This window comes from Mus caroli, unplaced genomic scaffold, assembly GCF_978045245.1.
Source record: "Mus caroli unplaced genomic scaffold, Mus_caroli_1 scaffold_9, whole genome shotgun sequence".
Lineage (NCBI taxonomy): Eukaryota > Metazoa > Chordata > Mammalia > Rodentia > Muridae > Mus > Mus caroli.
In genome coordinates, this window is record NW_028227264.1 from 8856366 (window position 1) to 9000544 (window position 144179).

Consider the following 144179-nt stretch of genomic DNA (forward strand, 5'->3'; position numbering starts at 1 on the left):
ATGCATACATCATATCTAATAACTTTTACTATGAAATGTATATTTAAAGCATTGTTTTGTTCAGAGAAATTATTTTTGTATCTATAACATTTTCCTTGTTTATTCCAAAAGAACATAGGTTGATTTTGAAATCTGAAATGATTTATATAATCCTAGCATGAACACTGCTTGCTACATGGACGGTGTTCTATGATATTTATAATTTGTAGTATTTGATTAAACAGTTCATATCTGTAAAATGTGTGCTCATAAAGGATTATTTTATCTTAAAGTTTTGATACCACATCTTGATATAAATTTTAAAGGATTATTTTGTCTTAAAGTTTTGATATCAACAACTTGATATGAATTTGGTTGATTAATATTCTATCTTTCTGACTTTGAAAAGATGTATGCATACTGGTGTTATTTATTCTTTAAATTCTTGCTAGAATTTAAAGCAATTTAAAGAAAATATTCTATATATTATTATACTTGGTTTTCTGAGGAAGTTGAACTTATTATAAGATGTGAAATATTCTTTGTTGACTTTCTAGTTGCCATAAAATTGACAGTGAAAAACCTTTGTGCTTGTAACCCAGTTTCTTGTGTTTTTTGAATACTTTTTTGATAGGTGTTTATTAGTTTTATTAATTGTTTCAAGGAAAAAAACTATATGTTGGTAGTTTTTATTCATTGTCTGTATTTTATTTCATATGTATATTGTCACTAATTTATGGGTGGTTCCTGAAGCTTTTTTCCTAATGATTCAGCAGAAAAAGCATTCTATAAAATTTTGATCATTTTTCTTTATCAGAGCCTTTCCATAGTTTATTGAATTGGAAATTTCTGGTTTCTTTGGAGACTCAGTTGTGTCAAGTGATTATTTTTGGAAGCTATCTTGTGAGAGGAGGTTTTGCTGAAGTAGACATGAGAGGAGGATTTGTTGAGAACAGAGATGTGTTTTTCTGGAGGCAGTCTTGTAAAAGGGCATGTAATGCTTTGCTGGAGCAGACACTTGAGAGGGCATATGATGTTTTAAAAAGAATGTAAATATCAGCCTACAGAGACTGAGAGGACAATCTTGCATTAGTTCACCATGCAATGGTTTGCTTGACTTCACTGACAATGCTCTTGCATTGGTACGCCTTGCAATTGCTGGTCTGCACTGATCTTTGCTTGCCATGACTTGGCAGAGAGAGCTTCTCATGGTATTCTGGCTGCTTCTTGCTATTCCCTCAGACTCCTGCTGATTCAGCAGAGCCTCCTGGTTTCTTCTGGATTGAGTCACTGATACTGATTCATATATGTTGTTTTGCACTAAACTGTTGATATCCTGACAGTGAAGATTGGAATCACCCCTAAAGAACTACTTCTAATCAGGTCTACAGTCTCTGTTTTCTATTAACCTTTTTCTCTCTCTCTCTATTTCTGGAAGGTGAGCTAGAGGGGAGGTTGAGGGCTTATGGACCCTTATTATAGTAGGTTTTGAAAAATCTAAGCCTACAGTTCATCACATACTTTGATGAGGTTTTGTATGCCCTTGAAAATAATTTTCTGGTGTCAGTAGGTATAATGTTCTGTTCATGTAAAGTAGGTCATGTTGGTTGATTGCAGTATACAAATTTTAATTTCCTTAACTCTGTTATATCAATTACTGAGCCAATGACTTCAAAGTAATCTTCAAGATTAAATGGGAATCTTAACATACTCTAAATGTACTTTTAAAAACATAAAAATGTGGATCTAAATATAGAAAATTAGAATTACAAACAGGATCCAACAAAGAATAATTAAATGGGCATTCTATAACAAAAAAACCTGGTTTCTGTGACAAATTCTCTCAGTGAATTTTAAGAGTAGCAGGAGCCACAGTTAGTGAATCTGAAGGCCTTCGAAAAGAAGAGAAGGCACTAGGTCCTGACAACTGGGGCAGGTGACTGTTGAGAGTAGTGTGTATTGTGTCTAAACTAAAACGTGTAAGGGTCTCAAGGGATTCCTGTGTGCCCTCATCAGCTGTGCTGCACTCTTTGTGTTGGATATTACCAGCCTCTTGGAAGCTTCTGGTCACCTTCTTTCTGGATTCCTGGCATCTATTCTCCCACCCTTGTCCACATTCACACCAGAGGCACATTGATGGGTTTTGTGCTTGCCCCTGCTTCTTTGCAGACTTCATGTTCTATTTATCTATCTATCTATCTATCTATCTATCTATCTATCTATCTATCTATCTATTTATTTTTTTGTCTTTCGAGACAGGGTTTCTCTGTGTAGCCCTGGCTGTCCTGGAACTCACTCTGTAGACCAGGCTGGCCTCGAACTCAGAAATCTGCCTGCCTCTGCCTCCTGACTGCTGGGATTAAAGGCGTGTGCCACCATGACCGGCTAGACTTTGTGTTCTTATGCAACTGATCCATGCACTTTAGAGGAAGATCTGTCAGAGCTTTTGGAGAGCAACTCATCTATTGCAGTGACACCTTGGTTTTGGATGGCCAAGGTGTCATTTTGGCTATTTTTGGGGAGGTATTTTCTACCAAAAGAGAAAAGAGATGATTTCCAGGATACAGAAGCATTGTGGGACCAGACTACACTTTTGACTTAATTACATTTGAACTTATAAAACAATTTTAACATGTTCTTCTAAGTAATGTAGTATATCTATGTGTATATACACTCATCTGTAGAGTATCTATGTATATATAAAACATATGATTTAATGTCTGAAATATAAATTCATCTTTTTAAATAAACATCAACATAAAACAACTCATTTTGAGGCTTTCTGATAACATTATTTTTTAGTCATTTTACACCTAGAATTAGAACTTTTCAAGAGGAAAGAAAAACATGCTAAATCTAAAGCACTAGAGGAAGAGTATTTTTATTGCTGTAATTAAATGTAATCAAAAGTTGGAAATTATGCATCCTGAAGTTGGGCACTGATGCTGAGTTTAGTACTCATGAAATAAAACTTAGTCTATGATTTATGAATTAAGTAATTTATTCTTATGAAAATGCTTTCTAGACAAATTAGAGCAATGAGAACATCTAGCTGATCTTTTTCTTGTACTGTAGCTGAATTATTCTTTGTCAACACAAGTCACATATACATATAAATATTCCTATATAATATACCTATGCATATATATATATATATATATATATATATATATATATATATGACATGACCTTCCATCCTTATCCCAGTAACTAATTGTTGTAGGGCCAGGCTCAATGTACCCTTTGGAGTTGAAAATGTATCTATGATAAATAACTCAATTCTTACACTAATTTTTGGTCATTTTAAATTTAATTTTAATCAATTAATAAAATTCAGTCATTGCTTTAGAAAAATGGTAAGATTGTAACCTTTCTCCTGACTTTCTTCCTATCTCCTTTCATTTAGGTTTTTCTTTTCTCTGACATAGAGTTTCATTGTATAGTTTAGGTTGACCTGAGGTTGTTTATGTAGCCCAGGCATGCCTTGATTAAAGATTCTCTTTCCTTAATTTTCTTTGTTATCATTTATTTTATTTTTTGAAATTATAATATAATTCTTTCATTTCCCTCCAAATCTTGAATAAATTCATCCTCTCTGTTTTCATTAATTGATGTTACATGTGCGTGTGCATGTGCATGTGTGTGTATATGTATGTAGGTATGTGTACTCAGGTTCTAATAAAGTCTCGGGGCATAGACAGAACATTGACAAGCTAATGGCAAGAGTGTAATGCAACGTGATCTCCAATTGAGTTCCCAAAGAACCCTGGCACTGTATGAAACCTCACAAACCCAGCCTTTACTCAATATGTTTCTCTCAGTGCATCTTCTGAACCTTCCTAAGAAATGCCCATTGCTTATAGAATTCTAAGATTCTTCTAGCCATTTTCTGCAAACTTTCTGGCACTCATTCTACACACCCGTTTTATAAGGTGTTGAACCACATCATGAGGCACAGCCATCGCAATGGCTCCATTTCTCACTACCAATCGCCCATGCTAGCCAGATTTTTATTACTAATACAAATTTCCTGATAAAGGTCAACTTAAAAGGAGCAAGAGCTTATCTCAGCTCATGGTTTCAGAGGTTTCAAGTCACTTAATTACCCTGTTTTTGCATTTGTGATGGCAAAGTAGATCATAATGGTAATATGCATAGGGAAAACCAGCTTATCTTATGGCAGCCAAGGAACAATGCCTCAATACATCACCAAGGACTTATTTCCATTACTCTATATAACTTCAGAAAATCCCACAACCTTTCACTGTTACAACAGGCTGAAGAAGCCTCGACCTTTAGACAACACTCAAGATATAAATTATAAGAAGACCTTCTTTTGAAAAATGTAATCCAGCTGCATATGTAGCAGAGGATGGCCTAGTCAGTCATCAATGGGAGGAGAGGCCCTTGGTCTTGTGAAGGTTCAATGCCCCAGTATAGGGGAATGCTAGGGCCAGGAAGCAGGAGTGGATGGGTTGGGGAGCAGGGGGAAGGGGTAGAGGATAGGGGATTTTCAGAGAGGAAACTAGTAAAGGGGATAGCATTTGAAATGTAAATAAAGAAAATAATTAATTGAAAAAAACTAAAAAATAAAAGTAATCCAGAGCAATTCATTAAATAGCACATTTCCATGGGCTCTGTATCAGCTCCTGCTTCTAGGTCCTTTCCTTGAGTTTCTTCTCTGTTTTAATTGTTTAATTCTATACTTGATCATTATCTAAAACTCAAATGAAGTAAACATTTATGAATAAAGACGCTGTTGAGGGAACACACTGTATTTTAGTGATTTCTCTGTGATTATACTAAAACACCCATTTTCAAGATTTAACACATTCCCTAGTTAATCTACTTCAATAAATGCAATTTTAAAAAGAACATATTTCTCAATTCCCAGTATCTGAATCTAAGTATATAATAGATGTACTTGATAAAAAAAAATTGGGAGATGCTTATTCTGAGATAAAGAGCTCCTCTACTGACAGCTATAATTGTATAGCTTGAAATATCTTGTCTTCAGCTGAAAGACAAGGGTTTCAATTATAAAGAAAAAAAATTAAAAATGTGACTCCTTCCTATGGTGACAATAAGATTTGACAAGTAGTGCTTGCCCTTCGGCATCTCCTGATCCCGTCCCTGTTCTCTTTAGAAATGGTTCAAAGAACTCGCTGTACAGAAAAACCACTGCAGCAGACATCTGACCTTTGCGTTTGCCCTAAGTGTCCATTACAGCAAAAGCTTCTGAAGCTTGTTATAAAAAATAAAATAAAACTGCCTCAAACTGTTTACATTGGCTATGGTGTAAGGCAGCTTTCATTAAGTGATGTTAGACTGTGAGAGAGAGTAATTCAATGTCTTCAGTTGTTCCTGGGATAAAAATGTCAGGCGTCACACGCCCTAGTGAACCGAGAGGAAGAACCTCAAAAGTAATATTCGGAGGGCTGGGTTTGTGGCTGCATCTTTTAGGACAAAGGGCACCACTTTTATGAAGTTTGGTGCAACCTTCTAATCTGTTAAGAGTGCCAGTGTGGGTCAGTTTCTGAAAGGCTTTCTTTTGATAGGGTATCTTTTTAATTGATATAATGCTGTGTGTGACTGTACTCTTCCCCCTTTAAAAAATGTCCAGTGACCTCCCTATACTGCCAAAAAGCAAAATAGGAAAACAAACTTCTAACTCTTAAAAGGATGAACATAGCAGGATTCTGTCTCTTAGAATATTTCTCTGCAAATATCCATTCAATGCACACACCATACGTTTATTTTTCTGCCTAAGCAAATGGGGTTATTTGATTTTGTACAGTGTTCAAAAAGTTTGCTGTTGTGGTGTGTGTGTGTGTGTGAGAGAGAGAGAGACAGAGAGAGACAGAGACAGAGAGAGAGAGACAGAGAGAGAGAGAGACAGAGAGAGAGACAGAGAGAGACAGAGAGAGAGACAGAGAGGGACAGAGACAGAGAGAGACAGAGTGAGAATACCAAATTAACAATGTTGAGGGGTTCTTTTCTCTTTTCTTTTCTCTCTGTCTTTCTCTCTTTCTCTTCTTTTCCTTCTTTCTTTTTTTAGTAAACTGAATCTAAGTGCAACTGAAGGATTATTCCCAGGGTCCTGTGGGTTGTTATGACTTCTCTCTGAAACATCATCAGCATCACTTTTTACTCTTAGCAATGAAGGAAAAGGACAAATGAAAGGCCTGTAACTCAGCAACAAGATGAAGTAGAGTGTGAGCAGATTGAGAGGAGAGTGATGTCCACTTTCCAAGGCAATCATTATCTAAGGTCAGCTGTGTGATAAAAATAATAGTGCCTCTGATGGAGAAGGACCAGACAGACCCTAATTGTCCTAGAGGCACAGGAAAGTGGTTGTAGGTAATTGATGTACTTCACACTTAAATATTTGAGATGACTGACTGCCTGGTTATTCTACCTCTGTAAAACAAAGACCTGGGAGTCTACTTCTGACTCCTGTTACCTGCTGGTGGGAAAACAAGCAGCTGCCTTGTCTTTGTACTATTATAGCCCCTGCCATAGCTCCACCCAACAAATTACAAGGGCAAAAGGAAACTCATCCCATTCCCAAACATATAACTCCCCCAACCCTCTCAGATCAGATTTAGACTCTAACCCTTAGTCCCCTAGTATAATGGGGAGTCTTTTTCTGTGTGCTTTGCTGAATATGTGGGCTCTTACATTTGAAAAGACCTGGCTGAGTACAGAGACCCATTTTTTCCTGCCTCTCCACTCTTTCAATCAGTGTTGGGGAGGGCAGCATTGCTGCAATGCTAGACCACATCATCCTGTAGCCATCACCTCCAGGATCCTTAAGTGTGGTGGTGGTGGTGGTGTGGAATGCTGTCTTCTGAGCATAACATGGCCCTTCTTATCTTAAAGCAGATATGATTACCTATAAGAAGCCTGTTCAAGATCAGACCTGTTAACATTCTCATGGAAGAAAGGGATTGGGAGGTTTGTTACCCCCACCCCAGAATTCTAGCTACTCAAGACTTCTAGGTATCTGACCCCCAACACCCAGCTTGCATGTAATCTTGCGTAGCTACACATGATTTGTGGAAGTGCTGGAGTTTATATGACATGAAACTTTAACTGAAGGGAATTCCATCTACCTAGTTATCAGAAGTTCATCATCTACATAGGGCAGTGAGTTAGGGGTAGGACTTCATAATCCAGCTGATTGTGGTCACCCACACTGTCATAAATAAATGCTCACACCCATCATTCCATAAGTAAGCTAGAAAAGCTCATTGATTCATCAATTTATTAGTTGTGTTTCTATTGCTGTAATAAAATACCTTGGCCAAGGCAACTTACAGAAGGAAATCTTGATTTGAGCTCATGGTTCCATAAGTTTATAGGACATGATGGTGGAGCAGAGGTAGCAGGAAGCAGATGATCGAAACAGCATCTGAGAGCTCACACTTCCAACTGCAAGCATGAAGTAGACAGAAGAGCAAGAAAGGGTGAGGTTTTTAAAACCATAAACCCCCAAGACCAAGTTCTCAGCACAAAGGAAATTTGTTTGCTACAGGGGTCAGGAAGCAGAGAATAAGAGTCAAACACAGGAGACAGGGGGCAAGGAAGAAGGGAGCAGCAGAAAGTGGTAAAAGTATTTGTCGTCAGAGATAAAGGACTGCCTCAGGATAGAGAAGAGAGAGATGTGGCACAGAGGAAAATGGCAGTTTATAAAGGTACCAGGGGAAGCCCAGTGTTAAGGAGGGGTGTTTAATTTCAATTGGCCTTCTTAATTAGGAGAGCCAAAGGGTGTTTTTGATTGCTGGACTTCAATTCTTTGATCACTGGACCTTGGTAGTCAGTGTCAGGAGGAGGAAGTGACCCTGTAAGGGAATAGACCGTGGGAGCTAGCTTTAAGCATGTAATATAACGGTTTTTAGCAAAGCAGAGGGAGGGAATGGTAAGAAGGGCAAGCCTGCCAGAGCATGGTGCTCACCATGCTCAAGCTGGCCAGAATCCCTTCACTTACCACAGTAACTTCATCCAGCTCCACAAAGAACTCCATCGAACATTCGAGTTTGTACAGTTTATGCAGGCCACTATCATTCAAATGGATAGGCTTTTTCAACAACAACAACAACAACAGCATCTCCCTTGGTGATGAAGATATAGGCCTTGTTAGACTAGATTAAAAGCAGATAAAGTCAAGTTCATTACGCACTGCTCCTGGGCAGGCTCATCAGTCTCTAAGAATGGGGATGAGGAAGTTGAATAAGGAGATATGGGCAGAGACGTTTTATAGACTGCAGGCAGGCAGTGATGGCATATCAGTCATAAGCTGGGTTAGTGCCCAAGTATGGTCAAGAGCTGAGCACTAAGGCAGGGATTTGAGTGGCTGCCGGCATCAGAGGAGGAGGTTGCAGCTGCCAAGGATGTAGAACTGGGAGCTTGGAGTCTTTTCATAGTTTCCCAGTGCAGTTGGAGTTGGGGGAAGGAGGGCAGATGGGTTTCCCAGCTTATGCAGGGAGGAGTAGGAATTCCAGCCTAACACAAACCACCACAGCCAAGCTGGACATAGATGATGTTTCTTTGGTCAGCTCTTCATAGCCAATCTGTAGTTAAATAAATCCCCCCCTCCCCCCAGGAAAAGCTCAGATAGTGGGCTGAGAATAAGGGCAGGAGATTGAAGCATCCAGATTAACATATGAAAGAAAAGAGGGTCAAAGCCCTAGAGGATCCTGGCCCTGAAGGAGTGTTTGCCCTTTCTTTTGTTTCTTTTTCTGTTTCTAACCTTGTGTCCTGGTGTGGTCCTTTCTACTGGGACCCAAGGGCCTAGAATGGAGTGCCATCTGACGCTAGATTCACAGCTGGGGTACTAGATATCTCCTCTTTATTCTTTATCCTTTTTCAGATAACAAAATAACAAAAACAAAAAAAAAATCAAAACAATAAATAACAACGACAACAACAAACTTAAGAAGTCTTTTGGCTGATGTTCTGGGATTTCTCATGGTTTCTGTGACCTCCCTGACTAGTTTAACAAGCAAGACTTTCTCCTCTCTCTATCTGACAGCTACTGAGATTTTCAGCTTGTCTTCCTATTGCTATTCTTTCAAATTCTAATAAAGATGTTCACAAGCTTTCTTCTGAATCTCTTACTAATAAGACTAAGAACCCTGAAAGGAAACCTTGATGTCCCTAGGAACAACACAAGTACTAACAAAGTAATGAAAGGTAAGTTAAATTAAATTGACTTCAGCCTGAGGTTGCTTCTGTAGTTTGAGTTCCTGTGTAACAAAGTACAACTGAACTTTGTAGCTCCCTAACTGACAGCCTGGTTTAGGAGTTCACTTAATCATTTTTTGTTTGTTTGTATTTGTTTTTCAAAACAGTTTTTTTCTGTAGCCCTGACTGGGCTGTCCTGAAACTTACCTTGTAGACCAGGCTGGCATTGAACTCAGAGATCCACCTACCTCTGCCTCCCAAGTGCTGGGATTTAAAGTATGTGTAATGGTAATTTTAATATAAATGCAGTTAACTAATACTGCAGCTGTGTGTGTGTGTGTTTTTTTCTAGCTAGTTCCCCAATAAGAACACAGAGAGAACAAGAATTATTTAATCAAGCTTCAGGGCACAATACCTGGGCAGTCATTGATCTAATTTAATCCTCTAAGCTATTGTGTCTACCTCCCAGCCAGAATCCCCAAGATCCGTGCTTGCATTTTAGTATGGGTCTGGATCTCTGGGCTTCAGACATATTTTTCCATGATGTCTCCTCATAGCTGGATCTGCCTTACTCTTCTATCCTGATGACAACTGATCAGACCACATTCAAAAGAGGTGAATGCGGAACTCTAGCCCTACAAACTATATGCCCACCTCAGCTTCCTGTCCACAAATAGAGCTTGCTCGTGATGTACCTCTTCTGAATGAAGGGCTGCATGGTTTGTGAACTGCTCTTTCCTCAGACTTAGGCTTAGGTGAGAAAAGAGAAGAAAGCAAACTGTGAATGATATTTTAGACCTAAACTCTAGAACCAATTAATACTTAGTGTAATAGAAGTGGCACGACTGAAAGCAGGATGGCAAATATGACTCTCATAGTGTAGGACCCCAAATATGGGGACCCCTCACTCTAGTCCAGGGACAGGAAGCATCCACGAACACAAGAATCCTCTCTTGTTGCAAGACACATGAGGCTTTATTGGCAGAGCTCTGGGCCGACCCGTACCTCACACAGGAGGCAGGGGAGTCGACTCTGAGGCTCGGAAGCTAGGGGTTTTTAAAGAAGCAAAGGGTTAGGAGTACAAGGAATTTTGACAAAGGCACGGGATTGGTTCATTAACAGAAAGATTATATGTCAGCAAAAAGGGGCATCAGAACTTTGTTCTGGTGGACTTGGGGGTTATCTTTGTTCACATAACAACCAGTTGATGTATGACTTTACCTGGCACCAAGGGGTAATAGACAGAGGGGAGGTTCCGGCCAGATGGTGTTGACTTTAGACAAGATGACCCTGCCTGTCCTCGGATTGAGGGGAGATTCCGGCCAGATGGTGTTAACTTAGATAATGTAGCCCTATTTGTCCTTGAATACCTTTTCATCTTTACAGCCAAGATGTTCTTAGGAATGCCTTAACAACAGCCCTGCCCTGGCATGCCTGGGGGCTGTTCTGCTTTGTTCTCAGTCCCAGGACAACTCACAAGTTACAATATTTCATCTTCCTTCAATAGCTTTTAAAAATTGATAATTAACTATAAATTGAAGTAGAAAAAATGCTTTATAAGTTTCCATGTAAGGGGGAAATTTATACACTTTGAACAATTTGAATTTGAGGTCCCATTAGGGCTTCCAGGATCAAGAAAAGGTAGTTTACATTTACTGTATAGCAATTTTCTCAGAGTTGAAATATTTCATGGTAAAGCTCAGTAAGACATAGGAAGTAAAGAATTCACCAGCTTTGGGAAGTTCCTGAAACTGACAAAGTGCACAGGGCCATCACTCCCCAAGGTTGTATAGTAGTAAGGACTACTGAAGAGACCAAGACCAGCCTTGCTACCTGGAAGAGATTCGTCAACATGTAGAGCTACTTGCAAGTTGTGCAGAAAGTTTCAGCCTTCCAGCTTCCAGGAGCCTTCATCCATGCTGTGGTCAGCTTAACCCGCTTCTTAGTAGCTTTTACAGTGACTCTTCACCTGTACCTCAGTAAGTAGCTCCAGCAAAACTTATTAAATTACCATGTTGGGTTTGTATGGTATCCTTTGGTCTCTCATCATTTCACATCTGGGGTGAGTATACATTTATTCATGCCTCTCCAAGAATATTGTCACACACCTCTATCCCATAGACTAATGGAGGAATGTTATGAAATTTACCATTTCTGTAACAAAATATGTTCTTTAAACATAAAGTAGAAAAGGGTTTATTTCTTTCATAGATTCAAAAGTTTTAGTTCAACATAGTAGGGATAACATGTAAAGTAGGTTAGTTCCTCTAACCTACTTTACACACTAAGATAGGTTAGTTAGTAAGGTAGTGTACTACCAGACATGCCAGAAGCAAAAGGGAGATGTAATGTATACTGGACAGGGAAAGATATAGCCGCCAAGGTCCTACTGATCTCCTAGTGACCTTTTACTTCCAACCAGGTTCTCATCTTCCATATTTCCTCCACATCCCCAAAGCCTATTCAGATTTTGAATCTATCATAGACTAATTCATTTATAAAGTCAGAATCTATAACATTCACAAATACACTCAGCATATACTCTACTATACTTTAGACATTTTTCAATCCAACCAAGAGTAACCATTCCAGAAGGCAATGCTATTTTGACACTAAGTGGTTACAAGGAGCCATTAGATAGAGAAGTTGGAGATGCCATTATGTTTTGGCTCACACAGCGGTACTACTGAAAGCAGGATGGCAAGAAAACAGAAGCAGGAACAATGAAGAAAGGAAGTAGCAACTGATACAGTAAATTCTCAGAGGATAGGGAGTGCTCAGCAGAAGAGGGGAGGGGAGGTTGGTTAATATTTAAAAAAAAAGCTGCATTTCAAGAATTTCTCGTTGAAAGAAAATTTTACTAATCTATTTATGGTGTGTGTGTGTGTGTGTGTGTGTGTGTGTGTGTAAATATATAAGGTTCCTTTTGTTAGCCAGTTAAAAATGCATAAAAAAGTCGCTAATTAAGCAGACAGGAGATTTATCTTTTGATGGCAGAGTCTATTGGCAGGTACATGAGTGATCTAGCTCTAATCTTTAATTACAACAAAAGTGGGAAGAAAATGAAAGGTATTGTCATAATTAGGGTTCCTGTTGTTGTTGATGATGATGATGACGAAACATTATGATGAATAGCAACTTGAGGAAGAAAGGTTTTATTTGGCTTACATACCTTAAAACACACAGAGAGAAAGCAATGCAGGAATTTAAACTGGGTAGGAATCTGGAGGCAGGAGCTGTTGCAGAGGCTGTGGAGGGGTGAGTAGTGTTTACTGGTTTGCTCATCATGGTGCTCATCACTGGTTTACTCAGTGTAAATTTTTAAGGAATCCAGGACCACAAGCCCAGGGTGGGTACCACCCAAAGTAAGCTGGGTCTTCCCCCACCAACCATTAAGAAAATGCCCTACAGGAGAGGCACTTTCTCAATTGAAGTTCCCTTCTTCACATGACTTTAGCTTGTGTTGAGTTGACAGAGAACTAGTCAGTATAGACACTATCCAGAAGAGAGAGGGTGAAGAACAAAGGAAGTATTCCCAAATATGCCCACATCGACCACTGCAAGTTCTTGTTACAATGAAAACATTTGGAAAAAATGTAGGAACCAGGCCTAGACTGTAATCTCTCATGTACTCAAATAGAATCAAAAGGTATTCCATGACCTATGTCATGTCTCCAAGTGAAATGAAAATATTGACTCTAACCTCTAAGATCTGAAGACATAGATATATAGAAAATAATAAAAAAAATTGAATCACATAATACATTTAAGAGAGATACCCAACTGCTTGTCTGATTGAATCTTCATGGAATGCCAATGAATTTTGTTAAATGGAAAAGGACAATTAGGAACCTTGTATTTGCCTTTTAATTTAGTGTAAGCACAAGAGAAAATGCATAGTCGTTTGATAATTGCTTAATATTTATTTTCCAAGTCAAATCTTTAAGTGGTAGCCAGTTTGTTCTGTGTTTCACTGAGATAGAATGCCTATTTTTAGAGATACCAATTAAGATTTGCTCCTGAGCTGCATAGGTTTGCTTTTTTTTCCCTGCTCTGATTAACAAATAGTAGACGTGAAAGAGCCACTTATTTGGACAGGAGAAGTTGACTTAAGAGATGAAGCCAGCACTTACTCATTGAATAGCCTAAAAACTAATTGATCTTTTGGTAGAAGATCTGATGAACAAAGTACTTTTATTGGAAAGACAGTCTGAAGAATAATGATTAAAGATAAATGGGTCACAAAGTTTATAGCTTGGTTTCTTGTTATATAATATATTTTTAAAGAGGAAGAATTTTTAATTTAAAAAAATTTAATTTTTTATCTTTCTAAATTACTTTCCTATCTTAAAAGTGAACATAAACTGTCTTATTTGAATTATTAATTACATTGTCTGTGTTCACTTGAGTTTTTATAGAAATATTTTATAGTTATCGAAATAACTAGCATTTTAAATGTCTTTACAATATGTCAAAACTAAAGAATTTCTTTTTCAGTCAATACCTTACTGTGGTTCACCTGGGAGAAGGTGAAATTTTGTGTCTGGGGAAATAATATTTTCTAGCCATGAACTTTAGCTTGGTCATAATTGTCCTCTGGGGGACATCAGAGTATTCTAACTAAAAGCTTCCCTGATGTGGACTTAGTTGGCTCAGAAGCTGAAAAAAAAATAAATGTAAACATCAAGTCTGAAAAAATAAGCAGAAGGAAAAATGAACTAACCTCACAGGAAAGATGAAACCCTGGAGCAGCTTGGAGTCTGATTGAAGAGCCAAGATAATGAAAATGACTCTGCTTTTATTGGTCCCTGCAGGGCATGATCATGTGGTGGGAAATCCTGCCTGAGGTCTAAGGAGAAGAACTAAGGGATAATTGAATTGCCCTTGACAGTAGCTTTAGAAAACCTGAATAGATCTTCCACATATAGCCATCTAAAAATACCGGTCTCTTTGATGATGGAGGGCCCAATGTTAATTGTTTCCTATCTAGTCATTTCATTTATTAGTTCTTAATAAAACCAAAGAGCTGTCATACAATCATACTTGTATGAAGGGCTCCTATCAGGCACTGAAGTCACTGCCTTTTAGAGCTCTAAATGAAAAATAAACTGTCTTCAAGACCCTTTGCAGCGAGAACTGTGCTGGCAATGGAGCTTATTTTATGAAAACATCTACTCAGAGAAATGCTATTTCTTTTATAAGGAATCCCCATCCCTTCACTTCCAGGCCTGTGATGGGTTTCAGAACATAATACTTCAAAGCTTAAGCTGAAGGACTTTGAGATGATTTCAAAAGCAAGAGGTTCTTGTCTTTCTGTTGAAGCTGATCACAGTCTTCCTGAGCAAGTTGCTAACACCACTCCCAAGAGAAAAGAATATCCTTCCCCTGAGTTGAACCAACATGATCAGTCAGGTTGATTTCCCCTAGTTTATGACCATTGGGCCATCTTCTTTCATGGTATCTTGTGCCTCCAGAATTGTCTACTTCTGTGCCTCCACCCACCCCCAGCTTTGAGCTGAGTGAACAAGCCTCTAACACTGGAGCCAGGCATCTGGCCTTGCTACATCTACATCTTCCTGCCAGAGAACTGAGAACTGCCTGCCCACTCTGCTGCTGGAGAGCCTACTTTGCAACTCAATCCAGCTGAAACAAGCAACTGGGTTTTCCCATATAAATTCAGAGCTGTTTATGAAGTTTTGAGCCTTGATCAGAGAACTTTGTCTTGGCTCCTTATTTCTCTTGCAGTCCTTCCCATCCACCCCCAGCTTTCCTTTCAGGAACCCAGTAACCTGTGGCTGCTGGCAGCTACATACTTCTTATAAAATCTTGCCTAAAAACACTCTGCTTTATTTGCATCTCAGAATTTTCATTTTCCTATGTATTTTCTGTGCCATGTAAAGCATATATTAGTAATTTTTTTGTGTACTTTTCCTTGCATCACACTGGAGTCATAGCTGAGAACTCCCATCTTGATCTTCATGTAGATGGTAGAAAAAAAGAAACACTGGGAGTGGATTAGCCTTTTGAAATATCAGTGCCCACACCCAGTAACACACCTCCTTTAATAAGGCCAAAACTCCTAATCCTTCCCAAACAGTTCCACTAACTAAGGAGCAAGTATTCAAAAACCTGAAGCTATAGTGGTTATTCTTATTCAATCACTGCATGACACTCCTTGGTCCCCGTAAGCTTGTGGACATATCATAATGCAAATTTTGCAGCCAGAAAAATAAGAGCAGCCCTACTTGCAGAGAGAACTGCTGAGGGGATTTGGTCTATCTCATCCTTTTTATGCAGACCTGTTAGATAAAGTCATTTGGGGGAGCATTACAGCCTGTGAATATATCCTGGTTTCCTGAAAGACATCAAAAACTTCAAGCAACACTCTAAGCCTGACATTTTCCAACCTGTCTTTACTTTTAAGAATATGGTACCTTTCAAACCATTTCCTGCCCATCCCTCCAATGTAGCCCCACCAGGCTCTCCACATCCCAAACCCATGCCAATTTCAGATTGATTTTAATCCGTGTGTGTGTGTGTGTGTGTGTGTGTGTGTTGGTTTCTTATCTCAAAGAATGCATTGCATTGAGCATCATGGAGAACTTAAAAATGAGAAAACAGATTCCTTTCTCAGGCATTGATTAGGAGAGAGAACACAGACACTAAATACAGAGGAAAGGTGCCAAAACCAGAGGCCTCACATTGAAGAGACAGCTGAGGAAGGACAATGGTGGCTACAGAGGTTGAGGGCTGCTATGGAGCTGAGGGGTAGGGCAGAAAGTCCCCAAAGCTAAAACAGCAGGAGAAAGGACAGCATGAGAGAAGATGATTTCCACCTCAGGCCCAGCTCAGTTATTCCAGGAATTGAGGAAAGGTAGCCCAGCAATAGGAATCTTCCATTTTAACAAGTTCTGGAGGTTACATGCATTTTTGAAAGGGCAAAATATACTGAGCCTGCCTGAGGCTCTCATGTCTGGTTTCGAGCCTGGGAGGCATCATGGAGCTGAAAGAAAAGGAATCTAGGTGGAAGAGAGAGAGAAATGGAACCAGGACAGGATTCTGATCAAGGTTCAACTTTAATGGCAGCAGACACGCTTTATAAAGGAGAGGGGAGGCCCATTCCCAGTCACACCAAGTTTCTTGTGAAGTTGTCAGAATTGCCTTTTAGCAGGAACTCAAGAAATTCACAGTTCTGGTGTTAACTCCGGAAAATCTTGGAGAACTGGTTTGGCCTCAGGCAGGTAGCAGGCAGTGGCATATCAAAGGAGAGGGATGAGAACCAGCACAGAGGGTGGCTCTGCCTCAGTGGCTGACAGTCTAAACCAGCCTGTCTAGGCTGAAGGAGGTTACACCCAAGTGTGGATCTGAGGTCCTCAAGGGAAAGTAGGAATTATCTGGCATAGGTTTAGCAGCGTGTGCCATTCCTGAGGCGCTCCACTTACATCTAAAGTGTTGCTAAGAGACCCCCCTGCCCCCATGTTTACCCTTTTTTTTTTTTGATAAATGAGATCATAGAATGGTTCTGGAGATGCTTTGGGTGAAAGGATAACCTAACATGGTAAAATCAGTAGGTTTACAAAGCATTTTTGGTGAGGTTTCTAAAGGTCTGGATTTCTAGCTGTGAGGGGAGAAACGTGTTAAGAAGTTGTTACCTGTGCTAGAATTACTATTTCGAAGCTTGAAGAAGGTTCTAATCAAACTCCTGGATGGGGACATTCTTTCACTTCTCTTGTCCCTGTGTTTTTTCTTGTTCCTCTACCCAGCCCCATTAGGGAGCCAATGAAGATTTCCCATGCTGACAGATGAGGATTACCAAAGCTGTTTGCTGGAAGGGAAGAAACTTACTACAAGACTCTTAACCTTTCAATATATTCAAGTATGAGGCAGGATTTTTTTAAATGTATTTTATTGATTGATTGATTGACTAGTAGGTGTGTGTGTTTGTGTGTGTGTGTGTGTGTGTGAGAGAGAGAGAGAGAGAGAGAGAGAGAGAGAGAGAGAGAGAGAGAGACATATTCATGCATATATTCTGTGACATGTATTTGGTCTGAGGCACTCATACATATATGCCACAACATGTGTGGTCTTGACACACTCATGCCCACATGCCATGGCATGTGTGGTCTGACACACTCATGCATGTGCATATGCTATGGCAAGTGTACAGTCTGAGGATAACTAATAGAAGCCTGTTCATACATTTTACCAAAGCACTGGTGCTGAGACTTCTGTGAGACCCACTTAAAAACTTCCTGACTGAGAAGACTTCCTGACTGTCTGAGGTTTCTGTCTCCTGGAGTGAGGCAGACATTGGCCTTCTGCATCAACAATGAGGATCATCGACCTCAAAGGGTTGGATATTTTTTGACATATCTCTATAAGTAAAACTCTTGGGTTTTAAAAAGTAAACTAATAATCTAGACTATTCTTTGCATGGATTTTCTGAAGACCACTATCTACCACATGTGCTCCCAGTGTTTTTGGGTGACCTTGCCTGTTACTGATACATTTCTGGCAAACTTTAGAAAGGGAGACAGCAGAGAGAAAAACTCAAATACCAAGCAGGAATAATAGATGGTTACCACAAATAAGACATAGTTGCCACTAATAAGAGATAGTTTGCTATGTACGCTCCAGTGAAGTTTGCTTGTCAGGCCAAGAAGCCTGGAAGCACTCATGAGGCAAAGAGTTTCAGAGAAACTCAACCTCCTAGAACCTTGACATTCTCATAACCCATATACTCATACCCTACCTCCGTGTTAGTTTGGTGTATGGATCCACGTGCTCTCTTTCAGTATTATTTTATTATAAGTGTCTTTAAAGATCGAATTCTGATGTAGCTAAGCCTTTGCCAGTGTTCCAATGTCCCAGAAAATCCTAGAAGCCGACAAACTTGGAATTCAGTAGGAATTCAGTAAGAAGGCTACCTATTCAGTAACATTCAAATTTACTTCTAGTAGAGACAAGGAAACTAATTAGGCATTACAAAGAATGGAGCTTGAATAGCTCTGGGCTGGCCTGTAGAGTGTTTACTTGAGACAATAGCCAGCCTTACCCAGACAAGGGAATTCACAATGGCCTAGTGAATAGGTGGGTTTACCATGAAAGAGTTAGGGAATCCCCCTGAGACAGGTTTCTTCACTAGGCCCAAAGAAACAGCATAAATCAGGCATTTATTAAGAACCCCTGGTGCTGGGCTTAACAATAGACTAGCATTATACCTGGCTCCCTTCTTAGTGGCAGCTGCCTGGTCCCCGCCTTCTTTTGATGTAGACATTCCTTATGTATTGTGTCACTGTAACTCAGTGGATGTATCTCACCTGGTTTCTTGTTATTCTTCTGTATAAAAAGTTAGATGCTCGACTTGAAAAATGACATTCAGATTCTATGCAATCTCCTGTGTTGAGTCTGTCTGTCATTTATTCACAGACTCCTTGTCCATCTGCAACCAGAGATCCGTTCTACACAGACAAGGGACTAAGAGGGTCTGCGGCAATAGTTACCAGTAATAAGCGATAGTTACTACTAATAAGAGATGGTTACCACAAATAAGAGATAGTTGCCACTATTAAGAGATAGATATTTACCACTAATAAGAAACACTTACCACTAATAAGAGATAGTTACCACTAATTCTCTACAAGCCACTACCCTACAACATTCATTCATCACTTGGTGCTTAGATACCTATGGGCCATATAAATTCTCCAGCTCATCTATAAAAATGCATTTATATAAAAATGATAGCCAACACATAGATTTAAAGCAGGGAGGACACTAATTAATGTTTAAATAATAAAAGCACATTTCATAGAAGTTGTATGGTTTCATGGAATGGTTATTATGTTGTATACAAAGAAGATCCTTTCATCTTAATTTTTAGATGTCTGGAGGAAGCAAAGACAAATGCATGTGCTACATTTGCCACATTTAACTAAAAGTTCTGTTGACATTTTTCTGAATCAAGTCCTCATGGAGATTTGTAGCCTGGTCACTTTGTGTCTTGTCACTAGGACACCTGTCTGGACAGCTAAAGTAAATTATTGATTGCTTTCTGAACACAGCAGGAAGCACTGGGATTCCCTGCCTTAGCATTTTTTGCATCAATTTCTTGGAATGCCCTCTTCACATCTCTCACCTGTCTGACAAGCAAGGAACACAAATGTTACCTTCTCTAAGTTTTTCCTGATTCTACCTTCCACATGGACTAACAGAGTCCAGAATTTTCTTAATTCAGTGCCTCCCTGACCATCAATGGAGGCCATATCACTTATCAGACCTTGTAATATCAAGCTCCAAGTTCAATACTTCCCTTAGAGTTAAAAAGATACTTAGGAAATTCATAGAAACAGGTGATAAAGAACTCACCCCATCATAATAATTTATAATTTCACAATTTTATATACTAATAGATCAATATGTTTCCTCCCCCATGAGAATTGAAGACTAGGCCTCTGCTAGATAAGATACAGGGATAAGACCTCAATCTGTGTGGGGCAAAGGCATGTGGTTATCTGGAGATCTTGGTTACAACTCTGGCTCTGATGTCTAGCTGTGAAGAATTGGATAAGATACATCTTCTCAGCTTTCATTTTTCTTATCTGCAGAGTTAGATTTGATTTATCAGATCTCCTCAAGGGACAGTCTACAGACTTGACTTTCACTACTTTCTAAAATGAACTTATATGCTACTAAAACCAACCAATTTAGATGGTCTTGAGTTCCCAGTTTAAGATCATAACATAAATTACATTTCAATACATATTAAACAGAAATTGTACTGTATTTATTTATTTTGTATTCAAAATATAAAAGGACAGTCTACACAAAAAATTACACACATACTCTCACATATATGTCGCATATATATACATATATATATATGTCTCCATTCAATTTCCATATTCTCCATTCTGTTTTCTATGTCCTATGATATTTAAATCATACATGAATATGGAAGTTTTATTTCTCTTTTTTTAAAATTAGGTATTTTCCTCATTTACATTTCCAATGCTATCCCCAAAGTCCCCCATACCCTCCCCCCTACTCCCCTATCCACCCACTCCCACTACTTGGTCCTGGCGTTCCCCTGTACTGAGTGAGGCATATAACGTTTGCATGACCAATGGGCCTCTCTTTCCACTGATGGTCGACTAGGCCATCTTCTGATACATATGCAGCTAGAGACACGAGCTCCAGGGGTACTGGTTAGTTCATATTGTTCCACCTATAGGGTTGTAGATCCCTTTAGCTCCTTGGGTACTTTCTCTAGCTCCTCCATTGGGGGCCCTGTGATCCATCCAATAGCTGACTGTGAGCATCCACTTCTGTGTTTGCCAGGCACTGGCATAGCCTCACACAAGACAGGGTCCTTTCAGCAAAATCTTAATAGTGTATGCAATGGTGTCAGCATTTGGAGGCTGATTATGGGATGGATCCCTGGATATGGCAGTCTCTAGATGGTCCATCCTTTTGTCTCAGCTCCAAACTATGTCTCTGGGTGTTTTGTTCCCAATTCTAAGAAGGGGCAAAGTGTTCACACTTTGGTCTTAGTTCTTCTTCAGTTTCATGTGTTTTGCAAATTGTATCTTATATCTTGGGTATCCTATGTTTCTGGGCTAATATCCACTTATCAGTGAGTACATATCATTTGAGTTCTTTGTGATTGGGTTACCTCACTCAGGATGATGCCCTCCAGGTCCATCCATTTGCCTAGGAATTTCATAAATTCATTCTTTTAATAGCTGAGTAGTACTCCATTGTGTAAATGTACCACATTTTTTGTATCCATTCCTCTGTTGAGGGTCATCTGGGTTCTTTCCAGCTTCTGGCTATTATAAATAAGGCTGCTATGAACATCGTGGAGCATGTGTCTTTTTTACCAGTTGGAACATCTTCTGGATATATGCCCAGGAGAGGTATTGCTGGATCCTCTGGTAGTACTATGTCCAATTTTCTGAGAAACCTCCAGACTGATTTCCAGAGTGGTTGTACAAGCTTGCAATCCCACCAACAATGGAGGAGTGTTCCTCTTTCTCCACATCCTCGCCAGCATCTGCTGTCACATGATTTTTTGATCTTAGCTATTCTGACTGGTGTGAGATGGAATCTCAGGGTTGTTTTGATTTGCATTTCCCTGATGATTAAGGTTGCTTAACATTTTTTCAGGTGCTTCTCAGTCATTCTGTATTCTTCAGGTGAGAATTCTTTGTTTATCTCTGAGCCCCATTTTTAATGGGGTTATTTGATTTTCTAGAGTCCACCTTCTTGAGTTCTTCATATATATTGGATATTAGTTCCCTATCTGATTTAGGATAGGTAAAGATCCTTTCCCAATCTGTTGGTGGCCATTTTGTCTTATTGATAGTGTCTTTTGCCTTACAGAAGCTTTGTAATTTTATGAGGCCCCATTTGTCAATTCTGGATGATACAGCACAAGCCATTGCTCTTCTATTCAGGAAGTTTTCCCCTGTGGCCATATCTTTGAGGCGTTTCCCCACTTTCTCCTCTATAAGTTTCAGTGTCTATGGTTTTATGTGGAGTTCCTTGATCTACTTAGATTTGACCTTAGTACAAGGAGATAGGAGTGGATCAATTGGCATTCTTCTACATGATAACCATCAGTTGTGCCAGCACCATTTGTTGAAAATGCTGTCTTTTTTCCACTTTCTAAGTTTATTTTACCTAAGAAATTTCTTTGTCCTGCCTCCTAGAGTCTACCAGCCCTGAGAAGTCTAACTAGTCTTCAGACAATGATTAAGTCTGCCACTGCCTTCTCCCTGCAGTCTATATCCCATTCTCACTTCCTCAATCCTTCTCTCTCTTGGTTTCTTTTCAGGGAATGTTAGCCACACCATTTGTCTGAGAGGGACTGCATGTGCACCCACCACATGACTTCATTTTTCTTTTATAGATGGGGATACAGGAGTTTAGAGAGCTGACCGTTTTTGCCACTGCTACTTAGGTTATACAGAAAAAATGAGATTTTTCTTTTTACCCCATTATGCTTCATTTCTCAGTCACCAGGCCACACACTGACCTGAACACTGCTCTGGAGCAAACTGTGCTGGGAAACAACATGAAGAACTTCTCCTGGATTCTGCTACAGGGGTCAAGCATCCCAAGGCAGGGCAGCTGTGACTGAGTTCTTATCTCTTTGAGGGGATCATTTCCCAGAGTTGCAGAGTTTTCTCTTCCTTGGGACAGTCTTTTCAGTGTACCTAATTACGTGTGTGAGTCAGACAGGGCATGATAGGGCCAGACCACTGTTTTCCTATTGTTCATAGGAAGAAACTAAGTCAAGTCCTTGTCATACAACCTGCTCTGAAATGTGTAAAAACTGTCCTTCAGAGGTTTCTTCTAGAAAATGCACACAAACTACAAGTCTTTAAAGATATCAGTAAATCAAATTCAAATTTGCCTGTATTGGTTATTGGGTTGTTTATTTATGTTCTTATTATTTATTTGTTTATTTATTTATTTATTTTTATCAACTTGACCCATGATAGAGTCATTTGGGAAGAAAAACCTGGAATTTAGAAAATACCTTCACCAGACTGACCTTAGGAAGACCTGTGCCTAGAGTATTTTCTTGATTAATGATTGATGTGGGAGTCCATTATGAATAGTTACCCTCTTGAGACATATAATAGCAAGTTGAAGGATTATGGAGAGCAAGCTAGCAAGCAGCATTCTTCCATCCTCTCAGCTTCACTTTCTCTATTCACGGTCCTGCTTAAATTCGTGCTCTGACTTCCCTTGATGATTGACTTTGACCTGAAAGTGTAAGCCAAATAAATTCTTTCCTCCCCAAGCTAATTTTGATTGCCATTTTATCACAGCAGAAGAAGGTAAATTTGGAGTGTACCCTTGTTTTTTATGTGATATGTTGCTCTCAGACTGGAAGCTTGTTTGGCACAAGATTGCATTCTAGCTCTTCAAACACTGTATCATGAAAATTTTTTTCTCAACCATTTGCATGCATTGTAGATGTCTCATGTCTTTTCTGGCCATTTTCAGGCCTCCATTTTACTCTCAGTAGGTATCTTGTCCTTTGGAAAGCTTCAGAAGGACAGAAAAGAGCTGAGGTGGCTGTCCTGCATACTGTGTGCTTCAATGAATAAATGCTCATAAAATTAAGATGCGTGTGTGTGTGTGTGTGTGTGTGTGTGTGTGTGTTAAATCTACTTAGCAAACACTTACGTCAGTATCATGTAATCTAGTAATCCCAAATTCAACTGCTTACCTAGTAGCTATAGGCTACACAGAGGAACAGGTAACCTTTATAACATATGGGTCTCATCTGGTCCCTGCTTCTCCCTACAACAGCTCAAATGAGTGTGAGAGTCACTGATGATATAACTATCGTACCAGCTGTCTTTCTTATAGCAGAGGAAGAAGGACAATAGAACAAATTATGTAGTTGGGGAAGTGGAAAAATAAAAGGCCCTTAAAGGTGTTTTTGGAAAGCTTGCTCTCCATAATCCTTCAACTTGCTCTTATATGTCTCAAGAGGGTAACTATTCACACATATTGGTGTGAGTATATTTTGTTGCAAGGATGAAGACTTGTCTTTGATGTTACAGATATAATAAAAGTTAAACCCCCCAGAGCTGTGTCTCTAGTTGCATATGTAGCAGAGGATGGCCTAGTTGGCCATCAATGAGAGGAGAGGACCTTGGTCTTGTGAAGATCATATGCCCCAGTACAGGGGAATGCCAGGGCCAGGAAGCAGGAGTGGGTGCTTTGGGGAGCAGGGCAGGGTGGAGGGTGGGTATACATGGCTTTGGGAATAGCATTTGAAATGTAAATGAAGGAAATATCTAATAAAATTAATTTTAAAAATCATATATCCTTATAAGAATCAATTGTAAAACTATAAAAATGCATAAGAAACATTTTTTAAAAATAATGAAGAACACCCCCCCAATTGATGCTGCTATAAAATACATTTATGAGTTAATAAACGTATATTAGTTTTTCAAGTTTGATATACCTGGGCTAGATACCTGGACTTTGTTTGTATTATGCTGACATGTTTCCATTAATTACTTTTCTTGTGATAAGAAGCTATGACATATGGAATGAAATCTCTGGAGGGTTAAATTTTATTATGCAAAGATTTTAGGATATAGCCTTGCCCTCAAGAAACTGTTTAGACTCTCACCTGTTACCATTCCACATAGGTGAGAATATCATTCCTGAGACAATCCCCAGCCCTGCCCTGTGCAGAAGACACACACAGGCTCTAGGCACCACTAATATGAGCAAATAAGTGGTGGAAGAGAAAGAGAAGCAGAAGGATGTGTGCATAATGCATAGAGGCTTGAGTGTAGTAAGGAACAGCCTGATGAAAGTATTGCTTGCTACCACCTGAGGCCATGGAGAAGTCCTCTCTCATGTTGATGCGAGGGGCCATGTCTGGATCCATGACCCTATAGCAGTGGGGGTCTGTGTCAATGACCATGGCCCATGTAACACATACAGACATCTGTGGTCTGGGCTGCCCCTGAGGCCCTGTTGATGTCCAAGGGCTATGCAGAGCTGAATCCACTCCTCTATGGCTTTGGTACTCAGGAGAGACAGCCTCACACCTCTCCTGGGAAGCTTGGGAAAGCTGGCCCTGAGAGAAGGAGAGCAGAAGAGCTGGCCCCACCTCTCATGGGCTTTGGCACTTAGTGGGAGTGAGCAGGCCCTGGACCTTACATAAGCGGCAGAGAAGAGATGACCCTGGTGGCATCAGCAAGGGAAAGTCTGCCTTAGGGGTATAAAAACAGGAGAGCTGTCAGGCTGACCAACTCAACCACTACCCAAGCCTAGATCCAGGGCTTTGAACTGGTCCACCCTAATATCTTCCCCATTTAATGAACTTCTGGATCATGTGACGGGGCTTGACCTCCAGAACCAACACTGCTAGATCTTCATGGCAAAGCTCAATCAGAGAGAAGTCCTAGTGAGGATCCAGTGTTGATAATATAGCAGAAGCCAGAGTCCTCTCACCAGACCTGTGAAAAGCTGTTTGGGAAAAAGTGTATACTGTGTGATATACCATGACATGCTGCAGCTTCCACTGTGAAGTTTTTTGTTTGTTTGTTTGATTGCTTTTATTTGTTTGTTGTTTTATCCCCATGGGGAAATTACAAGGGCAAAGGATAAATATGGAGGAACCGGGAGATGAGAGGGCTTGGGATGCATGATGTGAAATTCACAAAGTCAATAAAAAGTAAAACAAAAAAACAAAACAAAAACCTATCTACATGTATTGTTTCATCAAACATGTCTTGAGGACCCAGAATTTGGCTACTGGTGATGAAAAGATATTCAGAAGACTTTCATTCTGTGAAAACCTCCAGGCAGCATGGAGAGGCACACCCAAGAGGAATACATGCTTAGAGAAGTGTGATTAAGGAAAGTATAGGCTGTAATGGGCTCTACCATTGGGAAAGAGTGTGGATGGGATAAGAATGGATGCAAGAGAGATGCAGGGGGAATTCAGGGGGGATGCAGGAGGGATGCAGGGAGGATGCAGGGGGGATGCAGGAGGATGGATCCAGGAGGGATGCAGGAAGGGTGCAGGAGGGATTCAGGAGGGATGCAGGACGGATGCAGGGGGGATGCAGGAGGAATGCAGGAGGGATGCAGAGGGCATGCAGGAGGAATGTAGGGGATTCATTTTTTCCTTCCTTTGGTTGTTAAATCAACACCATGCTTACAGGTAGGGATTATCCTTGCCTAAAGAAAAGCAATACTATTGAGGTGACATTTTATCAGCCTGGTTGAGACATCATCTTTTAGGATTTGCACAGTTTCTCTCAAGCTGGGTGCTAATCCTCCTGCTGTCCTCTCTGTCTGATTTGTTGCTGACAGTCACTCTGCCACCCAGTGTGGTATATGTCAACACAAGTAGTTAAACCCTCTCCCTGTGAAGAGTTATTTTGTTTACAAAGAGCTAAAACTAATAAAAATTTCAACAGAGTCACCTTTTATTTAATAAAGACAAAAGCCATCTGTCACCTTCCAACTAATCATTTGTCAAGTTGGATGCCTGAACAATTGATATGCTCCATTAGTCTCATAAACAAGAAAATGTAAGCCAAGGATTCCTGGTCATTTGTTTACTGGTCAGTGTGGCGTTTCCATGAGGTAAGCATTCAAAAAGGTCTTCCCAGAGCACCTGCAGGGGCATACACAAACACACTTCTCAAATGCAATCATTTTGTATCAGTGACAAAAGTAATCTACTATAGACAGACTTTGGGCAGTGATATATCAAGCAGGGGACAGCTGTATTAACTTCCTGCTAGGCAGAAGTATTTTGGGAGACAGAGTTTGAAAAGTAAAAGATGGAGTCTTGAAGCAACTCAGTCTTCAAGTAATAACTTCTAAATGTGCAGTAAGTGAACCGAGGACTTGTTATGTTGCTTGGATTGGGGAAAAGACAGAGGTTTTGGCTAGGTTGTGACCAATGGCCGTGTTTGAGAAGAAGTGATTGTCTCTGGACTTTTTGCAAAAGTAGAAATATTTTGCATGGATAGGATTTTGCTGAAATCTGTAAAACGATTTTTTAATGTTGTCCAGTGAAGGTGACCACTCTTCTTAAGTGGATTCAGAGATGAATGAACAAATATATGATTCATACAATTTAATAAATTGATAAATGTCACACAAACAACCAGGGTAGTGAAAAACAGTTTGCTAAAATGATCTGGCTATAAATGTTGGGAAATCTGATGATTATGAAATACTATGTAACTGCAAGGATGTCCCTTTGGCTGCTCAAACAGAGCATAATCAAATGCTTTACTGTTGATTGAAAGAAGGAAAGGACAAAGCGAGAGTCCAGGTCTGTAAGCAGCTTAATATCAAAGGGGAAAACCAGGAGGGAATGTAATGAAGCCATTGAATAAAGCTCTATAAATGCATTCTGAAATCCCTTTTTGGAATATGCACAGCTGGACTTAATCTAAGAAGCAAGAAAATGATTGGCATGTTCCATGGCAAAGTGCTCCTGCACAGGGCAGAGCATGCCCATCAAGTGGCTTGGTGGGCAGCTTTTGAATCCTACTCAGGATAGCTTAATAAAAATGGAAAATTTTGAGCAAGCATTGAGAAGCTATCAGAAGTGCCAAATAATGGAAGAAAAGCTTTGGAAAACCAGCATGAGATATCCTAGTGCCTAAGACTCCACACCACACCCCCACTCCTCTGAGCCGTGATTGCTGCTGAGCCTCCCACCCTATGATTAAATCTCAGCCTGGTAGAGCTGTTCATGAACAGCCCTTACATCCAACACTTTACATCCAACACTTTGGATGCCCTGCCCTCTTTTAATTGCGTTCACAGGTTCAGGCTCTCAGGGAAGTGAATTCAACTGGATGAACTAAAGGATTGTCACCTTTCCAGGTTACATGGGGAGAGAAAAAAAATCTATCTTCCTTAGGTTTCCAGAGTGACTGATGGAGGTTTACTTCGCTAACATTCCCACAAAACATCTCTCTCTTCTGCAACAGGATGTGGGGGGAGGGCATGCCTAAGCCAATTAAAAGATATCAAGAAAATAGCTCTAATATATATGAAATAAGGGCAAATCATGTTATCCTTACCTGGATTTTTTTTGGGAAATTATCAGTCTACATGATCTTCAGCACAGTGAATTTTAGCATGCTTTCCAAATAAGTCCATATCTTGTTCAATAGTAATTATGATCATTGATGGCTGTGACAGTTTTTCTTAGTTATTAACTAGATCGAATCCGGAATCAACTAAAACACATGCCTCTGGGCAGGGCTGTAAGGTTTTTTGTTTTTGTTTTTTTTTGAAGGACCCATGGAGGTCTTTCCACTGAGAATGCTACCATTTAGAGGCAGCCCAGACATAAGGAAATCAGAATGAAAGACCTCTTGCCTTTAGGCTGTCTAACTTCTCTAGTGTGTGCCAATACTCTGAAGCTACCTCAGCTCTCATCCCTCATTAAAATTGGATCCCAACTTCTCTAACCATATACAATGTGGATTGAAGACCTTACATCTTCAGAAATCCTCTGAGTCTTCAACAAAAAAATTGGAATTGCTGAGGCATCCAGCCTTTGTGCACTGTGAAGCTACCTTTCCTGGTTCTTACCCTCTGCAACCTGCAGACAGCCATTGTTGGACTACCCAACAGGTTTAAGTCAACCTAAGGAACCCCCTGGTAAGATCTTTAGGTTCTCAGTTCTGTTTTTCTAGATAATCCTGACTCATACAATGACCCTGACAGTGCATTTGGACCTAGCAGAAAAAATAAATGCCCTGAAGCATCCTGCAGTTATTTTAATTCTCATTTAGATCAATCCTTGACTGACTTACAGAGTCAATACATACTTTAGGTAGGCATGAGTTTTGTAATGACCATAGCAGTCTATATGGACATGTCGATGAACAATGTACCATACTCTCTTTTCAGGAATAATATCTCCATATTCCATCTCTTGTGAATGCTGCCAGAAGATAGTCATTCCTTTTTGTGAATTATTCAGCTGAAGAAACCATGTCATTGATGAAAACACTCCTTTTTATAATCCATTATTTCCAAGGATTGATTAGTATTCATGTATATCCCTATGGATATACATATTTGTCTATCTATGGTGGTTTCAATATGTTTGGCCCATGGAAAGTGGCATCTTAGGAGATACGGCCTTATTGGAGTAGATGTGGCCTTGTTGGAGGAAGTCCATCACTGTGGATGGTTGGCTTTGAGGTCCTATGCTCAAGCTCTACCCACTATGGAAGTGAGCCTCCTCCTGGCTGCCTGCTGAAGAGAGTCTTCTCTTGTTTGCTTTCAGAACAATATGTAGAACTCTCAGCTCCTTCAGAACCATGTTTGCCTGCATATTGCCATGCTTCTTATTATGGTGATAATGGACTGAACCTCTGAAACTGTAGGTCAGCCCCAATTCAGCATTGTCCTTTATAAGAGTTGCCTGGTCATGGTGTCTCTTCACAGCAATGAAACCATAAGTAGACACTACCTTAATCAATTAGGACAGGAATATGGAATTTTAGCTACACATTAAGTCATCTGCTGATTGTTAGAAAGAAGAGGTTCCATCCCTCTTGGTTCATGGGTATGGTGTTCAAGAACATAAGAACACTTAATGTTCTCCCTTGAACTCCTGAGTGTTATGTCTCCCTGAGGTAAGCCACTTAGACAAGTATTTCATCTCAGAACCAAGGAGAATTTGATGTATCCACAGATGAAAGCTATCCTTAAGATATATCACTAGTCCAATATTCCAGAAATCTAGGATATAAGGAATGGGAACAAGGAAAAAGATCTGTGGATATATCATTTTTGAATATCCATCAGTCTGCTATGAAAATAATGATCTTATGCATGGCTTTGTGACTTAGATGGCCAAGCTAGTGGCCCTGCTCCACCATCTCTCATGGTCCTTTTTCCAAGCTGCTACCATAATGAAAGTGTCAGCCATCTTTTCCTCATTTCTATAAGTCTAGAGGTTTATGAGTCAAGCATAAAACCATGCACTAGATCCTTAGATTAGCAGTGGAAAGACTAGGCTTCCAACCAAGATTCATAAAAAGGGAGTCTCTTCAGAGAAAGAAGATTTGAATGTCAACAACCTAAATGTTGACATTTTATTATGGAGGCTTGAGGTGGCTGGCAAAGAATTTTAAGATAGAATAAATATTCTCTTAAATGGGATATACATGAGCACCATTGCATATAGTTATATGATCAGGTAGACAAGTCTATGAAAGAAAGGGTATATGTTTTACCACAAATTAAAGTCAAATACTTACCATTAAAAATAAATTTTATAAATACTGTTAATGTTGGACTAGAAAGAGGGCTCAGTGAATAAGAACACTTGATGCTCTTCCAGAATCTCTCTGTTTTCCAGCACCCACATCTCCAGAAAGTGACTTTATTTTCTGAGTTATCTTGCTGGCTTTAATAATAATATTTAGATTGTAAAGTGGATAGTAAAATGTACTAGGGTACCAAAAGCAACACAGACATTGTTGTTGTTGTTCTTGATTTCCTTTCATGACCACATGGGGAGATAATGTTGCACAAGATACTACACACTTTGGCTGTAGTACATGGAGGAAACCAATCTCAAAGCATTTGGGAAACTTCCTCTAGATGTCTAGATAATGCTTATAGTAGAAGAAAGTGTCATGCAGGCTGATGTGGGAGAAAACATACTAGTGTTTTTATCTAGTGCTGCACCCTACACGTTTCAATGCCAACCTGTCAGACAAGATAGTCTCATGGGTGCAATAGTGGCACAAATGTTATTTCTGATTGATTTTGAAGCCTGCTCTATAGGAGGGAGTTTTGTGCCTGGTTCTGTAATTCTGATCAAGAGCCCATGGCTGGTGAAGTCATAGGTCCTAAGGAAGAATCGGCTATTATTATTTTTCTTTTTAAAAAATTGTTATTAATTTTATTAAGTATTTTCTTCATTTACATTTCCAATGCTATCTCAAAAGTCCCCCATACCCTCCCCCCTCCCCTCCCCACCTACTCCCACTTCTTGGCCTTGGCGTTCCCCTGTACTGAGGAATATAAAGTTTGCAAGACCAATGGGCCTCTCTTTCCACTGATGGCCGACTAGGCCATTTTCTGATACATATGCAGCTAGAGACATGGGCTCCGGGGGGTACTGGTTAGTTCATATTGTTGTTCCACCATAGGGTTGCAGATCCCTTTAGCTCCTTGGGTACTTTCTCTAGCTCCTATTTTTATTTTTCTAATTGACCATGCTGTTAAATTGTATTCTAAATATTTATGTTTATGCCCAAAGATCTGGGATACTTTCAACCTTGATCAGTGAATCAGATAAGCTTTTTTTTTTTTTTTTTTCAGTTGGCAGAAGTTATTACTGAGATGGACAACAGGTCAAAATTATGGGACTTCAAATACCACATCCTCTAGACTTACTGAATATTGAGGAAAGGGAAACGGAAACAACATAAGAGCTGGAGTATGGAGAGGAATGCTGTGAACTGTCTGGATGTGATATGGCTATTGCAACAATGCACTCACAGCAGCAGCAATTTCCTTCAAAGACTCACCCAAGATTCTAGCATAGATGATGTTGATGATCTCCTGTACTAAGGAACTGTGGGTATCAAACAGTTAAATAAAGGAAAATCATTCCGTTTTTTGAAGATCTGTCCACTGGTAGAGTTGTTGTGTTCCAGTGGGTGTTCTTACATGTATACACGTGTATACACATGTGGATAGTACTAACTGGACTTAAATTAAGAATAAAAATGACAGAAAGTTAGCAACAAGAGTGGGGGGTTATATGGAAGAATGGTATGGGGAAAATAAGGAACACATATGATCATGATTAATTGCTTCCATGTATAAAATTCTCCAGAATTAAGAAAAAAATAAAGCAAGAAAAATTTTTTAAAAGAAATATATCAGGGCAACAAGTTAGTGACATGTGTTGCTGCAGGATTCTTGTTCTTTTCCAGATTGTGACAATCTTAACAACGAAGTAGTATTTAAAGATATTAAAAAGTTACCAGCTCCAGGTGTCGTTTTTTTTCCTGAAGAATATGTCTCTAGACAGCTGCTCACCTACCAAGATTGAGCAGAATATGTGTAGGAAGGTGTAAATTAAGGACACAGAACCTCTAAAATCAAGGACATGGCATCTCTAATGAGAGGAACTGTGAAAATACACTCTGACCTTAGTGTTTATATTGGGAAGTTTATGCTAGAAAGACTTTTATGGATAGAACATCTTTGACTTAACCAGGTCAGATTTGATGAAATTCATATCCACAGAAGTTTAGAATCATTATTCTGCCAATGGCCTGAAGTTATTAGTGAGCAATGATGGAGACCACAGAGAACACCTAGCAGACATGATGTAATCATAAATTTTCAACATCCCTCTCTTTTCTATTGGGGGATAGAACAGAAAACCATTTTCCTTGCATAATTTAATTAACCTGTCACTTTATTTTGGAGGCTTGCTAATTCATGATCTGAAAGGACTGATTTATGTAGCATCATGCAAACCATTGCTGGATGCCGAGGAGAATTAAGCAACCTAAGCAGAATGTGACAGCAGAATTATTTTTTAATTAACATCAATTATGAAATGAGTTCTAAAGATATTTACTGCCTAAGCTATAAAGCCTGTGTCTTATTGGCCTTAATTTCTTAAAAAAAATCACTTGAGAACTTTTTGCTATTTTGTACTCAGATGTTGATGCATTAAAAGTCAATAATTGTCATCCTACAAAGCTATAAATTATTTAATGGAGGTTATGTTTTTGTATTTATTGATGCTACTTATTATTCTCCTTAAAACATCTCAAAGATGTGGCTGGAGAGATATCTCAGTGGTTAAGGGCCCAGATTGTTCTTATAATGGACCATATTTGGTACCCAGGACCCATTTGTGGGCTCACTGTACCTCCAGCTCCAGGAAATCTGATGCCCCTTTTGGCCTTATTAGGCATTACCCCCAAACACACATATGTATAACTTTAAAAGTAAAATAAATCTCCTTTAAAATTTTCAAAGTTATAATTGTTATTAGTGATTATCATGTCATACTGAGAGAGTGCTACTATAACAAATTAGCTTAAAAAAATGTTATGATGCCAAAGGAAAACATAAAAGTATGAAGGATAAAAACACAGATAGTTGGCAGACTGCACTCTAAATTTTTGAAGTGTTAATAATTGATTGAATGTTGTTTCTAAATATCAACTGCCTAAACAACTTTTTCAAAAGTTCTTGTTAGAATATTAGGAACTTATCTTGGAAAGTATGAAAATTAATATTCTTTTGTATGGGTAGTTTGTAAATTAATAACTGTAAATATTTAATATTGGGGACATTGGTAATCAAGAGAAAGGGAGAGTGAAACCTGGGCAGAAGTGTGAATTCAGAAGCTGCTTTCAGGGTCTGATGCATTGCAGAGTCTCCCTGTTAGAGAACTAGTGCTGTGTTCTTCCAAGTCAAACTCAGGAAGGTACCTAAGGGTCAGGCCATAGAGTGGGAAATAGATTATGAAAAGAGGCATCTTTTGTGTACTATAGATCTACATTCCTGCAGGACTTGGCTACAGGTCGTCAACTCACATGGCACCTGAAGTGGATTCTTGGGATATGGCCTCTACTTGTACACAAGCAATAACCACTGTACTGGCTGGTTTTGTGTGTCAACTTGACACAGGCTGGGGTTATCACAGAGAAAGGAGCTGCAGTTGGGAAAACGCCTCCATGAGATCCAGTTGTGGGGTGTTTTCTCAATCAGTGATCAAGGGGGAAAGGCCCCTTGTGGGTGGGGACAACTCTGGGCTGGTAGTCTTGGCTCTATAAGAGAGCAGGCTGAGCAAGCCAGGGGAAGCAAGCAAACCAATAAGGAACATCCCTCCATGGCCTCTGTATCAGCTCCTGCTTCCTGACCTGCTTGAGTTCCAGTTCTGACTTCCTTTGGTGATGAACAGCAGTATGGAAATGTAAGCGAATATACCCTTTCCTCCCCAACTTGCTTCTTGGTCATGATGTTTGTGTAGGAATAGAAACCCTGATTAAGACAACCACTGATAGACCTGGATAGGAGGGCTCAGTGGCCACCACTTCTACCTTACCTCAGCATTTCACACTTAACTTCTCTGGTCCTCTTGAGATTTGGCCCCACTCTCCAGAGGAGCAATGTGTGGGAGTAGCATGCCAAAGTCAACTGGAGCTGAACTTTATCTTCTTATACATGCTTGTTTCCCTGGTTTCCAGACTATACTTTCCAATGATGTTGAAGCTGATTTGAGAATTCTGAACCTATCTTAGAGCCTGTTCTGAGACTGACAATCCACAGTTCTTCACCTTTATGCTAGAAAAAATAACTGAGGAGAAACTGGCCAAACATGTGAACAGTCTGGATGTTCCAGCACATGTCTTACCTGCTGATGTGGAATAAAGAGTCAGGAAAGAAGAGAATTCCAACAAGGAGTTGAGTGCTGGACAGTGGTTTTGCCTTCAGCTCTGTTCAAGCACAGGATTATAAACCTATAGAAGATCTTATTCCTTCAGGGTGTTATAAAACTGCATTTGTTGAACTAGGATAGGATAAGATTTTACTTAGCTGACTGTGCACTTGATGTACAGTACTTAAATATCGAGACAATCGCACATAGATTTCCAGTTGCCCACCTGGACCTAGCCCTGCTGATACTGTGATGTGTGAGCTCAGTATCCTGGATGAAATGATCTGAGTTTACCAATGCTGACAAAAGGGAGCATTGAGCTTAGTCCCCAGCACATTGCGTGGCATATCATAAGTACCAGCGAAACATTGCTAAAAGGAAACATCAAACTACTGACTCCTCACAAGCAAATTATGAACACTCACCCTCCAGGAGCCAAAGCTCAGATGGGAGGAAGGGAGCAGAGCTCACCATGACTACAGAGTAGGTGTCTGTAAATCACCTGCCAGTGTTTCTCCTGATTCCTATATCCCCAGCGAATGACACCTCTCATTATTAATTCTGAAGCCCGTGGTCTGTGAATGCCTGGCTTTCATCAGCTCATATTCAGTCAGTGAAGTGTGCTGTACTCAATCTAAAATGTGTGATCATTTTTTTAACATCATAAAAGTTCTCACGAAAATACATCTTGCCACCTAAATAATTTAGCGTTTATCCTAATTGGTGAGTTTCAGCACTTGTCAAAGTATTTACTTGATTAACTCTGAAGCGGTGACATCCTGAGACTAGACACAATTTTTATTTAAAACTGTCTCTTAAGTTTTTGTCGCTTTCAAATTTTAATCTACCTGTAAGGATTTTTTTTTTATAGTTGATGATTCTTAACAATATTCATCAATCCATGCTTAGCCTCTGATCCCCAAATCACCCATTTAGGTTCTTAAGTATAGTGCACTCTGGAACACCCATTTTGCATTCCAAAAGACTTAGCCTGTGTTATTCCTGTGAGAGAGTGAACATTGGGCTCTCTCTTTAACTCTGTTGTCCATTGGTGCAGTAGAATTTAGACATGACTGAACAATTTTCATTTTTCTACTCTTTTAGAAAAAATGAATTAAAAATTGTTCTGGGAGGAGAGGTGTTTATAACCTGAAATGTCTCCTTTTATCTTCTATGTAAAACTATATAAAATAATTTGTATAGTGATATTTGATATGCAAATTATATTAGTATACTTAAGTAAATTATCTTTTTTTACGTAAGGGGACTTTATACTGCTTAGGTAACAAAGAAGAAGAGACACCTAAAGCCCAGATACCTAGGATAAAACCGAACATTACTTCTCTCTCTCTCTCTCTCTCTCTCTCTCTCTCTCTCTCTCTCTCTCTCTCTCTCTCTCTCTCTAATATTTACTAGTTCCATCCATTTGTCTGCAAAACTCAGGATATCCCCATTATTAATAGCTGAGTAGTATTCCATTGTGTAAATAAACCACATTTTCTGTATCCATTCTTCTGTTGTGGGACATCTAAGTTGTTTCCAGCTTCTGGCTATCACAAATAAGGCCACCATGAACATAGTGGAACACATGCCCCTGTGTCATGGTGAAGCATCTTTGGGTATATTCTCAAGAGTGGTATATCTGGGTCTTCAGGTAGATCTATTTCCAATTTTCTAAGGAACCTCCAGATTGATTTCCAGAGTGGTTGTACCAGTTTGCAATCCCACCAGCAGTGGAGGAGTGTTTCTCTTTCTCCACATCCTCTCTAACATGTGCTGTCACCTGTGGTTTTGATCTTAGCCATTCTGATTGGCATAAGGTGGAATCTCGAGTTGTTTTGATCTGCATTTCTCTGATCACTAAGGACTTTGAACATTTCTTTAGGTGCTTCTCAGCCATTCGAGATTCCTCAGTTGTGAAATTTTGGTTTAGTTCTACACCCCATTTTTTTGATTGGGTTGTTTGCTTTTCTGGTGATTAACTTCTTGAGTTCTTTATATATTTTGGATATTAGTCCTCTATAAGATTTGGGGTTAGTGAAGATTTTTATCCCAATCTGTAGATTGCCTATTTGTTGTATTGACTATGTCCTTTGCCTTACAGAAACTTTCCAGTTTCATGAGGTTCCATTTATCTGTTCTTGATCTTAGAGCGTGAGCCATTGGAGTTCTGTTTAGGAAATTTCCCCTGGGTCAATGAGTTCAATGCTCTTCCCTACTTTCTTTTCTTTTAGATTCAGTGTATCTGGTTTTATGTTGAGGTCCTTGATCCACTTGGACTTGAGCTTTGTGCAAGGTGACAAATATGAGTCTATTTTCATTTTTTTCTACATACATACAGCCAGTTATACCAGCACCATTTATTGAAGATGCTTTCTTTTTCCATTGTATATTTTTGGCTTCTTTGTCAAAAATCATGTCTGTAAGTGTGTCATTTCATTTGTGGGTCTTCAATTCTATTCCATTGATCAACATGTCTGTCTCTGTACCAATACCATGCAGTTTGTATTACGATTGCTCTGTAGTACAGCTTGAGGGCAGGGATGGTGACTCCCACCGCCATTGTTTATTGTTAAGAACTGTTTTCGATAATCTGGGTTTTTCATCTTTTCAGATGAATTTCAGATTTACTTCTTTCATGTCTTTGGAGAACTGTGTTGGGATTATAATGGGGATTGCAATGAATCTATAGATTGCCTTTGGTAGGATGGGTATTTTTACTAGTTAACTCTGTCAATCCACGAGCATGGGAGTTCTCTTCACTTTCTCAGATCTTCGATTTCTTTCTTGAGAAACTTGAAGTTATTGTCATACAGGTCTTTCACTTGTTTGGTTAGAGTTACCCCAAGATATTTTATATTATTTCTGGCTATTATGAAGAGAGTACTTTCCCCAATTTCTTTCTCAGCCTGTTTATCATTTGTATAAAGGAAAGCTACTGGTTTATTTGAGTTAATTTTATATCTGAGCACTTTGCTGAAGTTGTTTATCAGCTGGAGAAGTTCTCTGATAAAATTTTTGGGGTCCCTTAAGTATATTATCATATCATCTGTAAGTAGTGATACCTTTATTTCGTCTTTGCTAATTTGTATCCCCTTGATCTCTTTCTGTTGTCTTATTGTTCTAGCTAACACTTCGAGTACCATATTGAATAGTTATGGGGAGAGTGGGCATTCTTGTCTTGTCCCCAATTTCAGTGAGGTTACTTTAAGTATGTCTCCTTTTAATTTTATATTGGCTGTTGGTTTGCAGTAAATTGCTTTTATTATTTTTAGGGCCTTGAATTCTTGACCTCTCCAATACTTTTAACATGAAGGGGTGTTGCATTTTGTCAAATGCTTTTTCTGCATCTAAGGAGGTGATTGTGTGATTTTTTTTCCTTTGAGTTTGTTTATATAGTGGATTACTTTAATGGATTTTCATATATTAAATCAACCTTGCATCCCTGGGATGAACGCTCCTTGATTGTGGTGAATGATGGTTTTGGTGTGTTCTTGGATTTGGTTTGCAAGAATTCTATTCAGTATTTTTGCATCAATATTCATAAGCAAGATTGGTCTGAAGTTCTCTTTTTTGGTTGGGTCCTTGGGTAGTTTAGGTATCAGAGTATTTGTGGCTTCATAGAATGAGTTAGGTAGTTTTCCTTCTGTTTCTATTTTAATGAATAGTTTGAGGTGCCTGAATTTTTTGTTTAGGGTTGAGGCCTCATGGGATTTTCCCCATCTACATTAGCATGTCTATTGTTGCTGTCCCTTTTAAACTTATATTTACACGGTGATGCTGGTGAGGATTTATGGGAGCAGCTTCTGCTATTCCTGGGAGACATAGTCTCATAGCCTGATTCTCTGGCTCTTATAATCACTTCCCCAACCTCTTCCACAAAGTTCCCAGAGCATTAGGTGCAGGAGTCATGGTGCTGATGTATCTGTTGTGATTGGTCTTAATTCTGCCTTTGATTGCTTATGATTTTCTGTAATTGTCTTCACTTGTTGCAAAGAGAAATTTCCTTAATGATTGATGAAGACTAGACCTATCTGTGTGTATAAGAAGGAATATTTAGAATGTAGGTTGGGATTATGTATAAATGGGAATAGGACTATAAAGTCATTGTGATAGGTTCTCCTCCAAGATCCACGATTTTACTAGTCCTGAGCAGTTGTTAGGTTTCCACATCCCCATGATGTCCATGATCTGTGATTTTCCTCTTGTTCAGTTAGAGAGCTGTTGGTTCCTGACTAGGTACACATGCCCCTAATGCACACTTAGCATTATTGTGTCCTACTGGTCATGGTTGTGGTTCTTAGGTATTGTAGCTAGGTTGGACCATTTCTTGCTTCCCTTCTCTGAAAGCTTGCATGGCTCTTTCTGGCACAATGTAGAATCCAGTAGTAAGCTGAGATTATAGGGGTGCACTACCACATCTCACATAATTTCATTTGTTTCCTTTCACTTTTTCTTTTTTCTAATACTACTACTGAAACACATGACCTTGTATGTGTTAATGTTAGACTCTATTCTATCACCAAGCCAGAATCACAGCCCTCTGGTACTTTTCTGTGTCTATCAAGGGCATATCAAATAAAACTTCCATTCTTAAAGAAGCTACTCCAATTCAGTGATTATATGTTATAAAATACAATCCAGCTTTCTTTGTCAGCTGCAAAAAAAAAAAAAGAAGTTTGCTCAATAAGATTTCAGGACTACACATATGTGTGTGTGTGTGTGTGTGTGTGTGTGTGTGTGTGTGTGTGTAATGACAAATATAACCAAACAATTCAGCATCCTATTCATAGGAAAAACTCAGACATTTTTATTTCTGCTCTATTTATAATAGCTAGAAAATGAAAATGATCTAAATATCATTCAACTGATGAATGGATAATAAAAATATGGTACTTATAAACTATGGAATAGTTTTTATCGGTTAAAAAATGAAATCATAAAATTTGCAGGCTAATGGATAGAACTAGGAAAGATTGTATTAACTCTGGAAACCCAGACCCAGAAAGACAAATATTGCATGTCTTTCCCACCTGATGCTTCTTGCTCCAAATCTTCATATGAAAGCAAATATCTTGGAGTAGCTGGGAATACCAGGAAAGTAAATGAAACCATTGCCAATGTAAGGGAAAGGGTAAGCAAAACAGAGGAGAGTAGTAGGGTACAAGAGATCTGATAAGGGAAATGGGGAAAATGGTATGGCTCGAATCAGGGATGAGGGAGTGGGAGATAAGTGTGAGGTATGAAGATCCCACTATTGAGTTGTTGGACAGGCTTGTCCAAGAAACTCCCAAAACATTACAGGTTATTTCCATTTCCTTGGTTGTCTCGCAGAGGTGGAATTTAAGTTCCTACTGCAGAAGACTTCAGACACAGGGTCAAGCCACCCATGAATTGGAACTAGTCTGAAATCCTCCTTCCTGAGACCAGAAGGCATCATGAAAGCTTCCAAAGGAGGGAGGAAACCAACAGTCCCATCCAGCTATGATGCTTATAAATCACAACAACCAAATTGGCACAATAACCCCATGGGTGCATCATTGTCACACAGACACACACCTGCATAGTAACCAACAGCTCCTAAGCCCTGTTCAATAATAAGGAACTCATGCCTGATACTGGAAAGTTAGCCAACAACTCAGGGCTAGAAAAGACCTTGAAAGAGAGCCTACAACCAAAATTTTACTAAACCGACATAATCCCTAACTGTATCTGGAATACTACAAAGGTTCTGGGCATGAGACTTAGGTCATCGTGTTTTGAGGCAAGTACTTTACTGAGTCAATTGAATCATTTTAAATTCTCTTTCACTCTCTCTTTCTCTGTTTCCTCCCTCCCTCCTATCTATCTACCATTTATCTGTTTGTTTATCTGTCTGTCCATCTGTCTATCTAAACACATATGTATATATACATGCATATACATATACATCATACATACGTACACACAGATACACATACACACATGTTATATTATATATAATTTATCATATGTCATATATTATATATAAAATATAGATCACAATAATATAATATGTCATATATATCATATGCATATGTATATGTATATGCATATAATGTCCACACAATGTTTTCAAAGAGTAGGTTTTCAACATGGCTTTTCTGTGGTAATTCACTGGCATGGGTACATTGCATATTCAGTACTTGTCTCAGTGCCCATGGCAGGTGTGTTGGCAATGTGTACATAGTCAACACACGAATGCAGCAGAACTGGATTATTTCAGAAAAAGCCAATATTCTAATAACATGTTACACAATTCACACAGAGCTATAATTTGAAAGGCAGAAATTACATACTAGGCAAGAAAATCCGATTTCTGTCTCTTAAGCCTGTGGCATCTGCTAGCTTTACTGATTGAATCAGCTTCCTTTACTTTGCTGGCAGGGCCTGATGCCTGGGCGTAGGGACAGAGCAGAAGACTGCAGAGGCCAATGTTTTGGAAAATAATTTGTTCTGAGCCTTCAGTATTGCTCTCACCATAGAAGTATTTTAATATTTAAGCGAAATTGGTTTTAGTTGATCATTTTGAGAGCTCAGACAGATAGGAGCAGTTATCCTCATTTTTGCAGATATGGTTCTTTTTGGTGGTGGTGGTGGTGGTTTTTTTTTTTTTTTTTTTTTTTTTTTTTGAGACAGGGTTTATCTGTGTAGCCCTGGATGTCCTGGAACTCACTCTGTAGTCCAGGCTGGACTCAAACTCAGAAATCTGCCTGCCTCTGCCTCCCTAGTGCTAGGATTAAAGGTGTGCACTACCACTGCCTGTCAGCAGATATGGTTCTTGAAGTTCCCATTTTCTCCTAGTGTTATTTTTTGTTGTTCACACAAAACTGCCTTATTCTGTTCTGCTGTGTCTTAAAGACACCAGCAGGTTGGAAGAGCTACTTCCTGGGCCACTGACAATCTGGCATCCACTTGCCATAACAGCTTCATTGACTGTATTGTAAACCAATTATCCTTTGGGAGTCATAAAATGTATGGGTCAAAGGATGGACTTTTCATGGTATTTCTCTGGTTATATTTGTATAATACGGAATGTAGAATTGTCACACTGTCTTGTACCATCCTGAGAGTTTCCTGTGAGCTACAGACTGCAAGTGCATTCATTTAGCAGCGGAGGAAGATTGAGGGGCTGGTTCAAGCTCCCATTTCTCATACTGTCAGTAAGGCAGTAAGATGACTCTAGGCCATGCTGCTCCCTGGCTCTGCCCTACAGGACACAACTAAAAAGAACATCAACTATAAGAGGAGGAAGAGAAAGGTGAAGCTGCACAGTTTGCTTAAGGACCAGAAATTGAAGGTCTTGCAAAGGTAAATGGAAAGAGCATCAATTTAACTCAAGTCCTTGGGAAACTAGCAAACACAGTATCCATGGATGTTTTCAATTGTGTGCTGTTGAAATCCCCAAGCTCACTTCAAGATGAATTCATTGCATGTACCATGGTGAACCTGCAGTATAGGTAGGTTCAGGTTTGATGGGTGCTTTCTTTCCTCAATGTGACTTTGTTTGCACTGGAGGACATAGCTCAAGCAGCCAAATCCCAACCTATCATCTGCACAACTCAGAGTCCCATCCTCAATAATGATTTGATGTCCAGCATTACCACAAACAATATCAAATTCCTTTAAGTATGCTTGGAGTCAAGAGTAAAGTTCCTTTGTTGTTCTCCTCCCAAACATAATCTCACTTCAATCATAAACAGCCGCACTTAGGCACTTAGGGTATTTACTACCTGTAGGCTACTCTCAGCAACTTTGTATAATTCGACTCATTAATTTCCAAAATAACTTTAGGAGTCTAGATCAGTAATTATATCTGTCTTACAGCTGAAGAAATTGGATCACAAATTGGGTAATAAATTGCTTGAGCAGGTTTCAAACCTATCCGACAACCTTTCCTTTTTACACCAGCTAACATTCATAATCTCTGAAGTCAATATTAGACCTGCACCTCTCTGGTAGAAACCTTTAGTGATGAATGTTTCTCAGTGAACAGACTCTTCTTACATAAATTATTGACAAACAAAAAAATATGTTTTATTTATTATTATGCATTTTCAGCCAGCAGCAATGAACACTACAGTTGTTGTGACCCGTGGGATCCAAAATATTAAATCACCAAAGAGTCTGTGGTCACAGTGACTCCTAGGTCCTCTGCTGCTGCTGCCTCACAGAGTTCTCTTGCTGTATTTTGGTATGATCCTTTAGGAGGAGATGAAACAGTGAGATCACACGATTGAGTGGCTGTCGCTTAGGTGGAACATGCCATGGTGTGGAAATGTCCTGTACGGGGAGTCCCCATTCCCATCCAAAGTCAAAATTATTTCATGGACACACACACTTGCACATGCTGAGATGCATACACACAGATGCACACACAGACAGAATTACAGTCAGAGACACATATGTACATTCACATATATGTGCACTTACATACACACACATACACACACACAGAGCCACATGCATGTCCACAATTACACACAAAGTTGTGCCTGTGTATATACATGGCACTCACATAGTATAGTCTTGGATGCAGAAGCACCAATGTCAAGAAGGAAACATGCCAGTGTAAAATAGTAGCTACATGTAAATGGTACAGTAATAGGGGAATTTTAAAATCATTTATGCTACCTTAAAACTTTGTAAACACATACTGATTTTAAAATGATTTGAAAAATTATATAAATATAATAACTAAAGAAAATATACATGAATATTAATTACAAAATGTTTATGAGCATTTCTATACTTGTTATAAATAGTCTTAAAATGTTTTTCTTGAAGGACAACACAATCATTCAGGTTTGATTACTCACCAAGAAAAACACATGGGTATATACATATACACATGCACACACAGAAATATGTACACACACAGACACATATATGCATATGGACACTCATGTGTGCATATATATAGGAACAAACATACACATATATCCATATGTGCACATGGACACACACATGTTCAAATATACCCACCCATGCACACACACATGCACACACACATGCATACACATACACACAAATATACAGGGAATGGAGACTCCCCATATAGGACATTTACACAACACAGCATGCTCCACACACAGATACACAATATATATACACAGACACATATATACATATGCACAGTTATATGTGCATACATATATTTATGCACACACATGCACATATATGCTCACAGACAGACATAGATGCACAAATATACCCATCCACTTACACATACATATATACCCATGCATACATGAATATGGATATATACATACACATAAGCACATTCACATACATATACATATACATATACATATACATATACATATACATATACATATACATATACATATACATATACATATACATATACATATACATATACATATACATATATTTCTTCAGTCATCATTAACAGATGTTACATGCAAAGACCCAGATGATCATCATTTTAGGTTTTCTGTCTGAGGACTCCCCATCACTGCTCAGTTCAGTCACTCTTGAACCAAGGTAGCTGTAGACAATATGGAGACAAAAAAACCCAGCTGATCCCTAAATAGAGTGGATTTGTTTGTGGGATGCATTTTATTGAGTCCTAAATGAAATTATGAATAAGCTATGAAGTAACAGAATATTAACAGAAAATTAAAGTATAATACGGTTTGATTCCAAACCGTCCATTTGTAGATTTTCCTTTGAGAGAGAAGCAATATGCCAGATGGCTCTTACATAATAATACACATTTCAAACAGACCTTGGTCTTAGTTCCAAATTGCTCAACCTCTTTAAGCTTTAATGGCCCTTTCTACAAATGCAGATGGTAATAATATCTCATAAAGATTTATATAGTTTGATGACCATTAAAAATCTAGCATATGGAAAACATTTGTGAAAGTATTACATAAATTTAGATTCATCAAAATTTTAGAAAAAACAAAGTTTAGTTGTTTGGTCATAGCACACATAGCACAAATGCTACAGTTACAGATAGTTATGTTATCATGTTTCATAGTATAGAAGATTATCAATGACAGTCTTATTGTACAGTCGAGCTATAGATACAGGTATGTTTGACAAATCATGTAGCTAGATAATAGATAGTAGATAGAAAGAGGGTAGATCATAACAAGAAAGGGAGATAGATGATATATCAATAAATATACAGATGACAGGTAGTAGATGGATGATAGGTAGAAAAAAAGTAGATGGATGACATACGATAGATAACTGTAATAGGTGACAAATGGATAAAGATAGAGATTAGATATATAGATAGATGAATAGATAGATAGATGACAAATAGATGATTGATAAATAATACTTGGTGATATGTAATAGATAAAGAGAGATATGATAGATTGATGATGGTTAAATAATAGATAAATGAAATGTGATAGATAAATGGTATATGCATTATAAATAATAGGTGAGAGATGGTAGGTAGATAAAAAGATTGATGATTGATAAATAATAGATAAGTGATAGATGATAGACAAACAGACAGACACATAAATAGATAGACAGATAATAACGTGATACAAAGGCAGATCTCCAGAGATACAGACATAGATGGACACTTCTGGGGTGGGATACATGACCTGAATAATGATAAGCTTCTAATGTGACAAACACTAGTTCACAAGTCCAGGACAGGAGAAACACAGGGCACAGGGTGGGACTAGGAAGCTTTCTGTGCTGTGAAGACAGGGCACACTGAAGGAGGGGACACCCCACAGGACAGGAATGAGTCATAAGGACTTGATTCTCAGCTAACAGCAGAGGGAATCACTGGGGACCTATTAGTCATCTGCATCTGTTTATCATGGCTATGTGACAAATTACCACAGTTGTGGCGTCTAAAGATGACAGACACCATCCTAGATACAAGAATGCAAAGTCATGCTCACAAGGCTGAATTTCAGGTGAAGGTGACAGAAGAGAGATACTTCCTTTGGAAAATTAAGGCAGAGCCCACGCCTTGCCAACTTCATGTTTGGGTGATCTGGCCCCATGGTCATTTTGCCTCTTCTGCTTGTCTTCACTCCTGCTCAGATATTTTTCTCTTTTTGTATTATAACAAAACACACTGTTCCATCTCATATCCCACATATAATCCAGAAAAAACATCTCCTTAAAGTCTTTAAAGTTAGTCATAGCTGAAGTGATAAGAGTCAGTGAGGTGGCTCAGTGGGTATAGATGCCACCAGGTCTGACCATCTGAATTCATTCTCCAGTATTTGCATGGTGGAAGAAGATAATCAACTCCCATGGGCCATTCTCTACACACACACACACACACACACACACACACACACACACACACACAAACACACCACACAAGAGAAAATGTTCTTTTAAAACGAACATAATAATAATACAAATTAATAATCCCAAAAGAACAAAAACTCCCTTTCAAACAAGATGAGAGTCACAGACTTCAAAATATCTTCTCTTAGCAGGGGAAGAGAGCAGGGCACTTTACAGGCTCACACATCCTCTGAGCGGAGATACTGAGCTGGATCCATTGAATGCATGCATCTGAACTCAATGACAAGGTTAGGACTTGTGCATGTGACCTCAGCAGCCAACAGTAGTGACAGGTGAAGCAGTAGTGGTGCAGGTTCAGTCCCTAAGGATGTGAAGAGAACAAGCCTTAGAACATTGTCTGGAGCCCTCCGATATTCTGACACAGGAAGTGGGGGGAGGGATGCATAAGCTAGACTTATACCTATAATGCCAGCACCCAGGAGATTCTGACAAGAGGGTCACTATGAGTTGGAAGCAAGCAAGTCTAGAATACATAATGAGTTCCAGGACAGCCTAGGTTAAAGGGTGAGACCCTGTCTCAACACAAAGAAAAATCCAAGTAAACAGCTCCTCTAGTCAGGAGAAAATCACTAAGTTTTGACACCTCATAATGCAAAGCAGAAAAACACTTCAATTTCAGAGACAACAAATGCTCTGAGAGATTACTTTCAGGAAGAATTTATTTTGAAAACGTGAGTTGGGGGTGGGGGTGGGGGTGGGGTAGGGCTCTGAGAATTATGATTGCTGTGATGAAGCACCATGACCAAAAAGAACTTTGGGAGCAAAGTTCCTTTACAGTTCATCATCAAAAGCAGTGAGAGCAGGAATTCAGGCACAGCAGAAAACAGGAGGCAGAAGTTGATGCAGAGGCCATAGAGGAGTGCTGCTTCCCGGCTTGCTCTTCCTGGCTTGCTCACCCTGCCTTTTTATAGAACCCAGGACCACCAACTCTGAGGTGTTCCCAAGCACAACGTGCTGGGCCCTCATCCATTCGTCACTAATTAAGAAAATGCCCAACAGGTTTGCTTGCAGCCTGATCTTCTGGAGGCATTTTGTCAGTTGAGGCTCCCTTCTCCTGAATGGCTTTAGCATGTGACAAGTTGACACAAAACCAGCTACTACGCAGGAGAATACAGTTTGAGCAGAACTTTTGGCAGAAATGGGATTTCAAGTAATCCTTCTCTTGTTTATATGACAGAGCACAAGAGAGGAGTGGGGAAAGGAAGAAGAGGGAGAAGGGGCAGAGGAGGAGGAATGGGGAGAGAGAGAGGAGAGGAGAGGGAGGGAGGGAGGCAGAGGTGTTTTAGGAACTGAAACAAAAAGGAAGATGAATATGAGGAAAAACATCATAACCTCTGGTAAGCAAGTTTTGCCAAGGTGAGATGCAGTTTTGAAGGGTCCTAGACCTTGATGTGGAAGTACACTTAAACATCTGCCTTGAAGTCTGATTTCAGACAATATTTGATTTCTAGGAAAAAAAAAAGATAATAATAAAACTTGTCAGTCTTCAGCAGGGTTCAAGGTTGAAAGAGAAAATCTCCCTGTGGATCCATGACTATAATCCTGTTCACAGAGGTTGGGAACTTCAATTTACTCTACCTGCCCAGGGCAGTAAATGCCAAGCCAAGAAATAATAAAAGTGGCTTTGACTTTTTGAGCAACCAGAGATGTTGGGATAGACAAAAAGAAATCTCTTCCTGACAGTATGGCTACAGTCTCAGCAACAACAGCAAAGTGTTTCCGGCCACAAACACAAGAGGAGGCAGCCACTATGTAGTCAGGCCAGGGTTTTCAGGATTTCTGACAATAAAGGCTAATTTTACATCTTATTTTCTCTAGTCCTTGGGCCATGCAGAAATAGTACTTAAAGTTTTTTCCCTCCTATAACAGCTAGTTTTTTAAAATATTATTTTGTTACTCAAAAAAAAAGCCAAACCAAAAACCAAATACTGTATTTTTCACTTATATGTTGATGCTAACCTTTATGCTTTTGATATGTGTTATATAGCCCAAATAACCAAAGAGATTGGGTATTTAAAGTTTTAAAGGTTCAAGGACCAGACAAATATGTTAGAAAGAAATCCAATGCTAATCAGAAAATCAGATAAATATTGAAAAAGCAGCATCATATGGAAATGGATAAAGTAAAAAATATAAAAATGAGATTAAAAGATTAAATATAATTAAAGAGCATATTAGACTCAGCAGAAGGAAAAATAAGAACATGAAGAAGCTGCTATGAAATTAACAAAGTACATTGGAAAATATGAAGGAAAGGCTAAGAAACAAGAGATTAAACTTTGTATTGCTGCCAAGCAACTATGATTTAGTTTAGTGTGTATGTGTATGTGTGCATATGCACTTGTGCTAAACTATACATCAGAGAACAACTTACAAGAGAAATGCTCTCCTGTTATGAGCATTCTAGCTAGGTATTGAACTTAGGTCCTCAGGCTCCTAGCAAGGTTCTTTATCTGCTGAGTCATCTTGCTAACTCCAATCTGCTGAATCATCTTGCTAACTCCAATTTACTATCACTTATGCCTGCACTTCAGTGGTTCTCTACCTGTGGGCCGCAATCCCTTTGAGGGATTGAGCAGCCCTTTCACAGGGGTCACATATCAGATATCCTGCATATCAGGTATTTATTTACATTATGGTTTATAACACTAGCAAAATTACAGCTATGAAGCAGCAATTAAAATAATTTTATGGTTGGGGAGGACACCTCAATATGAGGAACTGTATTGAAGGGTCACAGCATTAGTAAGGGTGAGAAGTACAGCTCTACTGGATTGAGAAGGTTCCAGCTGAACACATACTCGTGTATCAGCATTTAGCTGGTTAACAGGCCCAGCTGAAATGCATGGAATTGCTGGACCTCTCTTTACAAGCTCTTCATTCTCAAGGAGACCAGTTTAGCTTCTCTATGTGGAACTGACAGTGTTTCAGAGCATCACTCTTAACAACTAGGTTATCAGTGTACTGCAATCGCACCTGCTAATGCACACAAGCCCCAAACAACAGTGAAGAGCAGAAGCAATGTTGAGGGGATTTTGAGAAGCAATCAGCACCACAGGGATGAAATGAGAGAGGCTGACACATGTCTAACTGGAGATCCAGTAAGTAAGAAAGAACTTAAGAAAAAGGTGCGGCAATGTCCTAAGGCTTGAGGACTAAGCCCTACTCATAGTATTTATGATGTATCTTCAGTCTGTATATAGAACATGTGTGTGCACACATGTGTATGTGAGGGCTTGGAATGGTCGACTGGTCCAAAGTCGGCTCAATATTTATGATAACTATAAGATATCAAGGAATAAAACTGAATATCTCAAAAGCATCTAGAGAAAGCTGACACAGTATCCTCAAACCAAAAAAAAACAAAAAACAAAAAACAAAAAAAAAACAAAAAAAACCTGTCACATAAACCACCTGTTGAATTCTCAACGTTAATGAAAAAAACAAAAAACAAGCAAACCCTCACACTTCCAAAGGGTGGTTGAAAAATTGTGTAGAGTTCTAAATACTATAGGAAAGCTAAAATAGAGACATTTCCTGAAAAATGAATTTGCAAACAAATAACTATTTTTAATGAAAACTTTTAAGAATATATGTCAAAGCTATGAAATGACTCCAGAAAGAAATCTGTTATGCAGAAATCAATGGCAAGAAGTCAGGAAAAACAGGGCTGTTTTTCAACTAGCATTTGATGTAAATCTGCAGAAAGTATCAAATCTAAGGAGCCCAAGTATCGGAATCAAATTGTTTGGAAACAATGAGTCAAGGCAGGGGATATTAAGAGGAATGGGTGCTTTCATATTGGGTAGAAGAAAAGCAAAAAGCCTTGTATTTACAGGATAAGGTTGCTGGCATTTTAGAAATTATTTATAAAATAGAAATGGAGTATTAACTACTATGGGGGATAGTTCAAAGGAGACAGGTAAAGATTAGTCCAAAATAAGGCAGAATTTAAAGAAAAATCACAGAAAATATAATGCGAAAATGCAAGTGCCCCTGGAATTTAATGGAATGTAAGTGGATTAAACTATCATCAATTGTGATATAAGGAAAGGAAGAAATAAAGAAGGAAGGGAGGGAACATAGGAGGGATGGAAAGAGGAGGAAAAGGAGGGAAGACGAGAGGGAGGGAAAAGGAGAGGGACAGAAGAAAGAAGGAAGGAGGGCTAGTTTTACCTGTATGTTTTTAAGTTATATAATAACTTGTAATGATGATGTTGCTTTTAAAATTAAGTATACAGAAAGATTAAAATCAATTCATGAAGTACAATACAACAAAATACCAAGAAATTAAGGATATAGCAACATTAATATCAGACCTATGTAGCTACATTTCTTTGGTAAAAGAGATGACCATTTCATAATGACAAGAGGAGCAGATTATTATAAAATCCATCCTGATTTAAAACATATGACTAGTATTCCATTGTGTAAATGAACCACTTTCTGTACCTATGCTTTGGATGAGGGACATCTGAGTTGTTTCTAGCTTCTAGCTATTACAAATAAGGCTGCTATGAACATAGTGGAGCATGTGAACTTATTACAATTTGGAGCATCTTTTGGGTATATGCCTAGGAATGGTATAGCTGGGTCTTCTGGTAGAATTATTTCCAACTTTCTGAGGAACCACCAGATATTCCAGAGTGGTTTTACGAGTTTGCAATTCCACCAGCAATGGAAGAGTGTTCCTCTTTCTCCACATCCTTGACAGCATGTGCTGTCACTTGAGATTTTTATCTTAGCCATTCTGATTGGTGTAAGGTGGAATCTCATGGTTGTTTTGATTTGCATTTCCCTAATGACTAAGGATGTTGAACATTTTTTTAAGTGCTTCTATTTAAAATGAGGACATCATGAATTTTGCAGACAAATGAATAGAACTAGAAAATATCATCTTGAATGAGGTAACTCAGACCTGAAAGGACATACATAGTATGCACTCACTGATAAGTGTATATTAGCTAAAACATTCCAGAATACCCACAATACAACTCACGGACCATAAGAAGCTTAGGAAGATCAAAGTGTAGATACTTCAATCCCACTTAGAAGGGGAAGCAAAATAATCACTAGAGGCAGAGGAAAGGTGGGACCTGGGTGAGAGAGGGGGAGGGGGAGGGAAAAGTAGGGTAGGATCAGGTATGTGGGAGGAGACAGAAAAGAAGCCCAGAGGGGGCTGGTGAGATGGCTCAGTGGGTAAGAGCACCCGATTGCTCTTCCGAAGGTCCAGAGTTCAAATCCCAGCAACCACATGGTGGCTCACAACCATCCGTAATGAGATCTGACTCCCTCTTCTGGTGTGTCTGAAGACAGCTACAGTGTACTTACATAGAATAATAAATAAATCTTAAAAAAAAAAAAAAAAAAGAAGAAGCCCAGAGGGCCAGGAGAATGAATAGAAATATACAGCAGTGGGGGATGGGGGAAACCTCTAGAAAGTCCCAGACATCAGGGATGTAAGAAGCTCCCAGGACCCAAAGGGAATGACCTTAGCCAAAATGCCCAACAGTGGGGAAATGGAACCTAAAGAGACCTCTTCCAGTAGACAGACATGGTCCCCATTTGAGACGTGGAGCCACACCCATCCACCTTCAAAATTCTTGACCCAGAATTGTTCCTGTTTAAAGGAAATTCAGGGGCAAAAGTGGGAGTAGAGACTAAAGGAAAGGCCATCCAGAGTCTGGTCTGACTTGGGATCTATCCCATGCACAAGCACCAAACCCAACACTATTATTGATGCCAGGTTTACTTGCAGACAGAAACCTAGCATGGCTGTCCTTTGAGGGGCTCTAACAGCAGCTGACTGAGACAGATGCAGATACTGTCAACCATTAGATTGAGGCCAGAGATGTCCATGAAAAAGTTAGGTGAAGGACTGAAGGAACTGAAGGGGTTTGCAACTCCATATAACAACAGTATCAACTAACCCGGACCCGGATCTCCCAGAGAAAACGCCACCAACCAAAGAGCATACATGGTTGGTCTGTAGCTCCCACTACACATATAGCAGAGGATTGCCTTGTCTAGCCTCAATTGGAAAGGATGCACGTAATCCTGTAGAAAATTGGTGCCCTCAGAAAGGGGGATGCTATCTGGGTGAGGTGGGAGTGAGTAGGTGGGTGGGGGAACACCCTTTTAGAAGCAAAGGGGAGTGAGGAGGGGGTGAAAAACTCATGGAGAGAGGAACAGGAAAGGGGGCAACATTTGGAATGTAAATAAATAAAATGATTAATAAAAAATGTATGACTATCAGTTCACAGAATTTCAAAACAATATCTTATTTAAGGATTGACAAGGAGAAATGAATAGATTCACTATTAATTGGGAAATTTTATACTTCTCTGCTTAATGAATATATAAAGCAGGTTAAAAACTCAACAGTGTGTTAATGAATATATACCATATGTATATAGAGACCAGTGTACCTATAACTAGAGAAAATAATACCTTTTGGTACATATTGGAATTTGAGAGGGGAAATTACTGTGAATATACTAACAGACAAGTTTTAACTTATTTCATGGAATTAATATCATAAAATCTATGTGCAATGTTCATAAGACAGCTGACAGATATCTTCGAAAAAATTACTGAAATAACAAATGAATCTTGAAATTTAAAATACTATTCTATATAATACATGAGTCATAAAATGAACAAAATGAAAAAAAACAGAATCATCAATGAAAGGAGTGATGGGTGAATTCATAAAGAAAATAGAACTGAACAGACTTGAAAAACTTATATAGAATAGACAGATAAAATAAAAGATAAAATAAAAATTTTCTTTTTAATATTTATTTTTATTTATGTTTATGATATATTTAACCTGATATATATCATATACTATATATGATATATACTTATCATATATCATATATATCACCTGAATGTCTGGTGCCCACAGAGGCCAGAAGAGGGCATCATATCCCCTGCACCTGAAGTTAGGAATGGTAGGGAACTGCTTTCTTGGTGCTCAGAACTGAATGTAGATTCCCTACAAGAGCAGTAAGTTCTTTTAACCATCTCTCCAGCCCCCTTAGAGTGCATTTCTTGAAAAGGAACTGGAGAAATACTAAATCTTTGATGTGGCTATAAGAAAAAGAAACCACAAATTCATGAAAGAGTTAAAAACCAATAAAAATCTTCAAATAGGTTTATAACAATTTAAAAACCAAAATAAAAGTTTTCTTTAAGAAAAATATGATGGGTACCATATATTGTACCATAAAAAATAGGTATTGATTTTATAGAAGAAATAGCTTTGCACAGTAACAAAAGCAAATTAATGTCTACTAATGCAAGAATAATGCAATTCTTATAAAATATAATAGCATGATAAATAAGCCTCCCTATCCTTAAGGATGCATATATATGAATTAAAAATGGAAGTATGTGCATGACAATGACTCTAACATGGCAATTTAAGCATGTGCAGTTTTTGTACTTTTTTGCTACAGCGGTAAGGGGCATCAGGGCAGGAATGCAAGTTAAGGAGTCTTGTTTTCAGTCATATGATGGGCTCTTAATTTTGTTTTGTTTTGTTTTTAGTATATTCATTTACACTCATTTCTTACAAAATATTGTTGGATGGAGCCTCTCAGAGGACAGTTATGCTAAGTTTCTGTCTGAAGGCATAACAGAGTATCATTAATAGTGTCAGGGTTCTTGCCCAGGGGATGGGTCTCAATTTGGGGCTGTCATAGTCTCTGATCTATCTTTGTCCCTGAATATCTTGTAGGCAGGACACATTTTGGGTCAAAGGTTTTGTGGGTGAGTTGCTGTCCTTATTCCTCCAGTGGGAGTCTTGCCTGGCTACAAGAAGTAGCCACTTCAGGATCCATATCAGTCACTGCTAGGAATCTCAGCGAGACTCAACCCACCCCCGAGATGCTCTGATCCCTCTTCACATTCCAGATTTCTAGCACACCCTAGAGATGGTCCACCACCTCCACCAGCCAATCTTGTCTCTCCTCTGTTTTCCCTACATATAATCTTCCACCATCTCCCTGCTCCCCTCCCCATAACCTGTTCTACCCAGTTCCCTCTTTCCATCAAACTCTGATATCTATTTAGTTTCCTCTTTTGAGAAAGATTCAAACATCCTCCCTTGTGCCCTCCTTGTTATTTGGCTTCTTTGGGTCTGTTGGTTATAACATGCTTATTCTGTTCTTTATTACTAATATCCACTACCATGCATGTTATTTGGGATCTGGGTTACCTTACTCCAGATGATATTTTCCAGTTCCACCTATTTGCCTATGAAATTCATGATGCCCTTGTTTTTAATGGCTGAGTAATATTCAATTGTGTAGATATACCACATTTTCTGTGTCAATTCTTTGTTGAGAGGCATCTATGTTGTTTCCAGTTTCTGGCTATTATTATTAAGACTGCTATGAACATGGGTCCTTGTGGGATAGTGGAACATCTTTTGGGTATATGGCTGAGAGTAGAATATAGCAGGCTCCACCCAGCAGCCAAAGGAAAGATGTTCAGAGACTCACACCCAAAAATTAGATGGACCTTAGAGGGTCTTATGGAAGAGTTGGGAGAAAGGTTGAGGGATCCAAAGAGGAAGAGGACTCCACAGGAAGACCAACAGAGTCAACTAACCTGGATCCTTGGGGGCTCCCAGAGACTGAATCAACAACCAAAGAGAGAGCATGGGCTGGGCCTAGACATCTGGACATATGGAACAGATGAGCACCTTGGTCTTCATGCAGGCCCTCCAAACAACTGGAGTTGGGACTGACGCTGAGCCTGTTGCCTGCCTGCCTGCCTGCCTGCCTGCCTGCCTGCCTGCCTGCCTGTCTGTGGATCTAGCACACCTAAACGAACAACCTTGTCTGGCTTTAGTGGGAGAGCGTATACCTAGTCCCACAGTGACTTGATTTGTGGGGAGAGGGGTTGACACACAAAGGGTGTCAAAAGAGAAGGGGAGGAGAGGATGGGGAAGAGGACTTGGGTACTAGGAAGAGAGAAAGGGCTTATGTTGTTATTGCTGATGCCATTGTTGTTGTTGTTGTTGCCCAAATATTTTATAATCTCAGAGAAATCAAAAGTGTCTATAGCCAACTATGTGTTCCAGTGTTTGAAAGTTTGTTGATGGATCAGTATGAAAAATAAATAAATAAATAGATAAATGGAAGAAATGGAAGAATTGGGCTTAAGAACTCACTCTGAACTCCAGAAATTCATAGTTGAGGGCAGGGAAATCTACAGCAGATACACAGCGTGTGTGCATATGATAATGAAAAAAAGACCGTGCTGCTGAAGAGGCCTCAAGACTACTGGGAAGGAATATCAGCTAAGTTCTCTACCTACTTTTTGAAATGGTGAAGACTGAGAACAGGCTTTGTAATGGGGAGACAGAAGCAGGAATATTTTAAATACTTTATGAATGGACCTCTCACATCTCTACTGAGAGCAATAAGAAAAGACAATACAGTAGTCTAAAGTTTTTTAAATTAAAAATTACATTTATATATTATATATTTATTTTATCACATATAATGTATCATGTATGTGTCATATGTCATATGTCAATAACTAATTGAATTATAATATTATATTACATATTATAATATATGATATGTTATATTTATTTATTTATATACATAGTTGTTGCTTGAATGCACATGTGTGCATTGTGTGCATCCCTGTTGCCCACAGAGGCCAGAAGAGAATGTTGAGTTATACATGGTTACTGTTAGTTAGGTTTTAAATCTGGGAATAATGGTTGTGGTACCTATTTAACAAATCAAAGCAGACTTGGCCTTCAGGTTTTCTTTGCATCCCTCAGTCTGTCACTATCACAGGGCCCTCCTGACTGGCCTAGCTCCACCCCCTATCCTGTACTCTCTAGCCCAGGAGCTGAACTGCCCTTCCTTATATAACCCAATCGTTTCCGTTACCTTGTCTTTTCCTCTAATCTCTTTTGGGCCTCCTGGCTGCTGTACCTGGTTCCCCTCTCTTCCCTCTCCCAGGCCCTATCCCTCCTTACAGAGCTCAGGATCATGTCCATTCTGGACTCTCTTAGATGTCTCCACCTCTGGCTATGCTCTCCCACATATGTATTTTGAACTTTCTCTTGCACCATTTGTAAGAGACGTTTCCCTTCCCTTCCCTTCCCTTCCCTTCCCTTCCCTTCCCTTCCCTTCCCTTCCCTTCCCTTCCCTCCCCTCCCCTCCCCTCCCCTCCCCTCCCCTCCCCTCCCCTCCCCTCCCCTCCCCTCCCCTCCCCTCCCCTCCCCTCCCCTCCTTTTAGATTTCTTCCCCAACTGACTGTTTACCAGTTTCCACAGAGGTCTCCCGTGTTAGGGGATGTTCTCAGTCACTGTGATCTTGCCTTGTCCAGGTCAGGAGATCAGCAAACTTCCAGGGATAGCCCTGACGAGAACTGCCACTGAAGATTTTGATCTTCCCCATCCTGGGTGTCTCTGCTCGGTGCTCCTTGCTCAGTGCTCCTTGCTGCTGAGGAGCCAGGAAGCAGAGTGAGCCCAGGGACATAAATTTACAGCTTCCCACTGCTGCTCTGCCATCTCCTTTGTGTAAAGAAACAGGAGGAAAAAGATGCTTAAAAATGAAGAGCTCTGCCCTCAATCTTTGTTGCGGTCTGTGGTAGGTAGACAGAGTATGGGGGCGAAAGAGAATGGAGGAACCTTTACCTGAAGGCACTTCAAGGCTAACAATGAACTCAGGCATGAGCTGAACTCAGTAAGAACTAGGTAAAGAAGATCACATCCCCAAAGGAGACAGGTTTATCAGAGACAGACGTCCCTGACTTACTCTGCTTTTCAGTGAGTTGGCTTCAGGAATGTTCCTGCCTGCGTTTGACAGAATGGGAATGGATTAGGTTCAGCTATCGTCCATGCACACAGTTGTAATGTTTCAGCTTACCTGTCCCTGCTCTTCAGCATACCACTCTGCTTTTCATCCTTGGCTTTGGCTTTCTCTTCAGCAAGGTTTCTATGTGGATTTGCATCTTCAGGATCTCAGTTTTTATTCTGTGTCATTGACAGTAGTAACCAGCAAGGTGCTAGCTGTGGAGTGAGTGTTCAGTTAATACATGATTGAGCTACACATCTACCTTGTATAGAAATAAGCCCGTGCACACACATGCTGGACCGGCTATACATTAGAAAGCAAAGGATCTGGGTTTTTATTAGAAACTTTTTTGTGTGTGTTTAAATTAAATCAATGGCTTGTAAAATTTTGCCTTTGCTCTTACTTCCTCCCCACCTCCTTGCAATCTGAGACGTAGAAAACATAAGTAGTTGCCCTGGAGACAATTGCTGGGCACTAGAGGGTCCATCTGAGAACAGCAGTGAGAGCTGCTGTGTTAGATAACAGCAACAGTGTGCAATAATCTCTTTGCTTTTAATAAAATTGGGGCTGATAATCATCTTATTTATAGTAAGCACCACAACTTGTTAGGATTACACACTTGTTGGGAAATAGTCATTGACTTCAGGACATTCCCCAAAGTCCTAGTTCTAGCCTCAGCTACCCCATCTCAGGCTCTGCACCTTTGAGAACCTTTCCTAATACAGCCATTGTGGTTTGACTACTAATGTCCTCCCAGGCTCATGTGATGAACACTTGATTCCCAGACAGTGGTACTATCTTGGAAGGATTTCCAAACTTTAGAAGCGGAGATCTAGCTGGAAAAAATAAGACAATGAGGGTTTGAGTCCTTGGGAGGTGTTGTTCCTTGTCCTTTCCTGTCCCTCTGTCTTCTCTTGCCCTCCCTTTCTCTCTCTCTCTCTCTCTCTCTCTCTCTCTCTCTCTCCCTCCCCATCCCTCCTTCCCTCTCTCTCTTTCTCTCCTCCTCCTCTTTATCTTCTGCCTCCTCCTCATCCTCCTCTTTCTCCTTCTCCTCTTGCTACTTCTTGCCTCTGTTACCCTACCATATACTGTAACTAGTATGGTACTACCATGGTGATCTGCTCTAGCTCAGAATCAGTGGACTCACATGTGACCTAAAATTTTGAAACTGAGTTAAATCAAGTCCTTCTCATATTACATTGTTTTCTGGATGTTATGATTATAGAGACAGAAAAGCAAATAACACAGTAGCAGACGCAAGTTAACAGCTTCCTAGTCAAGCCAGGCCCAGCACTGTGGCTCTAGCTGGCAACTGGTACCTGTGGTGGCTCTACCAGCTGTCAATCCAGTGAATCTCATTTGACAGTATTTCTCAAAGTGACAAACTAGTCTGCTTCAGGCATGTGTGAAACCCTCCCAAGACTATGCTCTTTGAATTATCAGGTAACATTAGAAACTCAGTTATTTAGTGTAACAGTAAAAATTTCAGCCTCTCTTGAAAGATTGGGGGTCCTAGGGATGCTAGCCTTTCATTCCCTCCCGAAAGCTCACAGTGTAAGCAGGGCAATAACTTCTCACTTCAGCCAGTGTATTTGCTCTCAGCTCAGCAACACCACCTCCCTTCCTGTTCACTCAAAGGGCTGAGAATTTTAACCTTCATAGCCTTGACTCCTTGCATCTTGACTTTGCTCTGGCCGGTTCAATAAGAACTTCACAGCCCACTGCCTGGTTCTAGACTTACAGGTCATTTAATCTGACCACGCTCCTGCTGTACCTCCTGTCTCATTTGTAAATCTGTTGCTAGTAGTCGGCTCCGTTTTCTTCTACCTCAAGGTGGCACATTTCGACTTTGCAGACCTGAAGTGTGGGCAATTTAATCCCCGTGATACCCAAGTTCCACAGAAGCAAGCCTAGAATGGAAGAGGAATTTGAACACTAATCTTGATATTAATTACCAATTACAGACAGGAATAAATTTGGGACTGCCGCTAAATATATTTGTTTCGTAAGTGAAAAAAAAATTCTGTCTTCCACAGGAAAACTGCTGCTGCCAATTATGTTGCTATTTCTGTGGAGGAATTGCTTCAGTAGGGGCAGGCCCAGGGGTTCTACCCACTCAGCTGCTATTTTCTCCCTTAATTGTGACTGCCACCTGCCCGTTGGTGAATTCACAGCTATACCAACAAACAAGAATGTTCGAAAGTCACACGCAACCGGAGATCTTGCCTCAGTTTTGGCTCATGGCCTTAACACACCACCTCAAGCAGAGTTGCCTAAAATAGCTGCTCTTACTTGCTCATGCTTGCATGACTCACCATCTCTGAAGGAGCAGTCATCCGCTGCCATCACCTGGCAGTGGGATAGTGGCCCTTTTCGTGTCTCTGTCAATTAGCATCTCTCTGAGCAGTGTGGCTTCTCTAGGCTTCTTGGTATGGTGGTTTCTGAGAGGCCAAAGGATGAGAGATCTTGTGATGAAGGGTCTGCTATATTCTATTGCCCAAAAATCAAGTCATAAGGCCAGGCTATACTCAAACCACGGGGAAACTAAGTGTTAACATTCTTGATAGGGGAAGCAGGGGTCACATGGTATGTATTCAGATCTGAGCTGTCATCATCCTCTTTGCAACAATTATAGAACTGAATCTGAGGCTGGAACTGATAAAGGGATGGGGTCTGCTCTAATGGAAGAAAGAGATTCTGATAGAAAATGATGGTAATCTATTGAGAATCTTGTACATTATAAAAAGATTTTAATGGGATGGGAAATGTAAAGTCAAGATAGACTGTAAAGAGATTCTTGCTTGAAATTCACCAGGAAACTATCGAGGTGAAAAGGAAGAGAGAAATGAAAAATGAAAGGTGGGAGGATTAGCTTCTGGGTCTGGGAGAGCAAAAGCAAGGGCCTGTGAACTTCCTGAAGCAGTCATCAACTGTTTGCTCCAATGCGGTCCAGTCACATCCTGCCCTGACTCAGCCCAAAACTTATCCTGGATTTTCCAATCTACCACTTCTGCTTTCTCTCTCTCCCAAGTTCAGGAACTTCTCTAGACCGGTGGCCATGAGACATACAGACAACTCATCTAAGTTTCTTCTTCATTCTAGATACTGCGATGTGGAAATGAGTTTTATATACCTTTAAATAATGTTATTCCTTTATGAGTAAGTATAGTATTCTCATTACAAAAATTTGAATTTGCCATTAAAGATACACAGAAAAGAAAACAGGGACATAGAGAGATAGAACCTGAACTGAAAAGTCTGAGTGAAGCCTGAATCCTCTAGACCCTCTGACCTCTTCTTGCCTGCTCACAGGAACATCAGCTATTACATGCCCTCTGAATGATCAAAAAGTCCAATATGACTCTGATTAGCAAGTAAGAAATATAGACTTAAATGTACCTTGACTAAAATAGCAAAGAAGCGGGCAGGGCATATACGCAGTTAACACCATCGTTGCCATAGAAACAAGAAGCAATAGTGAGCAGACACCAGGTAGTGCTTGTTGTAAGACATTGAGTTATGACATCTTGATTTCGGCAACACTCACACACCTTGCCACAGCAGTAGAGGCATTGAAATGAAGCAGAGATTGAAAACTGGATGTATCTGCATCTCTCAGTGATCCTGAAGTGAACGAGGAAGGTGACTGAGGAAAAAAGCCCTTGGAAGGAGAGCATTTACCACCATGGAGGAAGGTGGCTTTCAGATGGCTTGCCCCATGCCTAGCTTCTGTACATGAAAGTCACCATTTAGGCTATATTTATCTTATTTGTGCTTCATCATTTCCATTGAGAAAACCGAAGAAGCATAATTGGTTGATCTCAAAAGTTTGAACTCTCACTTTGTGTGCTATATCTAGACATACCTCATCTACTGATTCTATGCATGTTGTGTGTCTGTGTAACATTTGAAACAACTGCTGTACTCATTAGCCAGAAACCATTCACCATCACGGTCTACACTCTAGACATCAATGGTGTCTCAGTTTTGGACACTGGTATCTGGTAACATTAGGGAGGGGCAAACTGTCATTTTAAATCTGAAATGTCTCCTATAGGCTTATATTTTTTGAATGTGTTATCCACAGCTTGTGGCTCTATTAAAAGAGCTGTAGCATCTTGAAGAGGTTAGGCCTCGATGCCAACAGGACACCACTAAAAGACTGTAGGGACTATAACTATTCCTGGTTTTCATGTTTTCTGCTTCCAGATCTACTAAGATGTAAGTTCTCTCTGCTACGTGTTCCCACTGAAATCTCTGAAACAGTGAGCCAAAATACCCACCTTTACCATCTAAATGATTTGTGTCATGTAGTTTAGTCACAGCAAGACTAAAGTAATTGAGACAGACACTTGCCTGAAGCTGGGCTGGCCAGCTGTTCTTTAGACTCTTAAGCCTCTAATAACTCCACTTATCATATGGTGTCTTGTGTAAAAAGTAATTTGCACACATCTGACCATTCAACGATGTTCTGCATTAAGAGATAAAGATGAGCCAGGCGTGGTGGCGCACGCCTTTAATCCCAGCACTCAGGAGGCAGAGGCAGGCGGATTTCTGAGTTCGAGGCCAGCCTGGTCTACAAAGTGAGTTCCAGGACAGCCAGGGCTATACAGAGAAACCCTGTCTCGAAAAACCAAAAAAAAAAAAAAAAGAGATAAAGATGATATTATCTAACTACTAGGAAAATCATTTGAGGCAGTTTTTGATGTTGGTTTTTTGACTATTACCTAAGCCACCCAGATGGACAGGAGGAGGTAGTTAGCTGAAGAAAAAGAATTTCTTTCTAGACGCTGCAGCTATGCTAACCTAGAGTTTGAGAATGTTTTTATAGAAAGCATTCTCAGCATATACAATTATTTCTGATTTGAGTTTATTTTGGTCATCAGAAGGAAATCCTGTCTATTATCTCTTCTTTCCAACTAGTAAATAGGTTACTTTGAATATAAATCCCTTAGAACAAGTAAGTTTAGTGGACTACAGAAAGAAAAATGGATGGCCCCCGATATATTACATAGAATTTTATGATTTAACCACAAATTTTGCTGAACACTTCAGTTCTTCGTCATTAATGTCAGGAAAGAAAAACCACAGTGACTCAAGAGAGTTCCTCCTACATATGTAAGGCTCCTTATATTCTCCAAAGATGGATTTGGAAACTTCCAGACTCTGTACTTTCATAAATCATTGTTTTATTTCATTTAACTCAATTTTCCAGAGAAGACAAGTGCACAGAAAATTAGTAAAAATATAATTAGAATCTATTGATTTGAAATGCTATATAAATTACTTTCTTATATTGAAGACACTTGTTATTGGTTGTTTTAGACATTATGTCCTCTCATTGTCCTTCTCATCTGTGTGTGTGCATGCAAGCATGTCAAGAAATAAGGGAAAGAGAGAGGCTTGTGAAAGGCTAAGTTCCATCTTTGCACATTAGAAACAGACAGGGACCCTCTGCCAGTCAGAAGCCTGCTCTCGACTCAAGAATATGACTCTGGGCTGCTTTTAGGGGCTTTCATCTCACAAGTGGGTTTCCAGGAAAAGCAGGCAGTCCTAGAGCCAGGTACCATATAGTCAAGGTCTCAGATAAAGTTCTGCCTAACTGATGAATAATGGATGATAAATTATACCTTTCTTTAACCCATGCTAAAACTTTACAGAGGCATTGCATTAGGACACATCTTTTAGTTCATAGTTAGCAAACACTAAGTAACTTTCTCCAACAAAATATCCGCAGAATGAGGGGTATATTGAGAAAACCAACTCCCCTCCATCTCGCAAACTCATTCACAAGTGTGCACTGGAAGCAGGGGACAGATATGAATGAACACATTCCTGGTAAGTCCACTGCCCCACTCCCACCCCCACCCCCACCCCCACCCTGCAGTTTGGAGTAGCACAGAGAGCAGACCAGTTTAGAACGAAATTACTGAAGTGACTGAAAATTGGATCGATGAAGAGGTAGCTACAATAAGTCCATCCCCTCCCACCAGAGAGACAGCTAAGATCACTTTAAAGAAAGTCTGGTATGTGTCAGGGAAGAGATAGGTGTATAGGCAGGCAGCTGCTCCAAATAGGTCATTAATCAATACGAGTCTCTGCCACTCCACCCACCCCCTGAGCCTCACCCTGCTTACCAGAGAAGAGTGCTCTCTGCTCTGGCACTTTTAATTCAGGCGTCAGTCCTGTAAATAATCAATTCTTCAGCCAGCAAGGGAAACATAAAGCTTTGCTAGGACCCAGGAAGAAGAGGCATATGGTGTGTTTGTCTTGAATACTTCAGTGTGCAAAATTGCTTCCCACTTAGGGAGTCTATGTTGTGCTCTCAACGGAATTCACTTCCACCATCTGGAACAATAGCTTGGACTCTGTGTCGAAAGGAAATCCCCATGTGACTTGAGGGATGTATCTAAAGATTTTTTGGTGGTGGGAGGGAGAGGAGGAATTAAGATTCTAAGTACACATTTTGAACAAGACTTGCTATTTGTGAGTGTGTGTTTCAACACAGGACTTCCAATTATTTATTAGAATCCCAAACTCAACCTATGTAAGGGCCACTTCTCTGACTTGGCTTATTATAGGGGAAATTGATGGCCACTGGCAGTCAGCCATATCATGACACCAGTCTGGAGAATTTTATGGGTTGCCTACTGTAGGTAATGGGACAGAAAAGCTAGTTTCATATTGAAACTTCACTTAGACTCAAGTAGAGCAGAGAAGTGGAAATGGAAATGTCTTGTAGTATCTGGGTGGTATGATCTCGGCATGTGCACACTGGATGTCAGGAACCACTCTTAAATTGTTGTACTAAGTAAAGGGACAAAAACATTAAAAACAAAAAAAAAGTTTGAAGTCTGTGCAAGCACTGTTGTCTTTGTGATCCTGTGCTGAAGTCTCAGTGGGAGTGGGAGGTACTGAAAAGAAAACCACCCTGTTGACTCAGATTATAAAGGAAGGACTCCAAAACAATAGATACCAAACTGAGCCATCCCCAGGAATCATGCTGGGGAAAGGGAAACACTGAAAAGCCCTTGGTCCAGAACACCTAAGGACAGACCAGCCTCCAGTGAGGAGTTCCCACACACTGCCCTCATCCAGCCTCCAGTGAGGAGATTCCACACACTGCCCTCATCCAAGCCTCCAGTGAGGAGTTCCCACACACTGCCCTCATTCAGCCTCCAGTGAGGAGTTCCCACACACTGCCCTCATCCAAGCCTCCAGTGAGGAGTTCCCACACACTGCCCTCATCCAAGCCTCCAGTGAGGAGTTCCCACACACTGCCCTCATCCAAGCCTCCAGTGAGGAGTTCCCACACACTGCCCTCATCCAGCCTCCAGTGAGGAGTTCCCACACACTGCCCTCATCCAGCCTCCAGTGAGGAGTTCCCACACACTGCCCTCATCCAGTCTCTAGTGAAGAGTTCCCACACACTGCCCTCACCCTGCTTCTGATGAGGAAATGCCACATAGTTCCAGTCATCTTCCCCTGGGAGGTAAATGACCTCATTCATGTTCCTTAGCTTTTGTTTGTTTGTTTGTTTGTTTGTTTGTTTTTCTATACAATTGGAACACTGTTAGAGGGGGAGGGGAGAACAACAACGTAAATCTGCTATCCTTTACCATGTTCTGGTTCCTAGTTTCTTCTAAATACAGCAAAAGCTAGGCCCGCAGATCTAATTGCCCCTCAACACTGTGACTCAGAGCATTTGCACTAATAACTTAATAGGATGAAACAGACGCAGGGCTAAAGGTCAGGGTTGGTTCTTCTCCAACAAAGACATGGCCATGCCTGGGGAAATAGGCAAACAGTTGAGTTTTGGCTTCTCCAGGTGCAAAGCCAGGAAGTTGGATTAGATAATCTAAGAATAAATTATTTTTATGGCAGGACTTAAATTCTGTGATTTTATTATATAAATGCCCAGCATATTTACATCCACTCTGATTTTTTTCTCAACATAAAATGGAAATTAAGTATCAAGATTGACATTTTTCTTTTGTCATTAGTTCTTACATTCAAATTATATAATGTAGTTAACATGAAACAGCTACTGGCTTATCCATAAGTGCTGAATTTTATCAAGAGTCAATGCCTAGAGTGATTAGAAATTCTGGATGTTGTATTTCCCATGAAGTTCATGCATTAAAATCTATTTATTATTCATCTTTGCTTTGCCCTGATTAACCCACCTCATGTCTTATTATCATAATTGGTTCTAATTCTCTCATTCTTTCCTAGCTGAATAATCTTAATAATCATTTGGGGAGAACATTAAAGGAACTGGTATTTTCATAAGAAAAAGATAAATATGATACAATCAATCATTATTTTTCTGGAATACAAAGCATAGATAATGAGCAGCAAATTTTCATTTCCACAAAGGAGGGGGGAAAAGCTAAAACCAAAAGAAATGTTATAATTACCAAGAGAAAGTTGTGGTCATTTTGTTTTTCTCTCTAGAGTTTGATACTGAGAAAAATTACCAAAGCCTTTGTTCTGGGTATACCTTGAAAATATAAGAGATTTGTGTGAGGTGGTTTAGTTGAAGGGCCACTTGAAAATGAGATAGGAAACTGGTTTCTCTCAAGGTAGTAATGGTTCATTGTGATTGTTAATTTGGATTGAAAAACCATCTAGGTTAGTCAGGCACACTGTGTGACTCTGAGGGTCCTTCCAGAGATCATGTGGTACAGAAACATAGAGACAGTCCTGCCCTTTGTCGGAACATCAAACCAATTGTGTGGGGTCACAACTCAGCAGAGGTAGGGAGACAAAGGGAGCCTGTCAGCACCTGTGCATTCCACAGGCCCAGGCAGGTACATCTATTCCAGCCACCACCACCTGTGGACTCCTACCTTCTTCCATTTGCAATTTGTTGAGCTCATCAGTTTCCAGGTTCTCAGGCTTCCCATTGTACAAGTGGCCAATTTGTCTACAGAGGTGCAAGACCATACACATACACACACACACACACACACGCACACACACACACACACACATACACACACACACATATACACACACACACACATATACACACATACACACACACACACACACACACGCACACACACACACACACACACACACACACATACACACACACACATACACATATACACACATACACACACACACACACACACACACGCATACACATATTCTACTTGCTTTGCTCTTCTAGAAAGCCACCAAATAATGCAATTCTATTTGCAAAGATATCTGGAAATTATCACTTCACTAGCTCTAAGTCTTAAGCACCAAGACTCTCTGCATTCAAACTCATATGTAATCAAGAACACCTGTCCATCCATTTACTTCTACAAAAGCTGGGACCCTATTTTTGAGTAGGTGCCTGAAATAAGGATGTTAAACATAGTTCCCACCAGGCTATAACCAAGCTCTGTCATATGAATTGTGTAAATTTGCCCCAAGGAAATCTGGAGCAGCGCTATTTCTGTTACAACGTCTCCACGGTGAAGGTTCAGAAACTTCTCAGTGCCTTGATTGGGGCTGCAGAAACACTAGGAGAGGATTACAACTGCTGCCTGCAACCAGAGCATGAGCTAAGACTTTATAAGAGTTCAGTAATTAGTAATTTTAATAACGACTGGACATTAACATATTTGCATATTCTCTCACACCAAAACCAAATTCTCAGAAAAGTCTACTTGTCTGGCGCTCCATAATTCATCAGTGTATGGGTGAGGATTTAAATTTGAGTTCAGATAAATCTTTTTTACATCTGAAAGCAGTAGAGATGGACATATTTGTGGGCAGTATTTTTAAAGTAATCTCTGCATAAGAGGTTTTAGCTGCAAGTTTCACCACATTCAAGTATTTGACCCTGTTAAAATGGATAAAATGTTAAACTGTTAGAATTTTGAAGTTGTGGAAAATATGAATGTCTTAATAAGTAATGTTGTGTAAAAAAAAAAGATAGGTACCTTCACTGTTCAAGGAAAGTATAGAATGTGTTAGTTCCTGCAGCACAGACACAGGAGGGAGGGAGAGATGTGCCCTTAGCATCTTTATGAATTTGGGTCCATTTTGTATTAAAAATTAACAAGTAAAAGGTGCTCAAGGGAGTATGGAAAACATTTGATGATCTGATAGCAGGAAAAGCCTCTCCTTCTCAAGAATGACTTAAAACTCAAAGGACAGAGTGTGAAAGGTTGATAGATTCACCTCTTCTAATTTAGGAAATCTTAATAAATTAAGACTGACAAAGCTGCTTCAAGCAAGTGTAAAGGGAATGCATTCACTGGAAAGAGGATTGAGGTTTGTCAGGGTCATTTTTGTGTAAAATGTGGAAATGCTATGGATTGATATGAACCCCTATGTCGCCTCCCCCTGCCCCCCCTCCCCGCCCCAACCATGCTACACAATCCAACAGAAATGTGCACAGTGACCAAGAAGAGGAAGTTCACACTAAACATAAAGGTGAAAAGAGTTCTTACATGTAAGGAAAGTATTGAAACTTCCTTGTAATATAAGAAAACAGGGTCAGAGAAGTGGCTCAGTGGGCAAGGTGTGTGCCAAACCAGCCTGGTAATCTCTAGAACTCAAAGGGGGGGAGTCGAGACTCACCTTGTTCAGGTGGTTCTCTAACCCCCACAAGGAGACCCCGGCTGTGTGCACCCACCAACTCACACAAACACAGGCCCATGCATATACAAAATAAATAATAGAAAAACAAAATTCTTTTTTCACATTTTATTTTTAATTTATTTTTTACACTCAATATTCCATTCCCTGCCTCCCCATCCACCCTCCGACCGTTCTACATTCCACAACTCCTCCCCACCCCACCCAACTCCACGTGGATGCCCCCACCCCGCACCCCACTTGACCTCTAAACTCCCTGGAGCCTCCAGTCTCTTGAGGGTTAGTGCATCATCTCTGAATGAACATAGACCAGGCAGTCTTCTACTGTATGTGTGTTGGGGTCTCACATCAGCTGGTGCATGCTACCTGGTTGGTGGTCCAGTGTTTGAGAGATCACGGGTGTTCAGATTGAGACTGCTGGTCCTCCTACAGGATTGCCCTTCTCTGCAGCTTCATTCAACCTTCCCTAGTTCAACAACAGGGGTCAGCTGCTTCTGTCCGTATCTGCATCTGACTCTTCTAGCTGCTTGTTGGGTCTTTCAGAGGGCAGTCATGCTAGGTCCCTTTTTGTGAGTGCTCCATAGCCTCAGTAATAGTGTCAGGCCTTGGAACCTCCCCTTGAGCTGGATCCCACTTTGGGCTGCTGCTGGACCTTCTTTTCCTCAGGCTCCTCTTCATTTCAATCCCTGTAATTTCTTCAGACAGAAACAATTATGGGTCAGAGGTGTGACTGTGAGATGGCAACCTCATCCCTCACTTGATGTCTTGTCTTCCTGCTGGAGGTGGGCTCTATAAGTTCCCTCTCCCTACTGTCAGGCATTTCATCTAAGGTTCCTCCCTTTGAGTCCTGAGAGTCTCTCAGTTCCCAGGTCGCTGGTGCATTCTGGGGGGTCCCCCCAACTTCCTATTCCTGACATTGACTGTTTACATTCTTTCTACTGGCCCTGGTTTCAGTCCTTTTCCCTCACCCAATACCAGATCAGCTTCCCCCCCTTCTCCTCCCCCCCACTCCCCACAAACCCCTTCCACTTTCCCTCCCAGGTCCCTCTCTCCCTCCTACCTTGTGATTGCTTTCTTCTCTCTCCCAAGTGGGACTGAGGCATCCTCACTTAGGCACTTCAGCTTGTTGAGCTTTTTGAGTTCTGTTGACTGTATCTTGGGTATTCTGTACATTTCTTTTTTTTTTTTTTTTGGCTAATATCCACTTATTAGTGAGTAAATTCACAACTGTGGAATCTCGAATGACTGAGAAGCATCTAAAGAAATGTTCAAAGTTCTTATTGATCAGAGAAATGCAAATCAAAACCTTAAACCTGAGATTCCATCTTACAACACTGAGAATGACTAAGATCAAAACCTCAGGTGACAGCACATGTTGGCGAGGATGTGGAGAGAGAGGAACACTCCTCCATTGCTGGTAGGATTGCAAACTGATACAACCACTTTGGAAATCAATCTAGAGATTCCTCAGAAAATTGGAAATAGATCTACCCAAAGACCCAGCTATACCACTCTTGGGAATATACCCAAAAGATGCCCCACAATGCCACAGGGGCACATGTTCCACTATGATCATAGCAACCTTATTTGTGATAGCCAGAAGCTGGAAACAACCTAGATGTCCCACAACAGAAGAATGGACACAGAAAATGTGGTTAATTTACACAATGAAATACTACTCACCTATTAAGAACAAGGACATCCTGAGTTTTGCAGGCAAATGATGGAACTAGAAAATATCTTGAGTGAGGTAACTCAGACCCAAAAAACACAATTCTTAAAGAAAAATACCATCTTTGAAATAGCATAAAGATGTGAATTTTTTGTATTAGATTGGCAACATTAAGAAGTCTTATTTAAACATGTTTAAATACTTATTAAAATGTGTGGATATATCATAGTGAAAAGAATGTGGAGAAACAATTTATCCGGCAGAGAATGGATGTAATTTACATACCAAATGACTGGGTGATAAATATCTAGAAGCAAATTAAAGAAAGGCATCTACTCTTCTTTCTTGTGACAATTTCACACAGAATACCATTCTTTTAATACAATCCCAAATGTGTAAAATTGTATATGCATATTACACATTTTAAATATTCATATTTTTACATTTTTGTAATAGAAAAAGGTTGGAAGCAATGTAAGTGCCTATTAGTAATGAACTGGCCCACTATCTTATGGTTCATTCATAAGGCAGTGTTCACTTTCTGTCAGGTTTGTAAAAGATTTTGTTGTTGTTATTTATTATCAGATGCATAAATGTGCATTGTTTTATGCTTATAAGTGCAGGTAGTCAGAAGATACCATTGGATCCTTTGGTGGTGGAGTTACATATAGTTTTGAGTTGCCCAACATGGCTACTGGGAACAGAACTTGGGTCTTCTAGAAGAGCAACAAGCTCTTTTAACCCCTGCGCCATTTCACAGTTCTTTATTTGGAACATATGAGCATGTGTGAGCACACGTGTTCATTAATTATGCACTATGTCTTTCTAGGTTTACATCATGTTTTCCCCTTCTTGCTTGCTTCTCCAAACAGTTTATTGCATTAGTGCTGACATTTTAAAAACAACACACTTGTGTAAAATGCACAGAGAAAATCACCACTATGTCACAATGATAAAGCAGAAAAAACAAACTAGAAGCATTTTAGCTTTCAAAGATCCACCCCCAGTAACATACATTCTCTGGCACGTCTGTTACTTCTTAATCTCCCAACACAATGTGGTCTAAGTATGCAAATATCTGAGTCTGTGTGGGACAGATCCACTCAAACCACTACATCTCACTCTTTGGATCCCATCAGTCACACGGCATTTTTCTTTTAAATGCTAAACTTGGGGTTAAAAACAGAGCGAGCTGGGTTTGTGGTTCAACAAACGAGGGAAGAACTCAAGGGGTGTTTGCTTTACTGAATACTTTCCAGTAGAGAGATGTCATCTGCTAGCAAGGTTGGCAAGAGTCATCAAACAAGGTGTCTGTGTTAGGGACAAGGCACAGAAAATGTCAGCTAGGTGATGTCTAGGCACCCACCCCTTACTGGCAGTGGAGGGATAATCATTATTATTTTTTAAGAGTATGGGCACTGATAGGTTTCCCATATGCAAGAACATGTGATCAATACTAACAGGGATTATGGGAGAGAGAGAGAGAGAGAGAGAGAGAGAGAGAGAGAGAGAGAGAGAGAGAGAGAGAGAGAGCACATGACATTGGTTGGGAGACTTCTGTGTGGGGAGGTAGTGGATGTAGATAAGATTGAGTATATTGTACTCATGGATAGAATTTTAAGAGAATAAAGAAAATAATATTTTAAAATAGGTGTCTAGTTTCTGCTTTGATTTTTTTCCTGAAGAATATCATATGGGCTCCTCTTTGCCCTGGAAATTCCTAATAAGGGTTCACCCTCTAGAGACATGTCATAGTACTGGGTTCTTTCCCCAGGTCCAAAGCTGGCCTAACCAGCACCATTCTTCCCTAAAGCCCCAAGGCTATGAGAAGGACTCATTCAACAATTTTTTCCTTCAGTTTATGTCATAAGTGCTTCATTTGGTTGTTCCTATAGCCATTGAAGGAAGTGGTTTATTATCTGCAGTCAGGTAGGGGTACATTCTGAGAAACGTGTCACTAAGTAATTCTATCACTAATGAATGTTATAGAGTGCACTTGTAAAAGCCAAGACGGATATATATATATATATATATATATATATATATATATATACACACACACATATACACACACACACACACACACATATATGTGTCTGCCCTTCTGGTCTGACTTCTGACAGTTCCTCATCCCATTCCTCCTCCCCTGTTTCCAAGAGGATGTTCTCATACCCCACATCCCCCACCCCCACCCTCACTCCTCTGGTCCTCCCCACTCCTTGGGGCCTCAAGTCTCTCTTGGGGGTTAGGTGTATTTTCTCTCACGGAGGCCAGACCTCTGCTTTATATGTGCCAGGGCCCTTGTACCAACTAGTGTACGCTGCCTGGTTGTTGGCTCAATGTCTAAAAGATCTTGGGGGTCCTGGTTAGTTGACTGCTGGTATTACTATGGGGTCACCCTCCTTCTCAGCTTCTTCCAGCCTTTCCCTAATTCAACCACAGGGGTCCCTGACTTCAGTCCATTGGTTGTGTATAAATATCTGCTCTGTCTCAGTCATTTGCTTGTTGGGCCTCTCTGAGGGCAGTCATGCTAGGCTCCTGTCTGGGAGGTGAAAGACTCTCAGGGCTAAAACAGAAGGACCTTAGATGAAATGTCCAAGATTGGGGAGAGGGAAGATGACTATATTTTAGGCAATGCCATCTTAGGGGACCGAACACTCTTGCCTATGTAGTCAATGGATAACTAAATATTGTCCTATAGCACAGACCAAATAAGACACAACACAATTCCTACCTTTGGTGGCATCAAGGTAGCAGTCTTTGTTACAAGTTTTCTTTCCTCTCACTGTGAAATCCTGGTTATATGTTCTCAGCTTTCATTGTTTGTTATGCAAATGGCACATAGCTTGCATAACACACACACACACATGCAAGCACTGGGCATTGGGGGTTGGTTAGTATCCTTGTGTTCTCCAAATCACCATCATTTATTTCTATCATGGTGGTTATGTGAAAGGGAAAAATTACTAAGAAGGAATCTTATTCCCCAGCTAGAGAAGTTTGGAGTGTGGGGAGATAGAAGTTTAAAAATTTCATATAAAACTCTCAGGATATTTTGCAACAATAGATGTTGTCTGTCATTCATATGCCTGTGTAAAAGTAAAATTCTCTACGGAATAGTCTGCTTTCAAATACATAACAAATAAATCCTTTCTTAGACTGTGTATTATCATATATGTGAGTAGGGAGAACAAAGACATCTAAAAGGATGCATTCTGCATTTCTTCTTGCTATTGTATTTTCTGCTGTGTTCTGCACTCAGGGAAGTAAAATAATCCCCAAAGATAGTGCTTCACTTGGGAATACCACTTCCAGTGGAAGAGTAGTGTCAAATTAATCCTAGATATACACTTTCAAAGCTAGAGCAATTTTTTCTGCATTTGTTAAAATCTCCAAATATTTGTTGCTTAATGCAGCCTTCACTAAATCTCTGATCATCAATGAATTTAAGCCTAGCAGTATGCTAATGCAGAACTGTGTTCTGCTTGATAGAGGATTCTAAAATAAAACAAAACAAAAAAAGACAAAACACCCTCTCCTCTTTTTTCCTACACTTTAGTGAGCTGGGATGAAGAACCAGGCAGGTAAGTACCCTTTCTTCTTTCCTCAGGAAAGACCCAACCCCAGACTCCACATCAGTTTTACCTTCTCTGATGAAGGGACCCAGAAGCTATGAGCCCAGTGAATTTCCCACCACCTATGAAGAAGGAACCACACTTCCTCCAGATCAAATAACCCAGAGCAACAGGAACAACATTCTAGACTTGTGGCTGGAAAGAGATTTCTGACAAAGATGTATATCTGAGCTGCAGAAGTGAAGAAATACTTTATCCAAATTCTTTTTTTTTCCCCGATTTTTTGAGATAGGGTTTCTCTGTATAGCCCTGGCTGTCCTGGAACTTACTTTGTAGACCAGGCTGGCTTCGAATTCAGAAATCCAACTGCCTCTGCCTCCCAAGTGCTGGGATTAAAGGTGTGTGCCACTAGGCCCGGCTCCAAATTCTTCCCACAACCTTCCTGCCTTTCAGTCCCTCTTCCTTGAGACAATTCTGGCCACTTATGATTCCATTTTAATGCATCAACATAATTATACCCTCATATTTCAGATCATGACTCAGCTGAATCTCTTGTTAAGCCCAACATTTACATAGAGGTAACATATTCAGAGTCTGTCTGTGACACAAGGAACGTGTTAGTAGGAGATACTGTAAAGAGGTGGCAGTAACTGATCCTGGCATGCTTTCTAGAGGGAACAAAAACAGAGAACAACTAATGGGGCTGAAGGAATGGCTCTGTGATTAAGAACACTTGCTGTTCTTGCTGCGAACTGACTTGGGTCCCAGCTCTCATGTCAGCAGGTCCACAGTTTTCATCTGGCCTCTGGGACATCAGCACACACATGACATACATCACACACACTCACACACACACACACAGACACACACAGACACCCACACACATATGGGTGCTCACACACACAGGCACACACAGAAATACACATAATTAAATAATAAGTCTTGGGGTTGGGGATTTAGCTCAGTAGTAGAGCGCTTGCCTAGCATGCGCAAGGCCCTGGGTTCGGTCCTCAGCTCTGGAAAAAAAAAAAAAAGACAAAAAATAATAAGTCTTTAAATAAAGAGTAGACCAGCTAAAATCACAATCTTCCAACTTATTTGCCTACGACGCCCCTCTGATTTTTCATCAGGATCAGCTTTTTGGTTGCTGTTGAATATTTCACTAGGTGGAAAACCCAAGCCCCTACTGATTTCTCGTACCAATCACAGGACCGAGTGTCGGATAATGCTTCCATGCTATTTTGTTGTTATCAAATGCCATGCATGAATAATCAGGCAATGATGCTTTAAATTTAAGGATAAACAGCCTGCTACATCTTGATAGGAAACTCACTGCAGCCATAATCAGTCTCTGCTAAATTTAGCTACACACAACTAATGACCAGTGCAAAGCTTCATTACCCCAAGGGCAGGTCAGTGCTGACAGTTATGACCTCCAGTAATGGCAATCTGCTTTGCCTCTGTCCTTTAGAGAGTGTGATCACAGTCATATGCATGGAGGTAGCAGTAGAAATATTTTAGACGTGGCCATTTAGCTTGTAAACAAAGTGGCTATAAGTGAATGTGTGCACAGCTAAAAGCTCTAATGAGCTGGAGTTTACCAGTACAGTGTTGTCTCTGACTGTGGACACAGTGTTTGATAGCCTGAGAAGTAAAATCCACCCATTGTGTTAACTACAGAAATAAATTTGAAGAGGTTACACATTGGGTGACCCTAACACTTTAATAATATGATCAGGTGGTGACATCAGAAGTTATTACTAAGATTCAAGATAGAAGCAAAAATCCACTCATAGCTCAGGGCCACCAGCTCTGTGTTAGATACTTTTGTAGCAGTTACGACAAAAGCCCTGTTACAAAGCACTAGAAAGTGTGCATTTGAGCTACTAGTTTAATGATGAGCTGTATCCTGATGACAAGGAGTGATTGCCAATGGGAGTATGAGGCAGGATGCATGAGCAGTCAGGAAGCAGAGAGCAATGAATGACAGAGCCCAGCTTGTTTTCTTCACTCTGATATACCAATCCATGGGATGGTGCCGTCCTCATCTAGCTTAGGTCTTCTGTCCTGTGTTAAACATTCTGGAAACACCTTCATAAATGTATATTTTCATAAGGATTTTAAATGCAATTGATACCCATCATAGTTATTATAAGGAAGTATAAGAGACATTTTGGAACCTGACTAGGGTTTACAGAGCCAAGGGAACTCACTGGGAGTCTCAATCTGAGGTGTGGCTCATCAGAATTGCACTGGAATTATGCTGCCATTGCTCTCCATTGCTTGCCGTGCCATAGTTGTTGTCATGCACCTGTAATTTTACATCCCTGCTCCCTCCTGGATGACACTGATTTTATTTGCTGTCCCCTTGATTGGATGCTCTTGTCTCATGTAAGAAGTTACTACTGGCTGAGCAGTGGTGGCGCACACCTTTAATCCCAGCACTTGGGAGGCAGGGGCAGGCAGATTTCTGAGTTTGAGGCAAGCCTGTCTACAGAGTGAGTTCCAGGACAGCCAGGGTTACTCAGAGAGACCCTGTCTGGAAAAACAAACAAACAAACAAACAAACATTAAAAACAAAAAAACAAAAAAGAAAGAAAAAAGAAAAAAAAGTTACTACTATCTCATTCCATCCTATACCTCAGATTCCCCCTCCTCTTACTCTTCCTTCTTCCTTCCTTAATCCTTCACTCATTCCCTTCTCCTTCTCCTTCCTTTCCTTCTTCCTCTTCTCCTTCTTTTCCTCTTGCTCTCTTTTCTTCTCCTTATTCTTCCTCTTCTCTCTTCTTCCTATTCTTTCTTCTTCCTCATCTCTCTCCTCCTTCTTCAGCATTTATTTTCCTCTGTTGATGCACTTCACCCTCCAGGCTCAGCTATATGTCTTCTTCAAATCTCCCTCATGCCTGAACTGAGCACACAACATCTTCTCGGACAAGAAACTCGTATCAAAGTACTTTGAAGTCCTTTGACCACGACAGACATGTCTGCCTGAACGATCTAGGCCCATTTATTGCCATCCAGGTCCACTCATGCTTGTTTTAATTGGTGACAGCCATAGTGGCAAGAATGTGAGATACAAAAATGTTCCATTATGTATAAGAAGCAAATCAAAAGGATGTAGCAAGTCCTCCAACAACCTTCTTATGTAGTCTATACAATAAAACCATGAAACAAAGTAATAGTAATTGCTTAGGGTGTGAAAGTCTACTTGGATGTACTGTGCTGTGGGAACAACAGCATCCCTAGAGGGTAAATAAGAAAACCCCAAGTAACAGTATTCAGCCGGTCATTTCCCTGTAGAGGCATGCCCAAACAGGCATGTTTCCAAGGACCAGCCCATTGGAAATACATTGATTGTAGATATATTTTTCAACAGAACCATATACTAAGTATCTTTCTTATGATCCAATGGCTTCTAAAGAGCCTTTAGATTAAGTCAACTGCATCAGTTTGATTGAGGGTGACTATTTCCCATTATACTGAAGAACATTAAAAGAAAGAAAATGTCAACTCATATGTTGTAAGACTAATCCAGAATTGAGACCAACATTCAACTATATGAGAAATGTAGTAAGCTGAGACTGAAAATGGCCAATTGTTAGTCTGTTACTAATTTCTCCCTATCCATGGGAGCAGTAGATTGGACATTTCTTGTATATGTTAACATTCAGCACAGACATGGGTAAGGACAACTAGCATATTATTTGATGTACTTGAAAGATCCAGTGGCACCAGTCACCTTTCAGTCTGTGTGACTGACTCCAAAGGTGTGCAACATACTTGTAGGCGTGTGTGCACACTTAGATATTATTATAGAAATCCGCTAATTCTATAGACTTTTCATAGTGAGTGGGGACTATACAAGAGAATGGTGGAGGTACGAGATAATGCCTTATTTAGATATGAAGAAGTACCTTTTTCTTCTAAAATGAGGCATTATCTGTTAGTAGTTAATTTATTAAATGCCTTTAGTGGTCAACTTAAATCCCTATGTCATATGTTGGGGAAAGGCTCCTCATTTTTTTTTTTGAAAATAAAATGTAAATTTGGAGTCAAGTAAGTGTGGTGGCATGTCACCTTAGCAACTTAAGTGGTGGGATAAGAAGATTTTAAGGGTGACCTATGCTGTATGGTGAATTCAAAACTAGCCAGAGTTACATGAGGTGATGTTTCAAAACCAGAAACAAAGTAACAGACATTGAAGATGGTCTTATGAACCTATGCCCCAGAGTAAGGAAGTTACCACAGAGTACCAATGCCTGCATACCTGAGCCTAGAGCGGTTAAGTTATGGATTTAGCCCAGGTGCCTGGCAGCAGATGAATGGGTAAAGAAAATAGATGTGTATGTGCAAGCAAGGAATTCTTTTCAGCCAGGAAGAAGAATGAAATTATGCTGTTTCTGAGGAAATGAGTGTAAGCAGAGGCTATCATGGTAAGCCCAAGAAGCCAGCTGCAGAAGTTTTTCTCTCATCTGTGGAAACAAACAAGCAATCAAGCAAAACGGAATAACTAACCTGGACATGGACAACAGAACATGGAGGAGGAGAAGGGGAGGGGGTGAGAGAATAGTAAAGATGGCACAATCATTGAAAGCTTAGTACATGCATTATGAGAATGTCAGGGCTTCCTATTAATTTATGAACATAATATATATTCATAATTCTAAGGACCAGTTAGAGGGTGAGAGGATGTAAGGCTCTATTCATTGTTCCAACACATGTTGTTATGTATTTTTCCCTTTGAAGTAGGAAGACAAAAGATACTGACTGAGGAAAAATCTACCTGAGATTCGGCAGTAAGGACTTTAGTAGTTTGGAAATATGATGCAAGCCCTTTTCTTGCTTTTTTTTTTTTTTCTCCCTTCACTGGTCTCTTGAAGATGTTGTGGATTCATCCATCTGTCTACCAAACACTGGCTACTTATTTTTCAGTCTCTATATGTCATATTTGTTGAGCTTAGGTTTAACCTAGCACAGTCTTCTCACTTTGTCTTTGGGGATCTTGGAAATGTGGAAGAACTCTAATCAGGGACAATCAGGGAGCTAAAGGCTCCAATGCAAACTCCTTGGCTAAAAACCAGTTGGTAGTGAACTATTTACCATTGGGATTGGTGAAAACAGCGAGCTGCAGACTTGTTTACAACATTCTTCAGGACTCCGATGAAAACAATTTGCAAAAAGAGTAAGTATTGCCTCACAGCCTGGGCCAGATCTTGAGATATGGACATTAAATATGAGAAATTGCTTGAGGTTGGCTGAGTTTCACTCTGGTCGATAATTCCAGAAAGTACACTACATCTTCATTCTCTGGAAATTGGCTTCTGTGAACCTCCTCCATGGGGTGGGAAGCTGAGGGGGGGTGCAAGTGGGGTTGGTGGAGGTGGGGGCCCACTTAAGTCTGAAACTGTCATATGCAAGACTTTGGCATCTTTCAGTCAGGAAGACCATTTGGAATAGAAATTGTTTGATTGTGGGGGTGGTTATGAGATTCTTTCAGCTTTAAAGCAGCAATTCTCCAGTTCATTAATTCTTCATTCAAAGTTCCTCATTGTTTAAACACTAGCTGTTTGTCTCCTGCTCAGAGTTGCTGATTTGGAAAGAATCCTGCTACATTCATTAACCACAGAGGCTTCCCAGGGCCTTGCTGCATTATCGTATTAAATGACTAGCTGTTTTTATGTCCCGTCATAATAAAACAGAAATCTCAAGATCTATTTCCTACCATCAAAAAACTGCACTGATTATAAGAACCAATCCAGGGGGGTGGTCCCAAAAATCTGCTTTTGCCAAATTGGCAGTGGGTGTGCAAACTTTTAGGACCGCTGCAATATAGCTTAAAGATGCAATCAGGACAACCAATATTGTAGAGGTGCACAGTACACAGATTACAAGAGTAATTGGCACAAGAAGAATCTGGAAAGGTGGAATGATCTGTAGCCTGTGCAAAAGCTTGGCTATGCCTTGAAGCATTTAAAGTGAATTGCAGGAGCAAGGAACTCCATAGCAACAAATTGCACATGCATTTGATTGCCTTAATTGGTCTTCTTTTCCCCAGGCTCCACCTATCAGCACAGTCTCCACTGACGTCCAAGTATTCATCCTTATATTTTTAATAGAAACTTCTAGAGGTTACCCAGGCATGAAGAGATTAAGCCTAAGGTTTTAAGCTTCATTCCCAGTGTCCTCAGCTTTCTTTCTTTCTGTAGCTCCAACTGACAAGCATTTTCTACTCTAAACCCTATTGCCAAATCCCACCCCGATCTCTGGAGAAAGATGCATAGACTACTTTTTGTATCTAATACATAGGAAATTTCTTTCTCAGTCCTGTGAGTAACTGCAGGAACACACATGATACTTTTTGCCTAGATTCCTTTTCATGTTTTTCCTCCATCAAAGTTTATGTTCCACCTATCATTCTGTGGTCAGCAGAGGAGACATAGACAGGTAATGTTGGGAGTCTCAGGGAAATGGTAAAACAAAATATCCCATTTCAATCTGGAGACTGGTGACACTTATGAGGAAAGAGGGCAGGGATGGGCATTACCTTCCAGTTCCCATAAACCCAAACACTGGAAAAAACTAAAGAGAACAAATCTGTGCTCCCCATCCCATTACTACTCCACCTACCAGGGAAAAGACAGCTCATGTTATACAACAAGCTGAAAGTTAAACTTTATATCCAGAGCTGGGGCAGACTTTTTCCTAGGACGTTGACTCTTCTCAGTGATCATGTATAGTCCCTAAATATGATTTACTCCTTTAAAATTGCATGCAATCTCCACTTCTCCCTCCTCCATGAAGACAGTGTACAACACACAAACACTACACACATGTGTGTTTATATATGTATGTATATATATATATAGATATGTATGCTGTCTTCACATACATATACACATATATGTATATACATATATACACATATATACATATACATATTGTGATGGTTTGTATATGCTTGGCTTAGGGTGTGGCACCACTAGGAGGTGTGGCCTTATTGGAGTAGCTGTGTCACTGTGGATGTGGATTTTAATACCCTAGTCCTAGCTGGAAGCCAGTCTTCCATAGCAGCTTTCAGATGAAGATGTAGAATTCTCAGCTCCTCCTGAACTATGCCAGCCTGGACACTGCCATGCCCCTGCCTTGATGATAATGAAATGAACTTCTGAACCGGTAAACCAACCTTAATTAAATGTTGTCCTTATAAGAGTTGCCTTGGTTATGGTGTCTGTTCACAGCAGTAAAACCCATACATACATACATACATACATACATACACACATATACATATATACATATCCTCTGTGTGTGTGTGTGTGTGTGTGTGTGTGTGTGTGTGTGTGTGTGTGACTTGTTGATTCCCTCCTATGATGCCTGGAAGTACTGAGGTCATATGCCTTTCATCCTGCTAACCATCTGCAGTTTATCACTAATTCACATATTAATCCACTACAAGATAGAGAGGGTGTTCTTTGCCCCTGCACTTGCTCAAAGGGAATGTTTAGGACAATGGTAATTACTCTAGGTTACAGTTAGTAACATACTGACTTACTTAACCTGTATAACTATTTGAGGATTTTGGAGATGCTGACAAATATTTTGCAATGGGAGTAGCCACTGCTCCCTGAATTGGCATCTGTGCAGCACATGTCTCCTATCTTCCATTTGGACATAAGGGTCAGAAGAAGCTCTTTCATTTCTAGGTCCTCTGGCTAGCAAGTCAGGCATTCTGAGGACTCCCGCAATGCTTCCTGACCTTTTTATAAGCTGGGGCAAACATAGCTTGAATATGTAAGGTTTAATGAACAGAGGTGTAGCATCTTTGAACATGAAAACTCAAGAGCAGTGATTACTAAGGGGACAGATTTGTGGGAATCCGAAGGAGTTGACTTTGGATAAGCGCAGGAATTGGGAGCATGGCAATTGCTCATCAAAGGATGAAGGAGGAGATCAATGGTGAGTAGAAGCTTTCTGCTTGTGCAGCTGCAGCCTCCCATGATTCAAGTGGTCTCATAGCTCTCCACCAGGTACAGACATCTCTCCTAATGTAAATATAAATTTCAACTCAACAAAAGGGAGTTTTGTGGTTCATTTTAGGAGACTGCCGGAGAGGTGAAGAGGGTTTTCTTTTCTTCTCTTCTTTTTCTTTCCTTTTTTTATGTTGGCAAGTTTTCAGTTTGCTCTCCTTCAAAGTGATCAATATGTCAGGGCAGCATATTCTGAATCTCTCCAGTGTCGATCCATGTTTAAGAACTCATGAATGAATGCACATATTCAGTTAGGGGAAGTTCAGTCTTGTTAACAAATGTCATCAGTTTCTGAAAGCCAGAAACACGTTGTCAACTTGCTAGTTTCTCACGGAAGCATAGCTGTCAAGTTCCAGAACCTCCACTGTGAGGCACATGGCTCTTGATCTGCTCGTGCCTCAGGTAAGCCACAGTCAGTTTCACTTAGGTCTGAGACTTGCTTTCCTAGCTGACCAGACACCTGCTTCCAGAGCTGGTTCTCTTTGAGATAGTACCCACTTCCGCTCAAATCCCTGATGATTCTCACATCTTGCCTCCGAGAGCCTCATCTCGCTCCCAATCCACCACAGAATGGTTCATAATTTAACTTTCCAGGGGAAATCTCCAGAAACAAACTGGCTTAAATTACTCATTGTAGTCATATATAGCAGATACTATTCCTGTATGTTAGACATAAATACAATTGGACTTAGAAAACAAAAAAGTTAATTTAGTAAGCTCATATACTCCATAAGGGTTAAAATGTATATATAAACTCATGTCTTCTTCTTAGTACCTATTACTCTATTTTTTAACTTTAATGTTGTTATTATTGTTGTTATTATTTCTCTGTGTGTTCCTATGTGCCAAGAGTGTGCCTGTGCATATAAAGGCCAGAGATTGATGTCTGTGTCTGGTACCTGCTTCTGCCATTCTCTCTTTTGTTTTTGTAGCAGGTCTGTAGCTCTGGCTGTCCTGGAAATAACTCTGTAGACCAGGCTAGCCAGAAACCCATTTGTATATGCGACCATAGCCAACTTCCACCTTATTTTTTAGGGCTTCTCACTGAACCTGGAGCTTACCAACTCACCTATCCTGGCCTATCATATGAACTCTGTCTCTGTCTCCCCAGTATTATAGGCACATGATGTCACCCCTAGATTTTTTTAAGTTGATAGGAATCCAAAGCCAGGATGTTGTGATAGCTCAAAATACTTTATTAACTGAGATCTTCCTAGCCCTTTTTGCATATAAAAATGTTGAAGTTTAATATATATATATATATTTCTTGCCATATATGCACATATATATGTTTATACATATACATATATATATGTGTATGCATATATGTGTATGTATACATATATGCACACATATTCATGCACACATATTCATGCACACATACACACACATCATACACATACACATACACACACATATAGAAGTGCATACCTAAATGACTTTTTACAAATCCAGCAAACTCCAGTCATACCACCCAGCATTTCACTTTCAACTGTCATTCCTGGCAACTTAGTCATTCTGTGCTCCACTGCTGTGTTACCTTGTTCAGAGGTTATATATTCCCTGAATTCTAGGTACGTAGAATAATGTTTTTTCCTTTATACTTGTTTGCAAGAATATTCTGGCCAATACCATTTAGTGTTCATTTGCCAAAGATTCCTCTCAAGCAGACCTTATACCAGGCATTGTGATGAGAACTGGAATCCTAGCTAATTGGGCACTAGAGAGTCTCTGGTCTCAAGAGACTTATAGTTTAGTAGAGGACAAAGATGACATATAAATTATGATAAATATAATGAAAGAAGAATGTAGACTGTGAAGAAGACAAAGAGCTGAAGAAAATGTAACCTCATCAGCGAAGGAAGTCAAACTTAGAGACTTAGCTCAGAGAAGCAAGAACAAGGTTTAGTCCACTTTCTCATTTGTCAGATTAGTGTGTGGCATTTCAGATAGAACTTACTTGACTGGACATTTCACTAGTTTGCAAATAGGCTACAGAATTAATACGAAGTCTTATGTTTATGGCTTCCTTCTCTCTTAACTCTTACTGCATTCACATAATATGAGAGACTTGACACCCAGAATCGAGCCAGAATGAATCAAGTCATGCAGGGTTCTGAATGATGGAGCTCTCCAAATCTGTACGCCGAAACCCTCATCTTCAGACGTGTGGTATCAGGATGCAGAATTCTGAACAAGTGGTTAGATCATGATGTTGGCATTGTCACAACTAGGATTAACCACTATTAAAAGGAGGTCAGAGAAAGATACAAAACTCAATAATGCGAACATCATAAAACCACGTTTTTAGAGAAGTCATCATTCCTTGAACTACACGATCTCACTTTTGTACACACTGTTTCCAAGGCTTCAAGATTCCCAACCTCCAAAGCTTTGCTTGGATTAGCCTACATGGTCACTTTCCTGAGTTAAAGACTCAGGCCCACAGCTTGCCCAGGCTGCCTTTGTACACTGGCAGTACTCCACTGCTGAGGTCCTGTGGGTGGTTATGTTCTGCAGGTTCACCAGCCTCAGCCAGAGCAGCAGTTTGCATGGTCTCCTAGATTGTCCTAAATAACCTTTGGACCTAGGTGGAGTCTCTGCATGCACTGTGCACTTTGGCAAGGTTGCTGACATATGGATGTTGGCAACAGTCACAGCATGAACCTTCCTGAGCAGGGCCCAGGCAGCACCTGGAACAAGTGAGTCATAGTTGGGTTGAGAGAAGTATTGAGCCAAAATTTGTGGGATAAATTACTGAGATGGTAGAGGGCAGCATGACCTGTGTGAACCTTAGGCTTTACCCTCAAAGTCCTGTTTTGGGACTCTGATAGGAAAGGAAGCTTAGTATCTTGGAAGTGTTTCTGGGTCAGGGTCATTCTTCTAAAGTCTCCATGAATGTCCCCCACTTCCTTCCACACGTATTAATCTCCTTACCAGACCATCTGTTGGCAGCATCCTTGGTTTTTTATCTTGCAAACACTTGCTTATTTGTTACGCAGCTAGTCCAAGAGAATTCATGTCTTTGTCTTCTGCTTGTCTTTTAATGATGAATTCTTTATGTAAATTGCTTCTCTGTTCTTGTGTTTTATTACACGCAGTTAAAAAGAAGCCATGCAGCACTTTGAACGCTTTGCTGCTTAGATGTTTCTTCTCAAGAAATTCTAGTTCATCACTCTTAAGTGCTGTCTTCCATGAAGTCCTGGGACACGGACTTAATTCAATCAACATTCTTACCACTTTGGAAACACGATGACCTTCTCCCTGGTTTCTGATGTCTCTTTTCTCATTCTTATTAAAGACTTCACCTAAAGGGTTTACTGACTATATTCTGGAACATTCTGATCATGGCTTTCCATGAAGCTCTTTTATTCTGAGCCTTGCCAGAACCTCCATCAGTGCTCCAACAATTGCCATCCAGGTTGTGCCTAGAGTGTCTGGTCCTTTAAAATATTTTTTAGCACTCACTCACAGCCCAGTTAGACCTCTTTCCACATCTTTGCTTGCATTTGTTATTGAATTAGTTATACTCCCTAAGATCAATTGGAGATCTTCCTCCAGTGCTTGTGGTATAATAGAGATTTATTGGCACATAGTTCAGAAAGCTGGGAAGGACAGTGTCAAGAGTTGGGCATCTACCAAAGACCTTCTGACTATATCATCTCATCACAGCAGGAGAAGGAGAGGAGAAGAGGGAGAGCGGAGAAGAGGAAGGGGAGAGGAAATGGGATAAGAAGAGAAAGACAGAGACAGAGAAACAGAGACAGAGAATATCTACCTTCCAAAAACCCCTTTAGTAAAGTAATAAGCTCATTCATGAGGATAGACTCCTAATGGCCTATTCACCTATTAAATGATGCAGTTAATGTTAAAAGGGAATCAAAGCTCATTACAAGCTTTGGAGAAAAGAAGCACTTAATCCATAGTAACTCCTCTTACCTTTCTTCATGCGGGACATCAGATGATAACATTTTATAATGAAAAGTAAGTCTTTCTTGGTACATTGGTCTTTTACTTTCCAGCTTTTCAGACTGTAAGAAATCATATGGCTTATGGTTGTCTGTTACAGTCATTTAACTGGAGGAAAACACGACACCAGGACCAAGATCAGGACACCTACTTAACAAGGTACACAGGGCTCGATGATGGGTAAACTGTTTGTCCAAACAAGGGTTTGGACACGTCTAGTCGGCACAGTGACCATCTGTAACACCAGAACTTGGGAGGTGGAAACAGAAGTTTACTAGAAGCTGACCAACGAGGTCATTCAATCACAAACACTAGGTTCAAGACTGTCAGTATGTAAGGGATCCCGTGATAAGGGAAACACACAATATCAATACTTTATACATGCAAACACATATGGATGGCAACACACATGTGAACACTTATACATATACACACAAAACATGTGCAATGATATAATAAATGCATAAATATAAAAGTTTTGGAACTATGTTGTATTTAGAAACTTTGAGTGTAGAGAAATGTTCAAGAAAATCCTACATTACAATAAGTGGACTACTATGGCTTGTATATGGTTTGTACACAAAACTCATGTTAGGTTTAGCTTCAAAATGAAATAGTTCTGAAGACTTATGAAATTATTAACAGGTAGAGTTTATTGTAAGATTACTGGATCATGTTTTCCATCAGGAGGGAATTAATCCTGGTGTTGCAGAATGAGTTGCATCTTGCAGGGATAGATTAGTTCCAGTGAGAGGAGTCTGTTATAAGAGAAAAGCTAGGCTCTTGCAACAGTCTTGCTCCCATTTTCACATATGGTATTTCATTCCTGCATATACACTAGTTTGTTTTATGTTGCTGTGATAAGTACTATGACCAAAGGCATCTTGGGGAGATGATGGGACTTAATTCCATTTACAGAAATAGTCTACCATAAAGAGAACCCAAGGCATGAACTAGAGGCAAAGGCTTGAAGCAAAAACTGAAGACCAATATAGCTTACTTATTTGCTTGCTTGATTTGCTCAGTTACCTTTCTTATGTAGCCCAGGGCCACCTGTCCAGAGACAGCACCACCAACAGATAGCTAGATGTTCACACAGCAACTAGCAGCTAACAAGATGATTTATAGACATGACCACAGGTTAATCTAATCTGGGCAATTCTTAGTTGAGATTCCTTATTCTGAAGTGACTAGTCATGTCAAATTGACATAACTGAACAGCACATATACCCTCTGTCACATGATGCTGTCTAGACTATACAGCTGTCACCAGTCAGAGCTGAGCTGATACTGTCTCTGTGCTCTTAAACCACAGAGAAAGAGGATAGTAAATCTTTTATTTATATCATATCCAGAATTGAGTGATTTATTACATCAACTTAGGCTACTAAAAGGCAATTCTTATGAGAGCTGAGAAGGGAGAAAATGGGAGGTACAGTGAGAGGTTTAGTCTTCTTAGAGAATGTCTAAGTGGTGCTGGACACAATGTGGAGGAAATGCTGACCACAATGGCCATTCTAATGAGGACTCAGGTGGGAATGAGGAACATGTTATCAATAACTTAAGGAAACATCATTTTGGTTATGATGTGATGCACCTTAGCTCAGTTATTCTCAGACCCTAGTCTTTGTCTTATGTGAAAAGTAGAAATTGTGAATAATGAGATCAGGTACTTGACTGGTGAAAACTTGATTTCTCCCGAGTCCGTATAATAAGATTCAAGAAGAATCCAACTTAAGAATGAATTGCTAATCAAAAGAGAAGCAAAGGATGAAAATGTCTCGGCCTATCCTCAGTGGATAAAATGAGAATGCCTGATAAAAACAAACACAACGATGGCCAAATGACTCTAAGATCAGCCTGCCATGAATAGGCCAGCTTGATAGAAGTGGATGTTATGCATCAAGGTGATTTTGGAGGCATTTTGAAAGGCATTTTGGAGGCCACTTTGGATGTCCTTCCCACATTGGGTCCAGAGTATAGGAACCTAGACACACATCAATTTCAAATTTTAATTCTCATATTTTGTCACATGCTCATGGCTGCAGCAAGGAAGACCCTAGTAGACACAAGTGTAACCTGAGCCATGGTAACTGCCCTGTAAATATAGCTTTGGCAGCACCCAGGCACATCTTTACCAACTCAGAAAGAACACAGAGCAAAGAGAAGCATGGCTTCGTCTACCTAGAATTTAAAGGTAAAGCGACTCAGATCAGCCACATTGCTGATTTGAAATTTTGGCCTGTGAAAACCATGACCATGTGACATAGGCACAAAGCTACCCTAGAGACAAAGCTGCTCAGGGCTGTGGTGGCAGAGGTACTGTTTCAAATGTATACAAGAGGCAGAATCTCCACTCCAGTGTGTCTTAAGGAGACAACCTCTGCCAGTGAGGACCTGTATAACCATTGAGTCCAATCTTTATGGTTGAGTGAGATTCACTTTACTGATTTCAGGTTTATCTGTAGCCTGGATCTCATTCTTCACCCCCATTTTCCCCAATTTTGGAATGGAAACAGGTGACCTATACCTGCCCACCTCACTGCAGTATATGGGATTAGTGACTTTGACTTTTCCAGTTTAGCTGGGGGTACACTGCACTGTGAGTCTCACACACACCTGATTTACATGGTATCTAGGTGAGATTTTGGGGCCTGGGATTTAAAGTTAATGTTTGGATAAAAGAATTTTTGAGACTATTGGAGTGTAGAAATGATATCTTTCATGCAAATAAGGCATAAAGGTTAGAGGTCTGATCTAAAACTATTTATCATCATCCTATTAAGATCCATGTTAAAGTCCTACTGTTAGGGTGACATTTTACAAAGTGGACTTTTAGGAGGTCCTTGCGCTCCAAATAGGGTTATTATCCTTATAAAAGCTTCCCAAAGGAACTATTTTTTTTCCTTCTACAAATTGATAAGAATGTAACAAAGGATCCTTTGTGAGCCAGAAAGAAGCCCTCACCAAATTGGACTCATTACCTTCTAAATTGCACATTTAAAGACACATTTCTTTGTTTATATGCTATTCCCTATTAAGGATTTTTCCCTCTTCCCTCTCATTCTCTCTCTCTACCCCCTTCTCCTTCTTATCCATTATGATATTAACAACTTTTGTCCACTGTGTCACCCCCCTGATGCTCTACCTTGTCACAGGTTCATGGAAATGGGGCCAAGTGGCAATGGTCTGAAACCATGAGACCAGTAAGTCTCATACGTTGGTGTATTTTGTCATAGCAACTGCAAGCACCCCCTCCCTCGTGATTCTAGTTCTGAAAAGTAGGCCTCATCTCTCTTCAAAGTTCGAACACCTTCCCAAAGCACACCAGACCAGCAAACCTTTAACTGATGGGGAAACAGGAATGACACTTTAGAAACAGAAGTATAGTGTCTTTTATTTTTTAAATAATGACTTCATCTCAAAATCAAAGGCATCACAAAGTCAGAAAATGTATTAATTTATTAACAACAAAGAAAGTATAAAGAAGGAAAGAGAATGCTATTTTGAAGTGGTTGAGTATTTACTGTTTAATTTATTGTAAATTTCCAATAAACTTTTGCAAATTGGAAGAAAAAAAAACAAAGACCCCCCAAAACACCCCCCAAACCAAGAAAACCAAAAATAATCCCACAAAAACAAAACAAACAAAAAATCACCACCAGCAATAGCAACAACAACAACAACTCAACTTCTTGATATGTTACTGGTCTGAAGGGGTTGGAGAGTTCACTAGTTAGTTCAGAGTACCGACTGACTGCTCTTCTAGCAGACCCAGGTTCAATTCCCAATCCCCCGGTCATGGTGGGGATCTATAATGCCCTGTGACTTCTGTAGACACTGTACATGCAGGCAAAATACCCATACACATAAAAAAATACATCACAAAACACAAGCCTAAAATATATTGTAACAAAATCACAGTATTTTGCATGTGGAAACATCTCCCCTTTAAGATTTAGAGCAAGAAAAAAAAGGCATTTGCCCCCACTATTGATTGAACTACAAGCCCAATGAAGCTGAATTGCACATGGAAAATGAAAGTTGTAAAAATGATGGAAAAAAAGCTCCATCACTTACACACAACATAATAAATTATGGAAAAATCAAACCCTGCACACATTCTAAGAATATAGGAATTCGGTAAATTTGTTGAATGCAAAATACAGTTTTAAAGGTCTATTGGTTATCAACACATGAGCCAAGCTGAAAGCTGCAGTTTAAATTAAAAGGTCGGTTCTAAATGGCATAAAAACAAAAAAAAAAGAAGCTTCTTGTAAAAATTAATTGAAGGAAATAACTTCTACAAATCAATAAGAGGAAAATGGCCTAAAATATTGACAGGAACCTCAAGGACACATTTATTTCTCAAAAGGAGCCTCTGCAGCATAGAACGGATCTTATGAAAACTGGTTCAGTCTCATTAGCAAACTGCATGAAAATGAGCCACAGTCCACTTTTCATAACAGATTTGCAGAGCGTGGGTGCTGTTGAGCATATGGAAGAGCTCGTGTACCTATGTATGACCATTAGTGTGTCATCCTTCTGAGAAAACAGCATCGAGTGCCTGACAACATTGATCTTGTGCCGTGAAGGCAACTTGGTCATTTCACCCTGGATGCCCATCCCAGAGACACATTTGGACTTATACAAACATCCATCTACCATAGAATGTCAAAGAACAAGGAATAATGGCATTGATTACTGTGTACCATGGGAATAGTTCATTCCAAATACTTATAGAAATGTAGATAAATGCCAGGAACATAATATTGAACAGAAAAGAAAAAATGAAGATGAACATACGGCATGTTTCCATTTGCATGAAGTTTTAAAACTTAACCAAAGACTTTATTGGATTTAAGCATACCCAGCTTACTCTGTGACCCGATGAAGGAAAACAAGCAAATTATAGAGAATAATTTGAAATAGTAGTTTTAGTTAAGGAGAAGGGTGGGTTGAGATTGGACAGGGGTGCAAAGACAACTGGAAGATATCAGGGATGGTTTTTACAGTCTCCATGTTGTATCCAGGCAGGGATTGTCCAACTACTATAAAATGAAAGAGCTGGACTACAGCATCTTTAACTGGTTATGAACAGCTACTTGAATAGTCTGGGCTTATGATATTAATCCAACTTCCTATATTTTGTTATAGGGATTTACTCTAACCCTTCTCTCATTGTTTATGCTTGTGTGTCCTGTCCTATGGTCCTTCAATCCTTGCTGGCCATCTTTGGGGGGGGTATCATCTTTATCATGTACTTTATATTAATCTTTACCTTTTAGGTACACATTTTCTGCCAGAGGTTCCTTAGGGACAATATACCTCCTAATAAAGGGTCTCCTATTAATAATTTTTTTTACCACCACCTCAAAGTACCAATGCCAACCTATAAAACGTTAACCCCATTTATCCCATTTTCTTCCAACCTTGTGAATTATTGGCATAGATTTTCCTTTTCCATAGATAGTGTTGCTATTGGTCAAAGCATTGGAACCACCCACACTTTTTTACCCAGACTTCTTTTGTTTTTGTTCTTCTTTTGTAGTTCTGTGCATCCATTGGGAATCCCCATTCCTTCAGCCTCAAAAGATTTGTTCCTGGAGAGCTAATCTTCTAGTAGAGAATTATCTCTTTACCTTCCTTATTAAAAAGAATTTCAACTGATAAAGGATTTTGAGTAGGAAGTGTTCTTTTAATTGACATTTTAAGGACTGGATGCATTTTTGTGGTGGTTTATTCCTGTTGATTTGATAAAACACGAGCCAAATGCAACTTAGGGGAAGAAAGCATTTAGTTATAATTTCAGATTACCATCCATCATTGAACGAAGTCAAGATTCAAGCAGCTAGATATGTCACATACAGTCAAAAGTGGAAAGGAACAAAGTCATTCATGTTACTTGCTTCCTAGGCTTAACAGTACGACCTTTCTGTATTCAGACTGTTTGTGATCCAGCCCACTAAATGGTCCCAAGAACATCCAGGATGGGTATTCCTACTCGAATCAACAACCAACACTATACCCCCCACAGACATGTTTATAGACCAAACTGATCTAGATCGTTCCCCAGTTTAAGCTTTCTTCCCTGGTGATTCTAGGTCGTGTCATTATGACACTTATCAGCATATGCAGTGCAGTGTGGCAATCTAAAATATGTATACATGTAATGATCAAATTAAAATAATTAGCATGTCCACCTTTTTGGACAGTTACAACTTCTTATGCTGAAAACCTTTAAATTTATATCACATAATTCTTTATCATGTGTGTGTGTGTGTGTGTGTAAACTATAGTTGTTATAGTGCTCTATAGAACACTGGAACTCATTGCTTATATTTTTCTATTTGATAGGTGTTAGCTTTTTCTTTTAATGTTTAGAAATGTCATTCATTCATCACCAGCCTTTATATCTCTATTCAAAACCAGCTTTAAGACTTACTGTTTGTCTTTGAACTCAATGCTTGCTTCCTTTTTCTCTAGTTCTGTCTACTATTTTGTCGGTGATTATATTTTATCTGTGTTATATCCTCGAGCTTTCTTCTTCAAAGGTTTCCAGCATAAGAAGTGGTAACTGTCCAAGGAGGTGGACATGCTAATTTCTTCAGTTAATTTCTTCTATCCATATCAAACTCTTTCACCAACACCTTTTTTTGAGCTCATGTGCTCATTAGTCACACTTTGGAAAAATCTCTGATGAACTCAAACCTTTCGATCTGTGGTTCTAAGAAACTACCAATCATTTGTAAAATGTGGAGGTGAGATTCCTGTGGCCCTTTTACCGTGCACTCTGAATCCAACTTGGATTTCTCTTCCTCAACATTCCTTGATGTAGATCACCTGGGGAATGCTCCTCCAGTGACTTCACCTGAGTGTGTCCTTTGATTGGCTGATGACACCATTGTGTCACCCATACCTGGCAAACAGGCACAATTCTCTAGCCCACTGCCTGCCATTGTTCTTGAATTCCTTCACTTTAAAGTTATCCTCCTTGCTTATTACTGAGATTGTCCCTGGAAGCCAAACCAGATTGTTTAACACATTGGTATTCATAACACATTAACATTCACTTTAGTAGTCATAACACATTAGTATTCATAACAATCACAGCAAAGACAGTAGTTACCATGACACACGTGCTCCCACGAAGCAGTGAATTAACTGCCAGTTAGCTCTTCCAAATGGGTGTACTTCACAGGTCTGGAAAGCTCATAGCTTCCTGTAAAATCTCAGCCAGGATTCAGTCTTTCTTCACCTCTTCCTTCTGCCTCATTGTTTTCAGTGTCAGGCAGATGCTCATTTGATTGATATCTGCTACATGTGTCCAAAAGTGTTTAAGAAAAATAAACTTCAGTCCTACCTCAGAACATTGACTAATGAAACAGTGCTAACTCTTTTTTTATTTAAAATAGCAGAAAAACCAGATGAAATCAATCAAAACAAACAAACAACAGTGATGAGATGCTGCTATTTGTGTGGTAAGACAGGAACTCTGACTGCACATGTCACAGTATCTTCTGCATCCCATGTCACAGTATCTTCTGCATCCCCCGACCCTTCTCCCAACCCTGCCAAAGACTCAGTTGTTTTGGTTTCTGTATTCATTAATAAAAGTATTCCACAAATGTTTAAATATGCTATCAGTTTCTTTACTTCATTTTTAAAAGTAGACATTAAATTCTCATATGCCTCTGTAGGCTAGATAGACAGCTGCTACACTGTGAAAACTCAGATGTGGAAACATGTGTAATTGCTGTTTTAATGTGGGATGGCACTCTTGTACAAGGGAATTCACCTTCTTCAAATTCTGTAGCTGAGGCCACAATGCTGTTTCAACCCTGAGGTTGTGTCCTCCAGTCACTGGAAGTGTTCTTTGAGATCTCTTCAAGTGCAGATTATGTTTTTTGTTTTTTGTTTTTTGTTTTTGTTTTTTTTTTTTTTATTTTAGAGTTTTTGTTAGTTGCGTTTTCATTGCTCCCTGACTCTTCTCTCAGAACAGTGTCTGCCTCTATTGCTACTAGTTCTGACAACCCTTTCTGTGCATTTTTAGAAGGGTCACTAAGTCAACTCTGTTTGCATAGCTCTCCTCCATGCATCTCTGCTTCTAAAGATACACACACCTGATTAGATCAACTAGCTTGCACTCAATAGTTAACTTCTGTCTTCGTTTCCATTGGAAGAGAGCAATGTAGGAGAGTGTAGCACAAAGAGGGCAAGTGTCTTTGCACAAAGAGGATGTCCAAGGGGCAAGCATCAAACTCTGTCTAATGGAGTGGAGACAGCAGAGTAGACTTTTCTTATTTCACCATGCATGTATTCCTATAACATTGGATGGGTGTCCCTGAAGGTGCACACGGGATGGATGGCTTTTGCAGACACTACCTCTTACTAATACATTTTATCCTAGCACCTCTCCAGAACTAATGTTCTCTAAGTGAATGTTACATTGCCTATGCAGTGATGCATAAAGAAAAGTTGGAATTTGATCAGTTACATTTTCAAATGTAGCTGGTCACATGCTTCTTTGTTTCATAATTGTGCTAAATTATGTCAACTGATTTTTAATGTGAAACCAAACTCAAGTTCTGGGAATGAACCCAATTTTTATGATAAATTATCTTTTTTGCATATTTCTGAATTTGATTTGCTAATATTTTGTTTGAGATTTTTGCATTTGTAGATTTTTCCCCCTTGTTATGTCTCTGAGTCTTGGTATATATTATGTGATACTAAAGTAGACTTGAGAAATAGTTCTTTTTGTATTTTCTAAAGGAGTTTATATGCATTATTTTTTTACTGAAGTATCTAAGGAATTCATGACAAAAGCCATATGGGAATTTTGTTGCATTGATTTTAATCATATCAAGACTTTATTAAACATGTATTTGTTGATATTTTACGATAAGCTATGTTTAAGTAGTGTTTCAATTTTACTTAAAATTTCACAATTGTTTATTGTATATTTTATTATATAAATTATGTTTCTTGGATTAGTATGTTTATAAGTTTTTGTTTCTTTCATCTCTTGATCAATTTCTGGTTGTTTTTCTATTTTTATTAAACTTCTTAAAGAAGTGAGAATTGGTTCTATTGATTTTTCTCTATTGGTATACACTTCAAAATTATTATTTTTGAATTTAAATTTCTGTCATCTTTGTTCCTCTAGAGAACCCTGACTGATACATGGAAAGATGAAATGGGACAATATAGTTGAGTGTGGGAGACCTTGTCAAGTTTGCAGACTTGCACACTTCAGTTGATGCCTCCTCGAAATGAAGCAAGAATCAGAAGACTGTCAGGTCACTAGTTCTGAGAAATTAAGGCTTTCCTCCTCATTCTTCATCTGGTCGACAGAATAGTGTATGCCAGTCTCTCTAATCATGTTAACCTGTTCTCTGATTTACTCCCCTCCTCTCTCTAAATCACTTGCTCTCCTAGTCCATAAAGCTATGACTACTCCATGAACAGCCCATGGAAGCTGGCACCTGGCTCGCATCCCTCCCCCATGACAGATTCTCAGCTCTTTGACTTCCTCTTGACTGGCTGCTCTGCCCTGCTTTGCACTAGATCACATGAGTGGGTGAAGCTGGTGAGTCTATCGAAAGGTGCCCATTCTTTCTTCCATGGATTCTTGGCATCTTAGAAATTCACTAAAGCAGCCCCAGGGGAATTCAATAAAACATGAAGCTTATGTCGGGTCATTTGGAGTTGTGGTACCTGAAGTCCTGACTGCCTAGAGAATACTCTGTTATGTTGAGCAGGTGTTGTCTGTGTTTGTTGCCTTCACTAGCTGCCTACTTGTTAGTGGGTGTTTTGGGAAGCGTTAACCTGCCCCAAGCTACATAACCTAAACTGGGCAACTCGATATTTAACCTACGAATCTGAGACTTTAGATCTCACCAGTTCAAATTACAGTACAAACTCATTCCCAGTGATCAAAATTCCATTTTTTAACTAGTAAAATCTGAACTTATAGTGGTTGTTTTGAAAACTTTCTCTGCCTTCTTATATTGAATTTACAGATAGAAAACAAGATATTTTCCATATAAACAGCTGCTACATAAAACTTTTATAGTATTGTAAATTTAACTTAAATGAAGAATTTTGTATTAAACTTGTATCTTGTTAATAATTTAAATCAGTGTTTCCTTAAAAGAGATCTTCAGCAAATGTCCAACTTGCTGCATTCATCGTGGACCTGTTAATCAGCCATTTTTGATAGTTTTTTGAGTTATAGTAGATCACAAACTTTTAGCTAATGAAATAAACATAAGGAGAAAGTGCCAAAATTGAAAATCAAAGTAGAAGCAAATGAAATGAAAAACAATTTTATACACAAATGAGTAAGTGGAAAAAATAAACATATGTGAGTTCTAATTAGATGTTGCCTTCTATACTGCAAATCTATGATTACATTTTTGCAGGAATCTGAAGTACTTAATATCAGGCATTTTTTAATGAATACGAAATAAGATTTTGAAGTTTCTTTTCCCCTTCCACACAAATCCTACCAAATCTAGAGAGACAGCAAGAGGCCCATAAACTCGGTCAACCAACTTATATCAATCTGCATAAACCAAACCTGGAAAAAAAACTCATCATCACTCCAGACAGTGATAGCTCCTCCATCAACTCCAGACAAGGGGACAGAGGGAGGCTGCTGCATCCAGGAACTGGGGCCAAGAACTAATCAGATGTAGGCTAGAGATGTTGGCACTTCATATTGAATTTCAAATGCTTACTTTGATTTGAGTTTGAGCTCCAGGGGCCAGATTCTCTCAGATGGCTCCAGGCTATGTTGGCTTCCCTGTCTTTGCTGGTACTCAGCACCGTTGCCATCACCCCAGGCCGATGCCCAAGCAAGCTGGAAAACCTGGGGAAATTAAAAAATAAAATCAAGATGTTTTCTGAGTTAATACTGCTAAACATACAATCCCACAGAAGACTGGTAGCCACAGTTTTCCCCAACATTCAAGCCCTTCTTCCATAATGCAGTTGTAGTTAGAAAAGAGTGACACCATGTTCCCATTTCGTAGCACTGCCACAGTCTTCTTAGGGATGAGGTAGATTCAGTTCACTCCAGTGGATTAGAACAGTGCCCTGTGCACCAGATAAGGAAGTAGGTGGGTATTTTCTAGCCTATTACCTCTCTGCTGGCAGGGATGTTCTGGCTCAGCAAAACCTCAGAAGCCACTTCTTAATGATGTCAGAGTCTCCTCATTCTGTGTTCCTAAATAAGAAGTCCTCACTCACATCTGACTCACATGAACTGACAACATTCTTGCACATCTGCACATGTATACACTTGCACACTCACACATTCACACACTAACAGCCTTCTCACCCACTGTCACACAGACATGCATCTACACACCCACCTAGTCACATATACCAACATTCTCACACACTCACACATAATTGACAATATTCTCACACTCTCACACAGACATACATTTATACACTCACACACTTGTGTATCTTCAAGTACTGACACATGCATATACAAACATACTCTCACATATTTATTCATATTCACAGCCATATACTCAAACATAATGAAAAATAGACACTTACACACCCTCACATATACATCCACACTTGCGTAAACATACTCATTCACACAACACTCCTTTGTATTAACACACACATATTCATACTCCCACAGATTTGCACACTAATGAGTGTAAGCACAGTAAAATGCTTACACACTCAAGCTACCCTAACACACATTCACCCACTCTTGCATGCATTATATTCAGATACACTAAGAAACTCACATATTCACAGTCACACACACACAATCAAACACCCCCCCCCACAGTCACCGGCAATTCAATTACTCTTAATATTATACTGACACACAGATATATTGTCACCCTATTAAGTACATAGACTAACATGCACACTTGAAATTTTACACACTATCAGTCAGTCTCTGAGTTATACACATGAACTCACACACACATATTTGTGAATGCACTTGCACACTCACATGACATGGAGATGGATGACTGTGCTACTTGCAACCTCCAAATTGAGAAACAGAATTAGGCAGGACCCAGAGAGTTCAATGAGTAGCCAGGCTGTTAAAAAATAATCTTTCAGGTGAGTGAGAGGCTCTGTCTCAAGGCAATTTGGCATAGAAAAAGAGAGGACAGTGCCAAGATCCTCTCTGCTCTGGCTTTTTACACATTCATGGACGTATACACCCCCCCCCACACACAAACACACACACATATGCATGTAGAACACATAGAAAAAGAAAAATTATTGCTTTTATTCAACAAATATGAGTTTTGTGTCACTTACTGTTCAATACTTGGGAAAGTACTAAACATAAAATGGACAAGTACTGTCTTGAATGTCAGAAGGTCACTATCTAGTCTCTACTAACATAAAACTGTGATTGAATTGCAGTGGTATTGCCATTTATGGGATGTCATAGAAACATGAATGGGTAAGGATGTGGAAGACTGATATCACAAGCTACAGTAGACTGGCTTGCCTTCATATATCCTGGGACATGCTACACCTCCTTAGTATGAGCAACCTTCAATATTCTTCTAGAAGATAGCAATGACCTTGCTCTCGTATAAATGAATTAGAGGGATGGTCATAACCACAGAAAGAAATATAATTTCATCTTCAGAAGCCAGAGCTGAAGTAAAAACACTCACCAGAAGGCTGTGACACCTCTGCTTTATTTCCAGTTCGTCATGGTATATAGACAAAGCATAAAGAGACAAAAAAGATTCATAGACACCATGAAAAGCTATTGTTCCTTTATTGTTCAGATCATCAAGAGGATGGATGGAATTATAACAAGGATGCAAGGATGAGGTATTAATCTTGACGATGACTGGTAAAGTTTTTAATCAGTTCACCACGGAGGCATTGGTCACAGTTTCTAGGATGCATAGACATTTCAGCAGCTTTCTTTAGTTAATATACATCTAGAAAATAAGGCCAATTATTGTTTTCAAGGGGGAGAACTTGAATAAGATAAATCTTGATTCAAGGTCTGGAGAAGAAATAGGTCTACAATGGTGAGTTTTGTTTTGTTTTGTTTTTTTTTTTTTTTTTTTGACTTCATATTGACAATCTCAATCATCTTCCTGTAGTTCACTTCAGAGCTGAGAGAACTGAATGTCTGAGTATTTATGTCCTTTTGAACTCAGTGTTATTTGCCACCAAAGTCTTTTCCCCACTCCATGTAGCAATAATTGTATTTATACCAATTACATTTCCTGAGCATACTGGCAGGAGAGGTGAAACTGTGTGCTACTAAAGTTAACTAAGTCCAAGGCTAACCAAGATCCTGGAATCTCAAACCTCAGTTAGAGCTTTGAGGGTCTTAGAGGGATGTTGACCGCATTGCGGTCTTGGAGGGATGTTGAGTGGAATGCTACAGATGTTTTTATTCCAAATTTCTAAGTCCCAGAATGAAAATCTCTCATTTCCCTATCTACTTCTAATATCCACATAAGTAGAACTGCCATATTTTATCATCCAAGTTGGGATATTGTTGTGGATCGTTTTAATTCCAACTTGACACTATATAAAATCATGTAAGAAGAGAGTTTTAATTAAGGAATTTTCAAGTTCAGGTGGACCTCCAGGCATATTTATGAGGAATTGTCTTGATTATTAATTGATGGAGGATGATCTACCCTATTGTAAAGGGCACCATTCTGTAGACAGGGAACCCTGACCTATTTAATACAAGAGAAATCTAGATGAAGCAACCAAGCAAGAATCCATAAATTTAATCTCTCTGCTCTTCTCTATGGATGGGACTGGCTGCTTCAAGTTCCTGCCCCACTATGATGGACTGTAATCTGAAATTGTAAGGAAAGTAAATCTATGGACTGTATTCTGGAATTGTAAGGAAAATAAATCTAAGTTTCTTCTTTAAGTTGCATTTAGTCAGGATATCTTATCACAGCGACAGAAACAAAATTAGATCAGATATTTTGAAATAATCAAAGGCTTCTTACTTCTTATGCCTCCAAAGTATAGACCAGTCCTTCCACACAGATCGGGCAAACTTCATGAAGTTGAATGTCTACTTATGTGGTAATCACTCCACTCTACCCTCCAGCTAATATGACTGTTGAAACATCTACATTTGGATCAGAATAATCTGCATCGCTCATTAGCAGCTCTTCTTGGTATATTCGTTAGCCTATTACCCTCCATCCTAGAAAAATTTATTTAAACCATAAATTAGTTTTCTCGGCTACTATAATAAAATAGCACAAATCAGATAGGTTTAATCCATGACATGCTTTCATAGTTCTGGAGGCTGGAGGTATGATTTAAAGACATAAAGTCAGGCCAGTCCCTCTTAAGAGTATAGGCAACAATGTTCTGTGCATTTATTTCTCTTAGCTGCGGGATTGCTAGCAATCCTTGGTATCCCTTGGATTGTAAAAGCATACTCTAAGTCAAATTTCATTCTCACATGGCCATCTCCCTGTACTGTGTCTCTTCTCCATTATAAAAGCACTAGTCATATTGGAGTAGCATCCAGTTGCATGTTCTTAACCTAGATACATCACCTAAGACAAATCACAAATAAGATCACATTCTTAGGTAGTTGGGATTATGACCTCCACATGCATTTTGAAGGTACATAATGTACCCCAAGGACACAGTTAAGTGTAGGTTTTCAGTTTTGGTACTGTTGTTACTTCCAGAACAAACAGACCACTAGAGGAACCTACAAGAGATTTCTAAAAGAGGACGATGAAGACCTATAAAACACAGAGGGAGTTCCACCCATCATGGAGGTATATGAACAAGGTTCAAACTATCATGTAGGAATATGGGGGCAGGATCATGTGCAGGGAGAGATAGGAGAGAAGCCTAGAGGGCCAAGAGAATAAATGGAAATATGCACCTGATGGGGGGCTCTGCAGAATCTCTAGGAAGTTTCAATGAGGGTGATCTTAACAGAGATGCTCAATGTTGGGGACATGGACCCTGAAAAGAACACCTACAGTAGCCAGATCTGACCCCCAGTGGAGAGATGGGGACACCAACCCACCCACAAACCTTTATACCCAAAATTGCTCCTGTCTAAAAGCAATGTAGGGACAAAAATGGAGCAAAGACTGAAGTCACTGCTGACCAGTGACTGGCCCAACTTGGGATCCATCCTATGAGCAGGCACCAATCCTTGACACTATTACTAATGCCATGTTGTGCTTTCAGACAGGAGCCTAGCATGGATATCCTCTGATAGGCTCTATACAGCAGCTGACTGAGACAGATGCAGATACCCACAGCCAAGCATTGGATGGAGGTCAGGGATTGCTATGGAACTGTCAGTTCAGTGATTGAAGGAACTGCAGGGGATGGCAACCCCACAGGAAGACCAACTAACCTGGATCCCTGGAAACTCCCAGAGACTGAGTCACCAACCAAAGAACATACATGGGCTATTCCAAAGCCCCAGCACATATGTGACAGAGGGTTGCTTTCTCTGGCCTCAGTAGGAGAGGATGTGCATAATTCTAAAGAGATTTGATGCCTAGGATGGGAGGATACCTGGGGAAAGACACCCTCTCAGAGGTGAAGGGGTTAGGGATGAGAAGAGAACTCTTCAAGGGGAGACCGGAGACCAGCATTTGGGATGTAAATAAATAATCAATTATTTTTAAAAAATAATACAATATACTTTTTTGTGAATTATCTTTTTGTGGAAGATTTTGCCTCTCTTGAGTAAAGCATATGTAAATTCAGTTAACAAAATCTTTTTCCATAAGTTTTGGTTACTGTGTTAGAAAAAAGCGTTATCATATTTCTTTGAAAATATTTCTTAGAAAGGCCAGTGATCAAATGTTGGTAGTTGTTAGCTCTGGTGATACACAAGGATCTGGAGTCAGGACACTTCCCTTCACAGGGAATAGCTAGATATATTCTCTCATGTGTCTGGTAAATTATTCATATTGTTTCCTTCTGAAAAGCAACACTGCTGTTCACTTCTTATCAGATTCACTTTGTCCTTGCTTTTATTCTTCTGACAAACACCTGAAAGAAACCATTGCCATGTCTCTGAGGCACCATTAGCATCTCCATTTCATCACTTCATGGGATATGTTACCTTAAATAAGTTAATTATTAGCTAGAGTAGAGTATACAGTATGATATAAAATCGCAGATGAAATGTATTAAAAAGCAAACGAGGGAGAAAATATTCATGCCTTCCAGGGACAAGTTTATGTTTATAGAGTATTCCACACTTTATTGTTCAAGCTTATCCCATTAAGATGCCTTGAGGCTACTCCTGCAATTTATAGAATAATGTTCCTCAAGGTCAATTGTTTGTTCACTGCAGGTGGCATAGAGAACACACTCTTAAGTGTCATTATGAAAATACTCAGTTGTGAGATCTCTGCTGATCCATGCGTTTTATTGGGGGAAGTCATATTACAGCAACGTCTATGGAGAGTTTGTAATAAACTGAAGTGTTTTCAGACCACATTAAAATGGAATCCTCTTTTCTTCTCTTTTCTTTTTTCTTTCTTTCTTTTTTGGCAAATTATGTACACCCTTTTGAAAAAAATCTTTACTTAATGACAGTGAGTACTGCTTATATGTGATTCATGCACACCTTCAATGGTAGTGGTCACTTCATCTTCTGTGAATTGGAAGAAATATACTAGTTTGTGTTTTTATGTATCTCTATGCAGGTATCCCAACATGCAGCCAATATGTTGAATGAAGGGATACAGTGTTTCATACTTTGTTCTTCAACTTTATTCCACTAAGATACTTTAGGCATATTCTTATACTTAATAGGAATTTAGTTTAATTAGTATTGGGTGTGAAAGAAGCAGATTTAGGGAAATTAACAAATGATATAAGTGATGATATAATTTCAGCTACTGCTATGACAGAATCAAAAAGATGTGATCATGCTAGAATGGAATACCCAAACACCACAACAGCCACTGGTCTTTGCATGCCTTTTGCATGCATTTTACCTGACTCCTATTATAGCTTCTTTAATCATAGCTAGCTTAACCATTGAAAAGATGCTATTTTACATCTATAGATATTCTGGGTCATTTTATGACTTCTGTTCTAATACAGTTTGATTGTGTAATTTGGCTAATTAGTCAAAATATTAGACAGTACTTCAGTATTATTAGTAGATTTTTTTGTATTACATTTCAGTTATGTATTTATTGTCTCCGAAGTCAGAACTGATAGAAAACTTTAAACCAAATGAGATCACAACAAATGACAGGTGACTTCTAGGACATCTTTGCCATTTGTTTAGCAGAGTAACAGTTAATAGTGATATCACCAATTCTTCACATAGAAACTAAAGAGCAAACATTCCATTTTGTTATTTTCTTTTATATGGTCTCATGATCTCTAGTAAAGGATTAGTCCTCAGAATTATTATTGCATTAAGATCTATTGATGGTGATTAGGGGAATTAGTGGGGATCCTATACATAGAAGTGATTTTATTTGTACATGTTTCATAGCATTATGGGTGACTTTTAGCTTTGCCCTCTTTTTATTATGGTAAAATATCTTCTTTCCTACATTAGAGGATGATTGGTCATCAATCAATTGATCACTAAAAAGAAATCTAATCCCAATTTTAGTATATCTTGAGCTTAGGGAATTGTTGCATGTAGTTATAATATATCAACAGCCAATAGCTTAAGTACATTATAGGCACCGTTGCAGTGGTTCCCTGGACAAGGTATAGCAGCCCCTCTTGTAGAAACTGAAGTAGCAAAAGGACTTAAACCAAACCAGTCTGGTTTTAGAGAATGCTTCTTTTACTCTGTGTGTGTGTGTGTGTGTGTGTGTTTGTGTGTTCCTCTTTATGTAGATACACTTGCACGTACATGTAGAATCCAGAGGCTGAGCAGCTGATTTCACATATCTCTCTATATTCTCTATATTCTCTATATTCTTCTATTTTGAGACATGCTCTTTCATCAACCTGCAGTTCACCACATTGGCTATCCAGGATTCCCATGCCTCTGTTCCCTTCCCTATTCCCCTAGCACTGGGATTATAGGTGTGTGTAATATGCTTTTTTTTTTTTTTACATGAATGCTGTGGATCCAATCTCGGGTTCTCATGAGCATTTCTCTTGCACAAGTAAATCTTTCTGAAGGCTGGTTTGAACCAGGTAGCAGTAACAGAGATTCAATGAGAACCCGAGCAATGGATATAAACATACAATCCCATTCCACTGAAAGAAGAAGAGAGCAATAATGGAAGTGTTAGGAGCATCAGAGGATTCCTGAGGTCAGCACTTCGCTGACTCCCTAGTTTGACCCACATTCAGCCGCAAAATTACAAGCCTCCCTCATAGCCTTTTACATATCTAGTCTATTTCAGTCTAAACAGAAAACACATGAAAGCAGAGCAAGGGCCGTGGATAAGGAATGTGAAGAAGTTTCAGTGAGGATGTGGCCATGCCAGGATCCTGGCTCTTAGCCCAAGAGCTATTACACATTACAATACTCCCAGAAGTGAAAGACTAGATAAGAAGAAACTAGGTAGGATGTTGCTTAAACAACAACAACAAAAAAAAGACAACTGGGACAAAAACTAAACTCACTAAAGACCAAAATATGAAACTCTTTAAGGATAAGACACAGTCTTCTTTCCAACACTACAAGTGTTGATGAAAAGAAAGATGCTGACAAGAATAATGTTGACGGGTTATTTACTAAGCCCTGAATGAACTCACCGTGACAGTAAACAGGGATTATTATTGCTCTTTCTTTAGATAGAAAACCAAAGGCTTACTGAAGCAAAACCATTTCCATAAAGACTGCCAGCCATTCTTTCAGCATCAGGGTTCAAAGTCAGCTCTTTGTTCCTCCCAACACACGACGTTCTCATTGATAAATTATTCTCCCTTTGAGTACTAGTGAGGAAATCATTCCATCCTTAGAAGAGGTGATGTTAGTAAAAAGCTATGTTTCCTGTATAACTCACCTGGCTTCAGAATTCTCTGAGGAGCTACCATGAACAGCCTCAGGGATAAATTTCTTGGGATTGCTGGACAGGGTCCATTAGTCTCTTGTTCTCTGTGTACCACACTCCACAGTGATCTAGTTGCTCTGTATATTCCCAAATGCCCAGGCCAAAAGACTCAAAAAAATATCCACTCAAGCCTACTGAAAAAAAATCATTTTCATTTATTTTCTTTCAGGAATTAATTCAATTCCTACAGGATTCAAAATAAATAAATGATGAAGAGACCACAGCATCTGACAAATTAAACATTCATTAGGACCAAGGAAGCCAACATGAGTAAGGGTAGAGTTTGGTTTCCCAGGAGATTTCTGCAAGAAATCGGTACTTAGGTTGTTCCTTCAAGATATCTTATAGGTTATACAAGCTGGGTTCTTTATAAATAATAATGTGATTGCCTTGGTGAGTCTGGAAAATGCAGTCACAGACTCTCTGTGTACAAATACTGTTTGCCAAACCTCTGGAAGAACCTAAAAACAAACAAACAAACAAACCAAAATACTTCGAGATTAATGCACATTCCAAATGACCTCCTTTCCACCATAAGGCTTGTTTTATTACTCTATATTTATTTGTGACAAAACAAACAAGCAAGCAAACAAACAAAAACTCCATAACCTGCAGTTTAGGAACTGCTAACCCAAATTTATACATGGCAGACTTCTTGAAATACTTGTTTATCCAAAGGTTTGATGTTAAGTGATATGGTTTGTCTATGACCACTGCTACAGTTCATATCTGGAAATGCTAACCTCCACGGTGCAATGGTAGCTAACAGGTACTTAGGATGTGGGAGTGAAACATGCATGAATGAGATTAGTACCCTCATTAGAAAGCCCTCAGAGATCCACACTGGCCTTTCCATCACATAGGATGGCACCATCTGTGAATCAGAAAGCTGGCCCTCAAATCTGCCAGAGTCTTGAGCCTGAACATACAGCTCCAGACAGTGATAAGTGGTAAGCCCTGGCACACATGCCATTGTGTCTGAGCCCTCTGAATGGACTAAGACAACAGGTAGTCTTAGAGACCACATTATGTCTAAATGCAAGCAATAAGAGGAACAATGACCTTACCTGGCTCAGTGCACAATACTCATATGCACATTTTTCCCTTGCAATGAGAATGTATGGGAACCCTGTGGTAGGTGTGCAAAGGTGCCAACCCTCCTCCCAGGAAGACTTGGTTGCAGAGCACATGGAGCCATCAGCAAACAGTCAACAGTGCTCAGCATTTTCAGGCTGTGTTCCAGAGCATCCTTATATAAGCCTAGGAACTTCCCTGGGACTCCCAATTGTGGGGCTGGCAAGGTCAGAGTCAAAAAGTCCCAGGCATTTCCACTGCACATAGCATGACCCTAACAGGAACTATTCACTCAAACATTCATCCTGGGCAATGTCTCTGCTGGGTTTCTTTTTCTGTGACCGGCACAGCTTTGGGGTTGACCTAGAAGAGATAACATGGAATGAAGAAACAAGACATACATGCAGAAATACCAGAAACAGATGGGCAGCTCATGATCACAGAGATGCACCAGCAGCCAAGTAACACACGATGTTTATTATACAGCTGAACAAGGACGCAGGTTCACTAATCTCAGCAGAGGGTCTCTGTGTGGGAACAGTTTCAGGCTGCAGTCATCCAAGAGGAGCAAGCTATGTTTGGTACTGTCTGAACACACTTTTAACATCTCTACTTGGACCAAGGAAAGGCCATGCCATTCTCCAGAGCCTGATCCAGGGAAGGTTCTGCTGCTGATCTGGGTCACTGGGGTCCTTGACATAGCAATGTTTATGTCAACAATATGCATGCACTCAAGACCTCATCTATTCCTTCTAACCTTTTATGGCTAATGATCACAAATAAATACATTTGACCCAAGTCCCATCTGAGTATCTACAAGAAATATCTGCCAGGGCTGTGGAAAGTTCATGGTATCAGTTGACTATAGGTATTGACTGTGTATCAGTTAACTGTGGGCAGTTAATTGATTCCATCATCTAATTTCCTGGGACAAAAGATCTTTCAAATTTGAACTCACCATTACTTTGCTCAGTCTGTGACCTCCAAGTTTCTTCTCTCAGGTTAACATTTTAAAAAGGAGCCAGGCGTGGTGACACATGCCTTTAATCCCAGCACTCGGGAGGCAGAGGTAGGCAGATTTCTGAGTTCGAGGCCAGCCTGGTCTACAAAGTAAGTTCCAGGACAGCCAGGGCTATGCAGAGAAACCCTGTCTCGAAAACAAAACAAAACAAAATAAAATGAAACAAGGGAAGTAAAGAGATTTGGAATGTGAGATCTACAGAGATCAAGGGTTGGAAGAAGAGAAAGGGGGAATGAAGTCAGAATAGCCCAATCCAGACTGATCATAAGCAGTCAACTTAGGTCAACCAGTAAGCCAGGACAGACGTTCTTCAATGTGACTACCTACAGGAGATACCTGGAGAGCTTTCAAAGTATTATATGGATCACAGGCCCTGTCTCCAACAGAGGTGTTTTAAAATATAAATATTTTCTGTGAGGTTGTGATATAATGAGTGGAAGCCATGAATTGGGGGAAAGTAGCCAGATTTGTATTCAGGCTACAAAGAACTGTGAATGGAGGCCAATCCTACTTTTTTTCAAGGTGAACTTAGCTTTACTTGGGTTTGTGAATCACTCATTCAGGCTGCTTCACAACATAGAACGTGAGCAAGAGGAAACAACACAAGTGTTCCTTTCTTCCTTATTGGGGCCCTAAAGTAGCTTGGGCATTACAGCACTAGACCTGACCTTTTGTTAATGACACAGGTGGGCATCCTGAAGCAGAATACAGGGATTTCATCACTGATACCTTCCCCTTGTGTGTTCTGTAAAGACCTGGGACTAGAGTACTAGTATCCTTCACACACACACACACACACACACACACACACCACACAGGTCAATCAATAAGTCAATCAAACAAACAAACAAAAATCCAAAACACACAACCCAACCAAATCAAACAAAACTGAATAAAACGCCACAGAGAAATCTAGAAAACTAAAAATAATTCGGGAATGTGTTACTATACAAAAAGTACGTAGTTTTTGTTTTAGGAAAACATTAGTTTCCATAGCAATTTTGTAATTAGTTTATCTATTTGACCTCCAAACAAATGACTTTTGCCCATCTATTGTCCATTTCCCTCCTTCCTTGTTTACACCAAAATTTGGCACTTCTTTGAACAGGTACCTCCTTCAATAGTCTTCCTGAAAGCACAAAAAGGTGGAAGTTGACTAACGTGAATGTAATACCCTTTTCCTCAAGTGGTAGCATGAGAAACAGTGGATGCTGAACTTCAGCTGTGGTTCAGAGTAGAATAGTACAAGTAGCATGATGAAGACTTAGAAGCAAAGTCTCTATTCACCATGAAGCCTGAGCCCCTCTACTCTACCAGGTAACTGGCTGCACCCCAAAGGTCGAGAGCTATGGCCTTAGTCATACTTATCTGAGTACTCTCAGACAAAGCACAGTTTAGAGAGAGTCTCAGTAGTTATTTACCCACCCACCTCATGAATTTATTGTAAGTAGTTGTGGCCAAAGCATTCTTGGTTGATACACAGCCAAAGCTCCAAAGAAATCAAAGACAATTACACTATTCCTAGTGCCTTAGAATCAAGATGTTTTAGTTGCTTCAGTGAAATTCAACTTTAGCCCCGAGGCCAAAGAAAAATTCCCCCCAGAGGCTCACACAAAAGAGATACTGCTAGAGTAAGAAATAATTCCAGCAATATTTCTCCAAGAGATACAAGGGATGTGTTTTGTGAATCCTTCTATTTATCTCCATTCAAAATACAAGAGCAGAATCCAGCAAAAATGATCCTAGGGAGTTGACAAAGGACAAAATTTAGGTTACTAAAAAAACGATGTCCTGCATAAAACAAAGATGAAGAAGCAAATCTAAATATTGGTTAACATATTAGCATGAGTGTCTCGGAATTTATTTGGCTTGACTTTTCCAGGTTTTGATATAAACGAGAATGACTAACTTATTAACATTTACCCAGTGTGTACCAGACAGTGCACAATAGCCTTGCTTTCTTTAATTTCATCACTGAGATAGAAATCAGTGTTAAGTGCAGCTTATTACAGTTGGGCTTTGGTATTGTTTTGCATACCCTCATTTGCATACCAGGCTATGTGCACACTTGTTCAGACAACCTTTAAAACGTGTTCCAAAGATTGTTGCCTTTTAAAGCGCAACCATTACTCAGAAGACCTCGGTCAGAGGTTCGTCACAAAGTCAGTGAGAGCAGCCATGGGTGTAGAAAGGCTGAGCCCTGCCATTCAGGGGCAGCAAAGGGAATATGGCCTCTGTGCTGACCTAGTCATGTCACAAGACCCAGACTTTGACCTGGTCATTAGGTCTCACTAAGAAACAACACCACTTCTTTTAGCAATGTAGCTCTGGGCTGACATGGCTCAGGAAAGAATTTTTACTAAACCTCTACCTCCCTAAGTCTCTAGCCAATATTTTCTTGTGTTTCAACTGATCACCAAGCATCACACCTCACACATGCATTTCTTTGAGTTTTAAGCCAGCCATTTTAATTATCCTCTTCTTCATCTTGGATTTTCTCTGAATCAATACCCATGCATCCCTCTGCTAGTCCCATCTCAGAATAATTACTTTTTGTTAAGTAATTATTTACTTGTTATCTCGATGCCTTTATCCTTATATCCCTTTAGACCTGCCCATCAGTCATGAATTCCTCTTCACAATCCATCACTATTCACTGTGTCTTCCCTACTAATGACAAACATGTTTATATAGTCCCTGTTCTAAAACAAATCCCTTCTTTGATCCTCCTTCCATCTCATCTCTTCCCCTTAGTGGAGAACTTCTGAAAATAACAGGCGGGGCTCAAAGATATAGCAGCCTCTGCTTTGAAAATAGCCTCCACTTTACACTCTTGTGTATTTTGAAAGAATGGCTTCAGTGAATTTGTTATCCCAAGGAATCGCATCTTAAATTTTCATCTTTCTCTCTGTATCTTCTGATGTTGCTGATCCCTTTCTGCTTCTGAAATTTCCTTTGCCTTTGGTCAATGAGAACACCCTAGTTTTGCAGTTCAGGCTGTAACTTGTACTTTTCACAATCTTAAGAACTGTCAACGCGGAGAAAACTCTTGGACATACGCATGTGCACATGTGTGTATGCACACCTGTGAGTGCGTGTCAATGCTGCCATATGCCTACTCTGATGAAGATGACTGGCTCATAGACAAAGGCTGACTCAGTGGAGTAAGGAGAGCAAAGCATATGTTGATTTGGCTCTTTTTAAAATAAAAGAATTCCAGTAACACCAGTTCTATTCCCAGCCCCTGTTTCAGCACACAATGGTGATTTCATTAACCTTAACTTCTACATGAATTACATCACTATGTATTCACCTTTGGCCTGATTTCTCATTAAAATTCAGATCAGAATATGCCTAATTTCTATTATAATGATTATCCAGACACTCCTTCAAATACTTTCTATTCAAAGCTAAGCATATTCCTTCACCCATAAAATCCAGAACCCAACACAATACCTTGTTAGACATTTACACATATTGTCATTGAATTTATATATATTCAATGATGCATTTGCATATGTATGAAGAGTTAAGTTTGAATAACTGTGTATCATCTTAACAGAACTAATTTTTGAAGCACATTTGTACATGAGAAATGTAGCCAGTTAAGTTTTAAAGCTGGGTGGAAATTTTACCATTGAGTTATATTGAGTGACAAAAACCTGAGGCATATCTGGTTCATTGTATTATTTCTCAAATACACAATTTTTCACACCCCTTAGCAGCACAATTTTCTCTTACTGGTCAAGATCTATATTGTTAATATTCTTTTTTAAAAAGATGGCTCTTAGATTATCAAAAAGAATTCACAGCTGTCATGTATCTGTGTGGGCTTGAAGGCACAGTTCAACTTAATAGCCTCTTCAACTTGTCAGGTGGCTGTTTTCTTTGGTTTCAAGTAATAACTTAAAAGGCATGGACTTCTTAGTGTATGTGTAAAAGATAGAAGTGTGCTCTCTCCCTCCCCCTTCCTCTGTGTGTATGTGTGGTGTGTGTGTGTGTGTGGTGTGTGTGTGTGTGTATGTATGTGGGGTTTGTGTGTGTATGTGGGGTATGTGTGTGTGTGTGTGTGTGTGAGAGAGAGAGTGAATGAATGAATCAATGAATAAATGGAAAAATCATGGAAGACAGGAAAAGTATTGTTCTGTTTATGTTACCTAACCTACCAACACACTCCCTTATTATATACAACCTAAAAAGTGGATCTAGTATGTTGTGTGAACAGATTTGAAGGTGGAAATTGATCTTCTTTTAGCTGCACAAATCCTCTATTATCACCCAATAATGACACAACAGAAAGACAAGCATATAAACACTAAGTAAAAAACTTGTGCTAAGTTCATGTCCCAGGATTTATTTGTGAGCCTACAAGACCTTAAACGCTGGTGTGTAGATATGCATATTTATAAAGCTGGTAACAATGGCATATTACCATTTCCTAACCTTCGGGACTCTCCATTTTATGTATGTATCAAAATAACAATAACTTTTAGTGGCAACATTTTCCCCTGCACTTGTCCTCTATACAATGGCTGTATAAGAAAGGACCTAGCATCATCTACATTCATTCAGAATCATGGTTTAAAATGAATTCCAAAGCTGATGTTGTGGTGTATACCTATAACCCCAGCAGTTGTCAGGCACTTGTAAATTTGAGGTCAATCTGGTCTAAATAGTGAGTTCTAGGCCAGCAGGGCTACATAGCAAGACCCTGTCTTGATTAACAAACAAACAAATAGAATAAATTTGTTAGTCTGAACATTGGAGTTGCTAACTTCTATGCTCTCTGAGTTTGATGATGTTGAGTATTTTTTTCTTTTTTTTTTTATTTGTGTCCTCTAATTTATTCATAAAAGATTTTTTCCATTTTTTAATTAGGTATTTTCCTCATTTACATTTACAATGCTATCCCAAAAGTCCCCCATACCCACCCCTCCATGCCCCTACCCACCCACTCCCCCTTTTTGGCCCTGGCGTTCCCCTCTACTGGGGCATATAAAGTTTGTAAGTCCAATGGGCCTCTCTTTCCAGTGATGGCTGACTAGGCCATCTTTTGATACATATGCAGCTAGAGACAAGAGCTCCACTGGTTAGTTCATATTGTTGTTCCACCTATAGGGTTGCAGGTCCCTTTAGTTCCTTGGGTGCTTTCTCTAGCTCCTCCATTGGGGGCCCTGTGATCCATTCAATAGCTGACTGTGAGCATCCACTTCTGTGTTTGCTAGGCCCCGGCATAGCCTCACAAGAGACAGCTATATCTGGGTCCTTTCAGCAAAATCTTGCTAGTGTATGCAATGGTGTCAGCGTTTGGAAGCTGATCATGGGATGGATCTCTGGATATGGCAATCACTAGATGGTCCATCCTTTCGTCACAGCTCCAAATTTTGTCTCTGTAACTCCTTCCATGGGTGTTTTGTTCCCAATTCTAAGAAGGGGCAAAGTGTCCACACTTTGGTCTTTGTTCTTCTTGAGTTTCATGCGTTTAGCAAATTGTATCTTATATCTTGGGTATCCTAAGTTTCTGGGCTAATATCCACTTATCAGTGAGAACATATTGTGTGAGTTCCTTTGTGATTGGGTTACCTCACTCAGGATGATGCCCTCCAGTTCCATCCATTTGCCTAGGAATTTCATAAATTCATTTTTTAATAGCTGAGTAGTACTCCATTGTGTAAATGTACCACATTTTCTGTATCCATTCCTCTGTCGAGTGGCACCTGGGTTCTTTCCAGCTTCTGGCTATTATAAATTAGGCTGCTATGAACATAGTGGAGCATGTGTCCTTCTTACCGGTTGGGACATCTTCTGGATATATGCCCAGGAGAGGTATTGCTGGATCCTCCGGTAGTACTATGTCCAATTTTCTGAGGAAACACCAGACTGATTTCCAGAGTGGTTGTACAAGCTTGCAATCCCACCGACAATGGAGGAGTGTTCCTCTTTCTCCACATCCTTGCCAGCATCTGCTGTCACCTGAATTTTTGATCTTAGCCATTCTGACTGGTGTGAGGTGGAATCTCAGGGTTGTTTTGATTTGCATTTCCCTGATGATTAAGGATGTTGAACATTTTTTTCAGGTGCTTCTCTGCCATTCGATATTCCTCAGGTGAGAATTCTTTGTTCAGTTCTGAGTCCCATTTTTAATGGGGTATTTGATTTTCTGGAGTCCACCTTCTTGAGTTCTTTATATATATTGGATATTAGTCCCCTATCCGATTTGGGATAGGTAAAGATCCTTTCCCAATCTGTTGGTGGTCTTTTTGTCTTATTGACGGTGTCTTTTGCCTTGCAGAAGCTTTGCAACTTTATGAGGTCCCATTTATCGATTCTCGATCTTACACCGCAAGCCTTTGCTGTTCTATTCAGGAATTTTTCCCCTGTACCCATATCTTCGAGGCTTTTCCCTACTTTATCCTCTATAAGTTTCAGTGTCTCTGGTTTTATGTGGAGTTCCTTAATCCACTTAGATTTGACCTTAGTACAAGGAGATAGAAATGGATCAATTTGCATTCTTCTACATGATAACAGCCAGTTGTGCCAGCACCATTTGTTGAAGATGTTGACTATTCTTCTAACTCCCCACTAAATATTAGTAGATGAAACCCGTACTACTAATATAAAGAATGGATAATACAAAAGCCAAATGTCATGTCAATGACTCAGGGGTGAGCAGAGATAAAGAATGACTTCTCATGCTTACCACACTAAAAGAAAAAGAAAGAGGGCAGTGAACATTGTTTAATGTTTATGTGCATGGTGTTATCCAAAGGGATACATAAAAATTAATTTGTTTTACTCTCTGGACTCATCAATATGGATAATACTATTATTCTTATTATACAATGGCACAGAGCAACCTGATGGCTGGTAATCAGAGCCAGATTTTAAATTGATGTGAAAAATGACTCAATATTTAGCATTTTTTGTATAAATGCATCTTTCTCAAATAAAACCATGCAGTATTTTAATTTAATAGCAATATCATACATATTTAATTCACCTTTAAATATCATCTTTTTATAACCCTGCTTAAAGCTTCAGCAACTTAGCTCAAACTATCTTAAAACGCTGGAAGTCCAGGATGCTAAAATTTAATTTTTGTCTTTAATGATCTATTCTACTAAACAAAAACCAAACCAAAACAAAACAAAATAAAAAACACAGAAAGTATCTCAAAAGTTCTGATAATTACTTAAACTATCACAAGCCATAGCTAGTTTGCGCCATGACTTTGTCATTAATTCAGGCTGTCCCACAGTTTATTCCCAAGATGACATGAAAACACAGTGTTCTGAACCAACTGATTCTGGCATTGGAAATTGGGAGACTAGTGGTCTCCCAAGGTTTCACAGTTATGACATAGAAAACATAAATACATTTTCCACATCACATTCTACCATGTGGATTTGGGAGCTGCACACAGGAAGAAAGTAAAAATATTTAATATGATAAGCCAAAATAAAGGACAGTCAAAAAGGCCCTGCGGTTTGACTCTGTGCTCCAACAGTCATGGAGTGCAAACCTCAGCCCAGTGCTACAGTGTTGAGAGGGGCCTTCAAAGGATGATTCCCCAGGCTTTGTGACTGGCCTAGCACACGGTGATTGCTGATGCACCACTTCCTTTCTTGTGCATGCACCGATCATCTTAAGCCATATGATACCATGAGATGACACAGGAAGAAGGCCTTCACCACATGCAAATCTTTGATCTATGACTTGCCTACCTCTAGAATGTGCAAGTCAGACACCTTTCTGTTCATTCTAAGTGGTCCACTTTCTGGCAGTCCATCACAGCCTCATAAAATTAACTGGGGCAGATTTCACAAGGGCTTCATTCTAAAGCTCAGTATACCCTACGCTGTCTGGTTCCCTTAAAGGCTTTAGTGTACGTAGTCCCTTTGGGATCTAGCATCATTTTCCATTTTATCCATCATTCCGATTGATTTTCTAATATTTAGAACCATAACAACTCTAACTAGCTTAGAGAAAGACAACACACGTGTGTATATTTTACTTACTGTATCTCTTAAGTATATTTGAAAATGCTCTTAAATTTTTGCTGAAATCTTATCCAACTATACCAACTACTGAAAATTCACCTGCTGAAGGGGAAGATGGGGGGAAAATAGCTTAATCTGACCAGGACAGTAACAGAGTTGGGTTTTCATAGTTCTGCTCCTATGCAGGCTATAGTCATGAGATAAAGCTTCTGGAAGGTCAAAGGAACCCTGCCTGCAGTGTGGGCTTTGGATTGGTTTTGTTTAGTTTCTTTTCATTTCGTTTGGTATTCTTTGGGTTCAGTTGGTTGGTTGGTTGTTTTTGTTTGGTTTGTTTTATTTTTTGGTTTTGTTTAACATTTCCATCTGCAGCTTCTAAGTGGAATTGTTTTCTGGCTTGTGCATGCACCTTTCCAAATAGATGTGGCCTCTTAGCATCCAGGGTCTCTGGGGCATGGCTATAAGCCAGACTTAACTATGGACACCAAAAGAAACTTAAATATGAACAAAAGGCTCTACTCCCTGTGCCTCCTTCTCCCTCTCCCTCTTTCTCTCCCTCTCCCTCCCTCCCCCTACTCCTTTCCTCCTTCTCCCTCTCCCCCTCCCCCTCCCTTTCCTCCTTGCCTCCTAAGAGGATTTACTATTGACAAAGAGGAAAACATAAAACCCATAAGTCATACTACCAGTGGCCAACTATTCTAATCAATTATTGTCAGTAAGAAAACAGTCACAGAATGCAAAGGCTTCCATTCAGATGAACAGAGACTGACATGATGTATAATCGCTTGGTGGGAACAATTTGATCAGAACAAACACCGCAGAGAGAGAAAGCACAATCTACATGCTATTGAACAGACAGGTGGTCCTTCATTATCAGGAGTTCAATGTCTAGCATGCAATACTGGTTTTTCATTTAGTGTATTTATTCAATGACAGCAAATGAGTGCTCAGTATTTGAGCAGGAAGGAAAATAGAAAAAATTACTGTGGCAATATGAATAAGTATTCAAAAAAACTCACTGCATGTATAATTTGGCTGAGCTGCCACTGATAGTCTGAAATAGTTGGGAAAAATCATTTGCTAGCTAATTGTATAGACCCTACTGTGTTTTCTCAGGATGTGGTCATTTCCACAGTCAGCCATAGATACACAGAATCAATGTATTTCACGGGGCATTGGTCATGAATTTGTAGGAAAAAAAAGATAATAGAAAAGATCTATTCAACCAGAGGATTTTTGCTGTAGACGTTTTTCTTTGGGCCATGAGCAGATAATAACTTAAGATTAATTTTATCATCATCATCATCATCATCATAATTTTATTGTTTTATTGCTAGTAGAAGTGGTCAAGGTGCTAAAAGAGTCCAATGTTGGGAAGGCTGAGATTCCATTGTGCTGGAGGAAGGACTTCTCCAGGGATCATAGAGACCATAGAAAAAGAAAGGCTTGGAGGTGCATCACCCTATTTTCAAACTAGTGAAGATGACTGAAGAAGAGGCAGAGAAATAAAACAATAATCTGGGATCAAAGGTCATATTCTTTGTGCTTTGAAAAAGTCCTAAGTGCCTCTCAGGAGCAGAGCTGATATCAGCAAGGTCTGGGCTGAGCTATAGGACAGAAGGTCCAGCAAGTTGTTCAAAAGGCAAAGAAAATGTTGGCAGCAAAGGCAATCAGCTGTCCACTGGCTCCAGCACAGTTCTCAATGACTCCTTGAAGCAAGACCATTTCCTACACGTGTAATATTTCTTCCCCCTTAATTGGGAGAATCCAGCCACAGAAGCTGGGTGGAGTGTGCCAAAGATAAAGAACAATTATAAAAACGTCACCATGCCTCCATTCTCCACTGAACTCTCCCCCAAAGGTCATGTGGACTGTGAGAAATTTCAGCTAGGAAGAGTCATGAATAAATTTTATGAAGAGACAAGAAGAGAACTTCCTGTCTCCTTACCCGAGGTTTAATTACATCTTGACTTTCCTGTTCCTTTAGAAGAGTCACTGTTCGGCTATTAGTTCCCATGTGGTCTGCTCAAGACTTTACCTCACTAGGTCATTTTATCTTTAAATCCTTCCATATGTCTCCAGGTTAACTAGAACTGTCCCAACTCTGCAAGCATGAAAAACGAAGCTCCAAGTTTGATATTTTGCCCAAGGATACATTGTGCAATGAGGACGAGAGCAATGATAGCAATTGGCCCCACCTGGTTCAAAGTCCGGATTCTTAAACCAACCTATGCATTATTGGTATGAAGAAACTATTCTTAATGCATAAGTCAGTAAAAATGTTTATGAGGAAGTTATTTCGTGAAATAACATGCAGAACATCCAGATTTTGTTGGTAAAATGTGTTTCTCTTTATTTTTACATTTAATACATACAAAGCATTATGAAATACTTTTAAATTATTGATAAACACCATGGACTCACTTTGACTTGTACTTGTTTGAGAAGTACTTCTTCTACTCAATTCAACCTTAAATTTGTTATGCATTATTTCTTCTTTTTAATTAATTAATTAATTAATTAATTTTTGCAGTCCAGACTTTATCCACCTCCTGGTCCACCTTGACTGTTCCACATTCCATACCTCCTCCCACCCCCAGCCCCAGTCTCCTCAAGGATGTCCCCACCACCACCAGCACCACCACAACCAGACGTCCCCACACCCTGGGGCCTACAGACTCTTGAGGGTTAGGTGCATCTTCTCTGACTGGACCCAGACCTGACAGTCCTCTGCTGTATATGTGTAAGGGCCTCATATCAGCTGGTGTATGCTGCCTGGTTGGTGGCTCAGTGTCTGAGAGATCTCGGAGTCCAGGTCACTTGAGACTGTTGGTCTTCCTTTAGGGTCACCCTCCTCTTTAGCTTCTCCCAGCTATTATTTCTAACACAGAAAAAAAGCATCTTTTCTTTGTATCAATTGACTTTTTTCTCCATCTTATTTCTTTAGGTTTAATTGGGTGATTGGTATCTCTAAATGTTGATCTCTGTTTTTTTTTTTTTTATCACCTAATTAGGCTTTAATTGGCAATCTGTCCTCCTACAGATGCATATAGCAAACGAATAAAATTGGTATAAGATAATTTTAAGGTACCATTCACATAAAAAGATATCCAATCCTGTTAGAACTTATAAATATTGATACATTAATTATACTCTGTCAAAATGTTACATTGACACACAGGAGAAGCACATGCTTTGTTTGTTTTTTGTCCTGCTTGGGGTTGAACCCAGGGTTCAAAAGAAGAAACTAGAAGAACACATGCTGCAAGGTTCTCATTTTGCTAGGTGGGAAGATTATTCTGCGGGGTGGTCCCACAGTTGTGCTTTCCTTATATACACGTCTTGCTTCAATTTTTCTCCTCATTTTTGTTAACTTCTCTTCTAAAAGTTAAAAATACTGATTGCAGAAATATAAAGGGAGGTAATGATAGCATATAGAGAAATTGGCGAGCTTTCTACCACTGAGCTATATACTGAACCTTTATTTTATATTTTAAATAATTAATTCAATGCCTTGATTTTATTAGGCTCAGTAACATTATCTTACCCACGCTGGCAAACATCTATGGCATTTGTCTTCAGCTGTGGCTGTTCACTGGGATTACCCTGAGAGTTGAATTCAATGACATTGGATTCAAATCTTCTATTCAGGAATTCACAGTCTTCTTGGGGTCTAGGCTTGGCATAAGACTTTTCTAAATGTTCCTAATGAGATGCTTTCAACAAATAAACAAGTGAATGTGAACAGTCTGTTTTCCTGGATTAAAGTGAAGTCAAAATTAAAAACTTAAATCTAGTTTTTGTTTTTCTGATACCTACTTTTTTCATTTATACTTAACTATTAAACTATTAAATAGCAAGTCATAGTGTAATTTCCTGACCCTGATCGATTGCATTAATGACTCAAGGTAAGTCAATCTACCTTCTTCCCAGGTGACAGCTGTCTTTAAACTAAGGTCTCCACAGCACATCACTTCAGCATCCACACTGATCCATTCAGGTGATGGACATGGACAGTAGAAGCAGTACATTCCAGAGGTTTTAACATTGTTCCTGTTGATTGCAACTACTCCACCAACACTACTGGTAGTCAGCCAGACTTCCCAGACTTACAGTCTTACTGAAGAATGGCTGGCACTAACTGAATATTTTAAAAGTGGTTTTAATAGAACATTCTAAGTACTTAGCTTATTTTCTGCCTGGGGGTTGGGGATTTTTCATTTAGATCTATTATCTAACATTTAAGACTAATGAATTTACCTTAAGATTTTTGTGTTCTTATGGTTAACTCAATTACCTGTTTATTTACTATATACTATTGGATCCCTTTAATACATTCAAAACTGGGTTGTAGCTAGACATCAGGAGAACCACATGACCTATTAAAGAAAAGAGGTGCTGCGTTTCTCATATTTCCATTTCGAAAACAGACGATCTAAAGTGATCAAGTTAAAAATATGGAAGATATCGTCTCACAACTCAGTTCATAGTCTATTTGTTCTCTCCTTTGGGTCCTGAGGTGAAGCAGTATAGTATGGCAGAGAGCAAACTCTTTATATTTTCATAGCTGAAAAGCAAAATTATAAGCAAAGAAAGGGCTAGGAGTCTGCAAGTCCTTTCAAAGTCATGCCATTTGTTACCTAGCTTCTTTCCAATAGACCCCAGGCCCTAAAGGTCCCCCGCATCTCCAAATAATATCACAGGCTAGGAATTAACCACTTCATGCATATGGTTTTTTAGACACTTCAGCAAATAGTAAAATAATTTTCTGTAGTAAGAATGTCTATCAGACAATGAGCAAGGTACTTTAAGACAGGTATTGGAGATTAGAAGCATAGAGTTTTAAGTAAGATTATCCAAGAGTGTAATGTCTTCTTCTAGGAGACATTTACACTGACATTTAAAAGGGGGTGGGACAATCCAGTCAAGCAGTGTGAAAAGCTGGGCTGCATGGAAGGAATTCTAGGAGAGCAGACACGGTATCACTGTAGTAGCCAAGGGTTTGGTGAGTTTCCAGTCCATGGAGCAGCCCTAAGATCACAGTTGACCCATGGAGTAGGAATACAGCAGGAGAGAGGCTGGGAGGCAGGACAGGCATGATAAATGTGGACTATGGGGGGGGGGGATTTAGATTATATGTAAAGTGTCTTTCTAGTCTGTGAATGTATTTGTGAAGGTTAACTTTCTGGGTCAACTTGACTAGGTCATAGCATGCTTTCATAGTCCATAAACTATTATTCTGAGTATTTCTCGGACTAAACGGACATTTCAGCCAGATAACTGAGCAAAATAGATTGTCTCCTCAGTGCAGGTGAGCTTCATTTAATCGGGTGATGCCCCAAATAGATAAAAAAAAAAAAAGGTCAGAGTCTTCCTCACAGCTGAAAAGAGATTCTTGTCATTATAGCTCATGAATTGGAATACTGATTTCCCCCCTCGAATTTTTGTGTTGACCAGAATAAGTAGCTCTTTGCAGGCATGAAACCTGCTGGCTTTCAGACAGTAACTATGCCAATGGCCTGGTTCCATAATCATGAAAGCTAATTCCTTATAGCTACCCTTTATACCATCCCATCCCCTACATGTATGCATATTTGTGTGTGTGTGTGTGTGGGGGGGGTCTGTTCCTCTAAGTGAAGAAGTAACAAAATTCTAGGCCTTTAGGTCGAGGCTTGGGAATGTAACCTTTGTGACTCATTGCTCCAAGGTATGCTAATCATACCTTGATAGCGACATTCCTTCCTCCACCTACCTGCTTCCTGGGTTCAAAGAGTGTTCATTCAAAGAAAGTCACCCTGACCAACGCCGGAAACTGCCATGCAAATGTGCTATTGTTAGGGGCTCTTAGAAACTGAGAGTTAACCAAAACAATTACCAGGTATTCTCTGTGACTCTTGTGACTTTACACTTCCTTGTGACTCTTAACTGGTATCTTTGGTATTTTTCCAACAACGCCCTCCCCACTTCCTTAAGTTGTGGTTTCTTCCTTTAAATACCCCCTTATACAGCTACTCGGGGCGCCATGGTCCTCTACCCCTGCGTGGTGTATGACCATGGGCCCGAGAACGCTCTCGAATAAAAATCCTCTTGCAGTTGCAGCAAGACTGTTTCTTGTGTGATTTGGGGTGTCGCCTCTCCTGAGTCAGAACGTGGGGGAGTCCTCACGTTGTGGGTCTTTCATAAGAAGTTGAATAGCCCAATAAAATTAGGATGTTTTTCACATATAAACATCATACTTGGTTCTAATGTATGAAGATAAATAGCCAGCTCACAGGTCTGCCATTTTTCCCTCTTGTTCTTGACAATAATATGGCTCCAGGGGAAGAGTCTCCTTAACAGCCAAGATCCTTGAGTAAAGCTGATGTCTGGATTAGAGCATGACCAACATATAATGCTTTCAACAATACTCTTACCCACATAAGGCAGTAATGTTGCTACATAACATATATTGGAATGCCAGGTGACTGATATAGAGCAATCAGATGGTTGCTGTGTTTCTAGTAAGACAAGCTGATTGACGACTAATATGAGTAGTGCCAATAAAGATAAAGACAAGAAGAGAGCCTGAAAATGGCCTGCAAATTTGGATAGTAAATTCTCATGTATTAACTTGGCTAGACAATAGTCTTCAGTGTTTTGCTTAAATACTTTGCTGGGTATTTCTCTGGTGGTATTTGTTGTTGGGATTAGTATCAATCATCAGTTGGTTTTAAGTAAAGCAGACTACTGAGCATGATGAAGGCATGCTTCATCCACTCAGAGGAAGGTCTGTGAGGGGCACTGGGCTCTGCACAGACAGTCTGGTCTCCAGTCGAGCTGAAGTCTGAACCCTGGAGTGGTGATAATTGACCTACATGGCACAGTAGGTGTTCCCTCATGTCTCCTGGAACTCTGGCTCCTGTTGAAGTTACCGCCCCCACAACCCCCACAGGAGAAGAGTGGTTAGTAGTCACGTAGACAAAGTCCCAAGCTCTGACCTTCAGCCTAGACGCCTCCCAGTTACCTAGCAACAGTAAAGAGAACAGCCCACCATAAGAGGGGCTGCTTGTCCCCACCTCACTATCCCCTCTCTTCTCATCCTCTTCTCGCTCTCACTCTCTCCCTCTTACTCTCTCTTTCTTACTTTCTAGCCTTTCCTCTTTCTCTCTCTCTTTCCCCTTTCTCTCCTCTTGGCCATGGCCAGTCTCTCTCTTTCTACCTTCTCTCCCCTGTCTTTCTACAATAAAGCTCTAAATCCATAGACTGTCTCTGTTCATCAAGACACACTGCGTTTGAACTATGGGATAGGCTTTCTCCTAATGAGCCGTTTCTAATCTCGCTATGGAAGGCCTTCCTGTGCTCCAGTCAAGGCCCAGACTAAGGACTCTCGCTTGTGTGCGAACCTCTCTTCCTGCCCTCTCTCCCATAACCCTGAGGCTGAGGGTGTCTCCCTGGGGCTGCCCCTTGTCCACCCCCAACCGAGTGGGGTCAGTGGCTTAGATGCCCACTTAGAGCCGAGTGGAAAGCATCTGGCAGCCCTCCCATGTCTGCCTGCCTAGAGCATAGGTGGAACTCTGGCCGGACGTGGGCTATCCTCCCTCACTCCTCTTTCCCCTATACCCCCTTTTAGTTCCCACAGGTCTACAAAGCTATACTATGAGGCTCCACAGACAAGAAGGAATGTTACCTCAAAACTACATTGTAGAAAGCCATCCTGAATTTCTAACTCCGTGGTCTGATCTAGGAGCTTCAGATTTTCCCTCACCTATGGTTACAGTCAATTCTTTGAATAAGCATGTCTCCTTGCCTTCCAGTCACATGTTTCCCAGTAATGGGATATGTTCTTTGAGAAATGGTTTATTACTTGATGTATTTATTACTTGGCAGGCAAACACCATTGAGGGTAACTTCCACAAACCTAGAAGGTTTAGGTCAATCACCCAGTGAAGTTAACACAAGATGTGCAATGCCAGTAATATGGCAAAATCTTGCATCATAAATTTTGTGAGTAGAAGAAGTGGTCTCTAAGAAGAACCAAAAAGTTAAGCCAGCTAAATACATAAACTAAAAACAGAAACAGAGAAGTCAAGTCAGCCAGATCTTGAAGCAGATACTAAGAGCCCAGAACACAGAAAGAATACTTGTATTCATATGATCATTGTCAAATATTGTGTACTGTATGTGGATGTACCTAATATAATTCCTTCATGATGAAAATAGAGTAGGTTCATTCACACGAGCATCCACAAAACATGGTAATGGCTTTATACTGAGATATCACAATGACAACCATGTCCCTAAGTGATAGGAAATTTTCGGCTCAGTCCCTCTGGCTCAACATACTCTCCAAATATACACACTGCTGGACTGATAGGCCCCTGCTCTCACATTCTAGTTCACCATCCATTCTAGTCGAAAACTAAGATTCTACACATGGAGAATGAGAGTTTGTATGCTTTGTCCTTCCATGGGAATCTCTGGCACTCCCCTTTACCCCATCCATCATGCCCCAGCTGAGAATGGACTTGTGTTTTCCTTAGAAATTCCTTCACTGAGAGGGTAACTGACTGGAGACAAATATGTAAGAACCATTTCTGTGGCTAACATGGAAATTAAGTCCAGCCTAGTCATTGGGAATAGGTTCAATTTCTAGTCCCATCAGATTATGGTACTCCTATCAAAGGGATATATAACAGGAACAGACCTCTTCTCTCTCATACCTCTTTCTCTTGAGTAGGCTTGTGTTTTAAACCTGGTGGTTCAGTCATCATAACCCTAAATTGGACTCAATATTATTTGAATGGCAGGGATTGATTCATAGATGTCAATTATTTCTGAGCAAGCTTGATTGATATCTTTCAAAATCATGGAAAAGCAAAGAGGAGTAGGTATTATTTAAAAAAAAGAGGAAATAAGCAGATTCATTTCCATGGTGTATTAATTTGATTTCTTGATGTTGTAACAAAACACCCTGAAAAAATTTACTTGGGGGAGAAAACAAGTGTTTATTTGGCTCACAATTCTGGCCAATCATTACAGGGAAGTCAAGGCAACCAGAGCTTGAAGCAGCTAGTCAGAGTCCAGAATATAGAAAGAATACTTGCATGCATACTTCCTAGTGCTAAGCCAATTTTCTCTACTTGTATACAATTCAGGACCCAAAGCCAGGGAATGGTGCCACCCACAGTGGACAGGTCCACATAGCTCAATTAACATTACTGAGATGATTCCCCACAGACAATCCCTAGACCAGCCTAATATAGAGAGTCCCTCATTGTGACTCTTTCCTCTTGATTCTATACTGTGTCAAGTTGAAAATGGAGACTAACTATCACACTTGCAGTGTAGAAACTCTTGAAGTGAGTTCATAGGCTCTGGAAAGGCAAGGCACAGACAGTCTACTGATAAAATCTCTTCACTTTGCTTAATCTGTATGGCATAGAAGTGATTGTGCTAAAGAAATAACACAAAAAGAGTACACTTCAACAAATCTTTACCACACATACTTTTAGTGACATAGTGTCTGTGCTTTTAGGAAGAAAGACTATTTTAATCCCCTAAAGCTGTGAACACCTGGGATATTTGGAGTTTCTCCATTGGAATTGTATCCAAAGCCAATTTACCAATCATGCATGTATATCTGTTTCATTGCATATATTCACAAGTTTTTTTTTCTAACCCTACTTACTTAATCTGTTTTTTGAGGTGTTAGGCTTTAAATAAGTTGAAGGTATTTCCAAAACTAGAATTCAGTATTAAAGGATCAACATTGGATATTGTAATAGAATTTATTTTTAAAAATGTATATTGGATTCAGAAGAGAACCACAAAGACATTCTGAGAAAAGTTAGAAAAACTGAGATAAGCCTGAGACAAGTAGGTTCCAGGAAGTTTGTCTTAGGGCAGCTCAAGCTGCTCTCACTAAAAATGCAGCCTATAGTTCTTATTCTTACCACTTCCTTAGGAAAGACAGAGCAAAAGAAAAATTCATTTATTTCCCAGAAAAAGGAGCATGAACACGAACCTGATTTCCATAAGAATGTAGAATGTCTTATTTTATAGAATTGGTCAATGTGAAATGAGATGAGATGAAATACAGATGAGTGTTCAAAGCCATGGATTGGTGCCTCCCATAGTGGATAGGTGCTATTCATACAGATCTTGAAAGAAGAAAGCAGGGCACAATAGATGAAGCAGGACTGCCCCAGTCTCTACATACAGAGACAATATCAAAAGCATGGATAACAGACTAGGACCACAGACTCACCAGTTGTGGCATACTTGGCATTGTGTCAGAATTGGGGCTAGAGTGTTCTTCTAAGCCTAGACCTACAACCTAAGAGAAAGGGGAAGAGAAAAGGAAAGAAATGTTGTACATAATGGCATATGTAAAGATGGTTTGTTAATAGTCTATTGAAGGTTGATGTTGCTGTGCTAGCTGAAGAAAAGAAGTAGGGGGGAGAGAGAGAGAGAGAGAGAGAGAGAGAGAGAGAGAGAGAGAGAGAGAGAGAGAGAGAGAGAGAGAGAGAGAGAGTGAATTCTGGAAAACACTGAGGAAACTGGCAGGCAAACAGCATTTGCCACTTGAGCTGTGGAGAAACTGTTCAAAACTCTAGAAGCAAGTCTGTCTTGAGAGATAATTCTGTCTCATGTTTCTGTAGAGAGGCACCACAGTCATCTGCCCTAGATTGTAATTTTTAAGGTATTTGTAAAGCAAATAGCTTTAGTAGGTAGAGAAGATGTCTTCCCATGGAGTGAAAGACAGAACTTTTTCACGGTGTCTACGATACTAAAAGTCTTGCTGGCACAAGAGTTAAGCGAATTTGCTAACAGTCCTTATAAAGAATTGATTTCTTCAGCTCATGATCACCATGGTCATGGAGACTATCAGAGCATTGAGATTCTTGGGTGAGGAAGTGAAGAGCCAAGGTGGCACAAAACCTCGAAGGCCAGCTGTACTGTGAATAGTAGATACATCCGTTGTCTCTGATCCAGGAGTCTGCAGTCTTTTTTATGGGGTGTATGAACCTGGTAGTTTTCCTTTTCAGATTACAGGAGGGATACAATGTTTGTCCCTTCCTGGCTCTTGTTCAGTCTATAAGTCCTGAAAAGAGAACCACAGAGTCTCTTTATAAACTCTTAGAGCAACATTTTATTCATGAGGGGGCTGGGAAAACAGACATACACCTATGGGAGAAATATAAAGCATGAGGAGAAATAAAAATCTAGCAAGCACAGAACTAAAACCCTATTAAAATGACTTACAAAAGGAAAAGAAAAGTTTGCAGAAAAGTAAGGACAGAAAGAGAAAAGTGAGAGCTTATGGGTATGGGTATGCATATGCATGTTTAGATTTCCATCCGTGTGTTTATGGCTAATGCCATCTTCATTAGTAGATGGACAAGTTAGGAGCACACATATTTAAGCATAAAACTCTATTTGTTGTTGAAATTTGTGTTGCGCATGTTTATGTGTGCATTTGTATGCATGTGCACATGCATGTGTATAGACCTGAGCTCATCTGTGCAGTTGTGTGTGGAGGCCAGAGGTGATTTCAGGGTGTTTTCCTCAATTGCATCTATATCTTACTTTTTGGAGCAGTGTTAGGCTAAACTGGCTTGCCAGGGAATATGTGGGATCCAGTATCTCTATAAGCATGCATTACAGATAAGTACTTCTAGACCTGACATTTTCCAAGTGGAAGGCTGGGATTTGAACTCAGTTCCTCATATTTTCATAGTACTTACCCACAGATCAAATCCCAATGCCCCAGAATCTGAATCCTGAAACAGATATTTCTCAGGCAAAACATTGACCACCACCCATCCACCCCAGAGAGCCGAGGGTAAAGAAGGTGATGTTGGGGTTGGTCTGGTGCTGCTATGTACTCAAATGCTAAATACTGGCCCCTAATATTTGATTGCCCTCAGGTGACTGAATTCCCATGTATACTAACAAGCCTTTGATCTATAAACCTTAAAAGTGGTTACGGCCAATTAATGGGGAGAATAGAGGTAATTGAACTTCAATTACTGGGCTGGGGGTTGCAGGTAAGGACCATGAGGAGAGGAAAGTAAAAGGAGAAGGAGAAGGAGAGAAGAGGCAAGAAGAGAGAGGGAAGGAGAAACGAGAAGGAGAGAGGAACAGGTCACCAGGATGAAATGAACCAGGAGTACACAGCTGGAGAAATGCCCCCTGAGGACACACGGATGGAGCAGAAATAACAGGTGATACTCAAACAGAAAATAACAAGGGACATATGGCTGGGATGTAAGTTAGAATAGCTCACAACCTGCCCAATTTAGGTTTATAGCTTGTAAATAAAATACTAGGATTTTGTGTCTTTTATACAGGATAGCTGGAATAAATAATTCATTTATAAGTTGGTTTTCTCTTTTTCTCTTTGGTGACCCTTCAGCAAAAATGATGCTATATAAAACTGGATTCATCTAATTCTATTTCATTGCTTTTCTTCTGAAAGGGAAATGGAAACACAGCAGAAGACCCCACTCTGGCTCCAGCATCATCAGTTTCCATTCACAGTGTTTCCTGTATTCCCCGCTATTTAGACCTGCCTGTGTTCTGACCTTCCTTTGAGTTTAGTTCTAATAAGTTTGTATTTTTATCTCATGGTCAGTCTCAAAAAACCTTCTGGAGAATTCCACAGCTTTCATCCACCTCATGAAAATTTCAACCATTTTAAATCTCCTTCCATGCTCAGCATCTAAAGACCATGAAAAGCTGACAACTCACAGACAGACATAGCACACTGCTCTTGGACTTGGGGCTTTGTTAGGAAAATGTTGTATATTAGCTTTAATGGGCACAGAGGATAAATTGATGAGGGGGTGGTAGTGTTTTATATGTGTTTTGCTTTGCTTTACTTTGCTTTGCTGATCTTTAGAGTCCATCTTCATGGCATTCGCTAAGGGAGCAAATCCTGAACATCTCTATAGCATCACTGGCCTTGGAAGGGGCTCCTCGAAGTGGAGAGGAATAGCATGCTTCAAACACAGTCTGGGAGCTGTGCATTCCAAGACACCCCAACCTGGGCCTTACACATGATCACCGGGGTTGCCATGACTCCTGGCCTTGCATCTATCTCCCTTTCCTGTTAATAGTAGGTCCAGGAGCTAGCCAGAAGAAGACTGGTGCGTGTTTATCCTCAAAATAATCATAGCTGGTCAAGAACGAGGTCTCACTCCTTCCTCTTTCATCCTTGTGCTTGAGAACATTGATGGCTTATATGTGTCCTAAGACGACAGGCTCTGCATGATAGCGTTTCTAAGTGTAAGACCTTGCTCACACATCACACAAACAATCTGATTCCTAACAGTAGGCTTGCTCAGAAATGACTGTTTTCTTTGATGTTTCAACTCTCTCCTTTTCCTGTAACTTTGTGTTGTATCCAATTCTCTAGGAAAACACACTTTTCTAAAAAGGGGATGGGAATGAAGAACCATTTTGCTTACTTGCCCCATAAAAAGTAAACTTAAAATAATGTTGCAGTGCAGTGCAGCAGAGTAGAAGTCTTCAGGAGCAGTTTCTCTCTCCTACTCATATTGACTCTCCCAGGAACCCATGATTACCGCAGCCTTGTGCACTGGCTTTGCGGGCAGAGCAAACCCAGAGTATCTTTCCATTGCAGTCAAGACCGTTCTTGCTGCCATCTTACCTTCTCTTAGAAAGTCTCCAACCCTTCCTCCCCTTTCTCTGTTTTAACACCGTTTCCTCATGCTTTAGAATTTCTGCTCCCCTCCCTCAGTTACCATGTGATACAGTGGGACCTAAAGTTTCCTCACTAATAAAGCATTTCCTGGCCCATGTTACTAGCTTGCCATTATCCTAGCATTATTATGTCCTTTGATGATGTTCCACTGATGAGGGGACATCTTCCACTGATGAGGGGACATCTAGAAATCTGACACTGCAGCTTTGCAATGCAGACTGTCTTTAAACGACATAAATGGAATGCTTTTTAATACCTTCTAACTCTTAATGCTCAATGTTTCCTTTAGTCATTCAACAAACAGATCAAGGAAGCTAGACCATTGTTAGCCACCAGAAACTAAAGAGTGCTCTTGTGCAGCCCCTGTTTTCCTTGGCTTACAGCCTGTCAGAAATTGAACTGGTGCTCTTGATTTGTTTCTGTTGTTACACATAATTGATTGTTGGTACTCCAGGCTCTGACGTCAAACCCATTAGTCTGTTTGAAGCTCTTCTTGCTTTTATACATGTTTTATCTTTCAATGGATATTTTATCGAAGGAAAATAAACTCTGCAAGGCTAAAACTGTTTCTTAAAGCTTTTGTGAGTGATGTCGGCCTTTTAATATGGATTTTAATGCTATAAGCTCTTTAAGAGCCAGGGCAGGGTGGAAATAAAGGAAGGCAGATCCATCATTGTGAGTGTCTAGGCTTTGTCACAAAAAGGGGGGAGGAAATCCTCATGGCTTTGGAATAGCCACTTAACCTTTTGAATTTCATTGCTTTTCTCTGTTAAATGATGGGGCAGAGTGACGTGTCTGTTCTCCCAGCCATCCTATTTGAAATGCTATGATTCTGAATCTGAAAGCAGGTCAGGTATGACACACCGCTCTGAATACCTTTCTCATGCACACTCACACAGAGAAGGGGAAATGTGCAACCAGCAGAGTGTGGGAGGTTTACAAGATGGAGAAGTCGGAAACTGCCCTAAGACTCCTGACCATGGGCAGCCTTTGGAGATGGCCAGACCTGTTTATGGGTACCATGGGTGTGGAAACTCCTCCCATTCTTCACTGCAGCTCCTCTTTCAACAAGATGGAGACTGATGCTATTAGACAACTATGAGTCTGTTGTAGATACTCTATCTGGGACCATAGGTCCCAATTTACTACTAAAATTGGCCTAAAAAATTATTTGCTGACACAGGCATTTCAGTTATATTTATTATTCAAATCCAAGTGGAGTGGGGGGGTGTTGTGGAATAACATACATTATAGAAGTGGACCTTCTCTGTACCCTGTGGGGAGCTGCTAATGCTAATGTACTAATGTGGCAGTCTACAGAGATCCTGGAAAGTAACTTTGAGTTAAAAATTGTGATAACTGTTAGATATGGGATGTTAAAATATATTTTATAAGTGTCTCTCTCTCTCTCTCTCTGACTCTCTCTCTCTGACTCTCTCTCTCTCTCTCTCTCTCTCTCTCTCTCTCTCTCTCTCTCTCTCTCTCTCTCTCTCTCTCTCTCGTGTGTGTGTGTGTTTACACACAGGCATGTGGGTATGTGTTCCAGCTGAATCAACAGAAGCTGGTGTAGGTGCTGGGAGCTGAACTGAGCCCCTCTGGAAGAGCAGTATTTATACTTGCAAGTTTCCAAAAGAGACCCATTCCCTTGCCTATGTGATCTGACATTTACTGATACCATTACCTTTCCCATAGATGACAAAACAGGGTTGTGGCCTGCTTCCTGTAATTTTAAATGCATGTTGCCATCTTGTCCTGTACACTATATTTCCATGGACAGTGGCCTTGGGGATGACTGCCACTCGTCATTTAATAATTCACTAAAACTCTGAAACATTAGATAGTGGCTTTGAGGGAAATTTTCTTCTTTTAAACAACCACTTGCTTACATTGTGGGTTTTGTTAGATATATAGACTTTAGACAAAGGCTCTTGTTTCTGTGTTGTATTTGTGTACCACCAAACTTCTTTGGCTTATTCCTTACTCTATAGTATGTAATGCTGTGAATGCAAGTCCCTACAAAAAAAAAAAAAACCCACATCTTCCAATGAACCTCCGGATGATTAGAACCCCAGTGACTGTGGAGGGGTTGGAATGGTACAGGTCCCCAACCTGGTTACAATTTATTTTGGGCAGTCTTTAGTACATTAAATAGCCATTTCTTGCCAGGACCTAACAACCTTGTGACAAACACATAAAAGTTTTACAAATGTATTAACTTAACAAAACACTATTTTCCATTAAACAAAGTTCTAAGAATGCTACCAGATAATAACCGAGTCCCATAGTTGAAATCTCCCCATGCTACTATAACTCACCTATTGAATGTCTTCACAATTTACTTTAAAAAGCACCTTACTTTATAACTTTACTTCTTTGGCTACTACAAAAGCTTCATCAAGCTTTTACTACACTGAAATATGAAATCTGGGGTAAGCAGAATCTATGTTTGGAAGTCATGATCACTAATGTTTGGTTCCATGATAAACTATGTCTTATCCCCTTTGTGTTTCTATGTTAACGATAACGTGATTGTGCTTCAAGCCTTTAGCTCTTTACTTAAAAGACTCAATGGCAGGATTCCATTTTTCTTTTCTCCTTGACATCTTTATGATATGCATTATGGTAATTCAAGACACGTATATAATGCATACTAATGAAGTTAGTATATGCAATACGTGCATATAATGTGTACAATCAAGTTAGGATACTAAGCATTTCCATCTAGTCAAGGCTTCATCTTTTTTTAAAAAATGGAACACAGGTTTTTCCAAATCAGCAAGTTCACTTTTATTAAACTTTAACTGAATGTGAAATTACTCAGCAAATTTTCCAGACACTTATAAATGCTCCTATAAAATGGGACACGTGATTTAACTTGTGGCAACCACAAATCTAAAGGCTTTGGTATAGATGCATATGTATGTGTGTGTGGTATAAAACTTAAGTTAAATATATTATTATCTCACACCTATTTTTCTCAGCATCTGAGAACAATCTAAAATACTGCAAGGACTAGAAATGTTCAGAAATTATTCATATTGATTGACAGCAATTTTCCGTGGTGCTATACTAACCAAGTTAAAGAGCATATTGGACAGAAATAAAGTGGTTATTAGGTGTCTAAAAACTTATTGTGTCATAGTAAAATGATCTAAGATGTTTATGAATATTTATGAGTAAATAAATCTGAGCTAAACAAATGTGCTTGTATACTTCCAAATTTTGCTATACAAAATCAACACCATATTACTTTATTGTCTGAGTTATTTTAGCATTTTCTTATCTCTAATTTTTATTTTTGTGCAAAGCCATTTCTTTCTCTAAGTCTCACCCTCTCGTGAACGTTCTAAGGAATTGTTAGGTGCTCATATAAATCATCTTGTAGACTAAGGCCATACATATTAATAAATTAGTTGCAGTAGAATTTGGCACTTAAAAATTGTATCTTTTTATGTAAGCTTGCTGAGTCACAAGTTCTTCAGCGCAAAAGGCCAGTGAAGTCGTAGGAACTCGATTGTAAGATACTGGTTAAGGGTTAAGACCAATGTATAATATCTTCTTGAGGCATACTTTTTTAATTTCATTTCCATCTCCTCTTTCAAAACCAGGAACTCAATAACTATCATGCACCTTCTTTAATGAATTAACAAGTTTGGAACACATCAGGGATTCTCAGTCTGTTTGGTGAGTGTATTATCAAGGTAGAAGGTGCAATGGTGAATTTCCCTGAAGGACAGGATTCTGTGTTTAACAGATCAGGAATATCTTCGCACATCAGAAAAGCTTGATTCATGGAGAAATTTGGCTTCTGAAGAATTTGATGAGGTAGCCCTATTTGAAGGGTTGTTACCCTCCCATGACTGCAAAAATGTGTCATATCTTCCACCCCAAATTTGCTTATAGCAAGTTTGGTGAAAACTGTTTGTTTTTATTTGTCTAGGGATTTAGAGAGAGAGAGAGAGAGAGAGAGAGAGAGAGAGAGAACAGATATATGAAGAAATTAGCTCCTATAATTATGAAGGCTGGGAAATTGCATGGAAGACTGTGCACACTGGAGACATTGGCATGCTCAGGGTGACTGATTTCAACTTTCAAAGCCCCCCAAAAGAGAGTTCAATAGTACAGCCACCAGCTTCAGCAGAAACACCAAATGTGGGGGAGGTGCTAGCATAAGTCCTGAAGCTCAGCAGAGATACACTCCAGTTCCTGGAGAAAGAAATCGTCTGAATAATTCAAAGAAAATATTATTTAAATGGAGTATTTAAAAGACCCGAATTGGGACTAGTTAGGTATGAATTAATGGCTTTAAGTGTAGAAAATTAAAGAAATAATATGAATATTCTTATTAAAGTTTTAAAAATTAGAATGATAGGTGAAGTATTAGATGACTAATAGTAATAAATGTAACTTACATATGTCAAGTAAAAGCAGATACATAAACTGTATCCATCAAATGACAATCCATTGTTATTTGTAATTTCAACCTAGGATATTTAAGTGATCATGTAGATTTGCACTGTAAAAAACAAATTGTAACGACATCACACAAGTTGCACTTGCCATTTTTGATGCCTATGATTAATAGTAGCTCAGCAATTTTAATGAGTAATCAACGTTAAGTGATTTGACTCAGTAATGGATCACAAACTGAACTTTCCACTGAAGGGAATTATACCAACACAAGTCACCTGGAGACTACTCCATATAAAGTACCCTGAACTATGAACAATATAACTCTGATCACAAATGCCAAGATACGATTTTAAATAACTTAAATCATCTGTGCCCATTTTCTCTGGACCTAAAATATTGACTCATATGGGCATTGCATTTATTTTCTCATTTGGCATAAACTATTCATGATGTGTACGTTTTTCAATAGTGAGTGCTCCATAAAGATGCTGTATTTAGAAGCTGGGGTGAGGAGGATGGAATAGGGGGTTGCAGGGCCTGGGCAGGGGGAGAGGGAAAGGGGATAACATTTAAAATGTAAATAAGGAAAATATCGAATACAAAAAAAGAAAAAATAAAAATGGGGTACAGAACTATCCAATAAGTTCTCAAGATATGGTGAACAAATAACTGGTGAACAAAAAAATGCTGTATTTAATTTATTCACCACCTGAAATAATGTGAATATCACATACTGAGAACACGCACCTTTGTTCTGGGGAGATGCCGGCTTAGAAGGAGGCAATACACAATTCAGTCATTTTGCAGTGAAGCATGACTCAGACTCACTTTAGAAAGTGTTTTTTTCCCTCAGAATAGGAATGATAGAAAAGTCTTAGAGCAATTAATAGTTTATTTTTATTTTTAAATAGGGCTTAGATTTCTTGTAATAGCACTTACAGAATGGCATCCCTTCTAAAGACATGGAAGAATTCAGATGACATTCAGTGTGGATCAATTGAATTTAAAAAGTTGAATTATACAAGAAATAAAGCAGAATTTGGATTTTAAATAAAGATGTACACTTCAGAGATTTTCTCGATCCAGAGGTAGATTGATACATATAGCTATGCCTTTTGTACTCTTTCAAGCTACAAGTATAAAGTTATAAAGACAAATTTAGAGTAAGTAGGTTCCTGGGCAGGAGAGGAATTTCCCTGACTTAGCCTTTGAGGTGTTCAGACCAAGAGAAAAAGTTGAAAATTACAACAAAGAAGCCTCCCTGGGCTTCAGCTCAAACAACTGACAAACATGAGCTGTTGAGTGCGAAGACCAGCTATGCCTAAGATTGGCATCTTAGGACCTTCGTGGGTAACTCATTCACTTTAATGACTGACTTCCTCCATAAGCTCTTCCAATGTGATAATGAAAGACATTGAAAAAAAAAACTTTGCAAGCACTCTGTGTGTCTATTTTGCAATTCAAATGACATGGAAATTAAGACCTGTGTCCAGGTTTTCATCAGTGTTGGGTTGACATAGAACACAGTCTATCTTCCCATCTTACCGTTTCCTTGGAAACTGCAGTATTAAGATAAATTTGGAATGTTGTATCTGTTCTGTTGTATTCAGGCCTAATCTGTAAAACTACATTTGGGATGTGGGAACTAAAAGCTGCCAGGTCTCAGACTTACTTGACAAGATGAAGAAAACTGTCTGCAGGAGCTCCTTATGCCCTCAGTGGGAGGAGAAATAAAAACTGTGTATTGAGTCACTACTGGTCCTTTACAGGACGAGTCTGACCTGGGTAATCTCCTGCCTTATTCTAAAAGCATTGAGAGGTAGCATTAAAGCTCCTTGTGGGTCCCACCATCAATCCAGACCACTAACGATGACTACCTGTGTACAGAAGCACAGCTCAGTCTTCAGTCTTCATCACCTCTTCCACTCTGTTCCCGAAACGTGCAATGGTTCGATGACCACCAGAGCACAACCCACTGAATATTTATTGAATGTCTGCTATTTGGGAGGAGCAATGGACAATTTCCTAAGCAAAATCTCTGGAGGAAGATATTTCTTTCTATAGAAAGAATGCATACACAGCTGCATTTCACAGACAAACCTGCAGATTCATGACCTCTCTGCCATGGCACAGTAGCATATGGGAGAAAAAGTCACTTATGACTACAGGCTCTGCCAATCACTGGGAAATTTTTACTGCAGAAAACAATAACCAACATTTTTCATCAGGAGGTCTAGAAATTATCTATCAAAGGTTCGGGGATCTGAGACGACATTTTAAGTCATGCATTCAAATACTGACAACCAAGACAACTGATAGAGCATCTAGAAACGTCTGCCCTCCGAGCTTTCACAAGCCAATTGCTAATTGATTGCTTGGATCCAGCTCACAGTGGAGGAGAAGTAGATTTCTATTAGAGCCCACTGACAATTCTGATGCATGCATCCTATATTTTAGGTGGTTTTTTTTTCTTTTTTTCACAAAACTGAAATCCGTTTCTGTTAACATCTAAGGAAGACATAAAGGTGTCATGATTTGGCCCCACCCTATGGCCTTTAAGAGCAAAATACAAAATAGCTTTCCAGCCAACGACACAATAAAGAACTGACTATGCTTTTGGAAAACACAAAGAGTGATACTACACCACCCAGACAAGGCAATCAAGTTTGGCACCAGGAAGAAATGATGCAAATAAGAACAAAAGCAAATCTCTAAATCAGGTTGTCCAAGCATAGCCACTCTCCATTAACCTCCCTCAGGCTTTGTGAAACTGGCATCATTTTAGGTGTGTCAGTGACATTAATGAAGGGCTTATGATGTCTCCTCATGTGAGATCTGCTTTTAATGCATGGCCAAAACTTCACTCTTCACAATGTAACAAGACTGCTTAAACAATCTGGTAACTGTTGTGTTCAGTAAACATTTATTGAAGGCTCACTGTTATCTCCTAGACTAGACTATACACAAGCAACTCTAAGTAAGAACTCATATCAGTCCTCCTGGAGCTTCATTGCACAGCAACTTCTCTGTCCTCCTTCACCAGGTCCACATCACCAGGAACATCTAGGTTAATTCCAGTCCAACAAACTTCCAGTCATGTCCCCAGGGGCACAACTGGCTGTTAGAATGTCTGCACTGCTGACTGAGTTCCATTGTCCAGGTGAAGGCTGCTCCATCTGGAGTATTCAGATTAGGACAGACTTCCCAACACCTAATACATCAGAAACATCTAGGCACAACTAGATGGCCAAAAACTAGCATAAGAACACAACCAACAAAATCCATGGCTATATGACACTTTCAGAGCACAGCTATCCTATTACAAAAAGCCCTGAATATCCTAACACAACTGAACCACAAGAAAGTGACCTTAAATACAATTTCATAAAGATGATAGAGGCCTTTAAGAAGGAAACAAATAAATGCCTTGTAGAAATACAGGAAAATACAATTAAACAAGTGAAGGAAATAAATAAAACTGTTCAGGACCTGAAAACAGAAATAGAAGTAATAAAGAAAACACAAACTGAGGGAATCCTGGAGATGGAAAACCTGGAACAGAAACAACACAAACAAGCATCACCAAGAGAATATAAAAGATGAAAAAGGGAATCTCAGGGAATAGAAGATACATAGAAGAAATTGAGCCATCAGTAAAAATAAATGTTGAAGCTAAAATATACCTGACACAAAATATCCTGGAAATCCAGGAAACTATAAAAAGACCTAACCTAAGAATAATAGGAATAGAAGAAGGTGAAGAGTCACAGCTCCTAGGACCAGAAAACATTTTCAACAAAATCACTGAAGAAAAGTTTCTCCAACCTAAAGAAAGAGATGCCTATAAACATACAAGAAATTTACAAACAGCAATTAAATTGGACCAGAAAGGAAAATCCTCTTGCCATATAATAATCAAAAACATAAATCTGCAGAACAAAGAAAGAACATTAAAGGCTGGAAGGGAAAAAGGTCAGGTAACATTCAATGGCAGATCTATCAGAATTACTCCTGACTTCTCAACAGAGACTTATAAGCTAGAAGGACCTGGACAGATATCTTATAACCTCTGAGAAACTACAGGCGCCAACCTAGACTACTATATTCAGCAAAGCTCAATTATCATAGATGAAGAAAATAAGGTGTTCCAAGACAAAATCAAATTTAAGAAATAACTAACCACAAATCCATCCCAACAGAAAATAGTAGAAGAAAAACTCCAACACAAGGAAGTTAACTACCCAGGAAAACATAGGACATAAATAATTCCACACCAGGGAAAATAAAATAAGGGAATCTCATGCACGCGCGCGCACACACACACGCATGCACACTAACCCCATCACCATCACCAACAAAATAACAGGAATTAACAGTCATTGATCATTAGTATCTCATAATATCAGTGGACTCAATGCCCCATAAAAAGACACAGAATGGATGGGAAGCCAGGATCCAACATTTTATTACATAGAAGAAACACAATACCTCAGAGTAAAGGGCTTGAAATTTTTCCAAGCAAATGGACCCAAGAAGCAAGGTTGAGTAGCCATTCTAATATTTAATAAAATGGACTTGCAACCCAAATTATTGAAAAGAGATGGGGAAGGACACGTTATAGTCATGAAAGACAAAAATCTGTCAAGATGACATCTCAATTCTGAACATCTATGCCCCAAATACAAGGGCAACCCCATTCATAAAAGAAGCATCAGAAACCTTAAATCCCACATTGAACCACACATATTAACCCAAAAATTCACCCTGCCTACAATATGCACATGGATAAAGGTGGAGCAGAGATTGAGACCCATCCCATGTGAGAGAGACAACCACTGACACTATTAATGATACTCTTCTATGCTTGCAGACAGGAACCTAGCATAACTGTAGCCCAAGAGGCACCTTTCAACAGCAGATGGACACATGTTCAGAGATCCACAGCCAAAGAATAAATGGAGCCCAGGGAGTCTTGTATAAGCCTGGGGCATACAACTGAGGGAATCAGAGGAGTCAGGGATATCACAAGCAGGTTAGTCAACTAACCTGGGCCTGTAGTGGCTCACAGATGCTGAACCTTCAACCAAAAGTAATGAAGGGACTGAACCTAGGCCCCTTTACACATTTGAAGCAGACATGCAGCTTGGTTTTCATGTGAGTCCCCTAACAATGGAGCAGGGCCTGTGTCTGACTCTGTTTCCTGCCATTGGATCCCCTTCCCTTAAATGGACTTCCTGGTTGGGCCTCAATGGGAGATGACATGCCGAGTCCTGATGAGACAAGATGTTCCAGGGTGGAGTGATATCCACGGGAGGCTTCCCCTTCTGGGGAGGGGGTAATGGGGAAAGGGATTTGTTAAGTGTGGGACTGAGAGGAGAGGAGGGAAGGGTGCATGTCAAATGTAAAGTGAATAAATAAATGATTGAGAAAAAAGAAATAGTTTCATCCTCACGGTATTTCATTTGACAGAGAAAGGCAGACTAATAGAGAGAGAGAGAACTAACATTAATAAAATATGGCAAGTGCCATGACAAGAGTATGAGCAGGCTATGTAAGAGTCCTGAGATAACCTTGTCAGAGCAGGTATTGTGGCTTGAGTATGAAATGTACTTCATAAGCCTTGTGTTTTGAAGGTCTGGTCCTCAGCTGGTTGTGCTGTGGAGAAGTGACAACATCACAAAGGTACATCTTTATCAATGTTAGTTCTTTATCAATGCATTGATGAGTGCATAGTGAAAGGGCTCTTGGAACAAAAGCCTGGTTAAAAGAACTAGATTCCATCATGGAGCGATGGGAGGTTACTTTGAAGGGCATGTCTTGCTCCTTGTGTCTTTTCCTTCCTCTCTCTGTCTTCTGGCCATTATGAAGCTGAAGCTAGTAACATTTATCTAACATACCTTTGTTGGTGGCACTCTCCTCCCCCAACCCCTCCTCTTCCTCCTCTTCCTCTTTTTCCTTCTTCCTCCTTCTCCCCTTTCTTCTCTGTTTCAGACTTGGCACTGACCTAATAAAACTATGCTGTCAACTATCCTGTAGCCTCTGAAAATATAAGTCCCAAGCAAATCTTTCTTCTTTCAAGGCACTTCCTGCACTATATCTACCATCACACTGAAAGAGAGAGTACTTCCTCAGTGATTTAAGGGGTAAATTAGTGTCACTGAATGGAAGGAGATCAGGTGGGAAAGTGAAAACGGAGGTCCTCAAGTTCAGCTACTAGATGACTTAATGTCAAAATGGCACTATGGTTTGGATCTTAACTTTTTCCAAATGCCTTTGGGTAAGAAAGCCAAAGATTTCTCGCCCACAAGGCTTTTGGAAGGTATGAAATCTTTAGGACTTAAAAGCTAGTGGGCAGAAATTAGATCTTTTCAAGTATGGCCTTGCAACTGTTACTGGGAATATGGTTCGTTCTCTCACTTTTACTTCTCAGCTGCCATTAGGTATTTATGCCAGCCCCACTATGATGCTCTAACTCACAACTGGTCCACAGAGGTGGGTTCAAACAGGCATGTACCAGAACCTCACAGACATGGATCATTTGTCCTTTAATGTTTTATGTTCCTTTGTGGGTTTTGTCATAGAGACTGAAATTTTAGCAGTTCACCAAGAATGAGTGAAAACGTATGGTGTTGGAAAGTAAACACCATACATTTTCACACCCCTCAAAAACTGAAAGTAAGGACAGAATTGTCCTAGAATTAGAAAACAAAATCCCTTTAAACCAAAAGACATGCTGTAGAGGAAGCCACTGGCAAGCTGAGGGCCAGAAGCTAAGCAAAACTGATCTAGACTCTCCTCCAGAAGACAAAAAACGGACCCATAGGAGAAGGGGCAATTTATCGGAAAGTACTTTTAGCAAAAATTTATTGCACGTGAGGTTGTGTTTTATAGACTGTAATGGAAATGTGTTGGGAAATCTATTCTGCCCTAGGACAGTAAGAGGAATAGCTTATTTCTTTTTCATAAGGAATATAATATGATGAGTGGATGGGGAAATTTGAACAAAAGAAAGGAACTTAAAGCAGAAAAAAATTAGGTCATTTTATCAAAAAGAAGGAAACAACAGTCATGTCTGTAAGAGAGGATGTGCATCATCTTGTTGTTATGTAAGGCAAGATGAACGACAGTGGCTACAGAACTGTATAGCCACAGATCCCCAAAGCCTAAAAGGTAAGCAAAACTAGCACACTCTCCCTGGTCAATGGCTGTGCTCTATTGTCTGTTACATCTAGATGGTTAACATTCAGTTTCTGTTGGAAAATTTCCAGCCCATTTAGCATTTGTTCTAATCAGAAAACCTCACTTAACTACTCGGAAAATGGTAACCACTTTAACATCATAAAATATATCATATTTTCCCTTTAAATGTTTGGTAATAAATGAAAAGCTCTATAGCAGTTAGTTCAGTGTTACCCATGCAGGATGAATATGCTGAGCAATTACCTTGTTTCCATGACAACAGAATATCTGCTCATCCCTTCCTATGATACTGGGAAGCTACCAAATTAGCTCCGCTCAGTAAAAGCAACTTAGTGAACTGGGAGTGGAGGTATAGTTGTGGAGTTCTAAATTAGAGGCCCAGTGAACAAACAAACTACTGATATTTATTCATTAATTTATTCAGGAAATATCAAAATAAGTCATATGGCAAGAAATGCAATATCACAAGTAAGAAGTGTGAGGCAAAAACTGTAGGGAAAAGGGTATAAAATGATAATTAGGTTTGGTAATACCATTGCTTCTTCATGATCTCTTAGGAGGAGACCTTGAGGAAATCCAAGACTTTGAGTATATGATGCAAAACAACATCCAAGACACCTCCCACGGTGGACACCTACTTAAACCTTATACTCTGCCCACTGTCCTGAAACCACACATTTTTATTTGAACTCTCTAGAGAAAAATAAAATGGAGACCAGCAAGTGTCCCATTGACATCAATAAGACTTGCAAGAAACTATTCTGCCATTCTGGCTGCTCCAAGAAACTGCAATAGAAAAAAAAATGTATCAGGTACCCACAGTAAATACAGAATCTGGAAAAGGCTTCAGAGAGGGTATTCCAATTCAGCTGCAGGGACCTGTCAAGCTGAGCTTTGATGTTGGAAGAGAAAGATTCTTTCCTCCGGGAAAGTGAACATTTTAATAGCATTGTGCTTCCTGTTAGCACAGTTGATTACATGTTCTCATGGGAGTTGGTCTCCACGCAGTTGGAGAAGTGAGATGTGATTTAGAGAATTTTCTTGGTAGGAATCATAAGAGAGGACCTAAAAAGATAAGTGGAAAAAGAATGTATAGAAGTTTGAGGGAGGATAGGAGGAGCAGAAACTGTCACCCAAAATACCACATTTTGATTGATTTGTCATGCAATTACATCTAATTATAGGCAATGTTTTGGAACTTGGACCACAGGCTTGAAGATAAATTTGATACTTGGGAGAAATGCCATGACTGTATAATGAAGGTCTTTAGTCTATTTCTCTCTCTCTCTCTAATAAAATTATCTCTAAAGAATAACTAAATCAAGTGATTTTATATATATATATATATATATACATATATATATACACATACATACATATATATATATATATATACACATACATATATATATATAGTTTCTCATTGGAATGTGGAACAAAATAATCACAGGAAAGTTTAAAGGGATAGCCTTCCAAAATGGACAATGGAAATATGCAAAAATATTGCATTGTATAAACTACTCTGCTATTTAAGTGTTTACATTGAAAAAACATTGATAAATATTAAACATAAAAGGAAAAGTCCTCTGGAAAGATAAAAGCTATATGAACTTAAGACATGATCTAAATACAAAGGAATAAAAATATGATTGATAGTAAAACTGTAGAATCTGGTGTGGAGCTCCAAAGATTCAAAAGAGCTATTTGACTAACTTGAGAATTAAGTCCTTTTATTTCATAATTTATGTTTATATAGCTTATCAAAATTCACCAACATTTTCAGAACTGTACCTACATAGTTATATTCAAGGAAAATCTTTCAACTGCTGTTTATCTCATTAATAAATCTCAAATCTCATATTTTTCAGTTGAAATTCTTATTGCTTAATTTAGCACATGGTATAAGAAACCAATATATTTGGTAATATAATAATTTAAATCGAGTGATTTAATATAAGAATAATATAAGAACTCTGTACCTTGGCTTATTACTTTAAAATCACACACAAATATAGCCACAGAAACTAATATAATAATATTTGTCTGTAGAAATTAGTTCATTCATTTAAAAATTACTACTTTGGAGCTCATCAAAAGAAGATATCAAATAGATATTGATTTAGTTAGCAAACAAGGAATACAATTAATTGGCTTAGCCCACTTTTGAGATTGCTACATAATTTAGTCTTTCAGGTAAAAACCTGGTATCTTTATGTCTCTAATGACATTCGTTCCAGCCTAGACTAACTAAGCATGTTTTTTTTTTTTTCTTAACTCCCCACAAGCATGGGATTCATTCTTGTTTTCCACTTTTGCACTTGGCAACATTACATGGCTTTGCCAATCAACCTCCACCTCCTTTTTAGATTATAGTGGAGAAAACACTGTACAGTGATTACTTCATCTTTGTGCTAAACCTTACCTATTACTCCCCTAATCTAATGGTTAAGATGATGGGTGGGGGAGATTCAGCACTATGCTAATGAGCACAAGGATGACTAATAGCTGAAATGAGAAATAAGATGCAGACTACAGACATTCAAAGGATGAATGTACAGCACATTATTAGTTAAAGTCATAGGAGAGCTACAAAACCAAAAATAGTTGTTTGGTTTTTTGTGGTTGTTGTTTTATTTTTATTTTTTTTTAAGTTTTTCAATACAGGGTTTCTCTGTATAGCCCTGGCTGTCCTGGAACTCATTCTGTAGACCAGACTGGCCTCGAACTCAGAAATCCACCTGCCTCTGCCTCCCAACTGCTGGGATTAAAGGTGTGCGCTACCACTACCTGGTTTCAAAAATACCTTTTGACATAGAAAACAGCATTGAAGGGCTGGGGATGTGGCACAGTAATGGGGCTTCCTTCGAATATGCCAGGCCTTGAGTGTGTGTGTGTGTGTGCGTGCATGCACGCACACACACACACACACCAGAATCAGAAACTCAAAAAGGAATGACTAGAAACTGTCTAAGTAGAAAGATACAGGGAAACTACTCACATTCACTGAGCAGCTACCTTTGATCAGACCCAATGTTAGGGGAGTTCATACATAATATTTCATTTATTTCTTACATCAAAATCTTTTCATAATTTTACAGTGTATGAGGCCCAGCAGACTTTCAGAATTGCACAGAATCGTATTGCTTGCAGGTCTCTGAGCAGACATTCTAATTCAAGCTGATACTATTTCCATACCAGGCGAGAGGACTAGAGTGCAGGCGAAGGCTCCGAGGTAACATTATGCACAGGTGTACTTGACAGACAATGATTACAGCAATAATCTAGAACAGTCTAAGGGAGAAGTAAGCACGTATACACAGTCATTTTAAAGACATCCAAAGTCTGTGTTATGGCTAACGTGAAATCAGGCCTGAGTTGGCCAAACTTAACTATGTCAAACTTACCTAGGTCAATATATTTTGTGTGTGTGCTTACCTCCATATGTCTGTACATGGCTCATCTTTCAGGCACTCTGAGAAAGCTAGCTTTTTGTCTTCTGGGCACTCTGGGAAAGCCAGCTTTTCATTGTCACCAAGGGAGAACACTGATGATTTTACTGCATGCCTGACCCTTATATTCCACAAGTTCTCAACTGAACTCTCCTCAAAGGTCCCTCCATTAATGACTGAAATAGAGCTCTCTCGATTCATTCCCTCAAAACTAAGTCTCCTTCAGTGGTGTACGTCACCTCCTCCAAACCATTCATCACAGTCCTCGAGTTTAATCATTTGCTTACCTTCCTGTTACTTATGGGTGTCCTGACAAGCCGTCCTACACTGATGTCAATACCCATGTTGACTTAGTTTATCATAGTTTAGCTGGAGTCCAGGACATGGCCCCCACAGAAAAGCTAGCGAGTAGAAAATTATCGAATTAATTAAAGAATTAATAAACAAAAGACTTCTTTTGTTCTCTCTCAATATTGAGTTTAACTAACTGAAATCCACACTATTGTTTAGTATCTGCATGTAAATAGTGCATTTGTGACAAACACTTTTAGAAATGGCAGGTGTTCCTTCCCAGAGTGTGAGAACATATGGCTATTGCTACAACATAACAAAAAATTACAACACTGTGTGAAAAATCAAGGTATGTCTGCGTGAGGTGTGGCTGAGATCTTCATTACCAAAGTTGCTGGTAAATTCCCGTGGTTTGGTAGAGACACTTGCTTCAAGACCTGTAGTCTCTGTGTCCCTGGAGATGAGACACAGTAGAGCATCTCATTGTGATTATAGTGGTTTATTTGGACAGTGTACTTGCTAAGAGATGTTCCATTCTGTTTTCTGAAAGGGAAGTGAGTGAAATAGCTTCCTAATTGAAAAACAGTAATAAAGCCAGCATGATCCTTTAAGCTCATTTATTGAGAAAATGAGCAACCTCAAGGCCTATTTCCTCAGTTATAACTAACAATAGAGGCAAGGGAAAAAAAACCAATAGACTTTGTGGATGGTTGATGATGGTAACCAACTGGATTACAACTCCTAATAGTTAGCTGTTAATAGGTCACTCACCATAGTGCGACATGGTTATACTCAGTGGACAATTACTTTATCAGACACAATTGTGGGTGCTAAGCATGTTAGCTCATTTAATAATTACTAAATTACTCTCCATTTACAAAAGAGAGAATTAAAACTAAGGAAAGTGAAATGAGTGGTACATAATATTGGTTGTCAACTTGACATATGTTCCTGGGAAAAGGGACCCTCAGACAAGGAATCATTTTCATCAGATTGTCTCCATGGACATGTTCAAGAAAAAACAGTTGTGTGACTGGAAATTGATGAAATATGGACAAAGCTACTGTGGGCAGTGCCATCGCTGGAAAGGTGGGTGTATGCTGTATAAGGAAAATAGCTGAGTCAGCAGGTTAGTATAGTTCCTCCCCGGTCTCCACTGTACTTCCTGTCTCTAGGTTCCTTTATCCCTTGAGCTCCTAGCTTGTTTTCCCTCTGTGACAGACTAGAACCTGTCCGCTAGAATAATCTCACTCCTCACAAGTTGATTTTGGTCATGGTGCTTAGTATAGCAGCAGAAAGCAAATGAAAGTTTATTGACCAGCGACATCCACTCCTTAATCCAAACCATTACCTCACCAGTGTTTTAAATGGCATTAAGTGTACACTACATAATGCGAAATGGGAGTCAGTAGAAATACACAAGTGTATAAAGATCTTTGAGGTCTCCAAATTGATTTTAACAAGTTGTAAAAACAAAGTGGCTAATTAAGAAGAAAGTGTTAGGTTTGAACTAGACACAAACAGAAGAGATACAACAGGGAATCTTCCTGAATATGTGATGCCTGGCTTGAATTTCAGAAATTAAGGAGCACTTGGCTGTCACTAAGCACCTGACCAACTAGGAGGTGACAGATGGAAGAGTCTTACTTAGAAGAGTCCTAACAAAGTCACACAATAAGGAACCTTATAACAAATGGGAAAGGATGGTGCCAGGAAACAGAGAGCTACTAAAAACTTTATGTCTTCTTTGAGGCTGAATAAAGCTCCACTGTGTGTATGAACTTCCTGGCTATTGTGGATACTGTGAGAATAAACAGGGATTTGCAAGAATCTCTCTGCA